Source organism: Medicago sativa, chromosome 1, assembly GCF_051527215.1.
Source record: "Medicago sativa cultivar Bolivia chromosome 1, Bolivia_mono, whole genome shotgun sequence".
Taxonomy (NCBI): domain Eukaryota; kingdom Viridiplantae; phylum Streptophyta; class Magnoliopsida; order Fabales; family Fabaceae; genus Medicago; species Medicago sativa.
Genome location: NC_140749.1, coordinates 28,901,395 through 29,014,196, shown reverse-complemented (window position 1 = coordinate 29,014,196; position 112,802 = coordinate 28,901,395). Strand labels below are relative to the sequence as shown.

At 32.9% G+C, this 112,802-nt stretch overlaps 6 protein-coding genes and 5 long non-coding RNA genes across 62 annotated transcripts; 9 read left to right on the top strand and 2 right to left on the bottom strand.

Moving 5' to 3' along the window:
• Nucleotides 1–12,262: 12,262 nt before the first annotated feature.
• Nucleotides 12,263–13,326, top strand: LOC146954086 (uncharacterized). The gene is made up of 2 exons (XR_015031001.1): nt 12,263–12,505; nt 12,847–13,326. It is a non-coding gene; the product is annotated as an uncharacterized LOC146954086 (long non-coding RNA).
• A 5,475-nt stretch (nt 13,327–18,801) lies between these two features.
• LOC146954085 (uncharacterized) lies at nt 18,802–21,773 on the top strand. The gene is made up of 6 exons (XM_085743530.1): nt 18,802–18,856; nt 19,069–19,259; nt 20,586–20,696; nt 20,901–21,077; nt 21,183–21,254; nt 21,341–21,773. Exons 1-6 carry the CDS (start codon nt 18,802–18,804, stop codon nt 21,536–21,538), a joined length of 804 nt encoding a protein of 267 aa, XP_085599656.1. The 3' UTR covers nt 21,539–21,773.
• Nucleotides 21,774–22,725: 952 nt separating this feature from the next.
• On the top strand, nt 22,726–28,700 carry LOC146954084 (uncharacterized). Its single transcript, XR_015011792.1, has 3 exons — nt 22,726–23,200; nt 23,521–27,178; nt 27,438–28,700. It is a non-coding gene; the product is annotated as an uncharacterized LOC146954084 (long non-coding RNA).
• A 5,453-nt stretch (nt 28,701–34,153) lies between these two features.
• Nucleotides 34,154–40,079, top strand: LOC146954083 (uncharacterized). Of its 2 annotated transcripts, XR_015011783.1 has the most exons (4): nt 34,154–34,616; nt 34,937–37,379; nt 38,116–38,510; nt 38,767–40,079. It is a non-coding gene; the product is annotated as an uncharacterized LOC146954083 (long non-coding RNA). The 2 variants fall into 2 exon arrangements; XR_015011784.1 differs by lacking the exon at nt 34,154–34,616 and having other exon boundaries at nt 37,233–37,379; nt 38,104–38,510.
• Nucleotides 40,080–41,410: 1,331 nt separating this feature from the next.
• On the top strand, nt 41,411–42,299 carry LOC146954082 (uncharacterized). The gene is made up of 2 exons (XM_085751773.1): nt 41,411–41,621; nt 41,845–42,299. The coding sequence occupies exons 1-2, from the start codon at nt 41,561–41,563 to the stop codon at nt 42,126–42,128; spliced, it is 345 nt and encodes a 114-aa protein (XP_085607899.1). The 5' UTR covers nt 41,411–41,560; the 3' UTR covers nt 42,129–42,299.
• A 1,284-nt stretch (nt 42,300–43,583) lies between these two features.
• LOC146954081 (uncharacterized) lies at nt 43,584–47,901 on the top strand. The gene is made up of 3 exons (XR_015011782.1): nt 43,584–43,789; nt 44,854–46,819; nt 47,224–47,901. It is a non-coding gene; the product is annotated as an uncharacterized LOC146954081 (long non-coding RNA).
• A 1,980-nt stretch (nt 47,902–49,881) lies between these two features.
• Nucleotides 49,882–52,955, top strand: LOC146954080 (uncharacterized). Its single transcript, XR_015011779.1, has 2 exons — nt 49,882–50,228; nt 52,422–52,955. It is a non-coding gene; the product is annotated as an uncharacterized LOC146954080 (long non-coding RNA).
• Nucleotides 52,956–53,613: 658 nt separating this feature from the next.
• On the bottom strand, nt 53,614–58,914 carry LOC146954079 (NAD(P)-linked oxidoreductase superfamily protein). The gene is made up of 8 exons (XM_085713837.1): nt 58,637–58,914; nt 57,509–57,604; nt 56,700–56,783; nt 56,261–56,421; nt 55,837–55,954; nt 55,327–55,462; nt 54,375–54,553; nt 53,614–54,113 (listed from the first exon to the last, which is right to left on the bottom strand). The coding sequence occupies exons 1-8, from the start codon at nt 58,862–58,864 to the stop codon at nt 53,874–53,876; spliced, it is 1,242 nt and encodes a 413-aa protein (XP_085569963.1). The 5' UTR covers nt 58,865–58,914; the 3' UTR covers nt 53,614–53,873.
• Nucleotides 58,915–83,400: 24,486 nt separating this feature from the next.
• On the bottom strand, nt 83,401–85,702 carry LOC146954078 (protein LIGHT-DEPENDENT SHORT HYPOCOTYLS 4-like). Of its 2 annotated transcripts, none has more exons than XM_085713802.1 (2): nt 84,740–85,702; nt 83,401–83,677 (listed from the first exon to the last, which is right to left on the bottom strand). In XM_085713802.1, the coding sequence occupies exon 1, from the start codon at nt 85,383–85,385 to the stop codon at nt 84,741–84,743; it is 645 nt and encodes a 214-aa protein (XP_085569928.1). In that variant the 5' UTR covers nt 85,386–85,702; the 3' UTR covers nt 83,401–83,677; nt 84,740. The 2 variants fall into 2 exon arrangements, with proteins under 2 accessions (XP_085569928.1, XP_085569933.1); XM_085713807.1 differs by having other exon boundaries at nt 83,401–83,674; nt 84,740–85,617.
• A 1,417-nt stretch (nt 85,703–87,119) lies between these two features.
• Nucleotides 87,120–92,832, top strand: LOC146954077 (transcriptional activator TAF-1-like). 50 transcript variants are annotated; one of them, XM_085713779.1, is made up of 16 exons: nt 87,120–87,345; nt 87,925–87,986; nt 88,259–88,338; nt 88,453–88,514; nt 88,612–88,689; nt 88,807–88,881; nt 88,974–89,118; nt 89,459–89,694; nt 89,919–90,011; nt 90,312–90,395; nt 90,839–90,877; nt 90,994–91,071; nt 91,243–91,355; nt 91,855–92,099; nt 92,602–92,681; nt 92,773–92,832. In XM_085713779.1, exons 5-10 carry the CDS (start codon nt 88,636–88,638, stop codon nt 90,342–90,344), a joined length of 636 nt encoding a protein of 211 aa, XP_085569905.1. In that variant the 5' UTR covers nt 87,120–87,345; nt 87,925–87,986; nt 88,259–88,338; nt 88,453–88,514; nt 88,612–88,635; the 3' UTR covers nt 90,345–90,395; nt 90,839–90,877; nt 90,994–91,071; nt 91,243–91,355; nt 91,855–92,099; nt 92,602–92,681; nt 92,773–92,832. The 50 variants fall into 50 exon arrangements, with proteins under 50 accessions (XP_085569905.1, XP_085569889.1, XP_085569899.1 ...); XM_085713763.1 differs by having other exon boundaries at nt 90,839–90,900; nt 91,243–91,303; XM_085713773.1 differs by having other exon boundaries at nt 90,839–90,900; nt 91,243–91,312; nt 91,904–92,099.
• Nucleotides 92,833–93,362: 530 nt separating this feature from the next.
• Nucleotides 93,363–96,646, top strand: LOC146954076 (boron transporter 4-like). Its single transcript, XM_085713792.1, has 7 exons — nt 93,363–93,498; nt 93,724–93,857; nt 94,245–94,302; nt 94,491–94,707; nt 94,815–94,910; nt 95,275–95,391; nt 96,033–96,646. The coding sequence occupies exons 4-7, from the start codon at nt 94,705–94,707 to the stop codon at nt 96,180–96,182; spliced, it is 366 nt and encodes a 121-aa protein (XP_085569918.1). The 5' UTR covers nt 93,363–93,498; nt 93,724–93,857; nt 94,245–94,302; nt 94,491–94,704; the 3' UTR covers nt 96,183–96,646.
• Nucleotides 96,647–112,802: the final 16,156 nt, after the last annotated feature.

The following is a 112,802-nucleotide window of genomic DNA, read 5'->3' as shown; positions in this document are numbered from 1 at the left end:
TGATGATTACACTGGATTGAAACTGGAAATAGTAAAAAAAACAGAAAATTAAACTAAGCAATTCGAGCTGCTTAGGGTCTCCCAGGAAAGATAGCTAACAGAATTCTTGCCTATCTCCTAGTGATTATTCAATCATCATATATAGTACTCAGATCCCCCTTTCTCTCTCTGCCATCTGTCCTCCTCATCCATTCTCTGCTGAGTGGAATTATTCCTCACTAATTGAGCAACACTAGTAGTGGAGTTATCATTATCATTTATTATTCCCCACTAATTGAGCAACACTAGTAGTGGAGTTATCATTATCATTTATTATTCCCCACTTGAGCAATGCTAATAGTGGAGTTATTATTATCATCTACACTCTTCTTATTATGCTTCCTCGTATACACCATCTGATGCTTATCAATTCCCCCCCCCCCCCTTCCAAACTCTTCTTGCCCTCAAGAAGAAATCCTGGAAATTCTTTTCTTAGTTTCTCCACTGATTCCCAAGAGTTTTCAAATTCTGGAAGGTCCTTCCGTTTCACCAATACTTCTACTACTCCCATTTCATTCCTGCGTGTATCTATGGCTTCTTCTGGTTCCGGCTCTAGCTGCCAGTCCTCGTTCATGCAAGCTGGTAGGGGTTGAGGTTCAGCATTAGGAGTTACTGCTTTCTTCAACAATGAAGCATGAAACACTGGGGGCACTCTACTCTCCTCAGGCAACTTCAACTTGTAGGCTACTTCACCTATCTTTTGCTCCACTTCATAAGGTCCATAGTATCGTGGACTTAACTTCTGATTGAACCTATTTGCTAGTTTCTTCAGCTTGTAAGGTTGAATTTTCAGATATACCATATCACCAATCTGATACTCAACTTCTCTTCTATGCTTATTAGCTTGAGCCCGCATTACATCTTGTGCCCTTAATAATTGTTCTTGCATTTCCTTCAACATAGCATTCCTCTCAGCTGTCAACTTATTAACCTCTTCCACTGCAGATAAACTAACATCACCCTTGACCAACGTTGGTGGACTTCTTCCATATAGAGCCTCAAATGGGGTAGTTTTGAGTGAAGCGTGATAATTGGTATTATACCAATATTCTGCCCAAGCTAGCCACTTAGGCCACTGCTTTGGTTGCCTTCCAGTTAAGCATCTCAAATAAGTTTCAACACACCTGTTCACCACCTCCGTTTGTCCATCGGACTGAGGGTGATACGCACTACTATACTTCAATTTTGTGCCTGCCTGCTTAAACAGTTCGGACCAAAAAGTGCTGAGAAAGACTTTGTCCCTGTCGGAAACTATGGAAGTAGGAAACCCGTGCAATCTAACTATTTCCCTTATGAACAGAGTAGCAATGTCCTTAGCTGTGTAAGGGTGGCTAACTGGCAGGAAATGAGCATACTTAGTTAGCCTATCTACCACCACCATAATGGTATCTGCGCTTTGCACCTTAGGTAGCCCCCCTATGAAATCCATGGATATGTCAGTCCATATTTGTTTAGGAATAGGTAAAGGTTGTAGTAGCCCCCCAGGTCTCAAGGTCTGATACTTGTTCTGCTGACACACCTCACAAGCTTGCACATAATCCTTAATCTGCTTTCTCATGCCTTCCCAATACACAATTCCAGAAATTTTTTTATATGTTCTAAGGTATCCAGAATGACCTCCTACTGCAGTAGCGTGGAACTCATGGAGTAACCAAGCAATTCTAGGTGAATTCTTAGGAATCACTACCCTTCCTTCATGGTACAATCTTCCTCCCCTTAACTGGTACCCTGGCTGACTGAGAGGGTCACTTATCAATGCTTGCACCATAACTTTCAGTTTCTCGTCATTCTGCACTTCCTCTTCCAACCCTTCCCACGCTTCACACTGTACAGTAGTGATTGTAGCATAAATCATTTTTCTAGATAGAGCATCAGCTGCATTGTTTTCATTCCCGGGTTTGTACTTCACCTCAAAATCAAACCCTATTAACTTAGCAATCCACTTTTGTTGATCTTCACCCATCACTCTCTGTTCTGTGAGAAATTTCAGGCTCTTCTGATCGGTATGCACTTGAAAATGTCTCCCTAACAGATATGGCCTCCATTTTTGAATGGCTATCACAATTGCCATTAATTCTCTTTCATACACGGACTTACCTTGAGCCCTGTCAGATAACGTTTGGCTCATGTATGCTATTGGTCTGCCTTCTTGCATCAACACTGCACCTATTCCCTTTCCTGAAGCATCAGTCTCTATTATAAATTCATTGTCAAAATCTTGCATAGCTAGTACCGGGACAGTAGTCATTGCCTGTTTTAGTTGGTCAAATGCTTGTTGTGCTTCATTATTCCACAAGAAATTATCCTTCTTCAGTAATTGAGTGAGTGGCCAAGCTATCTTACTGTAATTCTTTACGAATTTCCTGTAATACCCTGTTAATCCTAGGAATCCTCTCAAACCCTTCAGTTCCTTAGGATATGGCCATTTGAGCATATCTTCTATCTTCTTTCGGTCAGCTGACACACCCTTGCCAGATATCAGATGTCCCAGATATTCAACTTCCTTTTGAGCAAAAGAGCACTTTTTCTTGTTAGCATATAACTGATGGGTCCTGAGTACTTGCAGAATTGTCCTCAAGTGCAACTGGTGTTCCTTCTCACTTTTACTATAGATGAGGATGTCATCAAAAAATACCAACACAAATTTCCTCAGGTAAGGCCTCAACACTTCATTCATCAATGCTTGGAAAGTAGAGGGAGCATTAGTTAGGCCAAACGGCATAACTAAATACTCGTAATGACCTTCATGTGTCCTGAAAGCAATTTTAGCAATATCTACTTCCTTCATTCTAATTTGATGATAGCCAGACTTCAAGTCAAGCTTAGAAAAAATAATTGCTCCCCCTAATTCATCTAATAGTTCGTCAATGATTGGTATAGGGAATTTGTTGGGAACCGTCACCTTGTTGAGAGCTCTGTAGTCGGTGCAGAATCTCCATCCTCCATCCTTCTTTTTTACTAATAAAACTGGACTTGAATAGGGACTGGTGCTATGTCTTACTATTCCAGCTTGCATCATTTCCTTCACAATCCTCTCAATTTCATTTTTTTGATAATAGGGGTATCTGTATGGCCTGATATTTGGAATAGTAGCTCCAGGGTTGAGCATTATAGGGTGATCATGCTCTCTGATGGGTGGTAAACCTGTGGGCATGTTGAAAACTTCTTCAAATTCTTCTAAGATTTCCTTCCATTGAGCTTGTTCTTCGGTACTCCCTACTTTGTTACTTTCAGTTTCTAATGATTGTATGTAAAATCCAACCCCTTCATCAGCCAGAGCTTTCATCATAGCCTTCCAAGAGGACTGCCTAGTACACATAGTCGGGTCACCTTGAATACTATACTTCCTCCCTTCAAACTCCCACTTCAGACATAAGTTCCCAAAATTGGCTTCAATGTTTCCTAAGCTGGCTAACCAGTCCATTCCCAACACCATCTCTGAACCTCCTAACTCCATCAGGAAAAAATGTTGTGTGAATTCAACTCCTTGAATTTGGAACTGCAAGTTTTCACATACTCCCTGTTTTCTTATCTTATCACCATTTCCTACTTCAATGACATAAGTAGGTGTCTCCCTCAATTTTAACCCCATCTCCTCCACTAACCTTGAGGCTATAAAATTACTAGTAGCCCCAGAGTCAATCAAGGTAAGCACCTGCCTCTCACCAATTGTCACCCAGACCTTAAATGATTTGTTTGAAGTGAAACCTTCCTTGCTTTGTAAGGACAACTGCAAGGTCCTCAATTCCTCAACAACTACTACTTCCCTTCTTTCTTCATTAACTATCTCTTCTAACTCCTCGTCATCACTGCTATCTTCACACAATCTCAAGCTCATGTGTTTGAACTTACAAGTGTGCTCTCTGTTCCACTTTTCCCCACATTTGAAACACAATCCCTTCTTACTTCTCTCCTCTAGCTCTGCAGGGTCCAGTCTCTTCCCTTTGTACTTATCATTGTTCCCTGTTCCTCCTTTCTCACCTTCCCTCCTAACACTGCTGAAATCTCCAGGGTCCTTGAATCTAGAAGTACCCCCCTTATCCTTCCAAACAGCCCCTCTTCGTTTCACCACTTCGTTCTTTTCCTCAATAAGCAAGGCACGATCCATTAAATCAGTTAGATCACGACTCTCATATAACTTCATCTCAGCCTGAATCTCTTCCTTCAATCCATTTAGAAAAATGGATTCCAGCATGACTCTTTCTTCTCTACGCAGGGGTGCTACCAACATTTCAAATTTGTCCCTATATTCCATCACTGTACTTCTCTGTCTAAGGCTCAACAATGGACCCAAAGGATTTTGTAACAATCCAGGTTGAAACCTTCTTATTACTGCCATCTTGAACTCCTCCCAGGTTCGCAATGGTGTTTGTTCTTCCCACCATTGAAACCAATTTAAAGCCTTCTCTTCTAATGCAAGCACTGTTGTATCCACCTTGTCTTGCACATGTATTTCGTTCAGCCGGAAATAACGTTCAACACGTACTAACCACCCATACGCATCTTCTCCCTTGAATATCGGAATTTCCAATCTCCTCCTCGTTACGGTGACACCCAATCGGTTCCCACCATCGCGTCGGGGTCGATGTCTCAACGACGCAGTACTGTTATCACTCCAATCGTCCTCTTCGTCGTTGTGATTTCCTCTCCATCCTTGTTGCCGGTGACGACGAACAGGTTGCTCTTGGATGAGCTGGCGAATCTGTTCCACTGTGATCTGAGGTCTTGCTTGTTGTTCCAATGCTAATTGACGAATCTGCTCCTGCTGTTCCAACGCTAATTGACGAATCTGCTCCACCGTTGCTTCAACGTTGCCCACCTTCTGTTCAATTGCGTCAACTCTGTTCTCCATGATTTTTCTCGTACTTACCATCCACTAGCGAGATCGTAACCAAGGCTCTAGATACCAAATTGATAAGATTCAATTTAATATCAGAATGGGATAATGAGTGAAACAGTGAAAATCTGATGGAAATAGAAGGTATTATTTCTGAATAATCCAGTTAGAGTTCAAATGGGATCTAACTGATGATTACACTGGATTGAAACTGGAAATAGTAAAAAAAACAGAAAATTAAACTAAGCAATTCGAGCTGCTTAGGGTCTCCCAGGAAAGATAGCTAACAGAATTCTTGCCTATCTCCTAGTGATTATTCAATCATCATATATAGTACTCAGATCCCCCTTTCTCTCTCTGCCATCTGTCCTCCTCATCCATTCTCTGCTGAGTGGAATTATTCCTCACTAATTGAGCAACACTAGTAGTGGAGTTATCATTATCATTTATTATTCCCCACTAATTGAGCAACACTAGTAGTGGAGTTATTATTATCATCTACACTCTTCTTATTATGCTTCCTCGTATACACCATCTGATGCTTATCATCTTGCAATCTTGTACAAGATCTTTACTAGTAACATAGCATTGTTAAAACTGAATAGTTTTCAATTACTAACTCCTTATGATTAGGAGTCTGAGTTGTGTGTTTTACTGGCTAACTCCTTGTTTTTAATTTAGTTGCTTTTTTATTGAATTAAAAGTCATTTACTGTTGGGTTCAATTTGCTATTTTAACCATAAGAGTGGTTGATTTTTTAATTCATGAATTAATTTCCCTCTTTCATTCCTATTGTTGAATTTCTCTGATTTGTTAAGAAATTGTGTATTGACTTTCAAGATTGAGTTATGTAATGGCCTCATTGTTGTTGATATCAGTTATCAATGTAATTTCTTAATGTATCGATATCCAAGTGTTGACTTATGAGCCTTGTCATTCAGCCAACCGTCTTTCTGTGGTAATTTTAATCTACTTTGTTAGATATCATTTTGTTGCAAAACAGTATTCCCCAAGCTGGTTTGCTTCCGGCAACTTTGAACTTCCTTTGTATCGTCCATCACCTATATCATGCTAGGTGTTTGCGGATGTGTTTACTCCATTATTGCCTAGAGATATGGCCTAAATAGATCTTATAAGGTTTGAGGAGCCCTTACCGCACTAATCAGTTTTGTGGGGTTGAGTTAGGTTTTAAGTCCAAATTCTATGATTGGATTGGTGGAAAATGAAAGGGAGGGAACGAAAGGTAACCTAGAGACTTCATGGAGCTGCATGCGCAGCTTGGTAAATCGGTGGCGGAACAGGAGACACGGCTATGGCTACGACAGTGAGAAACAGCCGCGTCTGATCTGAGCAATAGAGGTATATGATTTTTTTTTATCTGTGCCATTTTATTCCAAATCCAATACTGCTTTATGGATAATTTGATTTGATAGTACACGGAACATGATAGTAACATAGTTTAATATTTTTCGACTGCTAGTTTTGTTTAACATTTCAGCTAGTTTTCTATAGTAGCGTACAATGCATTTCATGATCTTGGCGCTCTTCCTCAGACATCTCAGATTTGTTCTTCCTCAGAATTTCATGCCACTTGCATATGTTTTCCATATCATTTGTCTCAGCTGATTTTGCCTTAGCAGAGTTCATTGCCGTTGCATTTGCTTGTTCTTCTTCATGACTTTAATCAGTTGTCACTGTTTTTTTACGCTCCGGAGTTCAATGGTGTGTCTTTCAGAGTTGTCTACTTGTTGTCCGTCCCATTTTGCATACTAACCTGATCACTTCTTCCATATTTTCTTCAAAGCATTTATGTGAATCTAAATTTAGAGTTTATCGGAATTATCTGAATCTAAATGTAGACTTTGTGAAGGGACTTGTTTGATGAGACACTGACCTTGCTGTCATAAATGGTGGTGCTATAAATGAGGTTGTAACTTGAGTTGTGTATTTGGTTTTAAAGTGGTTATTTAAGTCTTACCTTTATGACTAACATCACATATATCAAATCTTACGACAATTGGTCAAGAAACTTAAAACAAGTTTGGACTTGGAGCGGCATGCTTCCTTTAAAATCCAACCAAAGGTTATTTTTCAGGGCCAGTCTACTATACATGATTCTGGTGTGTTGTTTTTAGTCGTGTCAGTGGCCACATATGGAGAAATGGGGATCAGAAGTGCATCATGGGTTTGAACCAGTGCATTCACTAAAGCTGTCCCTAGCTCCTAATTGCCGAGCTACACATTCATTCTAGTTTCAGCAATGTCATCAATGTTATTCAGCCACGCAATGGGGAAATCAGCGCAAGAGAAACAGAAAGGTGCAGAACAAATCAGAAGTATGCAGTATGTCTGCGCTGCCATATGTCGGTGGCAGTGCCATAACATCGACAAGATCAGCATGTGAATCTGCATTGCTATCGAAGGCAGAGATGACTCTGATCTTGGCTTAATGATAACATCAGATGCTTTTGGTATGCATTCTCTTTGCAAAGTAACTCATTATTTCTCTCTGTGTTCTTTTATGAGTTTTATCAATTTCATTTTTAGTTGGATCTTTCCATTTTCAGCAACGAATGCAAGAGTGTCATGTTCCATTTCCCATACAATAATTGTCTATAATTTCTCATTCATAACTTGTTACAGTAACATGCTTTGAAAAAGAGTATCTAAGCCTGCCAATGTTGGTCTATTTCTGATGCTATCTATCTCTTGTTGTTTCAAAACATGAAGGTGAAAAGGGTCCATTTTGCGCATATTTGAAGGAACATGTTGAAGAAAGGAGATTTTGTTGTGACAAGTTGAGAAAAATGCAACTATATAAGCTTCTGCGTAACTTGATAGAATACCGACAAAATCCAACTTAGCACATCGTGGACTTACACAAAACATTACGTCCGTGGATTGTGTGTTGTGTGAAGGGGATGTTGAAACAAATTCACTTATGTTTCTATTTTGCGATTTTGCATCTTCTGTTTGGTATAGTGTTTTTCGGTAGTTGGGCTTTATTTGATTCTATCTCCAAACCTGAGCCCGCTCTTTGAATGCTTAACGGGTGCAGCCACATGTAAGAAAATATAAACGGGGTATTGATTGATCTGGCTTACAACATTTTGTCTTATTTGGAAATCTGGGAATGATAGAAATTTTTCAAACGGGGTAAAGGACCCTATGGTCATGGCTATGGAGCTTGAGCAAAACGTCGATGAGTCGTGCTTGTTTTGGTAGGTGTATCATGAGCCATACCAGGGCAATTTGTGTGAAGGAGGTTGTTTTCCTACGGCCTTGAGAATCCTAAAATTTTCTGGTTTGGTTTGTTTGGGAAGAACGACGAAAGCGCTAGTACAGAAGTAATTGCTGCAGTTTTTTTATCCATGACTTTCCAGGTTTTATTTTTGTTGTCAAAAACTACAATGTTCACTTGTCATTCTGGAGCATCCTTTGGCGCAGGTAACGTCAGTTTTTCCATCGAAGAGCACTGCTGCTGTGTTGTCTATTTTTCTGCTCTGATGCTGCTGGAATTTCAATTTGTTTAGAGGTTGTTGGTGTGGTAATTGTAGACGATTCAGTTGGCTGCTTTGGCGTGCAGTTTTAGCAGGGTTTGCTGATGTGTTTGCTGGTTTTTCAGTGACAGTTTTTAGTTTGTGTATGTGGGATTGGGACCTTAGAGTTTGCTCCTCTCAAGATTCCAGGTTTGACTCTCCCTCGTCAATTTTGGTGGGTTAATTTGACTTCTTCAAAAACAAGTTTGTGTCTGTAGTTCAAGAGGTTGATTAAGTGGTACTGGTAGATCCTTGCTTCAAGGCCATTTTGTTTGTTGTATTTATCATTGTTCTGATAGTGTCCTGAAGGTATATATAATGCACAGTGTACCCGTATATTAATTAATTTGTTTGCCATTATATTAATTTGTTAATATAAGGTTCAATTGATTTGTAAGTCCCTGAAATTTGAACTCATTTTAATTATGTCCCTATATACTATAAACTTTTATCGAAGTCCTTTTATTTTTAAATAAAATATGTGTATCTAACTCCTTGATTACGGATTTACGGACACCTTTTGACTCACAAAAGGAATAGAGATGCCTTGACATTTTCATTACTATAGTTTTAGAGTACGTAGAAGATATATAAATGCATTCATTTTTAATATTGATGACAATAGAAATTTATACCCTAAAAAGTAAAGAGATTTTCATTTTTTTAAGGCTTTGTTTGAAAGTTTAGAGTTGACGAGAGGACTTTGGAAGAAAGGAAGGAGCAAGTCAAAGAAATAGAAAACTTTAAGATGGAGGGTTTGTCTACATCATTTAAGAGAACTCAAACTTTTTTTTTTTTGTGATAACTCAAAAATCGTATTAGAAGAGAGTTTTTGAGATTTTATATGAATTCAGGAAAATTTATGTCTCAACTAATATTCTTAAACTTAAAATACATTAATCATTGATATCTCTATATAATACAAAAGAATAGTTCTATGAGCAAAGTACACGTGGCGCCTCATTTTGCTTCTAGCATTTAATGCTCCTCAAACAATTTTTTTTTTCAATGCATAAGACCTTTGATTATACCTTTGATCAAGATATCAAGATAGTTGCCTTAATTATGTATTATGTATTATGTAAATATTTGATTAAGAAATGGTATCAAATATACAATGTTGTTTTATTGTTTTATGTACATGTGCATTTTGCCTTAACAATATGTATTATATACATTTTAATCCAACCGTATTTTATGTTTATGGAGGAATCCAACCGTGTTGTATACGTACGATATTATTATATACGTTCATTCCAGGCTAAAGTTTTTTTTTCTTTTCCACTCTAATTTCGACTCTGATTGACCGATCAATTTTACATATTAGTTACCGATATTTGTTGTAATTACTCGGAGATAACTTAATTATTGTGTACTTTTTTTTTGAAGGAGTTAATTATTGTATACTCTTTCTGAAATTTTTTTAATCTTCGGAAATAAGATTTATCTTAAATAGGATCAACGTTATGTACATCGTATCAAATCAAAGTACCACTTTTATATATCATCGTTTCAAACTAATTTTTTAAGTCTCCGGAAAAAATGTCGTCCATATATATGATAAATTGTTTTCTATAATTTGGTACCATTTTTTTCGTGTAAGGTACGTATGCACTGTTTTTAATCAGAAAAAAATAGCAATTGGCAGTACCATTTTTTTTAGCAATTACTCTGTTTGGACTCCAATATTTTTTATTTTATTTTTTTGGTACAAGCCATATTGTTTTTTTTGTCTCCGTTTTTTATGATATCATGCTATTGCCGTATTCAATGCATATTTAATTTGGTTTACAAATATGGTAGCTTCTTTCTTAACAGAATATATATATGGTAACTATTATTTTGAAAATTATTGTGTACTTTTTTTTTTAAGGAGTTAATTATTGTATACTCTTTCTGAAATTTTTTTAATCTTCGGAAATAAGATTTATCTTAAATGGGATCAACGTTATGTACATCGTATCAAATCAAAGTACCACTTTTATATATCATCGTATCAAACTTATTTTTTAAATCTTCGAAAAAAATGTCGTCCATATATATGATAAATTGTTTTCTATAATTTGGTACCATTTTTTTCGTGTAAGGTGCGTATGCACTGTTTTTAATCAGAAAAAAATAGCAATTGGCAGTACCATTTTTTTTAGCAATTACTCTGTTTGGACTCCAATTTTTTTTTTTTTTTGTACAAGCCATATTGTTTTTTTTTGTCTCCGTTTTTTATGATATCATGCTATTGCCATATTCAATGCATATTTAATTTGGTTTACAAATATGGTAGCTTCTTTCTTAACAAAATATATATATATGGTAACTATTTTTTTGAAAATAAATATATATCCTTGCTTAGTATTGTTCCAAGAACCGTTTCAAAAAAAAAAAGTATTGTTCCAAGAAAGGCGAAGTGTGTGGTATAATTTGTGAAATAATAGAATGGTCCCTTCATCGTGTATGGTTTCCTTGCATGCGTTTTTTTTCCATGCGTTTTTTGTGTAAACAAAAGGTTCCATGCGTTTTTTTTTCCTTTAATGACGTATTATTTCCATGGCCGATCCAATGGTTGTATGACAAGTGTCAATTTCACTTTGTCAGCCAATCGGAATTCATCATGTTTTGTTTTTGTTTTTATTCTTTTGGTTGCTACCCATGATAATTAATTTGTTATTTACTGCCTATAAAAAGGTCATGTCATATTTGATCATTTCATCTGCTTTTTTGTTTCTTTTTCACATATTGTTGTTGGTAATAACAAAAGTAAGTCTTGCAATGGCTCCGAGATCAGTTGATAACATCTCTGAGGTCAGTCCAGTGAAGGAATCATGGACCATTGTCGTTCGAATTGTCCGTGCTTGGTTCGTTCGTGATGTCAATCGTGACGCTCACCCTTTTTCACTTGACATGGTGTTGATGGATGCATCGGTTAGGCTATTCCTAATTTTTGTTTCGCACTTAAAATTTTCTTAGAATTCCATTTATTTTGTTTTTTAATTGTTTTTTTTTTGTGTGATCAGGGCAACAAAATTCATGCAACTGTGCAGAGGACTCTTATCTACAAGTTTGAAAAGGATTTGCAAGAGGGAAAGGTCTACAATATGAGTAACTTTGGTGTCGCTGCGAATATTGGTTCTTATCGGACAACCAAGCTGAAATTCTAAGGAGCATTTAATGTTCTTTTGATATTTTGATATTTAAAAAAAAAAATACACATCTTCACTTTAATGTTCTTTTGTGAATTCTTATTTGGCAAGTATACCACGAGTTTTAATTGGCACGGGATCACGTATAATGACAGAGTTTATGAAATCAGCAAATTATTTCAATACCATTAACGTTTGTTAATAACGAGTTTGTTATGAAATACACAATTTTTTTTATTATCAATGTTATTATGAAATACGTAAAAAAAAATTATTATCAAATGATGATCAAATATTATGACCTTTTTTATTATCAAGTGATGGTCAAATAATATGAATATTTTGTTTTTTTTACAGTATATGACAATTTTGTGAAAAATTCTTAAAGATGAATTATGTATGTTTTTTGTGCTTAATAATTCATACTTAATAGATGTTTTTGTTAAAAAAATTCTATTTTTTTAGAATAGATTGACATTTTCTACACATTTCTGGAGAATCTCATTCAAAAATATGAAGACTAAATTTGAGTTGACTAAAAAATAGATACCAAGAATGGTGATGAAAACTTTTGGAAGACTAAAAAACTAACAAATTTTTTAGCGAAAATAAAATGAAATATATATTTTTTGAAAGAAAAACTAAAACGACGTATTGATATATTGAAAAATTAAGAATACCATTCTTTATTTTTTTTGACAAAGAATACCATTATTTTGTTACTCTGAATATGTCAAAAAAAAATTACATATTCATCATCATCTCTAAAAATAAAAGTATTTCTTAATCATTGATCCACATCACCTCATAAATCACAAATACATATTTGACTTTGCCATTAATTACAATTTATTTCTATTAATTTTCTATTTACCATTTCATATTTCGGTTTCTAAGCAATTGAATCATGGAAGAGTGCCAATTTTACATCACACTTTTTATTTGTTCAAAATGTAATTTACTTTCTATTCTATTATTTTCCTATATATAGTCTCTGTTTATTTCATCATTTTTAGCTGTATATTTCTTCCATATGGTGCTGTTAAACTCCAAAAAGTTGTTATGGAACCAAGATCAGGTAACGTTTATGAGATCAACCCAGTCAAAGAATCATGGAACATAATCATTCGAATCATTTGGGTTTGGTTTGTTCATGATGTGATGTCAACTGTGACACACACCGGTTCTCTATATATTTTTCCCATGGATGCATCATTATGTATGTTATGAATATAATTTTTTCACTTTTTAAATTAATCTAATTTTTTTATCTTTGTTTGTTTGCATTTTTCAGGGTAACAAAATTCATGTCACTGTGTGAAGATTTTGAATTTGATAAGATTGATAAGACATAAGAAGATGTGGGAAAAAAATGGGTTAGAAGTTTTTCTTTCACGTGAGAAGATTGATGAGTCTAAGTATGGTTTGGATATATATTGAATCTACAAAGATCACAATCGAAAGAGAAAAGAGTCAAAGAAAAATAATCCAAATTTTGTTCATGGTCCTTTGATCTACAAATGTAGAAACAATAATTACGAGAGCATGAGATCTATATTGGTGAATAAGAATATATATATATATATATATATATATATATATATATATATATATATTAGTATTTTTTGTTATAAAATTAAAATTAATTTTAAACGTGTTACAAACCTGAATGTATTGTTTTTTTGTCATGTTTACATGGAACGTCTTAAAATGAGATAGAAGAGTGAATCTAATACTATAGTTTTGTTAATATTATTGTTTGAAATATTGCTTATTCTCTGAGATCTATTTTATGTGCTAAATTATTTAGCCTCATTTTGCCAATTCCTATCCTAATTTTTTTTACGTGTGACATAATGGTGCCTTTGAAGTTTGGTTTGGTATTTATCTATCATCTAATTGATTAATGTCATGTCATATTTTGGTATTAATAATTAATTTTTGAATGAGTTTTGTTTGCATGTTATCGATATCCAACGAAACCTCTTGGTACTTCAGAATTGATAAATTTTCTCAATAAAAAAATATTAAATACCACAACATATTTGAAAACAAAATTCTAATTTAAAATTAACATATATACTTGCAGCTAAAAGAACGTGGTGCAAATAGCCAATGAAGGTTGATTCAGTTGGTAAGAAATTAAGTTACTTGCAAGGTTGTGGGTTCAATTTTCTGTTGGCGATGTGAGGACCTGATCTTTGATTGATGCTCTATAAGTATCTGTGTAAATGTTGTTAGAGTCTTAAGGTTTATCCTGATTGTGGTGAAGTTTCCGAAGTCCAGGTAGCCTAAAGTTGTTTTATAAAAAAAAAAAATGAAATGTGATGCAACTAAACTTGCAGCTATTTTTATTCAAAAAAAAAAAAAACTTGCAGCTATTTTTTTGGTTCTACAAGGTATCTATAATGTCAAACAAATCTCCCACATTAAAACTTCAAAATATTTGCAACAATTTTTTTTTATAACCAAAGTAACATTTAAAAGTATACATGTGGCAAGTTTGAAAAGAAAAATTATACCATCATTTCTTAATCTTAAATGAGATTACTTATTATTGTAAAAAAAAAGAAGTTAAAGCATCACTTAAAAGAAAAGGTTTAAAGCAAATTCCTTTTAATTGAGATTCAAAATAACAAGTTATAAATGCATTCAATTTATTTTGAATTCACACAGAATAAATCAACCCTCATATTAACTTTGAATTTTGAATTCAAACACACAAAAAAAAGATAATGATAATAGTAATATTACCCAAAAAAAATTGATAATGGTAAAACTTCATTCAACTAATTCTTATAATATCAGTTTTTTTTTCAAAGAATTCTTATATTATCAGCTGACAACTAAAATCTCTATTATAAACATTTGATTACATTTTTTTTATAGTACATGTGTCTGTCCTTCTCTCTATGCTAATTGTCATTGATTGTTATGATTTGGGCATATGTTATGATAGTATTATTAATTTGCCTGGCGTGATCATTGATTTTATTAAGAAATGATTTTAATTTGTGAACTCTTAAAAAGGTATCAGCGTCATCATTGTTTTTATTAAGAAATAATTTTAATTTTTGAATTCTTAAAAAGGTGTGTAAGGGATACAAAAACGGTACAATAATGTTTTTTTAATGGAAAACAAAATGGTTCCATCAACCCCTCAAAAAAAAAAGGATGCATCAAATAGGAATAAATTATTCTCCAATCACCTTTATAATTGCATACTTATAGCTAAAATTAACTTACACTCACCTCTCAAATAAAATAACGATAAAGAATGATCATTGCAATTTGTGGGAGTGATGTGATATGTGTAATTAAAAATCGATTTTAATTTATAATTAAATCTAATTTTATGTACTCAATCAATGGAGTTCATACTATGTTCCTTGAGCATAGCTCAATTGGTAGGACAGTGCATTATTATATGCAGGGGCCGGGGTTCGAACCCCGGACACCCCATTTATTCACCTTACAAGGTGAATTCTAGCCACTAGGCTACCTAATTCTCCATTGTTTCTTTGCATATACATCCTTATCAAATTGAAATCTTATTTTTCAGTCTTTTTTTTTGTAAATTCTCTAATTCTAATATTTTATGTGAAATGTATGATGTAGGATGTGTTTGCTTCAAGGTATTTTTAAAGTTACTCGAGAAGATCTCCTCAAATTAACATGCATATTTTTAAGGGGTGAAGATCCTCTCCATTTCCTAAATAAAATGGAAATGTCAATTACTATAGTTTTGAAGCAAATATATGATATAAATGCACACATTTCAAGAATTGAAGATATTAATTGCACATTTATACACCAAAACTTTGGTAATGGAACAAATGGAGAGAACATAAAATGGAGAGGATCTTCACCCATTTTTAAGGTGTTCATTCTCCATTGTTTCTTTGCATATACATCCTTATCAAATTGAAATCTTATTTTTCAGTCTTTTTTTGTAAATTCTCTAATTCTAATATTTTATGTGAAATTTAGGATGTGGGATGTGTTCGCTTCAAGGTATTTTTAAAGTTACTCGAGAAGATCTCCTCAAATTGACCACGTGAAAAATGATTGAAGGATTGAAATTAAATATTAAGTTTAAATTTTAGTTATTTCAAATTAAATATTAAAAAAATATGGTTCATCATAATGTTCGGAGTTCAGAGGGATCATGCAATGGGTTGGATCATCATATTTGATTAAGCGAAATTCCACAAGTGAGATTGACACCACATCTTCACCAGAAACTTTAAGACATCATGTATATCGGTCATCTCACTTATGTTTCTCAATATATACTCTTGCATCTAATGTAAAATTTACCTCACATATGATACATTAACCTTTCTCCTTATACAAGAGACTCTTGGTGTTTGTAATATGTTGAGATGGTAAAATAAGGTCAGAGACACAACATGATAAATATATATATATATATATATATATATATATATATATATATATATGAGTTAGTAGATGTTTATTAGATGGGTGTCTTTGTTCCATTTTTCTTTTTTTAGAAAAGAGAAAGTAAATTAGAAAAAAAAAGATTAAAAAGCAACTTCAAAATGAGAGAAATGATAAGGGAAACAACTAAGTAGTGTGTATTTAGTCTGTAAAAGTATAGAAAATATAGTGAGTTGTTGGTAATTTTATGAATTTATTGAAGGAATTTGAGATTAATTGTTGGGTAATTATACTGCCAAAATATTAGACTAAACAAAAGTCACATTAATTTACATTGTCTAATAACCACATATTTTGTGAACTCAGTAGAACACATTTACATTATTGCATTATCAGATCCGACCAAAGACCAAAAGTGAAGGAATTTTGAAATAATAGAGGTTGATAAAAAATTTGCATGAAAGCGAATGATATCCAAAGACTAAAATTTAAGATAAAATATTAAAAAAATGACATCCAGAAATTAACAAAATAAATCATGATATTGTTGGGACTTTCTTGGGTGTCTACATTGAGTTGTATCGTTACATTAGACTAAGATGAACCACACAAATGAGGTTGATATCACGTGTTCATCCAAAGTCTTGAGACATGATGTGTATAGGTTATCTCACTTTTATGTTGTTCAACATTTACTCTTGCATATAATGTAAAATTGTAACCCACAATTGACACTCCCGCTCTCCCATATGTTGAACCGAGATATGATACCATCATTGGGCCTTCTGGAGCAAGCAACACAGGTGTGGATCCACTTCTTGAATAAAAAGAAACTACGCAAGTGAGAATGATACCACATGTTTAAGGCTTAAGTATATAAGTTTTTTTTACTTATTTGTTGCTCAACATCCACTCATTTATCTAATGTTCGACTTTAAGCCTGTAACTGGCATTTTTTTAGGGAGCCTTTAACTGACACTTCATACATAACAATATTCTCTCCCTCAAGTATGATTAAATTTTAGTCGGTTCTTGGCACGAGTGTCCATATTTTTCATTTATATGTTCGGTTTTTATTTTTAATTTTTTATGTTATATGGGGTTGTGATGTTGTTGTTAGTTTAATGTCATAAACCTAACATAACTATTAGCAGTTTTTTTTTTTTGAGAGAATAACTATTAGTAGTGTTGGTGATATAATAATAAATTGACAAAAAAAATAGTATGTTGCTTCTCTCTCTCTCTCTCTCTCTCTCTCTCTCTCTCTCTCTCTCTCTATATATATATATATATATATATATATATATATATATATATATATATATATATATATATAGGGGCCGAGTTCGAAACTCAGACACCCCAGTTATTAAATAAGTTATTAATAATCAATTCCCTGCACAAGATCAATAGAGACCGACGAGAAAAAAAAAACCAAGCAAGCAACACTATATATACACAGAACACAAAAAAAAAAACTCCATAATTAATTTTGTTTCATTTTTGAATTAATCCATTTATTATCGATAAATATGTTCAAAATATATTCTTAACTTTAGTCAACCGTGTAAAATATTTCAACGTTAAAGATTAATATTTCAACATTACATTCGTTAAATTACTGTTGTTTAATGTTACAAAAATCCAAATAAATATATACACGTTAATATTGATATATAATATTTAATTAAAAATACGATAACAATACGTGTTATTGATAAATTGAATATAAAATAAAGAATTTTCCATTTAAATAATATTTATATAATAAAAAAAGTCGAAAATCTAGCCCGTGCTTGGCACGGGTCTACATACTAGTTAATTTATTATTATCTTAATCATTGACATTAATCATTGGATTCTTGGTATGTTTTAGACCAATGGTAGATCAATCCTCTGAATTGTCTTAATAGTGTTCTAATTTTGGTTTTTATTTTGGTTATCAAAAGGAAAAGGTTTCAAATGTTCAATGGGTGGATGATGTCTAATCCTCTTTGTTTATTATTGTTGTGGCATGTTTGGTTAGATACCTTGTATTGATAGCTTAGTTTAAGAGCAGTGATGCAAGTGTGTGGTGTAAGTGTTATGTCATGAAGCTAGATTTTATTGTTTAACAAGAATTAATTTGTTTAATTGTATGTTAAGTGTTATTTTGTATTAATTTGACAATTGAACTAACAATGAGATAATTCTAATGGATTACATAAACATGTCTCACCAGCTGATCTTCACTGAAATTTTAGAGGGTCTCATATTTATAACGAGTATTAGTCATAGTTTTTTTAGGGGAGTCTTATTGATATTTAAGTAGAGCTTAAAATATTTAGACCATACAAAATTTGGTCAATAAATAAATGACATGAACCCTTAAAAAAATGATATTAAAGCATCTCCTTAAAGAAAAAAAAAATGAAAACAAGACAAAAGAAACAATTATTTTTTTGAAGGAAAAACAAAAGAAACAATTGAAAATAGTTTTTTTAAATCCATTTATAAAAGGTAGTCTTAATTCTTAATGGATAAAAGACAAAACAAACAAAAAAAAAATCCTCAACATGTATTATATATATATATATATTGTCATAGAAAAAATCCTCAACATGCATTTCATATTTTTTTCATTTGTTTATTACAAATCTTTCAATGTTTGAAATCCAGACATTGATTTTAGACATTAATCAATGTTGTTTATTATGCATTCTTTAACATGAACTACAAAGTATTTAGACTTTATAACAAATTATAATTTTTGTTGAATATAAAAGCCATACCCAAGTTCAGTTCACACAAATCACAGTTGTTGTAGCCTTTCAAAATTTATTTGTCAGTGTAAGTCGAAGAACAAATGGCACAATCACTGCCAGCTACTATAGTCCTTGGCCTTCTTATATTCACTTCAGGTACTTTTTCTATTATTATTTTTAAAGCCAAATAGGGACATATGTTTTGCATCATGTTTAATGTTGTTTACACCATCGAATCAATAAGTCTTACTATTAAATTAAATAAAAGATGACGAGATTTAACGATCTACTGAAAGAAAATAAACATGTACATGTTGTAATACTATTTTGCTCAAAGAATATTGTAAATATTGTTACTAATTTTACAGTAATGTTGGAGGTGAAATCATGCGAGCTATCTAGGATTGGAGGTGGTTGTCCTGATTTATCAAAATGCATGAAAACTTGTCTTCCATGTTATGTTGGCATAGGTGAAATCCACTACTATTGTCGTCATCCTGGTGGTCCAATATTATACGAAACTTGTGTTTGCGTAATGGTGAAAGGTGCTCCTTGTCAAGTTCGTGGGTGCCCGGGGAACACACCTCCTGCCGCCGTTGTTTCCAACTACAATCAAACTCAATTCATGAAATATTTGAATGTTACAGCTTAAATAATGAGTGTACAACTTCTTATTCATAAAAAAAACTTTGACTCAACAAGCTATGAGTTTTTGTGTTGGGGATTTGTTCTCTTTCTTGTAATTTGTGGTACCTTCTTCATTGTGCACTTATTGTGCCAATGTTTTGTTAATTTTAATAAAAGTTATGACAATATATGCATGATACTTTGCTGTAATATTGATCTATAGGAATTTTCATGTATGCAACATAAGTACATAACATAAAATGTCTTCTTCTTCCTTTCAAAAAAATAAAAAATAACATGTCTTCTTTATAAACCTTTCTACAAACTGCACATAAAGAAGATGGCTATGGTTGGTAATTAGGTTTGGAAGTTGGTCTCAAATCCAAATTCTCTAATTACCCGATTACTCAAAGCTAAATACTTTCCTCGAGGTGATTTTTATGGAGCTGTTATAGGCTACAACCCTAGCTTTGTTTGGCGTAGTACTTGGAGTGTGAAAGATGTGATTCGAAAAGGCTTCAAATGGAGGATAGGTACGGGAGAAAAGCATACCAGTTTGGGACCATCCTTGGCTCTGTAATGCTGATTGTATTTTTCCAAACATTGATCAACATTTGGAGTGGCCACATATTACTGTTACATATTTGTTGGTCACTCATTAGAAGTAATGGAACATGGAGCTCATCAGTGGATTCTTTGATAATAGTACAACCAGAAGAATATTTATACTCCGTTTTTTACTTCAGTAATTCATGATGAACCTACCTAAAACTTTGAGAAGGATGGTGTTTATTCAGTTATAAGTGCTTACAAAGACATTATGACCCATAATTTGGAAGTTGTACAACATCATGTGCCGGGGAATTGGAGTTATGTTTGGAAGTTGTTGCCACCGAAGGTGAAGCACTTTTTGTGGAGAGCTTGTCACAATTGTTTGCCTACGTGAGTGCGGTTACAAACAAAAGGTGTTTAGTGTCCAGATCAGTGTACGGTGTGTGAAGACGCGGTCGAAGATAGTGCTCATCTTTTCTTTATGTAGTAAAAGTGTGCATTGTTGGCACCGCACTGGATTATGGTGTGATTTGATGGCTGTTTTCATCCTGATGCAAGTTTTCCGACTAATGTTTTTGCTATTTTACAACATCTGGATCAGCAACAGAAACAAGTATTTGGTGTGACCCTCTGAGATATTTGAAAACATAGGAACAACAAGGTCTGGAATAATATTATTGAATGCACTCAATCTATTTGTGAGCAGACAAATTCTCTCGTCACTAGTTGGACGAATGCCCAAACGATGCGCAATCATGCTCTTAGACATTCTAACACTCAGGGTGTGCTGCAGTGGCAAAAACCAAGTCTCAGGGAGGTATAAATGTAATGTAGATGCTTCCTTTTCTCATGCATTGAATAGAGTTGGAATTGACATGTGTATTTGGGCGTAATGTGCAAGACTTGATCAATGAACGTGATGAGGTAGTCGTGTATTATATAATTGTATAAATGAGTGGTCTATATATGAGGCATATCTACCGACGAAAATTTGTACTAACAATTTATTATTTTTGAGTAGAGAGCAGTAGGCAATGATTATCCTGCTGATTTTAATGTGCTGATTGACAAGCAAATTCTTTTCAAGGTTGAGGTTGGTGAAGGAAATTTCGTAAAGAAGTATCGGAATTATGCCGTAAAGAAGGCATCTGATGATGTTGGTGTCATTGAGCAGTTTATGTTTAAGTATAATTTGAAGGTAGAACATAACTGATATTACGGTTTTATAATTGTTATAGAATAATGCACATAAAGGAAGAATCGTGTTGCTAATTGCTTCCCTTTATTGATGTATACGTTATAGAAACCCGACGATGGATCTGTTGTTGAGCTTAGTGTGGATGGTGCTGCGCCAAACAATTCAAATGTTCAGATGGTAATTATTACATTAATCTTTCATGAGTCCGTAAAGGTTTAATCCGTAACACAATTGATCAAATTGTTTGTCGTCAATGTCTGCAGGATGTACCAGAGGCTGAGGACTCATGCAGCAATACATGTGTGATTGACACACCAACCACCAAAACAGGTGCTAAGAGGTCCTCTAATAGCATTGACTCTGTGGCTGTTGATGATGATGAAGCTGGCCAGACGTCGGTCACAAAACCTACCAGAGTTGTTCGTGTCAAAATTGAGCACAAGGACGACAAAGATGTTTAGCTTGCTCGAATGCTGGAGCCGTTTGCTTTGTTATCGAATTCCTTCAATCTGCATAAATCAGACATTAAATAATCTGTGTTTTTTCCTTTTGTTTTTTACAGTTTGGTATTTAATTTTCTTCAAGTTGCTGTGTCGGCTATATTTACTTAGTTAAGGAAACTTTTTCCAGTCCACCTAAATAAATTTATTCATTGGCATAAGTATTATTTCAAAAATTTATTATCATTGTCTTTTATTAGCACTTCGACCTCTAAATGTACGAAATTTATTTTTAGATCTACCTCCGGAAGGTGTTAATATTTTTTTTTTCTGAATGTTAGATAGTCATTCACCAAGTTGGTATGCTTGATGAAGAAAACTCAATACTGATTTGGCTTGAGTAACTAGATCCAGCGCAATCACAGGTTAAATTAAAAGTACAGATTGACAAAATCAAGTTAGTATGCTTGCCTTTGCTTAGTGTGTGTTTAAGCGAAGGAACATTTTATAATCTTTTAAACAAGTATGTAAAAAATCATTAAAAAATTTAAAATTTTAAGCATAATTAAACAAATTTTAATTTAATAGGGACTAAAACTACGTGCTGAAATTTTTTATAGGAACCAAAATCTATCAAAAAAATTTATGAGGACTAAAAACGAAATTTGATATATTTATAGGGACTAAAAACTTAATTAATTCTTCGTTTTAATATGTATCAAATTATTCCGGCCCGTGAGACCCGTGCGATGCACGGGTCGGCGTTCTAGTTAACCAAAATGAAACAATCTACATAAGTCACATTTAGTTGTGGAAAAGAAAAAAGATACTCCCTCCGTTTCAAAATACATGTCCAATTTTTGCAATGTGCATTATTCACTTGACTTACTTTGACCATACTTTTTAACTAATGTATAAATACAAATATTAGCATGTAAGATGTTGTTTGGTTTGTCTCGACAAATATTTTCAAAATACTAAATTTTTATAATTTTTTACTTTAGATAATTAAAGATATTAACGGTCAAAATTGTGCATTGGCATATGTGAAGTGGTTGACTTGGACATGTATTTTGAAACGGAGGAAGTAAATAATTTAAAATTAATCTATTACAAACCTCCAACTTAAAACCTGATATAAAAAAATAAAATAAAATAAAATTAAAAAAAACATAAGACATCCTGAATGACATGATAAATTAGGGCAAGAGACGCCGCCAAACAGAGTACACACACTCTTATTGTTGCAAATCTGAGAAGCGTACGTACCATTCCGATCTCACTCTTTTTCTTTCCTCTAACCCATTTCTATTTCAACACCCTATTTTCTTTCTTTCCTTAAGTTCAGCTTCAGCTTCAGCTTCATATCCATTATCTCATTCCTACACATTTCACTCATTCAATTAACCGCTTGCTACAAATGAAGAATACCAAAAACCACTACTCTGTTGTTATTTCCCTTTCTCAACAAATCCAAGGAATTAAGTCACACTTGATCAATTGTTACTCTCACTTATGTCAAATCAATTTTGCATATTCTCTATTCCACAAGATTCTTAAAGATGGGTTTTATCAGCTTGATTTTCAAAGGTCTTTGTCTTAACGGTGATGTTCAGGATGCCCTACACTTTCGTAATGATCTGCATCGTGTTTTCATTTCTACAATGTTAGCTACGGGACCCGGTAATGTATAACACAATCATTAATAGTTTGTTCAAAGTCAAATTTGTAAATCATGTTTGTGTGGTAATGTACAACATGGTTATTGACCGTTTTTGCAAAAATAAATGTGTATGTCGTGTGGTAATGTAAAACACTATTGTCGATAGTATGTGCAAAGATATGTATGGTATATTAAGCAATGTGTTTTGCAAAGAGGGTTAGGGAAAGATAATGGAACTGCCATCTCCATTTGGTATATGCATCTAGCAACACGAATGAAACCATCTAAATAGTTGTTGTTTTCATTTTTTACCAACTTAGTTGTATTTGTATTTCTGTAGGGTTACATAATCTTGAGGAACATCCTCAAATTCCAAATTAATGGTGTTCTTTGTCTTTATGATTGTAACCGGCTATGAGACAGAAGGAATAGAGAAATAGAGAAACTTTGTGGGTTGCTTGAATGGTTTCAATGCTTGAATTATGCCATTTCTTCATATAACCCTTCTGGTTTGGAGGTCTACTTGGATGGTGTTTGCCATTGGTTGTGTAGAATCAGAACAGACCCTAATGGTTTGGAGGTTTACTTGGATGGTGTTTGCCATTGGTTGTGCCGAATCAGAACGTCAACTTTATGTTATGTCATTCAACTTGACCAAGAATGTATTATGATCACACAACATGCCAATCACATGTCTTTTAGCATATCAATTTTTGAGTGAATCGGCATCAAGGAAAGAAGCAGTTGTTTTGTTGGGTGGAATTGTGTTGAAAAACATCAACCCAACTATGTATAGTGTATTGAGCAGTGTGTTTTGTAAAGAGTGAAAGCTAAAAGAAGCTGCTGTGATAATGAAAAAAAGGTATGAATACAATATGAAGTGAACAAGGTCAAAGATATGTTACACCATGACCATAAAGAGAGTAACACTTATTCACGACTACCATATCATGAATCATGATTAATGGAATATGTAAGATTAACATTGTAGATGAAGCTTTGAATCTCTTTGGAAAATGTATTCCAAAAATACGATTCCTAATACAATAACTTACTACACTCTTATCGATTGCTGAAGTCTCTTTTTCTTTTGATAGTTACAAGCAATAAAGATGTACTATGTGGTAGACTCACTATGATTATAGTTTTGATTAAAGTCAGAGTCACTGATGGGTTCAGTTCGATATTGTAATCTTCATCTGTTATATCAACTATGTTGTAGTTTTTTTATAATCCTAATAAAATTTAAATCATAAGCATATTTTGTTTGCGTTATAAATTTGACTCCTAAATACGTAACTCCTGAGATGATTATTTATGTTCTTTTTGCAAAATATGAGAAAAATTAGATTGGGATAAACATCTTAGTTACATATGAAATTTTATTGTTGTTGAATTTCTCTGATTGGTTATGAAATTTAGTGTATTGACAACCAAGGAGTAGAGCTGTAAAATGGCTTCATTCCTGCTGATCTCACAGTTATCTAATGTAATTTCACAGTGTATCTATATTTAAAGGGTTGAAAGATAGTACAATTGTGAAGAAAAATGGAATAATTTTATTTTGTAGCCGATTTCTTGAAGAAAGTTACTGAACAGATAAAGTTGGGCAGGAGAACCATGAATAGATCTTGGTTCAAGGGTGTACAGTTGCATCTCATGTTCAGATTTTCGTTAGATTTGCATTTCTCTTTGGGAAACAACAACCAAAGTCTTTGCAACTCGTACTGGTTGTCGTTCCTTGGTTTAGCAATCAAATTTGCTGGTGACTAATTTTTCAAAACTTGTCTTTTTGACTTTGTTTATGAAAGCCATTTTTCTTGAGTAAATCAGGAAGCAAAGTCATTATATGATAGATCTGCTCACTAGTTTCTTCCCACTACTGCCATTCTATGTGTATGATTCATCATTAATATTATTTTATAGATTATAATCTATGATTCTATCTGCATTCATCAATTCATATGCATGATTGTAAATGGCTTTCAGGGACAACCTACTATACACAACTCAGCCTCCAATTCAAATCTGCAGAATTGTACACCTCTATTTCTCAACATTGTCTTCACTCTTGCAATCTTGTACAAGATCTTTACTAGTAACATAGCATTGTTATAACTCAATAGTTTTCAATTACTTTGACTCCTTAGGATATGATTTGGTGGCTGAGTTGTGTTTTATTGGCTACTCCTTGTTTGTTTTTAATTTTGTTTCTTTTTTATTAAATTAAAGTCATTTACTGTTAGGTTCAATTTGCTATTGTAACCATAAGAGTGGTTGATTTTTTAATTCATGAAATAATTTCCCTCTTTCATTCCTATTGTTGAATTTCTCTGATTTGTTAATAAATTGTGTATTGACTTTTAAGATTGAGTTATGTAATGGCCTCATTGCTGTTGATATCAGTTATCAATGTAATTTCTTAATGTATTGATATCCAAGTGTTGACTTATGAGCCTTGTCATTCAGCCAACAATCTTTCTGTGGTAATTTTAATCTACTTTGTTCGATATCATTTTGTTGCAAAACAGTATTCCCCAAGCTGGCTTGTTTCCGGCAACTTTGAACTTCCTTTTTATCATCCATCACCTTCATCATGCGTAGGTGGTTGCGGATGTGTTTACTCCATTATTGCCTGGAGATATGGCCTAAATAGATCTTATAAGGTTTCAGGAGCCCTTACCGCACTAATCAGTTTTGTGGGGTTGAGTTAGGTTTTAAGTCCAAATTCTATGATTGGATTGGTGTAAAATGAAAGGGAGGGAACGAAAGGTAAGCTAGAGACTGCATGGAGCTACACATGCAGCTGGGTAAATCGGAGGAGGAACGGGGACGCGGCTAGGGCTACGACAACGAGAAACAGCCGCATCTGATCTGAGCAGAAGAGGCATGTGATTTTTTTTTTTATCTATGCCATTTTATTCCAAATCTATACTGCTTTATTGATAATTTAATTTGATAGTACACAGAACATGATAGCAACCTAGTTTAATATTTTCGACTGCTAGTTTTGTTTAACATTTCAGCTAGTTTTCTCTAGTAACGTACAATGTGTTTCACGATCTTGGCGCTCTTCCTCAGACATCTCAGATTTGTTCTTCATCAGAATTTCGTGCCACTTGCATATGTTTTCCATATCATTTGTCTCAGCTGATTTTGCCTTAGCAGAGTTCATTGCCATTGCATTTGCTTGTTCTTCTTTATGACTTTAATCAGTTGTCACTGTTTTTTTACGCTCCAGAGTTCAATGGTGTGTCTATCAGAGTTGTCTGCTTGTTGTCCTTCCCATTTGCATACTAACCTGATCACTCCTTCCATATTTTCTTCAAAGCATTTATGTGAATCTAAATTTAGAGTTTATCGGAATTATCTGAATCTAAATGTAGACTTTGTGAAGGGACTTGTTTGATGAGACACTGACCTTGCTGTCATAAATGGTGGTGCTATAAATGAGGTTGTAACTTGAGTTGTGTATTTGGTTTTAAAGTGGTTATTTAAGTCTTACCTTTATGACTAACATCACATATATCAAATCTTACGACAATTGGTCAAGAAACTTAAAACAAGTTTGGACTTGGAGCGGCATGCTTCTTTTAAAATCCAACCAAAGGTTATTTTTCAGGGCCAGTCTACTATACATGATTCTGGTGTGTTGTTTTTAGTCGTGTCAATGGCCACATATGGAGAAATGGGGATCAGAAGTGCATCATGGGTTTGAACCAGTGCATTCACTAAAGCTGTCCCTAGCTCCTAATTGCCGAGCTACACATTCATTCTAGTTTCAGCAATGTCATCAATGTTATTCAGCCACGCAATGGGGAAATCAGCGCAAGAGAAACAGAAAGGTGCAGAACAAATCAGAAGTATGCAGTATGTCTGCGCTGCCATATGTCGGTGGCAGTGCCATAACATCGACAAGATCAGCATGTGAATCTGCATTGCTATCGAAGGCAGAGATGACTCTGATCTTGGCTTAATGATAACATCAGATGCTTTTGGTATGCATTCTCTTTGCAAAGTAACTCATTATTTCTCTCTGTGTTCTTTTATGAGTTTTATCAATTTCATTTTTAGTTGGATCTTTCCATTTTCAGCAACGAATGCAAGAGTGTCATGTTCCATTTCCCATACAATAATTGTCTATAATTTCTCATTCATAACTTGTTACAGTAACATGCTTTGAAAAAGAGTATCTAAGCCTGCCAATGTTGGTCTATTTCTGATGCTATCTATCTCTTGTTGTTTCAAAACATGAAGGTGAAAAGGGTCCATTTTGCGCATATTTGAAGGAACATGTTGAAGAAAGGAGATTTTGTTGTGATAAGTTGAGAAAAATGCAACTATATAAGCTTCTGCGTAACTTGATAGAATACCGACAAAATCCAACTTAGCACATCGTGGACTTACACAAAACATTACGTCCGTGGATTGTGTGTTGTGTGAAGGGGATGTTGAAACAAATTCACTTATGTTTCTATTTTGCGATTTTGCATCTTCTGTTTGGTATAGTGTTTTTCGGTAGTTGGGCTTTATTTGATTCTATCTCCAAACCTGAGCCCGCTCTTTGAATGCTTAACGGGTGCAGCCACATGTAAGAAAATATAAACGGGGTATTGATTGATCTGGCTTACAACATTTTGTCTTATTTGGAAATCTGGGAATGATAGAAATTTTTCAAACGGGGTAAAGGACCCTATGGTCATGGCTATGGAGCTTGAGCAAAACGTCGATGAGTCGTGCTTGTTTTGGTAGGTGTATCATGAGCCATACCAGGACAATTTGTGTGAAGGAGGTTGTTTTCCTACGGCCTTGAGAATCCTAAAATTTTCTGGTTGGTTTGTTTGGGAAGATCGACGAAAGCGCTAGTACAGAAGTAATTGCTGCAGTTTTTTTATCCATGACTTTCCAGGTTTTTTTTTTTGTTGTCAAAAACTACAATGTTCACTTGTCATTCTGGAGCATCCTTTGGCGCAGGTAACGTCAGTTTTTCCATCGAAAAGCACTGCTGCTGTGTTGTCTATTTTTCTGCTCTGATGCTACTGGAATTTCAATTTGTTTAGAGGTTGTTGGTGTGGTAATTGTAGACGATTCAGTTGGCTGCTTTGGCGTGCAGTTTTAGCAGGGTTTGCTGATGTGTTTGCTGGTTTTTCAGTGACAGTTTTTAGTTTGTGTATGTGGGATTGGGACCTTAGAGTTTGCTCCTCTCAAGATTCCAGGTTTGACTCTCCCTCGTCAATTTTGGTGGGTTAATTTGACTTCTTCAAAAACAAGTTTGTGTCTGTAGTTCAAGAGGTTGATTAAGTGGTACTGGTAGATCCTTGCTTCAAGGCCATTTTGTTTGTTGTATTTATCATTGTTCTGATAGTGTCCTGAAGGTATATATAATGCACAGTGTACCCGTATATTAATTAATTTGTTTGCCATTATATTAATTTGTTAATATAAGGTTCAATTGATTTGTAAGTCCCTGAAATTTGAACTCATTTTAATTATGTCCCTATATACTATAAACTTTTATCGAAGTCCTTTTATTTTTAAATAAAATATGTGTATCTAACTCCTTGATTACGGATTTACGGACACCTTTTGACTCTCAAAAGGAATAGAGATGCCTTGACATTTTCATTACTATAGTTTTAGAGTACGTAGAAGATATATAAATGCATTCATTTTTAATATTGATGACAATAGAAATTTATACTCTAAAAAGTAAAGAGATTTTCATTTTTTTAAGGCTTTGTTTGAAAGTTTAGAGTTGACGAGAGGACTTTGGAAGAAAGGAAGGAGCAAGTCAAAGAAATAGAAAACTTTAAGATGGAGGGTTTGTCTGCATCATTTAAGAGAACTCAAACTTTTTTTTTTTTGTGATAACTCAAAAATCGTATTAGAAGAGAGTTTTTGAGATTTTATATGAATTCAGGAAAATTTATGTCTCAACTAATATTCTTAAACTTAAAATACATTAATCATTGATATTAATTTATTATTATCTTAATCATTGACATTAATCATTGGATTCTTGGTATGTTTTAGACCAATGGTAGATCAATCCTCTGAATTGTCTTAATAGTGTTCTAATTTTGGTTTTGATTTTGGTTATCAAAAGGAAAAGGTTTCAAATGTTCAATGGGTGGACGATGTCTAATCCTCTTTGTTTATTATTGTTGTGGCATGTTTGGCTAGATACCTTGTATTGATAGCTTAGTTTAAGAGCAGTGATGCAAGTGTGTGGTGTAAGTGTTATGTCATGAAGCTAGATTTTATTGTTTAACAAGAATTAATTTGTTTAATTGTATGTTAAGTGTTATTTTGTATTAATTTGACAATTGAACTAACAATGAGATAATTCTAATGGATTACATAAACATGTCTCACCAGCTGATCTTCACTGAAATTTTAGAGGGTCTCATATTTATAACGAGTATTAGTCATAGTTTTTTTAGGGGAGTCTTATTGATATTTAAGTAGAGCTTAAAATATTTAGACCATACAAAATTTGGTCAATAAATAAATGACATGAACCCTTAAGAAAATGATATTAAAGCATCTCCTTAAAGAAAAAAAAAATGAAAACAAGACAAAAGAAACAATTATTTTTTTGAAGGAAAAACAAAAGAAACAATTGAAAATAGTTTTTTTAAATCCATTTATAAAAGGTAGTCTTAATTCTTAATGGATAAAAGACAAAACAAAAAAAAAAAATCCTCAACACGTATTTTATACATATATATATATATATATATATATATATATATATATATATATATATATATATATATATTGTCATAGAAAAAATCCTCAACATGCATTTCATATTTTTTTTCATTTGTTTATTACAAATCTTTCAATGTTTGAAATCCAGACATTGATTTTAGACATTAATCAATTTTGTTTATTATGCATTCTTTAACATGAACTACAAAGTATTTAGACTTTATAACAAATTATAATTTTTGTTGAATATAAAAGCCATACCCAAGTTCAGTTCACACAAATCACAGTTGTTGTAGCCTTTCAAAATTTATTTGTCAGTGTAAGTCGAAGAACAAATGGCACAATCACTGCCAGCTACTATAGTCCTTGGCCTTCTTATATTCACTTCAGGTACTTTTTCTATTATTATTTTTAAAGCCAAATAGGGACATATGTTTTGCATCATGTTTAATGTTGTTTACACCATCGAATCAATAAGTCTTACTATTAAATTAAATAAAAGATGACGAGATTTAACGATCTACTGAAAGAAAATAAACATGTACATGTTGTAATACTATTTTGCTCAAAGAATATTGTAAATATTGTTACTAATTTTACAGTAATGTTGGAGGTGAAATCATGCGAGCTATCTAGGATTGGAGGTGGTTGTCCTGATTTATCAAAATGCATGAAAACTTGTCTTCCATGTTATGTTGGCATAGGTGAAATCCACTACTATTGTCGTCATCCTGGTGGTCCAATATTATACGAAACTTGTGTTTGCGTAATGGTGAAAGGTGCTCCTTGTCAAGTTCGTGGGTGCCCGGGGAACACACCTCCTGCCGCCGTTGTTTCCAACTACAATCAAACTCAATTCATGAAATATTTGAATGTTACAGCTTAAATAATGAGTGTACAACTTCTTATTCATAAAAAAAACTTTGACTCAACAAGCTATGAGTTTTTGTGTTGGGGATTTGTTCTCTTTCTTGTAATTTGTGGTACCTTCTTCATTGTGCACTTATTGTGCCAATGTTTTGTTAATTTTAATAAAAGTTATGACAATATATGCATGATACTTTGCTGTAATATTGATCTATAGGAATTTTCATGTATGCAACATAAGTACATAACATAAAATGTCTTCTTCTTCCTTTCAAAAAAATAAAAAATAACATGTCTTCTTTATAAACCTTTCTACAAACTGCACATAAAGAAGATGGCTATGGTTGGTAATTAGGTTTGGAAGTTGGTCTCAAATCCAAATTCTCTAATTACCTGATTACTCAAAGCTAAATACTTTCCTCGAGGTGATTTTTATGGAGCTGTTATAGGCTATAACCCTAGCTTTGTTTGGCGTAGTACTTGGAGTGTGAAAGATGTGATTCGAAAAGGCTTCAAATGGAGCATAGGTACGGGAGAAAAGCATACCAGTTTGGGACCATCCTTGGCTCTGTAATGCTGATTGTATTTTTCCAAACATTGATCAACATTTGGAGTGGCCACATATTACTGTTACATATTTGTTGGTCACTCATTAGAAGTAATGGAACATGGAGCTCATCAGTGGATTCTTTGATAATAGTACAACCAGTAGAATATTTATACTCCGTTTTTTACTTCGGTAATTCATGATGAACCTACCTAAAACTTTGAGAAGGATGGTGTTTATTCAGTTATAAGTGCTTACAAAGACATTATGACCCATAATTTGGAAGTTGTACAACATCATGTGCCGAGGAATTGGAGTTATGTTTGGAAGTTGTTGCCACCGAAGGTGAAGCACTTTTTGTGGAGAGCTTGTCACAATTGTTTGCCTACGTTAGTGCGGTTACAAACAAAAGGTGTTTAGTGTCCAGATCAGTGTACGGTGTGTGAAGACGCGGTCGAAGATAGTGCTCATCTTTTCTTTATGTAGTAAAAGTGTGCATTGTTGGCACTGCACTGGATTATGGTGTGATTTGATGGCTGTTTTCATCCTGATGCAAGTTTTCCGACTAATGTTTTTGCTATTTTACAACATCTGGATCAGCAACAGAAACAAGTATTTGGTGTGACCCTCTGAGATATTTGAAAACATAGGAACAACAAGGTCTGGAATAATATTATTGAATGCACTCAATCTATTTGTGAGCAGACAAATTCTCTCATCACTAGCTGGACGAATGCCCAAACGATGTGCAATCATGCTCTTAGACATTCTAACACTCAGGGTGTGCTGCAGTGGCAAAAACCAAGTCTCAGGGAGGTATAAATGTAATGTAGATGCTTCCTTTTCTCATGCATTGAATAGAGTTAGAATTGACATGTGTATTTGGGCGTAATGTGCAAGACTTGATCAATGAACGTGATGAGGTAGTCGTGTATTATATAATTGTATAAATGAGTGGTCTATATATGAGGCATATCTACCGACGAAAATTTGTACTAACATTTTATTATTTTTGAGCAGAGAGCAGTAGGCAATGATTATCCTGCTGATTTTAATGTGCTGATTGACAAGCAAATTCTTTTCAAGGTTGAGGTTGGTGAAGGAAATTTCGTAAAGAAGTATCAGAATTATGCGGTAAAGAAGGCATCTGATGATGTTGGTGTCATTGAGCAGTTTATGTTTAAGTATAATTTGAAGGTAGAACATAACTGATATTACGGTTTTATAATTGTTATAGAATAATGCACATAAAGGAAGAATCGTGTTGCTAATTGCTTCCCTTTATTGATGTATACGTGATAGAAACCCGACGATGGATCTGTTGTTGAGCTTAGTGTGGATGGTGCTGCGCCAAACAATTCAAATATTCAGATGGTAATTATTACATTAATCTTTCATGAGTCTGTAAAGGTTTAATCCGTAACACAATTGATCAAATTGTTTGTCGTCAATGTCTGCAGGATGTACCAGAGGCTGAGGACTCATGCAGCAATACATGTGTGATTGACACACCAACCACCAAAACAGGTGCTAAGAGGTCCTCTAATAGCATTGACTCTGTGGCTGTTGATGATGATGAAGCTGGCCTGACGTCGGTCACAAAACCTACCAGAGTTGTTCGTGTCAAAATTGAGCACGAGGACGACAAAGATGTTTAGCTTGCTCGAATGCTGGAGCCGTTTGCTTTGTTATCGAATTCCTTCAATCTGCATAAATCAGACATTAAATAATCTGTGTTTTTTCCTTTTGTTTTTTACAGTTTGGTATTTAATTTTCTTCAAGTTGCTGTGTCGGCTATATTTACTTAGTTAAGGAAACTTTTTCCAGTCCACCTAAATAAATTTATTCATTGGCATAAGTATTATTATTTCAAAAATTTATTATCATTGTCTTTTATTAGCACTTCGACCTCTAAATGTACGAAATTTATTTTTAGATCTACCTCCGGAAGGTGTTAATATTTTTTTTTCTCTGAATGTTAGATAGTCATTCACCAAGTTGGTATGCTTGATGAAGAAAACTCAATACTGATTTGGCTTGAGTAACTAGATCCCGCGCAATCACAGGTTAAATTAAAAGTACAAATTGACAAAATCAAGTTAGTATGCTTGCCTTTGCTTAGTATGTGTTTAAGCGAAGGAACAATTTATAATCTTTTAAACAAGTATGTAAAAAATCATTAAAAAATTTAAAATTTTAAGCATAATTAAACAAATTTTAATTTAATCGGGACTAAAACTACGTGCTGAAATTTTTTATAGGAACCAAAATCTATCAAAAAAATTTATGAGGACTAAAAACGAAATTTGATATATTTATAGGGACTAAAAACTTAATTAATTCTTCCTTTTATTATGTATCAAATTATTCAGGCCCGTGAGACCCGTGCGATGCACGGGTCGGCGTTCTAGTTAACCAAAATGAAACAATCTACATAAGTCACATTTAGTTGTGGAAAAGAAAAAAGATAAATAATTTAAAATTAATCTATTAAAAACCTCCAACTTAAAACCTGATATAAAAAAATAAAATAAAATAAAATAAAAAAAAACATAAGACATCCTGAATGACATGATAAATTAATTCTTCCTTTTTATTATGTATCAAATTATTCAGGCCCGTGAGACCCGTGCGATGCACGGGTCGGCGTTCTAGTTAACCAAAATGAAACAATCTACATAAGTCACATTTAGTTGTGGAAAAGAAAAAAGATAAATAATTTAAAATTAATCTATTACAAACCTCCAACTTAAAACCTGATATAAAAAAATAAAATAAAATAAAATAAAAAAAAAACATAAGACATCCTGAATGACATGATAAATTAGGGCAAGAGACGCGGCCAAACAGAGTACACACACTCTTATTGTTGCAAATCTGAGAAGCGTACGTACCATTCCGATCTCACTCTTTTTCTTTCCTCTAACCCATTTCTATTTCAACACCCTATTTTCTTTCTTTCCTTAAGTTCAGCTTCAGCTTCAGCTTCATATCCATTATCTCATTCCTACACATTTCACTCATTCAATTAACCGCTTGCTACAAATGAAGAATACCAAAAACCACTACTCTGTTGTTATTTCCCTTTCTCAACAAATCCAAGGAATTAAGTCACACTTGATCAATTGTTACTCTCACTTATGTCAAATCAATTTTGCATATTCTCTATTCCACAAGATTCTTAAAGATGGGTTTTATCAGCTTGATTTTCAAAGGTCTTTGTCTTAACGGTGATGTTCAGGATGCCCTACACTTTCGTAATGATCTGCATCGTGTTTTCATTTCTACAATGTTAGCTACGGGACCCGGTAATGTATAACACAATCATTAATAGTTTGTTCAAAGTCAAATTTGTAAATCATGTTTGTGTGGTAATGTACAACACGGTTATTGACCGTTTTTGCAAAAATAAATGTGTATGTCGTGTGGTAATGTAAAACACTATTGTTGATAGTATGTGCAAAGATATGTATGGTATATTAAGCAATGTGTTTTGCAAAGAGGGTTAGGGAAAGATAATGGAACTGCCATCTCCATTTGGTATATGCATCTAGCAACACGAATGAAACCATCTAAATAGTTGTTGTTTTCATTTTTTACCAACTTAGTTGTATTTGTATTTCTGTAGGGTTACATAATCTTGAGGAACAGCCTCAAATTCCAAATTAATGGTGTTCTTTGTCTTTATGATTGTAACCGGCTATGAGACAGAAGGAATAGAGAAATAGAGAAACTTTGTGGGTTGCTTGAATGGTTTCAATGCTTGAATTATGCCATTTCTTCATATAACCCTTCTGGTTTGGAGGTCTACTTGGATGGTGTTTGCCATTGGTTGTGTAGAATCAGAACAGACCCTAATGGTTTGGAGGTTTACTTGGATGGTGTTTGCCATTGGTTGTGCAGAATCAGAACGTCAACTTTATGTTATGTCATTCAACTTGACCAAGAATGTGTTATGATCACACAACATGCCAATCACATGTCTTTTAGCATATCAATTTTTGAGTGAATCGGCATCAAGGAAAGAAGCAGTTGTTTTGTTGGGTGGAATTGTGTTGAAAAACATCAACCCAACTATGTATAGTGTATTGAGCAGTGTGTTTTGTAAAGAGTGAAAGCTAAAAGAAGCTGCTGTGATAATGAAAAAGAGGTATGAATACAATATGAAGTGAACAAGGTCAAAGATATGTTACACCATGACCATAAGGAGAGTAACACTTATTCACGACTACCATATCATGAATCATGATTAATGGATTATGTAAGATTAACATTGTACATGAAGCTTTGAATCTCTTTGAATCTTTTTTCCCAAAAATACGATTCCTAATAGAATAACTTACTACACTCTTATCGATGGCTGAAGTCTCTTTTTCTTTTGATAGTTACAAGCAATATAGATGTACTATGTGGTAGACTGCTATGATTATAATTTTGATTAAAGTCAGAGTCACTGATGGGTTCAATTTGATATTGTAATCTTCATCTGTTATATCAACTATGTTGTAGTTTTTTTATAATCCTAATAAAATTTAAATCATAAGCATATTTTGTTTGCGTTATAAATTTGACTCCTAAATACGCAATTCCTGAGATGATTATTTATGTTCTTTTTGCAAAATATGAGAAAAATTAGGTTGGGACAAACATCTTAGTTACATATGAAATTTTATTGTTGTTGAATTTATCTGATTGGTTTTGAAATTTAGTGTATTGACAACCAAGGAGTAGAGCTGTAAAATGGCTTCATTGCTGCTGATCTCACAGTTATCTAATGTAATTTCACAGTGTATCTATATTTAAGGGTTGAAAGATAGTACAATTGTGAAGAAGAATCAAATAATTTTATTTTGTAGCCGATTTCTTGAAGAAAGTTACTGAACAAATAAAGTTGGGCAGGAAAGTCTTTGCAACTCGTATTGGTTGTCGTTCCTTGGTTTAGAAATCAAATATGTTGGTGACTAATTTTTCGAAACTCGCCTTTTGACTTAGTTTATGAAAGCCATTTTTCTTGTGTAAATCAGGAAGCAAAGTCATTAGATGATAGATCTACTCACTAGTTTCTTCCCACTACTGCCATTCATTGTGTATGATTCATCATTGATATTGTTTTATAGATTAAAATTTATGATTCTATCTGCATTCATCAATTCATATGCATGATTGTAAATGGCTTTCAGGGACAACCTACTATACACAACTCAGCCACCAATTCAAATCTGCAGAATTGTACACCTCTATTTCTCAACATTTTCTTCACTCTTGCAATCTTGTACAAGATCTTTACTAGTAACATAGCATTGTTAAAACTGAATAGTTTTCAATTACTGACTCCTTATGATTAGGAGTCTGAGTTGTGTGTTTTACTGGCTAACTCCTTGTTTTTAATTTGGTTGCTTTTTTATTGAATTAAAAGTCATTTACTGTTGGGTTCAATTTGCTATTGTAACCATAAGAGTGGTTAATTTTTTAATTCATGAAATAATTTCCCTCTTTCATTCCTATTGTTGAATTTCTCTGATTTGTTAAGAAATTGTGTATTGACTTTCAAGATTGAGTTATGTAATGGCCTCATTGCTGTTGATATCAGTTATCAATGTAATTTCTTCATGTATCGATATCCAAGTGTTGACTTATGAGCCTTGTCATTCAGACAACCGTCTTTCTGTGGTAATTTTAATCTACTTTGTTAGATATCATTTTGTTGCAAAACAGTATTCCCCAAGCTGGTTTGCTTCCGGCAACTTTGAACTTCCTTTGTATCGTCCATCACCTATATCATGCTAGGTGTTTGCGGATGTGTTTACTCCATTATTGCCTAGAGATATGGCCTAAATAGATCTTATAAGGTTTGAGGAGCCCTTACCGCTTTAATCAGTTTTGTGGGGTTGAGTTAGGTTTTAAGTCCAAATTCTATGATTGGATTGGTGGAAAATGAAAGGGAGGGAACGAAAGGTAACCTAGAGACTGCATGGAGCTGCATGCGCAGCTTGGTAAATCGGTGGCGGAACAGGAGACACGGCTATGGCTACGACAGTGAGAAACAGCCGCGTCTGATCTGAGCAATAGAGGTATATGATTTTTTTTTATCTGTGCCATTTTATTCCAAATCCAATACTGCTTTATGGATAATTTGATTTGATAGTACACGGAACATGATAGTAACATAGTTTAATATTTTTCGACTGCTAGTTTTGTTTAACATTTCAGCTAGTTTTCTGTAGTAACGTACAATGCATTTCATGATCTTGGCGCTCTTCCTCAGACATCTCAGATTTGTTCTTCCTCAGAATTTCATGCTACTTGCATATGTTTTCCATATCATTTGTCTCAGCTGATTTTGCCTTAGCAGAGTTCATTGCCGTTGCATTTGCTTGTTCTTCTTCATGACTTTGATCAGTTGTCACTGTTTTTTTACGCTGCGGTGTTCAATGGTGTGTCTATCAAAGTTGTCTACTTGTTGTCCTTCCCATTTGCATACCAACCTGATCACTTCTTCAACGTTTTCTTCAAAGTATTATGTGAATCTAAATTTAGAGTTTATCGGAATCATCTGAATCTAAATGTAGACTTTGTGAAGAGACTTGTTTGATGTGACACTGGCCTTGCTGTCATAAACGGTGGTGCTATAAATAAGGTTGTAACTTATGAGTTGTGTATTTGGTTTTAAAGTAGTTATTTAAGTCTTGCCTTCATGACTAGCATCACATATATCAGATCTTACAACAAGTGGTCAAGAAATTTAAAACAAGTTTGGACTTGGAGCGGTATGCTTACTTTAGAATCCAACCAAAGTTTATTTTTCAGGGCCAGTCTACTATACATGATTCTGCTGTGTTGTTTTTAGTCAAAGGCCGTCTCATTAGCCACATATGGAGAAATGGGGATCAGAAGTGCATCATGGGTTTGAACCGGCGCATTCACTAAAGCTGTCCCTAGCTCCTAATTGCCAAGCCCAAGCTACACATTCAACCATTCTAGTTTCCACAATGTCATCAATGTTATTCAGCCATGCAATGGGGAAATCAGCGCAAGAGAAACAGAAAGGTGCAGAACGAATCAGAAGTATGCAGTATGTCTGCCCTGTCATATGTCGATGGCAGTGCCTTAACATCGACAAGAACAACATGTGAATCTGCATTGCTATGGAAGGCAGAGATGACTCTGATCTTGGCTTAATGATAACATCACAGGCGCTTTTGGTATGCATTCTCTTTGCAAAGTATCTCATTATTTCTCTCAGTGTCCTTATGAGTTTTATCAATTTCATTTTTGGTTGGATCTTTCCATTTTCGTCAATGAATGCAAGAGTGTCATGTTCCATTTCCCATACAATAATTGTCTATAATTTCTCATTCATAACTTGTTACAGTAACATGCTTTGAAAAAAAAAAGTATTTAAGCCTGCCAATGTTGGTCTATTTCTGATGCTATCTCTTGTTGTTTCAAAACATGAAGGTGAAAAGGTATATTTTGCGCATATTTGAAGGAACACTTTAAAGAAAGGAGATTTTTGTTGATTATAAGTTGAGAAAATGAACCTATAGAAGCAGACATTAAGAATCTTTGATGAAGCTTCTATTTAGCTTGATAGAACACCGACAAAATCAAACTTAGCACATCGTAGAGTTACACAAAATGTTACGTCAGTGGATTGTGTGTTGTGCGAAGGGAATGTTGAAACAACTTCACATATGTTTCTATTTTACGATTTTGCATCTTCTGTTTGGTAGTGTTTTTTGGTGGTTGGGCTTAATTTTGATTCTACCTCCAAACTTGAGCTCGCTGTTTGAATGCTTAATGAGTGCAGCCACGTGTAAGAAAATAAAGAAGGGGTATTGTTTGATCTGGCTTACAACAATTTGTCTTATTTGTAAATCTAGGAGTGATAGAATTTTTTCAAACAGGATAAAGGACCCTATAGAGGTGGTCGATGATGTACAAGTATGGTCATGGCGATGGAGCTTGAGCAAAATGTCGTTCAGTCGGTACTTGTATTATGAATGAGCCAGCCATACCAGGGGTGATTGGTGTGAAGGAGGGTGTTTTCGTACGGCCTGGAGACTCCTAAAATTTTTTGGTTTAGTTTGTTTGGTAAGAATGACGGTAGCGCTAGTACAGAAGGAACTGCAGCAGTTTTTTGATCCATGACTTTCCAGGTTTTTTCTCCAAACTGCAATTTTTACTTGTCATTTTGGAGGTTCCTTTGGCAAGGGTAACGGCAGTTTTTCCATCAAAGAATGTTGCTTCTGTGTTATCTATTTCTGCTCTGATGGTGCTGGAATTTCAATTTGTTTAGAGGTTGTTGGTGTGGTAATTTCAGACTATTCAGTTGGGTGCTTTGGTGTGCAGTTTTAGCTGGGATTGCTGCCGTGTTTGCTTGTTTTTCGGTGACAATTTTTAGTTTGTGTTTTTGGGCTTGGAACCTTAGAATTTGCGTCTCAGATTCGATTCTCCATGGTGCCAATTTCAGTGGGCTAATTTGATTTCTTTTAAAAAAAAATGTGTCTGTGTGATTCAAGAAGTTGATTAAGTGGTGCTGGTTATTGTTGATTTTGGTGCCAATTTGTTTGTTGTATATATCATTGTTCTGATAGTTTTCTGTGAAGGTATGGATAATTCAGTGTCATTATCTATGTATGTTGTAACAATTCTGGGTTCTTCTTTTGCTTGGAATTTGGATTGTTTTTTTGACAATTCTTTTGATTGGATTGTTGTTAATAAATTTTCTTTGACGACAAAATATAAATTAAAAAAGTCTCATCATGAAATTTTAATTTTCCATTACATTAATTTGTTAATTTAAGGTTGAGATAAAAGTTCCTGAAATTTGAACTCATTTTAATTAAGTCCCTATATACTATAACCTTTTATCGAAGTCCTTTTTATTTTTAAATAAAATATGTGTATCTAACTCATTGATTCCTGACACCTTTGACTCAAGAAATAGAGATAAAACTATAGTTTTAGAGTGGGTAAAAGATATGAATACATTCATTTTTAAAATTGGTGACATTAGAAATTTATACTCTAAAACTAAAGGAGATTTTCATTGTCCTTGTGAGCTTAGCTCAGTTGGTAGGGACAATGCATAATATATGTAAGGTTTGGGGTTCAAACCCCGACCAAAAGGAGATTTTCATTTATTAAGGTTTTGTTTGGAAGTTTAAAGCACATAAGCGGACTTTGGAAGAAGGAATGAGCAAGTTAAAGAAATATAAGACTTTGAGAGGAAGGGTTTTAGAGGTTCATTTTTTTTTTAGCATTCGAAAAACTAAAAAAAGGAATAAGCAAGTTAAAGAAATAGAAGAATTCGATCATGTCCAACAAACAATTTTGTGGTCTACACTTGGGTAATAAGTTGTCAAGGTAAAAGCTTCATGTCATTTGGTTACTTGTATTATGAGCATTTGGAAAATTCTAATAATTGTCATTTTAGCCTTAAGGAGAGTTTTTTTTCCATCATTTGATTGATCTATGTTAAACTTCAATCTTGGATTCTTGGTATGTTTTAGACCAATGGTAGAACAACCCTCTCAATTGTCATGGTAGTGTTTTAATTTTGGTTTTGTTTTTGGTTATCAAAAGGAAAGATTTCAAATGTTCAATGGCATGGATGATGTATAATCCTCTTTGTTTATCATTGTTGTGGCAGGTTTGGTTAGATAACTTGTATTGGTAGGTTAGTCTAAGGGCAGTGATGCAAGTGTGTGGTGTAAGTGTTATGTCATGAGGCTAAATTTTATTGTTTAACAGGAATTGATTTGTTAAACCATACTTTCCTTAATTGATAAAAGACAAAAGAAGCAATTTTTTTTTAGGAAAAACAAAAGAAACAATTGAAAATAGTTTTTTTCATCCATTTATAAAAGGTAGTCTTAATTCTTAATGGATAAAAGACAAAAGAAACAAAAAAAAAATCCTCACCATGTGTATGTGTGTGTGTGTGTGTGTGTGTGTATATATATATATATATATATATATATATTGTAATATATAGAGAAATACATTTCATATATTTTTTTTCATTTGTTTATTACAAATCTTTCAATGTTTGAATACTGACATTGATTTTAGACATTAATCAATGTTGGTTATTATGTAGTGTTTAACATTAACTACAAAGTATTTAGGACTTTATAACAAATTATAATTTTTGTTGAATATAAAAGCCATACCCAAGTTCAGTTCACACAAATCACAGTTGTTGTAACCTTTCAAAATTTATTTGTCAGTGTAAGTCGAAGAACAAATGGCACAATCACTGCCAGCAAGTATAGTCCTTGCCCTTGGCCTTCTTATATTCACTTCAGGTACTTTTTTTGTTATTATTTTTTAAGCCAAGTTTATGATGGACAAGGGATATATGTTTTACATCATGTTTAGGGTTATTTACACCATCGAATCAATAGTCTCACGATTAAATTAAATAAAATATGATGAGATTTAACGATCTGCTAATAGAAAATAAACATGTACATATTGTAATACTACTTTGCTCAAAGAATATTGTAAATATTATTACTAATTTTACAGTAATGTCCGAGGTGGAATCATGCGAGCTAACTAGGATTGGAGGTGGCTGTCCTGATTTATCAAAATGCATGAAAACTTGTCTTCCATGTTACGTTGGCATAGGTGAAATCCACTACTATTGTCGTCATCCTGGTGGTCCAATATTATACGAAACTTGTGTTTGCGTAATGGTGAAAGGTGCTCCTTGTCAAGTTCGTGGGTGTCCGGGGAACACACCTCCTGCCGCCGTTGTTTCCAACTACAATCAAACTCAATTCATGAAGTATTTGAATAATACAGCTTAAATAATGAATGTACAACTTTTTTTATTTATAAAAAGACTCATAGCCTTTGACTCAACAGGCTATGAGTTTTTGTGTTGGGGATTTGTTCTCTTGTTGTAATTAGTGGTATCTTCTTCATTGTGCCAATGTTTTTGTTAATTTTAATAAAAGTTATGACAATGTCTTCATGGATGCAACATAAGTACATACCATAACATGTCTTCTTTTTCTTCCTTTCAATAGATAAATAACATGTCTTCTTAATATATTTTATTCAAAAAAAAAATGTCTTCTTAATAAACATTTCTACAAACTGCACATAAGAGAAGAGAAGTGCCAGCAATATGGTTACTTGATGACAACAAAATTAGATTTTTGGATCATCCTTGATGTATTTATTTGATAATGACACCTTGAGATTACATTGTTGATGTAATGAACTGATTGAATTATCCATACAAAGAAACTTTGAGAAACTAATGTGCATACAATAACAAGAATATTGTTTTTTAAGGGAACAAGAATTTACTGTTTGATTGTATTAAGCGTGATTTTGTATTAATTTGAAATTCGTACTAAAAGTGAGATGAGACAATTATAGTGGAAAACATAAACATGTCTCACTTGCGGTTTGTCACTGAAATTTTAGAAGGTCTCATATTTATAACAAGTATTAATACTACTATTTAATAGAAAGATCAATTTTTTATATTGACGTGTAGTGGTAAAATTGCTACCTTTGGATCAATTGATAATATTTGGAAAAATTTGTACTATATCATATATATAAAACACTCTTGATATACTTTTTTTTTTCCTTAATTATTAAGCAAAATTTCCTAATCTAATTGTATAGGAGTATTATAAAATGTCAATATCGTTATCTTTTTTATTAAAAAGAATTGAAAATCTATTAAATTAATCAAAAACAAAAAAAATAAAAATATCACAAAACTCACAACTTCATAAAAAAAACGCACAAACTCATCAAAACTTCATTTTCTCTGTCATCAATCAACCTAGCATTTCAACAACATAAAATGATCTTCATCTTTTTTCATCATTTCCTTTTAGTTTTTCTTTCTTCATCTTTTGTTTTATGTACAAAAATGGATTTATGAGTTTTTTAGTTTATGAGATTTTTTAAATAAAATATGGATGGCTAGGTTTATATAACGAAGATATGAGTTGATTTATAAGTTTGATGAGTTTTCAATTCTTTTTAATAAAAAAGATAAAATGTTGATATTTTATAACATAAAAGATTAACTTGAAAAAATAAAAGACAAACGACAAGAGTGTTACATGAAATTAAATTAAAAGACAAATTGTGTAATTTTATAAAAAAAAAATGACAAATAAAGGAAAAAAAAACTAGTATACACGTACTAGGATGAAAACTTAGATGGTTTATAGCAATGTGGGTTCAGTTATGAGCCTTATAAGACATCTAGGTTAAACGCCGTCACACACGCTTTTCTTTGTTTCAAATCTCAAAACCCTACCATTCTGACACTGTTCACTCACTCAACAGCTTCCTACAAATGAATAGTACCAAAAACCACTACTCAGTTGTTGTTTTCCTTTCACAACATATGGACGGAAAAAGGTCAGGATTTTCTACTATGAATTTTGTCTATTCTCTGTTCAGCAAGATTCATAAGATGGGTTATCATCATCAGGTAACCTTCAATACACTTTTGAAAGGTCTTTGTCTTAATGGTGATGTTCAAAATGCTTTGCAAATGAGTGAAACTACAAGATGACGCTCTTATCTAATCGGTTAAGTAGATTCATTGATTTCTTTGCACAAACTCCGATGCAAGATTAATACAATCATCTAATGACAAAGATATTCCATCATAAGATGAAAGAGGCTGTTTAAAATTTAAGTTAGGTCACACTTGGAATCCATATTTTCCAGGATAAATCTGATTCCAAACACAATCAATTGTTGTTGATGCCAATTGTAATTGAATAAACGACAAAATGTCATGTCGTCGGAGATCAGCGTCCAATGCTCGTCGCTGCAATGGAATAATACCGGATGTCCTATGTAGTTCAATGTGCTAACATTAGAGGTTTTTTTTCCATGGCGCGTTACAGCAACTATCTTTTTAGGGCAGGGAATGTGTTCTTTATTGTTGTCGGCGACGAAGTCGGTTCCCAACTTTCGTGAGTATTGATCAATGGGTTATGTAAACACAATCATTGATATTATTTTGTGCGAAGATACATTTGTAAATCATTGTAAATCATGTTTGTGTGATAATGCACAACACTATTATTGACTGTATGTTCAAAATTCATTTGTTAATCGTGAAATTTAGTGTGAAATGGTTATCAAGTGAATTAATGATTTTGGGTTGTTAGTCAAGTAGAGAGAAGTTGTTGTTTGGTTGAATGAAATGATCTTGGAAAATATCAACCTAAATGTTTATACTTTACAGTATATTGTGCAGTGTGTTTTTGCATATTGAAATGGTGAAAAAGCTGATGTGATAATGAAAAAAAGTATGGAAACTAATGTTATTGGGTAGGTACTGTCTACGATATAAAGCGGATAAGGCCAAAAATATGTTTATGGCCGTAAGGAGAGTATCACTTATTGTTCATGACTACAATATCATGATTAATGAATTATGTAAGATTAAATTAGTGGAGCAAATCATGAACCTCTTTGAACTTTGAAGAAATATATTCCAAAATATGATTCCTAATACTATAACTTACAACAATCTTATAGACGACTTGTGCAAATGAGGGAAAATCGGTTACGCTTGGAAGCTTGTTGGTAAGATGCATGATGGAGGTAAACTAACTAATGTCATCGCTTACAATTCTTTATTACATACTGTGTTCAAAATTCATCATCTTGACGACAATTGTGTTAGTCCAAACTATTGAATATCAGGGCATTTAACCGGATTTGTACATATAATATGCTTATTGATGGTTTGTCAAAGGTGTATGACTTAAGGACACACAACAAGTTTTTTGAGAACTTTTGATTAAAGGATACAATCAAAATATCGTAAAGTATACGACTATGATCAATGGGAGTCTTTGTAAAGACGGTTTATTTGAAGAAGCATTTGCCTTGCTGTCCAAAATTGAAGATTTGAACGACTTGCTTCCCTGATGTTGTTAACTTATGAAATAATTCTACATGCTCTTTTTGAAACAGGTGAGAACGATTAAGCAGAGAAAACTCTACTTTCAATGTTTACTATAGGTCTATGTAAACATAAAATAATGTAAGATGCTTTCTAGGTACATGCTGTTTTAGATTTCAATGACTTCCATCTAGTGTCTTAGTTACACACATTAAAGATGTATAATGTAGTAGGGTCACTATGATTTTTCAAGTCTTGAAATAATAACCCTCTTTCTTCCCATTGTATTCTTGATCTGCTATATCAACTTTAAAAGAGTTTGTCATGCAGTGGTCATTTTTGGTGTTTCAAATAATAAAACCATGTTGAAATTGACATGATTGTCTGTACTTTGGAATTCATTTCGTCTTATATTAGATTTATTTTATTTTCAGTTTGCTGCAATTTTCTTGTAGTCCTGTTTGAGTTCGAATCAGAAGAATATTTTGTTTGCATTCTCTGAGTCAAAAATGTGTTGAGGTTTCTAATATTTTTCGTCTGGCTCAATTAGGCCTTTTCTTTGGCCATAGATTATGTTAGAGGCAGTTTTTTCTTTCGTGAATCTATATCTTAGTAATTCTCAGTGATCATAAGTTAAAAAGTATGAGAAAACTAGTTTCAGACTTGTTTTCGGCAAATATTTGCTTTTTGAAAGGATATAAAAAGATGAAGCATCTTAGTTCCATATCATATTGGTTTTCTTTTGTTGTTGATTTTCCGTGTTTGGTTATGAAATTTTGTGTATTGACATCCAAAGAGTTGAGCTATGTAACGGCCTCGTTGTTGCTATTGACATTTATCTAATGTAATTTTTTTTCAAAAAAGATAAAAAAATTATCTAATGTAATTTCTTGATGTATTGAAATCCAAGGGTTGACTTACAAGCACATAGATCAGATATCATGCTTCTATGTTGTGTATTTGGTTTTCTAATAGTTATATAAGCACATAGATCAGATCTTACAAGTGGTCAAGATATTGAAAATAAGCATGCCGCTACAAGTTCATGACTTGGAGAGGTATGCTTACTTTCAACGGATTCTAACAATTCCATGCTTCGTCTTTTGGTAACTTTCTAGACGCATGGTTTCTTGACTAGATCAAAATGCAAATAGTAGATAGTCTGGAAGTTGCAGGAGGAAAGTTAGCTCCTAACAACTTATTACACGAAAGGTCAATCATTCTTACCACTGTCGATGTTCTCTGGTCTATAACTCGTCACCTTTGGGAACCAAGACATATACATACTTGAAAGGATTGGTAGAGGTGTTGTTAATGAGATCAAGAACTTCAAGATGTTTAAGCTGGCCAAATGAATCAGGAAATTCCTCATCAACTTTAGGTCTAGAGTTTTCAGCTCCGAAGAAAGCTATACTGAGATCGGTGAACCATGAATAGTTTCAGCTATGTCATTAATATTATTCACCTGTGCAATGGGGCAATCAGCTCAAGAGAAACAGAAAGGTGTGGAACAATCACAAGTATTGCAACACATCTGATCTTGGCTTAAAGATTAACATGGCATGTGCTCTTGGTATGCCTTCTCTCATTGTCCTGGTGAGTTTTATAAATTTCATCTTCATTAATGAATGCAAGTCTGCAATTTCTCATTCATAACTTAAAATTAGAGAGTATCTAAGACTGCCGATGTTGGTATCTTTATGAAATTTTCTCTCGTTTCAATGCATGAAAGTTCAGCAAGAACAATGATTGTGCCTGTTGTTTCTGATTATTGACAACTAAATTAATTTCAATGATGGACTCTATTTGTTCCTAACTTAGTAATAAACTGAAGAGAAACTATATAATTGCATACTTGATCTCTGTTAATAATTGATGTGCAGCTTTAACTATTTAAACCACGTGGTTTCAATTTAACATTTTTCATTGTAAGTAAGCTTTTGCTCTTTGTTAGGAACCAAAACCAGCTCAATCCTATTCAAATCTGCTCTAATGTGCAGTAACAGGGGGCCAATTGGAGTTCTGTACAGATACGCAGAGGTAGAGTCAGTTCCGAAGCAGCAAACAACAACAGATTGCATTGGAGTAGGCCTGATCCGGGAGTATTAAAGCATAATGTTGATGCAAGTTTTCACTGGTCTATAAACATGACAAGTTATGGCTGCTGTATCCGTGGATCTGAGGGAGAATTTACTATGGCACTGTCAGGATGGTTTAAACGGAAGCTATCTGTTCATAATGGTGAGTCCATGGGACTATGTAATGCTATGAATTGGGTGCTTAGTTTGGGATTTAACATTTTCTTTGAATGTGACTCAGATTTTGGTTGATGCTATTCACTCCAGAAATGCAGGCATTTCAGACTTTAGTTCCATTGTTTCTAGTACTAGTATTAGAAGAATTTTAGCTTCAAATTACAACTTTGACTTTAAGTTTATTCGACATCAAGAAAACATGGTTGCTCATTCTTTGTCTAAAGCCGCCACCATATGCTAGTCGTCAAGTTTATGATTTCGCTCCTCTGATGGTCACTCTTTAATAAATGATGAGTTGAGTCTGCTTTGTTTAAAAAAAAAAAAAAAGTGTAAGTGCTTTGTTTGTGCCGGAATGAGAAATTTGAAGATAATTTCATATGTCAGTCTGTTTCATAATTATCAATGGATTTACATAGTGCTTTATTTAGGTAGTTCCTATAATTTTAACATCGGAATGGTTTGAGGCCAGAGTCACTCTCACCTAATGCAATTGGATCCTTGTTCCTTGACACTTGGTTCCTTTGTTTCTTTTTACTAATTCATCCTAATTACCTAAACCCTCTTGTTCAATGTAGAATGTATATTGAACTTGTTGAAGCTGAACCTATGTCAAATCGAGGAACTAATCGAGTTGTTCAGTGTATATGTGTATATGTGTGTGTGTGTGTGTGTGTGTGTGTGTATATATATATATATAGTTCTTTTTGTTGGTTTTTAAAATGCAGGTAATAAGAGGAACACTATTCATTGGACTTATAACTCGATTGTTATCTTATACTAGATGTTGACCCGCGCGTTGTGAAGTTATCTACAACTAAGCTAAAATTTGGTTAAAATCGGTTTTCTTTTTATTAGTGAACATAAGTGTGTGAAAATCAAACATACAATAAACATTACTTGCATCAATTAAAAATGTGGCTAGTTTGTTTTTAACCAAACTATAAAATGTTTCTATAATGGTCACTTGCAGAGACTCCAAACAGGAAATCAATGTGATCAGAATGGGTTATTCAATAATATTACAAACATTAAAATTGATAAAATAATCATGAATTCATTTGAACAAGGTTGTTCCATATTGGTGAGTCATTCCCAAATTTGAAAGAAATTGAAACTAAAATATATTTTTATTCAATGTCAAAGCAACTATTCTCACATATTGTCTTGTCAATCAAATAAATAGTAGTGTTATTTGTATAAATTCATGTGATCATTGACAACAACTCAACATGGGTTATTCAATACCAAGTTTGTTAGTCAGCATAACGTTTTCTTAAGTAATGCAGACAGTTTTATACACCCTAGTACTCATGTATTCATTCAATGTGTATCTATCCATGGAACTGATATAAGAATATCCCGAAAAATTCAAAGGTATAGTGTTTAAAGGATGCTAGGATCTTTGTATCTCTTGAAGATAGCTTCAATTCCTGTCATGACTTCTGCTGGTAAAGGCCGTTCAGTTGTTGTAAAAGCATCGATGTCTTCTTTTAGTTGGTCCACAGACGTTGCACCGATGATTGAACTCGTCATGAATGGACGATATCTCACAAATCCAAGCGCGAGCTGAACAGGAGATAGACCATGTTTCGTGGTCAACTCAAGATACTTAATAATTGCTTCCTGAAATTCATAATCTAATCTTTATGTTAAAAAATTTCAACATTATATTTTTTATTAAAAAAACCGAAAATCTATAAAATTAGTTAAAAACAAAAAACAAAAAACCATCACAAAACTCACAACTTCATAAAAAACGCAAAAAAAAATCATCAAAACTTCATTTTCTTCATTTTCTCTGTCATCAATCAACCTAACATTCCAACAACATAAAAGATCTTCATCTTTTTTCCATCATTTCCTCTTCGTTTTTTTTGTTTCTTTTGTTTTGGGTATCAAGTGTAAATTTGGTTATGATTATTTTTTGGTTTTGGTTGATTTTTTTCTATGCGTTGAAAGAAAATGATTAAGGTTATGTACAAAAATGGACTTATGAGTTTTTTAGTTTGAGATTTTTTTCAATAAAATCTGGATTGCTAGGTTTTTTTGTTTGAGATTTTTTCAATAAAATCTGGATTGCTAGGTTTATATAACGAAAATATGAGTTTATTTATAAGTTTGATGAGTTTTCAATTCTTTTAATAAAAAAGGATAAAGATGTTGATATTTTATAACATAAAGAGTTAACTTCAAAAAAAAAAGATGAATGATGAAAATATTACATGAAATTAAATTAAGAGTCGAATTGTGTAATTTAAAAAAAAAAAAAAACTGAAGGAAAAAAAAACTAGTTTACATGTACTAAGATGAAAACTGAGAGGCTTTAGTAGCAATGTTGGGGTTTAATTTAGTAGCAATGTGGGGGTTTAATGAGCAATTATCTTCTACCCAAGCTATATTTCGTTGTGATCCATAATCAGTTTCTTCAGTTTACGAGCCTTATAAGACATCTAGGTTAAGACGCCGTCACACACAGTACTCACCTTTTCTCGTTGCAACTCTCAAAACCCTACCATTCTGACGCTGTTCACTCACTCAACAGCTCCCTACAAATGAGTAATACCAAAAGCCACTACTCAGTTGTTATTTCCCTTTCACATCATATGGACAGGAAAAGGTCAGAACTTTCTACCATGAGTTTTGCCTATTCTCTGTTCAACAAAATTCGTAAGGTGGGATATCATCAGCCTGATGTGGTAACCTTCAATACACTTTTGAAAGGTCTTTGTCTTAACGGTGATACTAATCGTGTGAGTAAACTCATTGCAAGTTTTTCTCAAAAAAATTTCATCTAAGATCAATATAGTTATATGGACGCTTTGTCGACCAATTGAACGATTTTGTACTGTCGACCAATTGAACGATTTTGTATCAAATTGTAGATCCGATAATGTAACACTATTATTGATTGTATGTTCAAAAATACATTTGTGAATCATTTTGTGAATTATAGTATGAAATGATTATCGAGTGAATTTTTATTGCTTGGTTGAATGAAATGATCTTGATAAATATCAACCCAAATGTTTATAGCATACTGAATATTGTTTTTGTATCTTGATAGTGCGTTTTTGTATCTTGAAACTGTGAAAGAAGCTGCTGTGATAGTGAGAGAAAAAAATATTGAAACTAATGTTGTTGGGTACTGTCTACAATATGATATAAAGCGGATAAGGCCAAAAATATGTTTATGGCCGTAAGGAGAGTAATGTTTATTGTTCACGACTATGTAAGATTAAAATAGTGGAGCAAATCATGAACCTCTTATTGTTCACGACTACAATATCATAATTAATGGATTATATTAGATTAAAATAGTGGATGAAATCGTGAACCTCTTTGAAGAAATGTATTCCAAAAATATGATTTCTTATACGATAACGTACAACAATCATATATATGACTTGTGCAAATGAGGGAAAATCTGTCATCGCTTACAATTCATTATTACATTGTGCAAAATTTATCATCTTGACAAGACAATTGTGTTAGTCAAGAAAATTAAAGACCAAGACATTCAACCTGATTTGTACACATAATATGCTTATTAATGGTTTGTCAAAGGTGTAAGACTTGAAGATGCACAATAAGTTTTTTGAGAACTTTTGACTAAAGATGTCGTAAAGTATACGCCTATGATCAATGGGGGGCTTTGTAAAGAGGGTTTATTTGAAGAAGCATTTACCTTGCTGTCAAAAATTTCATGCTTCTATGTTGTGTATTTGGTTTTATAGTAGTTATATAAATCTTACCTTTATGAATAATATCACGTAGATCAGATCTTACAAGTGGTCAAGATATTGAAAATAAGCATGCCTCCAAGTTCATGACTTGGACAGGTATGCTTACTTTCAACGGATTCTAACAATTTCATGCTTCGCCTTTCTTTCGGTAACTTTCTAGACGCATGGTGTCTTGATTAGATGAAAATGCAAATAGCAGATAGTCTGGAAGTTGTTACAGGAGGACAGTTAGCTCTTAACAACTTATTACGTGAAAGGTCAATCATTCTTACCATTGTTATGTTTTCTCTGTCCTATAACTCATCACCTTTGGGAACCAAGACATATACATACTTGAAAGGATTGGTAGAGGTGTTGTTATTGAGATCAAGAACTTCAAGATGGTTAAGCTAGCCAAATGAATCAGGAAATTCCTCATCAACTTTAGGTCTAGAGTTTTATGCTCCGAAGAAAGTTATACTAAGATTGGTGAACCAAGTATTGCAACACGTCTGCCTGCCATATGTTGGTGGCAGTGATATAGCACCTACACTCGATTGTTGCAGCGGTTTCATACAAGCTACCAAGAGCAACACATGCAGCTGCATTATTATTAAAGGCAGAGATGACTCTGATATAAATTTCATCTTCACTAATGAATGTAACTTATGCAAGTCTGCCATGTTCCATTTTCCATACAATGATCTACAATCTCTCATTCATAACTTGTTATAGCAACACTCTTTGAAATTAGAGAGTATCTAAGACTGCCAATGTTGGTATCATTTTGAAATTATCTCTTGTTGTTTCAATGCATGAAAGTTAAAAAATACTTGAGGTCCTATTTTATTATAAGAATTTATGTTTGAGGTCCTATTTTACTGCCAAGGGTTCATTTGTTTTGTTTAGGATTAGACGATCTGCAACCTTCCATTTGTATTTGAATTTAAGCAGTAGTAGAATGCAAGTACAATGTTTTGTTTCTGATTATTGACAACTAAATTAATTTCAATGATGGACTCTTTATTTGATCCTAACTTAGTAATAAAATGAAGAGAAACTATATAATTGCATACTTCATCTCTGTTAATGATCGATGTGCGGCTTTAACTATTTAAACCACATGATTTCAATTTAACATTTTTCATTGTTAGTAAGCTTTTGCTCTTTGTTAGGAACCAAAACCAGCTCAATCCTATTCAAATCTGCTCTAATGTGCAGTAACAGGGGGCCAATTGGAGTTCTGTACAGATACACAGAGGTAGAGTCAGTTCCGAAGCAGCAAACAGCAACAGATTGCGTTGCAGTAGGCCTGATCCGGGAGTATTGAAGTGTAATGTTGATGCAGGTTTTCATCGGTCTATAAACATGACAAGTTATGGCTGCTGTATCCATGGATGTGATGGAGAATTTATTATGCCACTGTCAGGATGGTTTAATCTGAAGCTATCTATTCATGAAAGTGAGGTCCTTAGCTTGGGATTTAACAATGTTATCTTTGAATGTGACTCAGATTTTGGTTCCATTGTTTCTAGTATTAGAAGAATTTTAGCTTCAAATCACAACATTGATGTTAAGTTTATTCGACGTCAAGCAAACATGTTTGCTCTCATTCTTTGTCTAAAGCAGCCATATGCTAGTCGTCAAGTTTATGCTTTTGCTCCTAAATGATGAGTTGAATTTGCTTTGTTTAAAAAAAAAATTGTAAGTGCTTTGTTTGTGCAGGAATGAGAAATTTGGAGATAATTTCATTGTCATCTCAGTCTGTTTCATAATTATCAATGGATTTACATGGTGCTCTATTTAGGTAGTTCCAATAACTTTAGCTATGGAATGGTTTGAGGCTACAGACTCAACATACATAATGCAATTGGATCCTTGTTCCTTGACATTTGGATCCTTTGTTGAAGCAGAACCTTTGTCAAATTCAGGAACTAATTGAATTGTTCAGTATATCTTAGTTTTCGTATAAAAATATACTGTTCTCTTTGTTGGTTTTTAAAATGCAGGTAATAAGAACACTATTCATTGGACTTATAACTCGGTTGTTATCTTATACTAGATGTTGACCCGCACGCTGTGCAGGGAAGTTGAAAAGTTAGCTACAACTAAACTAAAATTTGGTTAATATCAGTTGTCTTTTGATTAGTGAACATAAGTGTGTGAAAATCAAACATACAATAAACATTTCTTACATAAATTAAAAATGTGGTTAGATTGTTTTAACCAAACTCTAAAATGTTTCTATAATGGTAACTTGCAGAGATTGTTTCGGTCAAAAAAAAAAATGGTAACTTGCAGAGACTCCAAACAGGAAATCAATGTGATCAGAATGGGAGATAATACTTATAAATAATCATGAATTCAAATGAGCAAGGTTGTTCCATATTGGCACACATGAGTCATTCCCAAATTTGAAAGAAATTGGAACTAAAATATATTTTTATTCAATGTCAAAGCAACTATTCTCACATATTGTTTTGTCAATCAAATAAATAGTAGTGTTATTTGTATAAATTCATGTGATCATTGACAAATAACTCAACATGGGTTATTCAATACCCAGTTTGTACGGCCGCATAACGTTTTCGTAAGTACTCATGTATTGATTCAATATGTATCTATCCATGGAACTGATATAAGAATATCCCGAAAAATTCAAAGGTATAGTCTTTAAAGGATGCTAGGATCTTTGTATCTCTTGAAGATAGCTTCAATTCCTGTCATGACTTCTGCTGGTAAAGGCCGTTCAGTTGTTGTAAAAGCATCAATGTCTTCTTTTAGTTGGTCCACAGATGTTGCACCGATAATTGAACTCGCCATGAATGGACGATCTCTCACAAATCCAAGCGCGAGCTGAACAGGAGTTAAACCATGTTTCTTGGCCAACTCAAGATACTTAATAGTTGCTTCCTGAAAACCAAACATGAAAAAATAAAGGAAAATTCTTAATTGGTTATCTTGTTAACCATGGTTTAGAGTATGGTCTGAACCAGTGTTATAATAACCAAACTGAACTGGATGGTTCAGTTATTTGAGCAGTTCAATTGCGGTTTTGTCCGAGTGGTTTAAAGTCATTGAACCTGACCCAGAAGTCATGCTGGTACGATGTCTAATTCGGTTTTGAAAAAGACGGTCAAAACATTAAATACAAGAACTAGAATTATTTCTTACCCGTGAAAGTGATTGGTTATATCTTTCCATGTAGCCAGGGAAGAGATTCAGTCTTCCACTTTTTGCAGCTTTAGAATTTATATCTATATATTTTCCAGAGAGTGTTCCGCCGCCTAGTGGGGAATAGGATAGCAAGCCAATGTTGCAATTCTTTGGATGGCAAACTTCCACGAGATCAACTGCAAAAACATCAAACCAACTAAGAACATGAAGAAGCTTAAAACTTCACACCCGCTAACTTAGGGTCATGGTGCACTTGTGACTATTTTTGCAAATTTCTTAATGGAAAAAGATGAATTTACCCCACTCCAAGTTAGGGTTCAACTGGACTCTGAACATGAATCATACGAAAAACACAATCACGTTAACATTTGACAGAATATTAGATGAAAAGAAATAAACCATACACTAAAAGTTTACGGATCACATTGGACGTTTTTGAAGTTTAAGGACCAAAGTGCATATGAATATGATCCCAAGTTTGAAGGATAAATTGGACTTTTAGCTAAAAATTCCCCAAAAGCAGGAGAATGTATGCCTATAAATTGCTGATTGTGAGAACCCTTGTAAGATAAAGAAACTCAATACACCTATTTCTCTTGCCACCTTCAACCTTGCACCTCTGGCAACTAAAATCCTAAACCATGTTATCTGTAATCATTTGTTTAACAACAAGTCTTCATTGATACAGCATAGTATAACTGTTAACATGAGAGACCAAGTATTCAAAGATCTACAGGAAAGCCTTTTTTATTTTGGACTCTCTAGGTTCAATAATGTAATACTTTTAAAACTTGGGGTGCAATGCGTTTTTCGACGAAAAGTAGCATTTTGATTCAACACGAATCATATACTATAAGGACAACAGGAGCTGCAGCTTTACATCCAGCAATACAGAATTAAGTGATAAATGAATGAGATCTGATCCACGTCAGAAAAGAACTGTACTTACCTTCAAAACGACTTCTTACAAGCAAGCTATAGCTGTTCTGGATACTGACAATCTTTGGAAGTCCCTCAACTTTAGCTGCATGGACGAATTCCATCACCCCATATGAAGTCTCATTTGAAACACCTATGTAACGTACCTGATGCATGCAAAAATACAAAGAAACTGAATCACATACACATGTACAAGAAGGTCGTGAGTTTATGCTAATTGACGTGTGGCATATGATAGCTTATCTTTATTCACAGACTTATGAATCACAAGGACGTGTAACATTTGCAACATACATAATAAAAAATACAACAAAATGTTGTAAAATGATCTTATATTTTGTAATTACTATTAGTACAGATTGAAGGTTACAACTTAAAAGTAAATATCACATGATTTCAGTTTGAGCAAATATATAGCAAATACAAAGTACTCCTCGGCTTCTCTAAGTCAAAACAAAAACAAATTATCAAAACTGCTTTATGAATATAGAAAAGATAAAGCATGTTAGGAATAGGTCACCTTTCCTTCATTGATAAGTTCTTGAAAAGCTTGCAACTGTTCAACAAACGGCACACTAGGCCGCCATTTTGAAGGATCATAGGAATATTCACCAAACAATGCAACGTAGCGATCTGGCCTATAATGAAAGCAGAAAATCATATATTCATATTCATAAATTAATAGTTCAAAAACAAGTTTAGCCTGGTTCATCATCACTATTTCTAACTTTTGATTCCTAATACAATAAAAATCACATTTTTTAACAATGCATGTTTGACTTAAGTTTTAAAACTACATTTACATGTACTCAAGTCAGATACACCACCGATACAACAACAACAGCAACAACCAAACATTATCCTACTAAGTCATATACACCACCAATGAAAGTAACAAATAAAATAATAAGCGACATATCAAAGCTTATATGCTGTAAACTCACCAATGAATTTGCAACAAATCAATATAATCAATCCCAAGACGCTTAAGGCTTTTCTCCACACTTTCTTTGATATTTGCCGCATCAACCCGCAAAATGTCTGCATTGTCGCGTAAGTAACTCGATCTCTCAGAATAACCGCAAACTTTTGTTGCTATGATAATCTATGCACAAAGAGGGTAGACAAATAGTTTCAAACTGATAGCTCAACAAAGCATGCTGTCAGTGAAATCAAAGACAACTGAAATCCAAATCTCAATCTAGCTTCAGGGTTAGCTCGTTCCTCGTTATATGTAGCAAAGTGTGCCAAAGTTCATGTTTTGATACCTTGTCGTTAAATGTACTTCAACTCAACTCGAAAACAATATATTAAAAGTTCCATAGGCCTAAAAAGAACATTAAAAATTACAATAGAATGAGTTGTAAGCTGAACAACTAATACCTTGTCACGAGATTGAGACTTCAGCCAGCTAGCAATATAGAGATCAGTTTTTCCTTGTGTCTCTTTCTTCATTGGAATCGGGTACTGCAAATTGTAAAACAGCAGTCATTTAATCAGAAACATATATTTCACTAGTTAATCCCATATGGCATGTAAAACACACAAGTAGATTGCAAGAATTGTGTGCAGGGATAACTTGGTTTAGCAAAACAAAAGTAGATTGCAAGAATAGAATTAGGTCAAGAGAGAATAAATCACTTAGGAAAAAAAACATAAAAATCGGTCACATAGGTTCAAACTTAAAAACAATCTAGTACTATGTGCTTGTAGTTGCATTTCCAACATTATAGAAGTGGCGAGAATGATACATAGGTAGCTTCACAATTCAAACCAAAGATATGAAAGCGGCAATAATGAGGCAAATAGAGTGTGTTGTGTGCTTCAGAACCACATATCCCGAAGGAGATTTGAACTCCATCCCTTGAGTTGAGGTTATAATACCAAGCTCTTACCACTGAGCAAACACCTCATTCACAAAAAATTTAACAATTAAATCTGAAACAAATTATGATTGGGTTCTTATTTATCCAAAGAGTGAAGCTTGCATATCATCAAATATCACATCTGAAACAGACTAATAAACTCGAGGGACTTAAAAACAAAATAACCATTACATCTAATCACAAAATTATAATTTTTTTTATACATAACAAACCAATCGAAATACTTGAATTTCATCAAGAGTTATTGTACAAGTGTAAAAATGAGATAGAACGAAGGAAATGCAGATTAAGATTTGAAGAACTTACAGCCTCAGCAGTATCAAGAGCATTAATGCCATTCTCAAATGCATAATTGAGTAAGTCATGAGATTCTTTTTCCGTGTTTTGCTCCCCAAACGTCATCTGAAACATTGCATCAATCAATCAACGACATGCTACCGTACGTAAATCATCACAGTGATCAATAGTAATAACAAGAAAAACAACAGTAGTAATATAGTAATAACCTATACATTTATATAAAAGGGATGCACAAAATTTGTGACTTTTTTTCAAATTTTACCCTTAATAACAATTTCAAAGAAAAAATATATGAAGAGAATAGTTGAAAATATGTGCACAGTTCATTGAATTTGACAACAATTTCATTCAAAATGCTAAAAAATAATTTGTTCCTTTTATTTTTACATTAATTTTTTTATTAAATCAAGATTGTTAAAGCCCCACATTGAATGAGATTGACCTAGACATAAGTTTATAAATGGGGACAATCATCACTTTACGAGCATTCTATTTTTTTTAAAAATTTGATATATGGTCCAAGAACCAACTAATCGGTGAACCAATCCTATCATCCACTAGCGAGGCCCAATTGAAGTCAGAGTAAAACTCTATATGAACTCGCCCAACAAAGGAATTGTTAGCACCTGGGGGATTCGAACTTGACACCTAAAGAGGCATACTCCTAGGCCAATCCCTGGGTTACATGCTGGTTTTTTGTTTTAAGGTTGATACTATGTTGTTTTGTTCCACTTCTAGAGGGCCCAAAATTAATTCTGGAGGTGTAAAATTGATTTCAACATGTTTGGTTGCTTTCGTGTAGAATTGATTTTGACTCCAGAATTGATTATACTTGAAACTAGGATTTTAAACTTTTGATTCTAAAATTCATTTTCACACAAATTTTTAGTTAACATTATTTTTGCAAAAATGTATACAAACAGACAACACTTTACTTTCAACTCACTTTCGGCATCAATTTTGCAGAATCAATTCACTCATAATCAATTTTTGTCACCATAGAACAAAACATGCACTAAGTTAGACAAGTTAGACTCAATAGGTGAGACTCTCAACAAAGATAACAAAACAATAACAAACAAAAGAATGATTAATAAGATGAAAATAGATAAATGTGAGAAGAAGTAAACTTACAGTACCAAGAGTGATTTCACTGATATTAAGATCAGAGTCACCAAGTTTCCGGTACTGCAATGGATTGTTGATGGCGGCACAAACAAGAGGCCTCACAGTTCTCGTCCTCCTCAAAATGCATCTTCTTCTACTTGTTGTTGAAAGTGTAGTATTGTTGAGAGACAGTGATTGTGTGAGAGAATGAGAAATGGCAACAACGTCGGAGGAGAAAGAGCAGACACCGGCCATGGCTTCTTAGCAGCTTATCTTTTACTACCACACAATACAAACACGTTGTTCAGTTTGCTGCCTCTGTTTATTGTTTGTTATAGACAGTTTCAACTTCCAACACCACACTCGTGCACATCGTTTTTGCCTCTTTTGTCATAACAAGTTAGTTTTGGTTAAATTGGCAGTCGGACCCCACCAAATGTAAATCACAGTTGGTCTTAATTATAAAAAAATTATTTTTTATGTTTATTAAAAAATAAAATAATTGATTTATTTGGTTTATATTATATATTAGATATATTGTTAGATTATGTGGCTCTAATTCTCCACTTTTACAAATCATTATGTTTGACTTACTTATGAGGTATGTTACTCTTGGATTTAATGTGCCTAATCATAATTTCCTTCCAATACGTGCCTACAATCTTTGACCAAGAGAAAACATGATTTTCTTCCAAGCTCCTACTCTAGATGGATGTGTATATATATATATATATATATATATATATATATATAGGTGTTTCTAATATACACACACTTAAAATATAGTTCGTGTTTGTTAGCATCATACACATTTTCACATGGACCAAAAAATCATTTCTCTTTCTTCAAAAACAACTAAATGTGGTGTCTCTTAAAGTAATTTTACAGAGTTTTTCTCTCTACTTGCCATAAGTAATGATTATTACGAAGAAAGAGAAAAATGTTCTCTCTCATGATGTTTTAATTGTGTGTGGCCAATAATATTTTTTTTTGGTGGTGCCAATAATAAAATATATTAAGCTACCATAAAAGAAAAGAAAAAACTTCAAAAAAAAAATAAAAGAAAAGAAAAAACTCTCATTTCTAAAAAAAAAAATGCTACGGTTAAATTTTTTGTTCAATTTTAATTGGGTTATTAGGGTGGCTTGTTTTCTTTTGACTCATGTCTTTTGATTAATTATGAAAGATGATTCTTAGTACTGAACGTCTAGCTAAAACATGGAAGATGTTCTAAAACTAAGTAAATAGAAACAATAATAAAGAGAAGGAGAAGAAGAGAGAATAGAGAGAAGTATTATTATTCTCTGATCTAGTTGAGAATGTTACAAATGAGCTCTATTTATAGGGAAATAGAATAGCTTATGGACTAAGCCCAATGATCTAGTAGTATAGCCCATTAACCCATTTGCTATTTGGACATCCACTATAATATTTATAACACTCCCCCTTGGATGTCCATCGAGGATATGCCTCATTAAAACCTTACTAAAATAAAACCCAGTGGGAAAAAATTATAGTGAAGGAAAAAGAGTACAATATCCTTTTGAGTGTGAACTGCCTCGTTAAAAACCTTACCAGGAAAACCCAATGGGACAAAACCTTGGTGAAGGAAAAAAGAGTGCAGGACACATTTATTTCTCCCCCTCATGAAGACAAATATACGGAGAAGACCAATTCTTAATACAAGTTTCTTAAAAACTTTACTTGGGAGTGACTTTGTAAAATCATCTGCAAGATTATCACACAAACAAACTTGTTGAATGCATATCACCATTCTTCTGAAGATCACTGGTGAAAAAGAATTTGGGAGAAATATGTTTTGTTTGGTCTCCTTTAATGTATCCTTCTTTCAACTGAGCAATACATGATGTATTATCTTCATAAATGATTGTTGCATCCATTCTTCCAGAAGATAAACCACAATTATTTTGTATATGTTGAATCAATGACCTTAATCAAACACATTCTCTACTTGCCTCGTGAAGTGCTAAAAGTTTTGCATGATTTGATGATGTTGCTGTTATGGTCTGATATACAGATCTCCATTAAATGGTTGTATCTCCACTTGTAAACAAGTAACCCGTTTGTGATCTACCATGATGAGGATTTGACAAATAACTTGCATCTCGAAGCTAACGAAGTACATGTTTGACTCCATTACAATGTCTTCGTGTAGGTGAAGAACTATATCTTGATAATAAATTGACAGAAAATGATATATCAGTACGTGTATAATTAGCAAGATACATCAATGCTTCTATTGCATTGAGATATGGTACTTCAGGACCAAGTAGTTCTTCTCCCGTCTTCTTGAGGTCTGAAAGGATCTTTCTCCACATCTATGGATCTTACAACCATTGGAGTAGACAATGGATGAGATTTGTCCATATCAACCTTTATATAACAAAATTTAAAATTTCTTCAGGAGTTCTAATAATATTTATACCATTATCATAAATTCAATTATAACAAGTTCATTTTCAAATCCTTAAGATGGCCAAATGATGTCATCTTTTCAATAGTTTTGATGGTATGTTTTATGCAAATGAAATCCTTCAGGGAGTTTCATATAATCATCACTATTAAGTGAGTGATACAAATAAATTGTAGTGCATCATTCATATAATTCGATCCTTTCATGTGCTACTAAACTTAATCAAGTATGAAAAAGTTCTTGAATTCACTTCAGGTGAATATGCCTCTTAAAAATAGTTGTCTATTAAAAATAAATGGTAGACATTTACCAATTCACTTCCGGTGAACATATCAAACTCTATATACATGTATTTTATCAATCTAATTCCCCTTTCGCGCGAAAAATCATATATATCCATTTAACTTCACACCTTCAAGTGTGTGGACTACAAGTCCAAAAAAGTCTGCTTTATGAAGCGAGTTTGATTTCACTAGAATTGTCTCTTTTCATTTGTAAATATTTTGATTATCTATAACTTTAATAGATTTTAACATGTGATCCTCGTTTTTACTTATCACATATAGCGCTATATTATATGCAAAAACACGTCAATGTTGACTTCATTTCGGTTCCATCTCATTCCATTGAGATCTTTCATTCATGACATAATTAATTGATATTTCATAAATTTTAGGTACTTGACAAGTTCTTCTGGAACTGGAAAATCGATTATGTCATAACACTCTTTTAGATTTTATATATCCTCGTTTGGGTTATCTTTCCTTTAAGCTCCTTTTCTTATTCGAGGATTTTTATATTTGGAACCGATTGGTCTACCATGCTTCAGGCACGGTTGAGACTCATTTGCAATATTAGAATATCCTACAAGGATATCTATTTCGTTTGGAGCATTAGCAGCTAATATTCAATTTGCTTAACTTTGCAAATGAGTTATATCTTGAGGATCGTGATGAGACAATAATATTTCCTTTCAAATAATTTATTTGAACTTCAGGTTCACATTTTTTAGCTGCTTATCATCTCCCCCTAATATTGGGAAAACTAATCCATCAATCGATAATCAACCTACTGGGTTGTAAACAAGTTGACTTAATAAAACTTATGATAGATGGAGATTCATATCAAAAATGTTTTCCCAATATTCTTTCAAGATTTACCTAGTGTATTATATTGGAGCAATTGCGATATACACAACACATCCAAAAATTTACTAAGATGAGAAATATTAGATTGTTAACCTAAAACCAATGATGAATTAGAGGGAGGACTTACATATAGTAATAAGTTGGCTTGATGCAAATCAATATATCAACATAAAAGATTGTTGATTCCCAAAATAGAGTTTATAATGTATGGTTTCATAAGTATCAATCATACAATTAACTTTAGACGTCTAAAGAATGGATCTTCAAGTCCATTTTTTTTATGAGCATATGCTAGCAATTTTTCAATATCAATTTTAATTGACAAATGATACTTATCAAACGCTTTCTGAAAAGTTCAGAAAATAAACTCATTGTCAAATTTGTTGACAAAATAATCTCACAAACTTCTGGTTTGTAAGTTAACAATAATCATACATTGTTGGTCGAATAATCTCACAAGCTTCAGGTTTGTGAGTTAACAATAACCACACATGTCATTTAGTTGATCCATATTTTCGGTGTATTTATTCACAAATATCACCTTATACACATTTACATGTATTGAAGGACTAAAATCCTCAAATTTTCTACTTCCTTGAAGAAAAAAATTATTTGATTGAAGAATCTACTGGATCTTCAATACAAATCCATTAAAATTTATCTATTTTTGCATCATAATAGATCCGGGATAACCCAACCGGTCTTGCCAACGACAAACTTAATATAATATGTAAACTTCTGGTTTACATAATATGTGCTTTCATTGCACTAATATAAGCGTATTACAAATCATAGACAACATCATTTTTCGATTATGCTTATTTTCACCATAGTATATCTCGTAATAGAGATGTTTAACATATATTTTTCAATATGATATCCATTTAGATGGATATCTTAAAACTCAATAAAATTATATTAAATGTAACCTCAATGTGTAATTTTGTTACTCTATTTAACAATACATTAGCTCTTTAGGAGCTTTGAGTAATCTTTATAGTTATTCAGGAACTATATCATAAATGATCAAGAAAAATCATTTTGAGCAATCCTTCAGGGATTGTTATATATTTTTAAGAATTACCATTTGAAATATGATTTGTAAACTTCTGGTTTACAATAATATGTGTTTCATTTGTTTTTATCCATTTGAGGTTTGAAACATGATTTGTAAATTTTTGGTTTACAATAATGTGTTTCATTTGTTCTTATCCATAATGTTTCCAAATAAAACTATATAATAAATATGATAAAGTCTTGATTTATCTCTTGTATTACTATAGATATAAAAAGAGGTAAACTCAAAATTTATCCAAGAAAAAAAACTTTATAAATCATATGTATTTTTCAGGTGAATAATTACGCAACAAAAATTTGTCCATAAGATATATTTCAAAAGTTTGATATCTTCACAATGTAAATTACATGTGAGATCACGAGAAAATATATATATCTAACATGTAATATTTATGAGATAATAATCTTGAAGAATTTGTGCTTACCTTGTAATCCAAGCCATATAGAAGAAAATCATAACCAAACTTTGATCAATACGGAGACAATCTTGCAAATTTCAATCCATATAATAGAAATATGATCATATCAATAAAATCTTTGATCACGTAGTAATTTCTCAACTGATCTAAGTTCATACTAAAGAAATCGTACGACCTTGACATGTATCATATCAATAGTAATCTTTACTAAATCAATTACCATAACTATGATATTAGTTATATAACACAAATAGTATGAACCATTCACTTCTGGGAATGACGTTCAATGTGACCTTTCACCATTTTGATCAAAAATCACTCATTATTCAATTACAAATGCGAGTAATTTTTCAAAAATATTTTTGAAGATATTCACTCATTTTGCTACTTCAGGAGCATATTCGAGTGGTATAAAAACATGTATTGTCTCACATTTTCCTCCTTTTTTTTTATGATCAAATAGATCTTATAAATTTATGTTCTGTTATGATTTAAATGTGTAGTTCTTCAAGAACTCAACATCAAATTTACATAAACGGTGACCAAAAAAAATCACTTTTTTATGGCCCACAAGGGTGTTTGATACTATGGTATTAGTTCTTCAGGAACTATGCCACGAATTTTCATGAACAATGATTGAGATGATTCATTCCTTAAGTAGTCCTTCAGGGATGCTTCCAATGATATGTTTATTTTAGTTATTCAAGAACTATATCACAAATGTTCATAACCAATGATCTTTGAAAAATCATTCTTTAAGTAATCCTTCAAGGATGTGCTAATAATAAACAATTGTACTTCTTTGGGATTAAATCATAAATGATATTAATAAACAATTATAATTCTTTGAGAAATCTTTCATATATGGTTTAATGTTAAAAAAAAATTATTTCTTCAAAAATATGTCCACAAGGATCAAGAACCAAGCAATAGTAATAATAATAATTACAATAATAAAATCTTAATTATGAAAATGAAGACCTAATTAATGATGTGATCTCATATTTAAAGACAAGTCTTATTACAAATTCAAATGTTTTAGAAGCATATCAAGAGAATTATTACAATCAAAATCACGACAAAACATATCAATTATTTACTTCTTGTCACGTTGATTAAAAAAAACCACATATATTTCTATTTTAAAATTTGCTTATATGCTTTTAAAATTTGCTTTTCATTACAAGCACACAAATTAATATTTCAAAAACAGGAATATTATCTCTTAACAAATTAACAAGGCAATTAATCACATTAAGACAAATTAATTTATCTTGTAATGTCAATTAATTACATTAAAACGAATTAATATGACATTTTTCTTTCGAATAATGATTGTTATGCAAATAAAAGCAAAACAAAGAAAACTTGTCACATATTTCTATTTTCAAATTGCAAGGCATGTAATCAAGAAACCAATTTCTCTCCTAAAGAACCAATAAGTAAAAGAGGGAAATTAAATCTGGGTGGAGTTTATCATCACAATTTGAAACATGATAGTAATAAACTGTAATGTATATATTTGCTCTGGGCAAATACATAAAATCAATTTTTCTTGTTACTTATTGTAAAAACAAATTGAGTTCAAGTTCTACACAATCATATCAATTCTTTTGGCAATCTTTTAGAGATGCTTCACTATTGAATTGAATTCTTCCAGAATTCACTCAGAATAATATTGAGTTCTTCAGGAACTTTATAATATATCTCAATATGCGATAAATTCTTATGCCTTCTAAAAAAAATCAATCCTTGTGCAATCCTTCAAGGATGCATGGACGTTGAATTCTGCAGGAATTCATGGTGGAAAAAAAATAGTTTCTTTTAAGTTCTTTAAGAACTATATACTAAATCAAATCTTGATAAAAAAAATAATATAAATCTAATCCATTCATTTGTGCAATCCGTCAAGGATGCACCGTAAAAATTGTGTTTCTAAGCAATCCTTCAGGGATGCAATACCTTTGAATTCACCAGGAATTCATTGAAAAAAATTGAGTTTTTAAGTAATCCTTCAGGGATACAGCACCTTTGAATTCATCAGGAATTCATTGGAAAACAATTTGAGTTTTTAAGCAATCCTTCAGGGATGCGTTCCTTTTTGAATATAGTTCTTCGGGAGCTATATTATAGATGTGATCAATCTTTTATGCAATCCTTCAGGGATGCTTGAATTTTTAATTAAAAATAAACAAACAGTATATAATTTGCATAATAACGATAAAGTGTATCTATAAGGCATTGATTCCAAATTGATGGAATTACAACAATAGTCTATAATCATCGATACAAAATTACAATCTACTATAATAGATTAAGAAGAGTTATGTACCTTCTTAGTTGATTAGAGCGTGCTGATAACGTGTTATAAAACTAAGTAAATAGAAACAATAATAGAGAGAAGGAGAAGAAGAGAGAATAGAGAGAAGTATTATTATTCTCTGATCTAGTTGAGAATGTTACAAATGAGCTCTATTTATAGGGAAATAGAATAGCTTATGGACTAAGCCCAATGATCTAGTAGTATAGCCCATTAACCCATTTGCTATTTGGACATCCACTATAATATTTATAACAGAAGAAATATATTATAGACAAAACATAGTACATGTAACATGGTAAATGCATATGTCCATTACAAATAGTACTATAGTAGTACTCAGCCACAGGTGCTTACAAAATGTCGTGATAGTAGTATTTAGGTTGTCAAGTTGAATTTAAGAAAAAATAAGGGAAAAAACTAATTGATGAGTAACAAATTATTGAAAATAATATATTGCATAGGTGACGCATATGTCCAGAAAATATCACCAAATAGTGAATTGGTGATAATATTATGCTTTTGTAAAATTATGCTTATGCACATAATTGAAATCGAAACCGTGCTTCCAAAGTTATGTAACAAAAAATCAGTAGTTTAAACGTTAAGGTCCAAACAATGAGATACAAATTATGCTTAAATAAAATTGAGCAAAAATTTAACCGTGGCATTTTTTTTTTTTTTTAGAAATGAGACAGTTTTTTATTTTCTCTTATGGTAGCTTAATATATTTTATTATTGGTTAGACACAATTAAAACATCATGAGAGAGAATATCTTTCTCTTTCTTCATAATAATCATTACTTATGATAAGGAGAGAGAAAAACTGTGTAAAATTACTTTAAGAGACACCACCTTTAGTTGTTTTTGAAGAAAGAGAAATGATTTTTTGGTCCATGTGAAAATGTGTATGATACTAACAAACACCAACTATATTTTAAGTGTGTGTATATTAGAAGCCCCCATATATATATATATATATATATATATATATATATATATATATATATATATATATATATATATATATATATATATATATATATATATATATATATATATGAGTAAATAGGCAATTTCCCCCCCCGAAATTGCAAGGTTTGTCAAATACCCCCTGTAGTTAACGAAACATCAATTACCCCCCTGAAATTGCATAACATTAATCAATTTACCCCCTCCGTCAATTTTTCTGTTAACTGTTTACGGTTATGATCAATTACCCCCCTGAAATTTTACACTTATGTGCAAAATGCCCCCTGAACTTGAAAAATTAAAAAAAATTGAAAAAATTCTAGAAAAATATTAAAAAAAAATTAAAAAATTCTGAAAAAATGAAAAATCAATAAAAAAATTGAAAAAAATATTAAAAAATTCTGGAAAATTGAAAAATTAATAAAAATGAAAAAAATCTGGAAGAATTAATAAAAATAAAAAAATCTGAAAAAATTTTAAAAATCTGGAAAAATTAATAAAAATAAAATAATCTAATAAAATGAAAAATAATGAAAAAATTCTGAAAAAAATAAAAAAGATTAAAAAATTCTGGAAAAAAATAAAATTTCTAAATTTTAATGAAATTCTCGAAAATAAAAATTCTGGAAAATAAATTTTATTGAAATTTTAAATTTTCGAAAATAAAAATGAAATTCTGAAAAAAAGAAATTTTATTGAAATTTTTTTGAAATTTTCATTAGTATTTCTCAAAAAATTTCCGAGAATTTTTGTGTATTTATAAACCGAGAATAAGGGAAAAAATATGTGTATTTATAAACCGAGCTTAGGTTTTTTATGTATTTTTCGAAATTTTCATTAGTATTTTTTCCGGGAATTTCTGTGTATTTATAAACCGAGAACTTTTTGTGTATTTATAAACCGAGAATAAGGGAAAAAATACACTGAAAAAACCTAAGCTCGACATATATACTAATCAAAATTTCGGAATTTCGAAAAATACATTTTTTCCAGAATTTCGAAATTTCGACATATATACTAATCAGAATATTTTTTATTTTCCAGAATTTTTTCATTATTTTTCCTTTTATTAGACTATTTTATTTTTTTAATCATTTTTTATTTTTATTAATTTTTTCAGAATTTTTTTTAATTTTTCTAGAATTTTTAAATTTTTTCTGATTTTTTTCATTTTTATTAATTTTTCAATTTTCCAGAATTTTTTAATCTTTTTTTTCAATTTTTTTTATTGATTTTTCATTTTTCCAGAATTTTTTAATTTTTTTTAATATTTTTCAATTTTTTTTAATTTTTCAAGTTCAGGGGGCATTTTGCACATAAGTGTAAAATTTCAGGGGGGTAATTGATCATAACCGTAAACAGTTAACAGAAAAATTGACGGAGGGGGTAAATTGATTAACGTTATGCAATTTCAGGGGGGTAATTGATGTTTCGTTAACTACAGGGGGATATTTGACAAACCTTACAATTTCGGGGGGGAAATTGCCTATTTACTCATATATATATATATATATATATATATATATATATATATATATATATATATATATATGGAAGCAACGTGAAAGGCTTGATATAGTGAGTTATCACAAAACAATTTGAACACTCTTTGTATACACTTGAGTGTATTTTTGGTGAGAATTCTTGTTCCATTTTAGAGAGTATTTTAGGAGATATTGAGAGAAATATTGTCCTTTGTCCTCATCACTATAAGAGGACTTGTTGCACTCTTTTCTTTTACATAGTGGAACTTTGCTCGTGATCGCCCATGATTTTTTACTTCTCATATTGAGGAGTTTTCCACGTAAATCTTGTGTGTTATTTTTCTTGTCATTTTACTTACTTCTCTTTAATTCCCAATTGCATCGATCATGTGTTTCTGCATTGCGCTGATATCCCTAACATATATCGTTAATCCACTACAAAAAAAAAAAGATATATCGTTAATCAATGAATCTTAAAATGATTATTTTGCCTATAATTGAGACGAAATGAATAGTTGATATAGACAAAAGGTATTTTTTTTATTTTTTTAACGAAGACAAGGTAATTGGAAATTATAGGAATACAAGAATTATAATAGGACTATAAGCTCCATAAACAAATGGTTAGATGTTCGATCACTTATTCTTTTATATAGAGAGAATTAACCTTGTGTGTCACGTTTACTATGGAATTAGTCATTATTAAACAATGGTGAAAACATCATATGTATAATGTAATAACCCAAAAAAATAATATTAATTTCTCTTTATTTTTAAATATTTTTTTTTTATAGAATAATGAAATTCTTCATATTTAAATTTTGTTGAACTTTTTATGAAATTTCTAAAAGTTGAGAGAAGAATTTCAAAAATGAAAAATTGGGGTGAAGTTTGCACATTTAATTTTGAAAAATGAGGTGACATTTGCAAATGTAATTTTGAAAATTTAAAGGGATTAATTTGTAATTTTTTAAAGGCAAAATTACACAAATAGTCCCTTAATCTAATTTTAGGTAATGTTTTAGTCCTTTATCTTTTTTCTTTCCGTTTTCGTCCTCTATCTTTTTTAAAATGTTACATCGTTGCCCTTTCGTTAACCATATAGTAAAAAAACTATTTATATTAACATATTATTTTACCATTTTGTTTTTTTTGCTAATTACCCTTGAAACCTTTTGTCATTTTCAGAAAAAGTAACATAGCCAAACAATTACCCAAAAACGCGAATTAGAAGAAGGAAACGAGAAGATGAAAACCTAGAACAATTTACAACATCTTGTGATTCGAAAACACAGAAAACATGTTGCGATTCGAAAACCCAGCCCGAAGGTGCGATTTGAACAGAGAATTTGTGAGCCGAAGCTTCGATTTGGAAAGCCAATAAAACATTTGCGATTTAGAAAACCCAAGTTGAAGGTATGTATCTGCAATTTAATAAAATTATTTGTGTTTTTCTGAATCATGCATGTGTTTCTAACGTTGTTTTGATTTATGAATTTCAAAAACCCTCTCCATGCATGGTTCCATCCATTAATGTGTTTTCAAAAAACTCAGATTAACCCCTAAGTGGAATATGTTGTTGTAGGGGATTAGCACAAACACATGTGTTTCTAATGTTGTTTTCCTTATCTATGTATGCATGTTGTACGGTTCGATCCCTTTTTGTTGTAGTCCCCACCTATTTGTTTAATAGTTTTCCATTTATTGTGTTTTTGTTGTTGTTCAAATGTCTACAATATTTATTGATATTGATCGTTGTGGCTATTTTCTTGACCAATCAAGGAATGTGTATGAAGGTGAAGTGTCAAATTGAATTTGTGACACTGACTATTGGTGTTTCTTTGATATCGAAGAATATGTTGACAAAATGGGGTACAAGGATGTAAATAGCACGTGGTATAAGGTTGGTGATGTAATTATACTGGAGCTAAAGAAATGATTGATTGGGCCAAGGGTGATGGAAAAGGAATTCTGCTCTTTACTCAAACAGTTTTGCTCATTCCCAAAGTAAATGTCCAAAATACCCCTACGCATGTTAACTCACGCTAGTGTAAATGGCAACGTGAGTTAACTCACGCTGCGTGACTTAACTCACGCCAAAAAAAACACACTGAAACCCAGCGTGAGTTAACTCACGCTGGTTTCTTCCACCCACATTTCAATTTTTTTAGCATAACTAGTGCATTGGCTCTAGTGGAAAAAAAAAACAAATCTTTTGTTTTTTTTTTTAAAATCTGTCTTCTTTTCTTTCTTTTTCTGAAACAGTCTAACCAAAATATATGATATGAAAATTCAATACGACTCCATATTTGATTCTGCTACAGCCAGGTCTGATGTGAAAATTCTTTCAAGCAGCTTCAAATGGTAGAAAAGGATACCAATTTATCCTAAGAGTTGTCTCTAGTATACAAATAACATGCCAATGTCACAACTAGTATATTAGATCCCATCAATACCAGAAGCCAACAATAACGTTGGAAACCAAAAACTTACTCCATGGAAAATCTAGAAGCTAATCCATCTAAATTGGACTCAAACAACAAACTGAAACCAAGGAACTATTAGGTTTCTATATGAGGAACAAGACAATAAACTAATAAAGAGAAAGAACACTCAGAGATGCAACATTAAACATATACAGTGGTACGACTTGAAGGACAGAATACAGAGGAACATAGAGATAGCGGTATGACTCGACTTGTGGAGGAAAATGGACCAGGGTGAATATTTGATCAACAACAGGGTCCTTAATTTTGAGAAGTGGAAGGAAATCAATATAGAATCGAAAACTACATCTATTTTGTGATGGATCTTGCAAGAACAGGACCATGTTTATGGTGGTAAGAGCTATAGAAAAGCATGGGAAAAAGACAGCTAGAGAACAAAAGAAGAAGAGGGTGTTTACGTTTGGTAACCGTGTGTCATAAATGAGAGAGATGGTATTGCTGACTTATGCAGTTTTCTCCGCATAGGATTCGTGGAATTCTTAGAAACTACACCCTCTGGTCACTAATATAAGCAAAAATCTACATATTAGGTTCATTCATTTAATGATGTATGTGGTCTATAATAAAGACTATGTGCATCATTAAATGAATGAATCTAAAATGTAGATTTTTGCTTATAATAGTGACCGGAGGGTGTACTTTAGTAGAAATAAGCATTTCTCTTTTTCTAATTCATGTGAGTTAACTCACGTTGAGTTTTACACTAGCGCAAGTTAATTCACACAACACAAGTTAACTCACGTAAGGGTATTTTGGACATTTACTTTGGGAATGAGCAAATCCGTTTGGGTAAAGAGCAGAATTCATGGAAAAGTGCATTTGTTTCTAGTGAAGCCCAACCTTAAACACAAACTAAAGCCAAAAATGAAACAAACAATGAAGCCCAAGCTGAAATGCACAATGAAGACTCTGATGATAATGCCTTGGATGTGTTATTTGGAGACTCGGATGATGAGTTGCTCATGAATGATGGTTTTGGTGATGCACAAATACAAGTTGATGTTCTTAGAGAAATAACACCAATTATTGAGAATAACGAAGAAAAAAAGAAAAGGTTAGGTGGTAAAAAGAGAAAGGGGGTAGAAAAAGAAGAAAGTTCAAGTAAAAAAAAAAAAAGGCCACGACCGGTAAAATAAGAGGGAAACCTAAGAAGACCATAGTTGAGAAAGATCTAAACGTGGAACGAAATGTAGAAGCAAATGTGTCAAGTGAAGATGATGATTTCAATTTGGAATCAACGAAAAGGCATGAGCTTATGCTACGATTGTTTGAGGATGAGTATGTGTTAAAAGAGTTAGTTAGTGATGAATTAGGTGAGTATATTAATGAGGAAAGTACTAAGGAGAAGTTTACAGGGTTTTGTCATGCCAAAAAAGATGTATAACTACAAAGTGGGTCTTGGCTACACTTTTCTCAGACAGGGAGGAATTTAAGGATGCCATTCCAACTTATGTTGTTCATAATGAGACCAATCTGAAGATGATCAAGAATGATAACGAGATCGCGAGGGTTGTATGCAAGGAGGTGTGTTAGTGGATGGCTTATTATGCTCAACTTCTTAATGAAGATACATGGCAATTGATAAAATTGGTTGACATACATTCTTGTCCCCAGGATTATAAAATCTCATTAATGAGATCAAGTTGGTTGGGGAAAAAATTATTCTCAACAATGAGGGAGAATGCTAATATTACACTGACATCTATTACAAACAAAGCACATCAAAAGTGGAATGTTGGTGTGAGTAAGATGAAAGCTTATAGGGCTCGTAGGGCTGCAATTGATTTGATTGATGGCTCATGTAGAGAACAAATGCTCAAACTACAATGGTAGAAGATAGAGGGGGGAACAATGAAGTTAACAACGAGGAAATTTATGTGGATAGACCATTGCTTCCAATTTTCCAATGCTTATACTTGTGTCTTAAAGGTTGTAAAGAGAGTTTCAAACTGTGCATACCCATTATTGGCCTTGACGGTTGTTTTCTTAAAGGTTATTATGGAGGTCAAAAACTTGATATCATAGGCCGAGACCCAAATGATCAAATGCTCACAATTGATGTGGCTATTTTAGGTAACATTTTCCACTTCAGAACTAAGTTACAAACTTGTCTCTAACTTTTAAAAAAAGGCAAAATTACATAAATAGTCCCTTAACTTAATTTTAGGTAACATTTTCGTCCTTTATCTTCTTTTTATTCGTTTTTGTCCTTTATATTTTTAAAATGTTGCATTGTTACCCTTTAAGTGGAATATGTTAACTATTCTATTAAAAAAATAATTGGACGTTATGTTCTTCTTCTCTAATGTTAGATGCAAGTAGCTGCAACATAAACCCTAAAAAATCATATGCAAGAAGTTCATGGCATCCTCATGCACACATGGTTCACAAACACAATCATTTTCTGGTTCCTTCGTTTTTGGTGGAACACGCCTACCACATGAATGTTTCTGCAAGATGCAACCTGTTATTCGAACAGTTGCGAAAAATAGGTCCTAATAGAGGAAGGAAAATTTGGGGTTGTAGGAACTTTGTGGTGAGTAGATTCATACATACATACCTTTTTCTCTCTTGCTCATCCTTTTCAGATCTGTTATCAGTAGTTAATTCCTAATGGTTTTTTTTTTCATAACTTTTAGGCTACTAACATTAAATCTGGATGTGACTATTTTGACTGGATATCAGATTATCACTCTCAAGCACACTTAGGAATTGGAATCAAGGACACTTAGGAATGTTATCTTGAAGATGCAAATGGACCACAACTCAACAAAAAATTGGATAAAGATTTTTATTATTATCTGACTTTTATTTGGTGTAACTTGTGTTATTATGATATTTAAGTTGATCAATTGAGGTTGTTCGATAGTTAAGAAATTATGTATTGAATGTACTTGATAGTTTATCAATTGATCAATTTAGGTTGTTCAATTGTTAAGAAATTATGTATTGAATGTACTTGATGAATGTATTCAACAATTGTGTAACTTGATGTATTTCAATTGAATGAGTTAAGTGTTAACAATTTGTGTCTTGATCTGCCTTAAAAAAAATTAGTGTCTTGATCCCAATTCATTTTGCAAGAGTTAGTTTCAATATCTAACAATTTATGTCCTATAATTGGTTCATGTAGTTTCAATTAACAGGTTCATACATAACAATATCAATTGGTATCAATAGTATATACCATAATAGCATAGTATTAGGTTCAATCTTTCAAATTCTTCGATAATAACATAATGCAACTTTTTTCATTGCTACAGAATCAGTCATAACTAATTAACTGCATAAATACATACTCCCACAAATTCTAACTTAAAGGTTGCTGATGACAGTAGTCATTACGTTATTTTTAGAGTCTTTTTATGATATTTTGGAGTTCACAAGCAAGCTTAAGCAGCAAGAAAAGCATGAAAAACTGAAGAAACTGAAGAAAAGGAAACGTGTCACGATTAATGAAAAACGTGTCACGATTTGGAGATTTCAAGAAACATGCATTCGACATTGGTAAAAACGTGTCACGATGGCAAAAACGTGACACAATTATGGAAACCCTAATTTGGGTGGTTTGTTACACAAGACAGAAATGTGTCACGATTTACATAAATTGTGCCACGATTTTAGGAGCAGTTGTTGCCTATTTAAGCTTAAGACTATTCTGAAAACAAGGGTTACGAATTGGAGAGAGCAAAGTGCGATTTTGAGACTACAAGACGGCTAGGAGGGCGAATTCTTCAACCTTCTATCAGTTCATGTATGTTTTGATTCCATTATTGATTATGCTATTTGTAAACTCGATTATGAGTAGCTAAATCTCTTAGAGATTAAGTCTGAGATGATTCTTTGTAACCCTAATTGAACCATGTTGCTGTGAAACTCTATTTATTGTTAATGACAATCTAGGTTTTATTCAATTCAATTGTTCTTAATACTTTTTATATCCTGATCAAATATAAACATGATTTAGTGAGAACGAATGACTACTGACCATAGCTTTCGACTTAAACCTAATTGAATTGTTCTAATAAACATGGTTAGTCTAGGAATGGATAATCCTTTATTAGTGATATTAGGTTAACGTTCTTAAAACCTTCAAAGATTATTAGACCACCTAAGGAATTACGAGTTGTAGTTTGAGAAGACGGTCCTAACTCAAGGGATTGATTAGGGCTATTTTGTTAACTATCGTGGAACTAGAAAATCATTCATAAGAATAGGTGCAGTATACCAATTAGGGGAACTTAGATGATTCGAAAGACCTGATTTCATCTCTCTTCATATTTTCTAACCGAATCTTTATTTTATGTTATTTAATTTTATGCAATCAAATCAAATCTACAAACAAAATAATTTATACATCCTAAATATTTACTTTATTGCTAAATTGAGATTAACACAGTCCTCGTGGATACGAACTTATTTTATTACTTCGGTACATTTTTAGTACACTTGCTAAAAGCCTATCAAGTTTTTGGGGCCGTTGCCGGGGACTGTTAAATCATTTCAACTTGGAAATTTTGTTTTTATTTAGGATTTCTGTCATTTATGTTTTTGTTTATATATAAAAAAAAATTGAAAAAAAATTATGGTTTATGCTCTTCATTTTCTTCTCATTGTACTATGCTACTAAAAAGTTTATCATAGTTTTGCAGCTATGATAGGCAGGTTACGCCTCTATGATACAGAAGAGATTTGGTCGTTGCAATATGAAAAAAATATGCTATCCTTGAAGATAAATTATTTGGACAATAAAATCTCGAGATTAAATGAGAGATGTGGTCATTGTGAGGCAAATCAACCAGGTAGTGATTGTGAAGGGAAGAAAAAGGTGATCAACATCGATTACAATACTCAACTTCAAAATATTTTAGATGATTTCTTGGTGTCAAATCAAGTTGCATTTGATAAGTTTGATGTTCAGTGTGGTGATCTTGTTGAGAAAGCACAGGAGTCTCAGAGGAAGTTGGTTCAGATGGATACTGAGTGTCACGAGGTTATGTTGGAAGAAAATCCCAAAGTAAGGAGTGTTGATATTTTCCCAAAGTCTGAACCAACGGGGGTTAAGGAAATCACTTGTGTGAAGATAGATGCATGTCCTTCTCTAAGGTGGGAGAGTTAAAATTCTAAAGGTTTAACAGTGGGTGCATGGGAGTATCTGATTCTTTGTGCCAAATTCATGGAATTCCTATCAAACAAGAGGAAGAAGAATGATGATATATTCTTTCTATCATTTTTGCCATCCTAACAGTGGTTGAAGCGTAAAGCTCAATGACGTAAAAGAAAGCGCTTGGTGGGAGGCAACCCATCCTTTTTATTATGTCTTTATTTTTACTATTTTATTTCTATTGTTGAGTCAAACAATTTGTCTTTAATTTTCATTTTAGTTTAACTCAGTTGTATCCCCTTGTGATTTAATTGTTCTTGCACTTGTTTATTATTGATGAATTTGCTTATTTACTTTACTTTTTCCAGTTTAGTAACAAATATTTGTTCAAGTGGTATTCCAAAAGTTCAAAAGGAGGAGTGACTTGTGATTTCAAAGGTGAAGTGTACGGCAGTTAAAGATATGTAGTCACAACTCCCAGATATCATAACTGTAAGGTTCATGGCCAAATTTTATTTTTCCAATTTACTTATATAGAGTGTTCCATGCTTTTACATTTCTAGAACTTGCATTGTTTCTCTATTGTCGATTGATCTTTGTCATTAGCACACTGAGGCAAAAGTGCTTGGTACTGTGAGCCTTTTTGAAGCTACCCTGATATTAATTGTTGTTTATCCTTTTCTTATCCAAATTGAGCCGGTAAGTTTAGAACTTTTTGTTCGGTGACAAACTAAATTACAAGCTTAGAGACTTTTAGGACTTGTCCCATATTGTTTTTCTGAGTTAGGCATTGTAGAATGTTGCTACATAATAAGTTTGGGGTTGCTATTGGAATTTGCAACCAACTAAGTTTGGGGGGGGGGGGGGGGGGGGGGGTACTAGAGAATAAAGAAAGAACATATCATGAATAACATACCAAAAAGGTGTATTAAAAAAAAGAGAAAATAGAATGAAAAAGGGACAAAACATTGAAAATCCGAGTAACTTCAAACTGGAGTGTCCCAATTGTTATAAAAGTAATCTCTAGTACCCTTACAAGAATTGTTGATTCCAAAGGTGAATGATGGATTGAATTTGTGCTTTAACTTCCGTAGGAGTGCCTAACTCAAAATTTTGTGTAGCCTACTTATCCAAATATTATCCCACCTTCACCTAAGCCCCGTTATAACCCTTTAAGACCTCAAAGTGTGCATTGACATTGATTTTGATTGACGTTTAGAAACTTTTCAAGTGTATGGTAATATGTAGATTGCATGTCGACTGTGTGTGAACCCTTTTCATATTGTTGCGTGGAGTTGTGAATTGGTGGATGTGTACAAGTCAAACTAGCTCAACTTTAGCTAGTAAGGTGTTGAACTTTTGGGTACTATCGCTTGATCAGGTAATTGTTATTTTACTGTCGATTGTCAATTTTGCAAGTAAATTCCTTGAGGATAAGGAATGGTTCAAGTTTGGGGTTGTGATGATAGTAGTCATTGCGTTATTTTTAGAGTCTTTTTATGATATATTGGAGTTCACAAGCAAGCTTAAGCAGCAAGAAAAGCATGAAAAACTGAAGAAACTGAAGAAAAGGAATCATGTCACAATTCTTGAAAAACGTGTCACGATTAATGAAAAACGTGTCACGATTTGGAGATCTCAAGAAACATGCATTCGACATTGGTAAAAACGTGTCATGATGGCAAAAACGTGTCACGATTTTGGAAATCCTAATTTGGGTGGTTTGTCACACAAGACAGAAACGTGTGACGATTTACTTAAATCGTGCCACGATTTTAGGAGAAGTTGTTGCCTATTTAAGTTTAAGACTATTCTGAAAACAAGGGTTACGAATTGATGAGAGCAAAGTTCGATTTTGAGACTACAAGACGGCTAGGAGGGCGAATTCTTCAACCTTCTATCAGTTCATGTATGTTTTGATTCCATTATTGATTATGCTATTGGTAAACTCGATTATGAGTAGCTAAATCTCTTAGAGATTAGGTCTGAGACGATTCTTTGTAACCCTAATTGAACCATGTTGCTGTGAAACTCTATTTATTGTGAATGACAATCTAGGTTTTATTCAATTCAATTGTTCTTAATGCTTTTTATATCCTGATCAAATATAAACATGATTTAGTGAGAACGAATGACTACTGACCATAGCTTTCGACTTAAACCTAATTGAATTGTTCTAATAAACATGGTTAGTCTAGGAATGGATAATCCTTTATTAGTGATATTAGGTTAACGTTCTTAAAACCTTCAAAGATTATTAGACCACCTAAGGAATTACGGGCTGTAGTTTGAGAAGAGGGTCCTACTTTATTGCTAAATTTAGATTAACACAGTCCTCGTGGATACGAATTTATTTTATTACTTCGATACATTTTTAGTACACTTGCTAAAAGTCTACTAGTTGCTTACAAAAAGACACAAGGTTCAAAAGTAATAAAATCCAACATAAATGCAGTACAAAAGCTGCATACAAAAAGACATAAGGTTCCAAAGTAAGACATCACATAAGTTGCCCAAAAAATATATTATATAAATTGTCATCTAATGTCATGGCCTTCCTATTTTCATCTTTGTATAGCAATGTGAGTTGTTGTTGAATCTCTTGAGCTTGCAGTAGGTTGATAACTTACATCGGGTGTATTTTTACCAAATTATATGTTGCAGAGACACTATTGGTAGCAAGTTAAGTACTTGCAACAACATTTACTTTTCGAGGTCTTCCTCTAGGCTTTCTCTAAGATGATGTAGCAACAGTTTGGGTCTGTGTTGCATTATGACCAACAGGAATAGCATGTGCAAGTTATGCAGTTTGACTTTGAGTGGATGCATTTTGGCTATGATTAGGTGCACTTTGAGTATGATTTGTTTCAACTGGAAACGATGGGCCTCTATAAGAAGCTTTCTTATAACCAGGTTGTTTGCATTTTGAACATCTACCAGTCATTCCTTTTCTACTAACAAGTGAAGAATCTTTGGTTTTCTCATCACCATCTTTGTTCCTTTTCCTTTTCGGTCTTCCATGAAGTCTCCTTAAAGGGAGTGGTAATATATATGGATATGGAGTTGAAACCCGCAAGTTCTTTCCATTTGTTGGATAAATGATAGGATGGTAACAAGCCTCATATGTCTCTACCTTATATAAATTAGGAATAAAATCTTCTGCATCTTGCTATTGCGTGACAACATGGTATTCCAGTAAGCATTTATTTGCTACAAAAAAAAATCTTTTTTTTTTAGACTTAATTGAGGTTATACACTCCATATATACACAAGCATATATACACTAGTTAGAATATGAAGAAATCAATAATACAAAAACTAAAGCTAAACATGCCCACCATCAACATATATCTCACAATGCCAACTGAAGATACTAGATAGCAGATACTAATCACAAATAAGCATTCGATGGTATCACAAAATCTAACAATGAAAATAATATGAACATTGTCCAAGGAGCATAACATGCAAACCAGAACCCGCAATAACCAAACTCGTACTCAAACTGCATGTGGATCTGCAGTTTGGATGGGTTACCACTATGGACCCAAACTATCTGATGTTCACCCTACAAGTTTGTTTATTAAAAAAAGTGGGTCATTTTAAGACACTTGTTAAAATTTTATTCTACCTTGAACTTCTTACCAATTTCCAATTTTTTATTTATTATGTTATTGTATAATACTATAAAATGTCACTAAACATATAAATAAGTAACATTTTTAAATGATACTAATAATACACTAAAATATTATTAAAAAATTAGGTAGCATAGATTTTATTCTTTTTACAAAAATAAAAATAAACAATTTCATTGATAATCAAATTCGTATAGGTATTTCGCTGGTAGTTTATTTTTGGTGGCGGGTTCCATTATATCATATGTTTTTTTGAACAAGTCAAAATGATATATATTAACACAACGAAAGTGACCCCCTCAGCACAAGGTGTGCTAAGGGAAGCCAACAAGAGTTAGTTCAAGTGCAGCAAGCTAAAAACAAAGGCTAGTTGGCTCAAGTAACAATGTAATTACAATGGAATGCCCATACATATAGTGGTGTCGCCACCACTCGTGGTAAGTGTAGTCAAAGTGTATCGATTTAGCCTTTAGCCTTGAGCCTAGAGAGGCATGTGTTTGAGCAAAAAATTAGTTGTAACAACCCGCTCAATGTTTTGTTATGTAGTTGTAAACAAGTGATAAACGTCGCTGACTGAGAAACCTTTGATTGGGTCAAGTAACAAGTTCCAACGATCATTAACACCATCCTTCAAAACAACGTTATGAAACATAAAGCAACAGTTCCTGAGAAGATCCTCCACCCACGCAAATAACCTTCTTTTCCACTACCACGCCTCTCCTCCCTCATCCCACCCTAAGTGTTGCATCTCTGCCACTGTGCACGATGTGTTTTCAGCCAAAACATACAAACCACTGAACCTATCACACAAAGGGACGTCACCTAACCACTTGTCCGTCCAGAAAAAAGTTCTACTGCCATCTCCAACCTCCCTAAAATATTATCGTCAAACCAGCTCCCCACCCCCATGCCTAAACCATCACATATACCCGCCATATTGTGCCACCAAGAAGAACCTAACTTACCACCCTCCTTAAGCCACCCCTTTCTTCCTTGTAACGAGCCTTCAACACATTATACCACAACCCGTCTTTGTCAACCAACATCCTCCAACACTATTTTTCTGATAACGACAATTTGAAATCCCTCAGTAGCCTGACACCTAACCCCCCCCCCCCAATCCTCCTTACTCCGACAAACAGAGTCCAAGTTCACCCAAGATATTTTCCTAAGATCCTCACCCCCCCAGCCCCCAAAAAAAATAAACTTTTAAAAATATATTCGATAGAAGAGATTATACATGTTCACCCTAGTTAACATGCTCTTCTGAAAATTAACTTTTAAGCCAGAAACTTCTTCGAATAATAATAACATAGCTCTCATCGACCAAATATTAGCCCAACTTTTATCCCCAATAATTAAAGTGTAGTTCACAAATTGCAAGTGAGAGATGTGCACTGGGGAGATTACCCCAACCGAGTAACAATGGAGAAGACTCGCATCAACCAACGACCGCATTAAAACATTGAGACCCTCCGCCGCTAAAAGAAATAGAAAAGGTGATAGAGGGTCGCCTTGTCTTAAGCCTCTCTCCAAATGAAATTCATCGGTTGGGCATCCGTTGACTAATACTGAAGTTGTTGCTGAACCAACACATTCTAAAATCCACTAACGCCATATGACTGAAAATTCATATTTTTCATAAGATCGTCCAAATAATGCCATTCCATATAATCAAAAGCTTTTTTCGAAATCTACTTTAAAAAGCAACATCTCCTTATTGAGTTTCCTGGCATCATCTACTGTTTCATTAGCAATGTGGATACCATCTAGAATTTGTCTTCCCTTGATGAAAGCTGACTGAACATGCGACACCACACTCCTAATAACAAGGCACAGTCTGTTAGCAAGGACTTTCGCCAACACTTTATACATACAACCAATAAGAGAAATAGGACGAAAATCATTGAGGCGATGAGGGTTGTCGACCTTTGGAATTAGAGCTATAAAAGTTGTGTTGATTCCTTTGGAGATATTCCCGTTACGATGAAATTCAGTAAGGCATCGCATAAAATCATCCTTAAGCTCGTGCCGAAAACTTTAATGAAACCGAAACTAATGCCATCTGGACTCGGGATTTTAAAGCTATCGCAGTCCTAAACAACATTTTTAACCTCATCCAAGGAAAAGAGGCGAGCTAGCTGCCCAACATCGGTAACACTTAGCTTTGAAAAATTCAAGCCCTCTATCCCATGCCTCTCAACGCGAGAAGACTTGAAGTGATTTGCAAAGTGAGTGAAAACGGTCGAACGAATAAGTTGAAAACTTTCAACTTGAACACCATTGACATTGATCACGGATATTGCATTTGCTCTTCGCCTACCCGACATGATGCCGTGGAAAAATTTGGAATTAGCGTCACCTTCCTTTAACCAGTTTAGACGAGATTTTTGCCAACACATACTGGAATGAACCCGTGCCAAGGAATGTAAGTTAACAGACAAATCGTGAAGTTCCTCCAATTCTTCCTCATTCAAAACCGAAGCCTCCCCTTTTAGGTCCAAAGATGATATGCGGTTCTGAACATCCTTAATTCTTCCTTCCATGTTGCGAGAGTGAGATTGGTGCCACTCCTTGAGGTTTCTTTTAGGTCCATGTTGCAAGTGTAGTATCTATTCTTATCAGTTTAGTTTAATATTATATGTTTGTTTTTCAATTGTTTTTAGTATTTTAAATATATTCAAAACTATAGACATAATCCTCCAAAACTCTTTTAAAAAAAATCTTTTATGATGTGTATAATATGAACCTTTTAAAGTTGATCCATTGATTCCCTAAAAAAAAATGTCCAATGATGGATCTTTAAAAAACCTAGAAGTTATAATTTGACTGAAATTTTAAAGCTCAATCCCATTTTTTCAGCTCTACATCCACAAACCAATTGTCACTCTTGTTACAAAATCATTTTATATAACTCCAAGCTAGTTTAATTAAGACCTTGAACATATATATAAGATTCAAGGAAAACCAATGGCAAAGAATAGATGAATAAATTGTCTATCACCAAGTGCAGTTTGAGTCTTGACTGATTATAACTCCCGGTGAAGCAGGAGAAGTTATGATCAGAGAGTTGCACAAACTCCAAAGAAATATATTTACCTAATTGTATATATAAATGCTACCAATTACATGACAGTTTCAAGCATTGTCCTTTGCAATTCTCATCACTATCTATCTACAGTTGATATATTTATGATGAATGAAAATGAATGAATGAAGACTAACTATATCAGCTACATGAAATCCCTGAACTCAACTTTAGACAGATCAAATAAAGCTACCAGAACGGCCCCCCATGGGATCTGAAAACTCATACACATGAAATGATGATACAGAAAAAAAATAGAATATGTATTAAATGTGTGCATAATGCTAGCTAGCTTGTAACCAGTGGATAATTAAGTGGCATATGTATATATTGTATGGATTTGGCTTGGGTGCAGTGTAATTGCACGCGGTCCGTCATATCTGAATCGTTTTGATAATATCAGACGGTCTAAATTTCAATGCAACATTCTACTTTTTTTTAAATCTAAAATGTTGAACTTGAAATCTAAATTGTCGGATCAGTATCAGACGGTTGAGATGTATTTGACTACGTGTATCATGAGATATGTGATTGCACACCATCCAACTCAATTCTTACTATTGTATAGTTGCAAAAAGTGAAAAAAAGAAGACAAAGAAATTGCAATTTACCGTTTATAAAAAAGACATGAAACATGATCTGCAAATTCATTACTCAGTCATAAATGACTTCACCTTCAAGTACACACAAATTTATTACAAAATGGACCGTGAATAATTGGTCACACAAACTCAAACCCTTTAGTTACTGCTGCTACTACTAACAGCTACTTCAAATTATTTGCTCTCTATCACACTGCTGCTATTTCCCAGCTTTCACTGCAGTTTCCATTGCATATATCACACTGCAGTAATCCCATGTACTGATCTCAAGACTTCTGCATCATAACAAATTATAAACAAAGAATGGTTACACACGTACGGATATGTATGCATATATTTTAGGGTATGCAATTATTGTGTGCAGTGTTACATATGCAACAAGCTAATTAATAGAAAAACCTTGATGAATTATCTATATAAAGAAAATTACACAGGAGTGAAAGACAAGCGGTCAACAAACTGCGTCACTACAACCACAAGATGTAGTTGCGATTGGAGCTAGACATGAATTGCATTTGACTACAATATTTTTTTTAAGGAGCATTTGACTACAATTGATCTCCAAAATATTAAAAACCGCGACGCAGTTGCAGTTGCAGTTGTTAATGTTGTGACTTTTATTTGTACATATTGAGATTTCCTACATTGGGGAAGCTCGCATTCATATAGTTGTCATGAATATCCGAAGTCATTGGATTGACATTGAACGGTTCAAAATTCAAGTCGGATATTTTAGTTTCTAAAACATTCAAATTTTGTATTAAAATTTCGAGAATTTGATCTCGATCCAATGACTCTCAATATGCTAACAGCATGAATGCAGGTTTTTTCCAAGGGCAGAATTTCCTATTTACACCCTTGTATCTATGCACGCATTTGTTTATAAGCAACTTTCCTATTAAAGCTAACTCTTTTTATAAGTAAAAAAGTTTATTAAAGAGAGTATAAGAGATACTCGGAAAATTTGCCTTGTTCAAAAAAAAAAAATAATACTCGAAAAACAAATTAAAGCTAACTAGCTAGTAATGTCAAACTTTTTTAATAAGAATAGGAAAAATATTAGTTACGTTGTTATTAGTAAATTATGTTAGCACTATATATTAAACCCTTAGCTTGCTTCTCAAACTCTTTGGCCCTCCCAGCTCAAATTATTTCCTTTTTTTTTTTTTGCCACCAACAGCTCAACCTATTTCATTGACCAGTATATATTTGGATCCCTATTATCACATCCTACTATAATATATAGAGATTGCGTTATAAACAAATTACACAATATTAATATTCATGTGTTCTAAACTTAAGAATTGAGCACATACTAAGTTATATTGTAAACTTACACTAGTGAAGATCAGTTGTAGTTGCATTATTTGATGGTGGTGGTGGTGGCGGCTGAGGCGGACGCTTGCGCTTCTTTTTCTCATAGCTAATACCTCTAGCTTTAGCTTGAGAATCCCTAACTTCGCGAAGGTAAAGTCGAACAGCACGAGCACCAAAAGGATTAGCTTCTGGCTTCCCACCATTCTCTTCAAAAGCAGCTCTAAGTCTCCCAATGAGTGCATCAAGACTACCCCACGCTTGGCGAAGAGGACAAGGACATGGTGCAGGTGGATTTGGATGTCCATAAAAGGGACAAATCTGAGTGTGAACCTTTGTTTTTCCAAATTGGTCGAGGTAACGCAAGAACTCAAGGACATGAGCTCCACTACAACGTGAGAGTGAAAGTGGTGGTCTATGGTTTCTTAGGTATTGTCCAAATGTGTTCCAATCTCTTCTCTTTTGATTCTCGTATCTACTTGGTGTTGTTGTTGATGTTGTTGATGGTGGTGATGTTGTTGTTGTGGACGAGGATGATGCTGATGTTGTAGATGACGATGGTATGGTCATCGTCATCGATGATGATGGGTTTGTTATGTTGATCATAGGGTTTGTGTTCATCATGTCTTTGTTTTTGGTTGATGATTCAAATTCTTGAAGAGAATTCATGGTTACTTGTTTTTTTATTTTTTTATCTTTCTTTTCTGATCTAGCTTGATTTGGATCTTTAGTGCTATTTGTGAAAATAAATGATAGGGTTTGGTTTTTGAAGCTTGGTAGGAGTAGAAACAAGAAAAAATTAGGAAAAAAAAGAAAAATAAAATTGAACTACGTATATGCTTCAAGAGGTTTTGAGAGAGAGAGAGAGAGAGAGAGAGAGAGAGAGAGAGAGAGAGGGATGAAGGTTGATTTTGAAGATTGAAGGAACATGAAGATAATGTTATAGGTGAAAGAGAGATGAAGATAGGGTAAAAGAACAGTGGAAGACTATAAACTGTTTTCTTATGCGGTTTCTATGTATTCTCCTTTGGTTTTTGTTAACTCCTAGGATGAATATTTTGTGTTCCACTTTTTTTAGAACACAAAATTGAATTTTGAAATGAGGTGAAAAACAAAATTAGTGAGGATAATGGTATTAAGGGAAATACAAAGGATACTTAATCCTTCTTTCATAAAAAAGATACTTAATCCTATTACAAAATGTAAAAAATGCATAGTTATAGTTATACAAGACAACTAATACAAACAATAGTATTGATACATCAATATATGTGATACTATTCAATTTAACGTAAATAATCAGTTTTAAATCATTCAGCTTACCACCTTGGAATATAATTTTATTTCTTCTCACTAAAATGCATCAAATTGTGGCAAGTTGGATGATGGTGCATCAAATTGTTTCTTCTCACTAGAATTTCGAGTTTTTATTTTGAAAATTGACTTTTAGTCTTAAAGAGATGGTTTAAATCCTTTAAGAATAGTTGCAAAAATATTTTTCACTTTATTTAAAAAAAAATTATAAGCAATTAATTTTAATCACATGAAATAGTTATAAAATTAGTATCATCGTTATTAATAATTTTTTCCGTATCATTTTTACTTTTAAAAAAACTTACTATTAACAAAAATCAATTCATTCAAAATTATTTTTGTCATTATAGAATTTCTTTTATGTGAAAAATAAATCGTTTGTAATATAAGGTGTTTTTTTGTTAACCCTATTATTTATTTATTTTTAGTGAAAAGATGTTTAGGAATATGGCAGAAATAATTTCCGGAAAAAGGGAAGCAACTGAGTTTGAATGACTTTATCTCAGTGATTGAGCAAATAGAGAAAAGAGAGGGGTGTAATTGTGAAAGGAAAGAAACATTGTTTTGGCCTTTAGGGTTTTTGTGGAAATGAAAATAGGTTGATAGTGACACTGAAAGATGACTGATGCAGACAGTATAAAGCGTTTTGGTAAAAATATTATATCAAAGAATAACATGATTTTCCTGCTTCTCTCTTTTCTCTTGATTGACAACACCTTTCTTTAAATTACTTCTTTCTCCTTTCTTGTCTGATCTCACCAACTTTACCTTCTTAGAACAAAGAAATAAAACTCATCTCCAATATCATCACACATGCACAGTAATAGTAAGAAGTAGGTCTTTGTTTTGTAAGTAAATCTAACCATTATGGTTACTTTTTCATAAGTGATAATCCCCATAGATATGTTTATAAATCATTTCGTTTCAATCATTGTAAAAGATTATGGCCTCCCGGATCTTATCTACTAAACTAGATAGGAAAATAATAGTCTGTGTTTTTTACGATTTTGCCCTTATTAAGGGCATTTTGGTAAATTGGTAATTGAAGCTCCCCTTGGCTATATATATGTGAAAAGAAAAAAAAGAAAAAAAAAGAAAAGGGTGACAGAAACGGGAACACGGGAGAAAGAAGGGGGGACGAGAGAGAACAAAAAACGATCCTCCCTTCTCCGGCGAAAAACGGCGGCGCCACCAATCTTCACTCAAACATCAACAAAATCAACATGCAATCATCTCACAATCAATAATCATCAAAGGAAATTCTTCATTCAATCAAGGAATCTGCCTCTTCTTCAGTTTTCCTTCATTATCAAAGGTTTGTTTTCCAGAAATTTTATCTGTTTCGGTTGTAATTTTGCTTGCATGTGTTCATAAAATTGTTTTATTGATTATAGGGTTTGATTTCTTGATTTTAGGGTTTGTTTTAGTGATTCAGGTTTGTTGTCTGTTGGGATTAGTTTTGTGCCCTAATTTTGTATTTCACTGTTGAATTTGAATTCAATGAAATTGTTGTTGAATTTCATTAGGGTTATGTTTGATTTGAATTTAATTTGATTTGAAATTAATTTTGTGCCCTAATTTTGTGTTTCACTTTGGTTTGTGTTTTTGATGGGGATTAATAGTAGAGGAAAAGATGGTGAAGGAATTTCTGGAATTAAAATAAAGTAGCCAAAACAATGTTATTAAAGTTTTTGATTAGGGTTGCATGTTGCAGGTTGTTTCTATGATTTTGTGTTCATTGGTTTTTTTTGTGATTTTATGGGTTCGATTATTTTGTTTTTTATTGATTTTCTGATTCTGGATTATGCTAATTAATGTTGTTGGATTATTTTGGGTTTGATTATTTTGTGATTTTTTGATTCTGATTCTGGGTTTGATTATTTTGTTTTTTTAGATGGACAATGAATTTGAGGATGGACAAGCAACTTCTGATATGATGGCAAGCAGTCAACAAAGGTTAATTTAACAGTTGATTATTCTGGGTTTTATTATTCTTTGAATGTACTGTTTTGATTTTCTGGGTTTTGCTTATGTTATTTTTTCGATTGTGTCTGGATTTTCATGTAATTATCCTTCTCAATTCTCAAAGGATGAATTTTGTGAATGATTGGTTCTGATAGATAGAATGTATAGTGTATGATCATTGCATGGTTTTTGTGGTATCTTTTTAACCTAAAAGGGATTATTTTTTCAGTTCTCTGGATTTGATTTAGTTATTTTATGCTTAGGCATGAACGGGAAGAAGAAAAACGAAGAAAGAGCGTAAGGAGCCCTAAATTTTTTGTAGCTTCTGTGAAATCTTTTCAAGGTTATGAGTCCTAATTATTCTTTTTAAATATTCAGCCCAGTTTCCATTTATGCATTTTTCTTAATTATTAGTCCTAATTTTAGTTTTTTTTCACGATTTGCACTGATTCGACAGTCATCAATGAATTTATGAAAAAGTGAGATGCGGAAGAGGCTACTTTCCGCAGAAATGCAAATGTGAGTTTCCTCATTGTTTTATGTCAATTTGGATCATTGTTTTATTATCTTAAGTAAATTCATTATTAATATAAATGCCTCTGGATCTTATTAAAAGGAAAATGCTTCTTTGAGTGCCTTAATGGACAAGGGAAAACAACCCTTAGTAACAGGATCTGCTAATGTTTTTTCAGAGGTAACAATTCCAATGTTGTGATGTTTTTAAAAATATTTAAACTGTAGTTTGTTAATAGGTTGTTAACAGATTTTCTTAAATATAGTGTATCTGATTGTCTTGAATATCATTATTCAGGATGTTATCTGCTTATCAGAACCTGTTGATAAGGCAAAAGGCTTAACTGTTGCAGAGAGTTTTGGGATTTCACAGGTTAGTAATTAGCCTAAATGTTATTTTATTGTGTCTTATTGTTGCTTAAGTCCATTAAATTGACTCCAAGTGTTTTCATTGTTTTGAAATAGGATTTGATGTCTAGATTTGGTACTGCTGCTGCACAGACTACTGAGTCTGTGTCTGATCATGGTAATACAAAGAAGACTGGTGCTGCTTATGATCAGGCTAATCAAACAAGAAGGAAAAGAAGCCGTGAGGGAACACCAACCACTGGTATGACTCTGTTCTTCACCAAGTGTCACATCTTGATGAACAATAGAGTTGTCATGGGATCACAATTGTACTTGTGTTATCATCATGATGTCAACCACTTTATTGAGTAGGGTCTTGATAAGTTGAATGATATTATATCATTGTTGCTCAGTAAGGGGTATATTGCTCAGGTTTTTAACTTTGCAATCAGATTCAGACACGTTGTAGATTCTAAAGAGTGGTCTCTTACCCATATTTCCGACTTCATACCGTATCGATTTTGGAGTCTTATGCTAGAAATTATAATTAAATGTCATATTCCCAAAATATGATAGATATGTTTTCTCTACTATTTAAGCAGATGGAGAAGGGAAAACTCATACACAAGGTAGTCAAGTTTCCAAAGAAATCGCAGTTTCTGATAAGATGATGGCAGTTACCCCTGCTGGTGTCGCAGGTCAATTAGTTGGACCTGCAGTTTCTTCAGCGATGACCACCGCGCTGGAGCTGAGAAATTCTTCCAGTGTTCATACTAAAACAAATCCCACAAGTGCCGCTCAACCTTCTGTTGTATTGCCTCTAGAAGCTTGGCTACAGGTACGGTAACATATAATTCATCATAACAGTTTAAATACTCTATAGTATTTAAATTCAAGTTATAATCTATAAACCCTAAACTTTAAGTGTTAATAGAAAGCCTGTGCAGCCGCTCGCATAATTGGCCTAACTCTGATAAAATGTTACATTTTTTTGTTTGCATTGTTAATATACTAGAGATTATTAATGTTTTAGACTCTTTCTATGTAATTCATATGTCTCAGCTTTCAAAATCTTCCACCATGCCGAACTTGAAGAAGCTACTAACCAGTTTGACACTTTTCTGGGGTCCGGAGGGTTCGGCAGAGTCTACTATGGTAAGAAGCTGCAAAGGTATCTGCAAATTTTAATGACAAAATGATGACTGTACACTTAAATTGTAGTTCAATAACTTGGTTTTTTTTACATAGTAATTTCCATTCGTTACGATCTCTAAACAGCTGATAGAAACTATAGATAAAAGAAAAGTATATAAAAGTTATATACAAATAGTATTGATAATGGAAATGGTAATTATATGAAGGGGTACAATAAGGCTTATATAGTCAATGAGAATAACTAATGAGTGTGACTAACTTTTACATTTTCTGACCGCATTTCATTGTATTTATGTTTAGGAAAACTTAAAGACGGTAGAGAGGTTGCAATAAAACGCTATGATTGAAGGGATGATGTTTGCATATGATTAGTCCTTTGAGTTTGTGAGTAATGAATTTTTGTCGATATTGTAAATGGTTTAAAGGATATAAACTTAGTGTGGGCCATAATTTGATTAATGGAAATTAATAATCATGTAGAAATAGGGAGTATACTACAATCAAGGAGGTTGTTTAATATTGGGAGTTTGTTTAATATTTCGAGGTTGTTTAATATTTGGAGCTTTTATTTACTTCGGAAGAATGTCAATTAAATTGAAGAGTTTTATGGGAATGTTTTGTTGGTGAAGCCTTACCTTGGTATCTGAAGCCTATTGTTCTGCAACATTATTTCATAACATTATTAGTAGTTTCATAACATTATTAGTAGGATGCCTAATTGATATCTTCCTATAACATTATTCAGTGCACATTAAGTCATTTACTGATATGCTTTCAAATTTTGGATGTTGTACATTTAAGTCAGTCTGATATGATTAAATATGCAGATACAAAAAGGCGTCCCGCACAAAATCGAGAAGCTGCACGTAAGAGCCATCTGTGAAAAAAGGTTTTTATGTTGTTTACAAATTGATGAATATGTCAGATGAGTAATTATTAGTGTCGATGTACTGATCAAGTCATTTCTGACATTGCCTTACAGGCTTATGTGCAGCAGCTAGAATCGAGTCGTTTGAAGTTAGTGCAGTTGGAGCAAGAGCTCGAATGTGTTAGACAGCAGGTGCGGGGAAGATGAGTTATTATTTTGCTAAACACGACACTGTGATTTTGACACAATTTGGAGCTTTAGTGAAATGATAGTCTCACATTGATTTTACTAAACTCCATGTCAATTCAAACATGCATTTAAATTGGAATTATATGATATTCTAATTAGAGTACCTTTGTGCAGGATTATGGAAGAGGAGAGCAACTCCAATTTGGCGAATCAAAGCGCTACCCCTAAGAGCAAAGTTTGTCCTGTATGCCGGAAACTTATTCATAGAGTAAAAAGATTATTCAACAGTTAGGTTCATATTGCTGTATAATATAGAAGTTTTATAGGTCTCTAAAACTGCACGGTAATTGCGATTTTAGCCGTATTGGATATATTTTGCTGCAATAAATTGTCCGCAATATCACTAGGCTGTAATCGCAATTCAGAACTATGGTTACTGAATATGCTTACAAATATGCAGATTGATGTATGAGGATTACATATAGTCAATAGTTAGATTATGATTATGACATTGAGTTCATTTTATTTATGGCAGCAAGCAATATATGTCGATATTTTGTCGCCTCTAAGCTTGAAAGATTAGTCTTAGAAAATTGTCTTCTACTTTTGACAATACAATTAGCACTTTGTTTTAGAATTTGTTGATCCTGCTTATTTTCTCATTTTGATACTTGATATCTTGGTAATCATCCTGTTTCTGCATTTTTGGCTGCATATTTTGCAATTCTAATTTGACAAATTATGTTGTTTCCAACAAAGCCTAACCTTCCTCTAACAATATTACAGGTTCATAATTATGTGGATGTACATGTTTGACACAATAGTTCATTTACAGTTAAGTTAAAAAGTCATTTGAGCGGGGAATCATGCCTCTGAGAGATTAAAGTGTGGTCTATCACCATTCAAAGAGAGAAGACGAAGAAAGAAGAAAGAAGGACCGGGGAGAAGAGAGGGAAGAACAATGAAGAGAGAAGAGGATTGGTTTGTTTGAGAAGAAGAGAAAGAAAAAGGATTGGGATTTTTAATTCAAGGTGATTTCTTTATTTTTACAGAATTTTTTTTTGGTTAGGGTTTAATTTCTTTGTTTTCTTTTGATCAATCTGATATCATGCATGTTTAAAGTTTTGTTTTTCCAGAATTTTTTTTGGTTTCAATGGTGATTAGAGTTGGATTTCTCAAGAAAGTTGTTTTATTGATTTTAAGGGTTTGATTTTTTGGTTTTGTTTTGTTGAAGTTGTTGGCTTTATTGTTTGTTGATTTTGTGTTCACTTCTTTTCTTCCTTTTCCTCCCCAACCGAACCCTAAACCCCAATTTTATATTTTGTGTCAATTTGTGCCTTTTAATTTATTTGTTGCATGTCTGTAACATTGAAGCTTCTGGGTTTGTTGTTTGGTGTACTTTTTTGGAATTGGTTTTGAATTTGTGTTATTTTTGTAGTATTTATGTTTTATTCATTTTGTCTTATTTGGCAATAGATTTATTTTTTACCTCAGTGTTGTCTAATATAGTTATTTATGTGTAAACTGTTTCAGTGGCTTTCAAGTTGTCAAAGAGAAAACCTGATGGCAACCTGCATATGCTCCATAGTATACTGTTTGGGAAGAAAACAAAGGTGATGTTGCTGACATATTGTTTGTTTTTGCTGACTTCCATTTCTGGCCAGGTTTTTGCTAACACCTCTGCTATTCCTGAATGGTTGTCAGGTTAACAATCAATTGAGGAATATAGGCCAGTTTTATGGTTATGCGTGGGCTAAAAATGAGGTACTTTTCTGTTATAATGTTGTATTATATTCATAACAATAGATATGAATCTTTGTGAGTCGTTGTGTTTATGTTATCTTTCATTAAAAACATGATGATCTGATCCGTATGGCTGATATTAACCTGCAATTAAATCTACATCTTCACAACTATTGGCAGAAAAAACAGAGAACAAGGGTAAAGGAGAGGATCGACAAATTTGTGAAAGAAAAATTGATTGTCTTCTGCGCTGTTCTTAATATTCCAATAAACAAGAGTAGTGTGAAGAAGGTACACATTCATATATCATTTTTGAATCCAAAGGAATTCAAGTACCACTTCTAAAATGGTATATAAATTTTCTAACAAAACATGTTTTCAAGAGGAACTGTCTGCAAAGCTGTTGGTGGTGTTGGTCATGCTTCTCAACAAAGCAAGAAGTCATACAAGAAAGTTTACAAAAATAGGTGATGATTATAATAGCTTGGAACAGGTAACTATCTCTAATTATTCAAAAAGGTCCCATTTTTTGACATTAAGCTCTTAAGTATGACAAACAACAATATTCAGGTCTTGAATAATTTGGAAACATTCAAATTTTTCATTAGGTGAAAATGATTGCATGGCTGATGGGAGTTCTTGGCATATTTGCAATTATTGATTGGTAGTTTGCAAATAGATGACATTGTAATGCGTCTGCTCTTTGTTGGGATTTTGAGTTGCACATCTCTCATTTCAATGTTTTCTTCTCCATTGTTTATAATTGTATATATTGCAAGCTGTTACTTTTTATAGTAGCGTGTGTATATCTTTTGTGAATTTTAATGAGTATTAGTTTATCCTTAAAATGGAATGGAAAAGAAAATTATGATGATAGTTTATGTCTAACAAAGGTTTGCCTATGCTATGCAGTTGAGCCTCCAAACACTGAGCAAGCTTTAAAATGGTCGTATAAAGCTTCCGAAGGTGGTAATATCCGGGCTCAGTACCAACTTGCTCTCTGTCTTCATCGAGCTGGTGGGAATAGAAGCAATATAAGAGAAACGGTTGGTACTCTATTCATTTTCTCTACGACAATTTTTAACTACAAATAATCAGGGAAGGATTAAAAGCTGGGAAACCTGCATGGTTTAATGTTTGAGAGTTGACGTATAATATTGCATATATTTGGTTCTTTTATTATCATAATATTATCTGTCGATGCTTGCAATTTTGTATAATGGATATATTTTTGTTATCTTATATTTCTATTTGAGTGATTTATATTGCATATGTAACTATGTGAGTGATTTGTATTTCTATTTGGCATTTGTTAAAGGAAATAAGGGTTGATAGTTCTTTTACTCTTAACTGTTATGGTATCACTCTTCAAATTATGTATTCATTTTTCCTTGGTTTTTTTAATATTGAAATTATTCATGGATTGTTTGTAGGTGATTTATGCTCAATTTTTTGTCCCAAAAGCTATGGAGCAAGACTACTTTTGAAATGGTTAGTGTATACTTTTCTTGGCCTGATAATGAAACTCATGTTTTCTCAGATCTTTGAAACATTTTTATGATTTACGGTTACCTTTCGACTGATTGCTATTATTTAAAAATGCATTTTCCCATGTTCATTTGTATTCAACATAAAATTAAATTGTGATATAACCATAAATTTATTTGTGAAATATGCAGGTGTATGCTGAGAAATATGTTGTAGATCAGGAAGCATTCATTAAAGATTATGCTGAAGCACATGCCAAACTCAGCAACCTTGAGCAAAGTGTTGAGTTACTGTTTTGTACATTTTCATATGGGTGTGCTTATTATGTGACTACTGGCACAACAAAAGGAATTCAATCTCAAGAAACCTTCGGTGTATCACTATGACATATTGTTACTAGGATTCATGGTATATATTTATATTTTATATATAATATCTTGTATGGAGATGTTTAATTGTCACTCACATTAATGATACCAGCAGAACTAATGCTTTTCTTTGAATCAAACATTTAGACTTTGCTTTGTGGACTAATTGGTTTGCCTCCTTCAAATGGAGTTCTGCCTCAATCCCCTATGCACACTAAGAGTCTGGCTGTTCTCAAGAAACAGGTGTGTAAATGAGTATTGATAATTGTAATTTTGTATTGAGTAGCAAGATTGAATTTGATATTAGGGGTTTGTTTGGATTGACTTATTTGAGCTTATATATTGGTATAAGCATTTGCGAGACAGTTTGAGAGAGATTATGAAAACAAATTATGACATACAAATAAGCTGTTTTCTGCTTACTTTCATAAGCTCTCAAGGATAGCCTGTGATCACATGTTACATGGTATTTGAAAATAATTTGACTTTTATCTTTTTTTTTTATAGATAAAATTTATATGATAAGTGATTATGCTATAAACTCTTGATTAAGTTGTTTATATACACAAAGCCTGAATATGGTGATTCATTTTCCTTTGAACGGTAGTTGATCCGGAGAAAGATGGTTAAATGTGCCAAGGAAAGCATAGGGAAGAAAGCTAGCAACTCTAGAATATATGAAACGATGCAAGCAGTGTTTATAGAAATGGATAATGATCCTAATGTAAGCCTACACATTCTGATCCTCTCATCCTTTTGCTAATAAATATATTCGGCAATTGTTATATATGTTTTTTATTATTAATTCATATTATATTTTGATCTTTGCCCCGTCCTATAAAATTCTGGTTCTGAACCTGCTGACACGGACGTCAAACACGACACGAATAATAACTAAATTACTAATTGTTCCTGAGCATGGTTCTGAACCTGCCCTTGGATTTGATTTTGTGAAATTGAGTGAGAGGACATAAAAAATTAGGTTGTTTTGCATGATTAGAAATTCCCCCAAATGAATGCATTGATTTTTTATTGTTATTATTTGATTTTCTATGTTTCTATATGTTTTCTATTGGACTGAAATGACAAGAATTGCTCAAAGTATAATCTGTGGGAAAGTATAACATCGTTGTTAAGAATTGGTATCAGTAGGTGTGATGGTATCTATGGATTAAATTCTTTTTATGTACAAGTGTAAATGTAATTGGTACTTTTTCTATAAACCTTTCTCATGGCATCCTGTATCTTTGAGTATTTAACTTTAATAAGTGTGACTTCTGTAATTACTTTTGTTTAAACATTACGAGACTTATAGGCTAATATGAATCATTTGTACGGGATTCTCCTATGCTACATCCTGCACAGCAGTACTTGAAATTGAGATCTCTTGGTGCTCCTGCGGCTCTTCTTTCATTACCAATGCAGGGAGTTTTTCGAGGATTTAAAGACACTAAAACTCCTTTATATGCCACTGGTATGTATGCCTTGACAAACTTCAATTGTTATTTGCTATAGTTCTGATGGATCTGCTACAAAAGAGCCAAAGCTGGTTGATTCAACCAACAAAGATGATGTTGCCGCAGTTGATTCAGCTGTGACTCCAACTAGCAAATCTTTGGGAAAGCGATCTGCTGATAGCGTCAAATCAGCAGATGATATTGTTTTGATTGATTGTGACAAAAGAGCCTAAGCTGGTGCGTGTTAAGGTTGAAGCCGATGAGTGAAGTCTCTTGAAAGATTATCGAGTTTTGGTTGTGTTGCTGATGTCCAAGTCCATTGTCCTTTCATTTTGTTTTGTTTTTTCTTTTAATTGCTGCATTGAAGTTTTCAGTTATGTTTTGCTGCTGCCAGACTTATGGTGTTTTTATGTATGACATTATCAGTTTATAGTATTTTGTTTCCGTTAATGATTGTTTTCGAATTATAAGTTGTGCACAGAAATTTCTCAATCAATTGAATTATGGTTTTGTGTTTTGAAAGACCTGTTATACTTTTCATTTATTTCTATTGCGCATAATGTATATGAAGGCTCATTTATATGTACTTCCAACTGTGCAAATACAGTAGAAGACTTACAGATTATCAGCACAATCTAAATTCTTAGACAGGTAAGATCCTGATGTAGTAAACCTCAAATATGTTTTGTCCATTCAATGTTCCTTGATGCTTCACTAATAGTGACGTATTATTCTAGCAAATAAAATCAATCCCTTGGCAATTGTAGCATAATAATTTGTCATGGCCATGAAACTTATGATTGTAAATACATTGCAATTATGGGATTTGATATTGAGTGATATGATTCCTATTTATATGCAACCCTCTGCTCTGTAACATATGCGGAAAATAAGGGTTTGATACTAATTGATTCAAGTTAATTCTATTTTATTATTTTGCATTATGTAGTATATATTTTGTGGATGATAGGTTTATTCTTAAAACTTTTGATTAGTGAATCCCTTAAAAAAAAAAAAAAAGTACTCACTTGTAGGAGTACTCTAAATATTGTGTTATGGTTTATAATTATCTGTCATTTCGCAATCTATCCGTCCGATATAATATTTTGTCAAAAAAGTAGCTAACCCCCGTGCGAAGCACGGGTTTGTAACTAGTATGTAAAAGAAAATTGAATAAAAAAATATTGATGTTTCTAGTTTAAACTTTGTGTGAAATACACCAATTCTTTTTAGAGGAATTTTTTTAGAGTAATGATATTTTGACATCCATTTGATGACAACTTTGTTGACAATCTTGTTTTTCTCACTTCTTATTGGTCAAAAACAATGGAGAGAGAAAAATGAAGAGAAAGGATAACAACATTATGTGAGTATGAGAGAGAAAGTTGTTCAAAAGTTGTTAAAAAGTGGTTGTCAAAATATCATTTCTCAAATTTTTATATCATTTTAGAGAAATGTTATTTGTACAAGCATTTTATGATAATTTTTGAACAACTTTCTTTCTTATATTCATATTATGTTTTCACTCTTTTTTTTTTTTTGCTATTGTTTTCAACCAATAAAAAGATAAAAAAAGAAGATCATCATCAAAGTTGTTACCAAATGGTCGTGCAAATATCACTACTTATCATTTTAATAGATATTAAATTAGTGATATATGACGGTACAACAATAAACGTGTGGGAGTTAGCTTGAGATGTGGATACTCGAGCTAACGCATGAGTGATCTCATTCATTTATCTCTGAATAAACGAGAGTTTGGAAAAAATAAAGCTTAATTGTATGTTTGGTCCCTTAATTTTATTTTAGGTTTTAAGTTGGTCTCTTATATTTTTAAAATTTTAAGTTGATCTTTTATGTTTTAAAAGTTTCAAGTTAGTCCAAAACGTTACTCACATTGCAATTGGTTAGTCTCTACCATCACATAATATTGAGTTTAAAAATAAAAATAAAAAATGTTTTAAAACTAATTTTGTAAATAAGTTAAACTCCAACATCGATATTCTCAACCCAAATCTCTAAACGGTTGATGACAAGTCATTTTACGTTATTCTTAACATGTTTTTCCAATCATTCACTAGGTTTTAGCAGCCAAAAGGAGAAGTATTAGAACGATTGCCTATAATTTTTGAACTTTTGTAATGTTTTTTATATTTGAGTCTGTAATTCTAGTTTTCCTAAAACATAGCAATTTTAGGGGTTTTTGAAGTAATTCACGAAGAAATCGTGCAAACCGACAAATCAAGAACAACCAAAGATATGTGAAGACTTTCGAAAGATCAAGAATGAAGATTCAATCATTACAAAAACTTATGGTTACTTTCTCAAAAAAAAAAAAAAACTTATGGTTACTTTTTTTGTTTACAAGTGCTAATCCCTATAGATATGTTTATAAATCATTTCGTTTCAATCATTGCAAAAGCTTATGGTCTCCTTTTTTTTTTTTTTTTGTTTACAAGCTTATGGTCTCTTTGATCTTATATGGAAAAGAAAATTGAATAAAAAAAGGGTTAAATAATTTTTTTATAAATATATATTAATTTTTGTTTTAATCTTTTTTAAAAAAATTCTTTAACTTTTAGTTACTAAAATTTTTCCATCACTATTGTTGATTTTTAATGAAATTGTACTTAAATGTGTAGAATATTAAAAGAATCTCTTAAAAAAAATTAGAACTTTTTGACAAAACTTGAATTAAATATGAATTTTTAAGCGCCAAAAGCATAAACATTCATGTTTAATTTATTTTTAATAAAACATTCTAAATTTTTTTGGGACAGTCTTATAATATTCATAATATTTATGCAAAATTTCATTAAAAAAATATGAAATTTACACATGAGTTGACTTAAAAGGAGGGATCAAAAGTGGTGATTGAAAACTTTTGGTGGATTAAAAAACGAAGAATTTTTTTAGGGAAACTAAAACAAAAAATTTATACATTTATAGAGACTAAAAACATATTTAAACCAAAAATATATATTGATGTATCTAGTTAAAACAGAGTCAAATACATCAATTTTTTTTAGAGGAATAAACTTATACCATTTCATTAGATATTAAATTGGTGATACATGACGTATATCAATAAACGTGTGGGAGTTAGTTTGAGATGCGGATAATCGTGCTAACGAATGAACGACCTCATTCGTTTGTCTTCGAATGAACAGAAGTTTGGAAGAGATAAATTACAAGAATGAATGCAAGCATCCATAATGAGCCCAAGCTCTTTGATATCACTGCCATCTCTCACAAAATAATAAGTGACTATCTTTGAATCGACTTCGAAGTCAACATTTGCCAATTTTAAATCATTGGTACACATTATACCATGATAATGGACCAGCGTTTCCCCTATTTTTACAGAGCATTGGGGGGACAAAATACATGATTTGGCCAACACGTAACAACCTGTGTCATCCGGGATACACATTCCAATACCTATTTTATTGTGGGAAGACAAAAACGATGCATCTATGTTACACTAAAGTCTCCCAATGATCAGTTTCTTGCACCTTGGCACCCATGGTGTCGTTGGACTTGGTTGGACAAACATGTACTATTTCTATTCACGCGTCCAACCTCATTCATGTCTTGCTTTCGGAACACAATCTTCCATTCCTCAAGGAGGTGCTTCGCTCGCTCCGCTATGTGGCTGTAATTTTCCACTACGTGTTGCCATAGTCATGTGTTTCTTTTTCCAAATGCTCCAAAATATAGTGACCATAGACTCTGCTTGGTTAGTCATCACCTATTGCAAGAGAGTGAAAATAATAGTTTCCACGTTGTTATATTGTTGTACTGCTAGCTCAATATCACCCCAAAAACCATTAACGAGTAGGGCAAGTAACTCCCCTACAACTTAGTTTTGCACGAGTAGGGAAACAATCTCTACAAATCTACCATATAAGGTTTTTCACCTTTGGATGTACCTTAAGCTTCCAAACATTACTCCAATACCCAGGTCTTCTAATGTGAAAGTTATCAACAATATTCTCAACACATAATCCGTAAGCACTTCTGATTGAATATAGACCATTCTTTTCCAATTTCCAGACCAACTTATCTTTGATAACTTGATGAAATAAAGGAGTCTATAAGATAAGTAGTACTACTTTAGGATCAAATAAATACTGCAGTATGTCTCATTCGACGTCTTATTCTCATGGTAGATAATATTGCTTACCGTAAAATGTTGAAGTTGCGCACTCATCGAGCTTGCAGTAGATATGTTTGTCCCTTTTGGCAACCATGGTTCCCCAATAATGGGGATGTTAATGCCTGATCCAATCCTCCACCGATACCACCTCAAATAAAAAAAATTGCACTAAAAATACTTCACCAAACATAACTTAGATTATGTTGAAGCTTAGAGCCAAGGTAGGTGCTTATAGGAAAGTACCTTACTTTAAAGACACAAAATAAAATGCTAATAGATTCGTTTAGGAATTTCCACTCTTGTGTACCAATCATTGCTACATTAAAAGTTGTAAGATCTTTGAAACTCATATCACCATGATTCTTATAATGAACAAACAATTTGTCACAAGACATTGATAAGTGCCAGAAATCAGTTAAATAACATATATATTTTAGGCACTTTAGTTACTTGTTTTACAAGTTATCTCCTGAAAAGCTCCAAAATAATGGACAAATATTCCTTTGTGCTTTTTATATCTAAAACCAACCATTTGTGTAGGAATTTACTTGCTAAGGGACTTAAAGAGAAAGAAAGAAGAAAAGAAATTCAACTAAGCTCACCATGGCGAGCCCACAGCGAGCACAAGGTGATGATAGGAAGAAAACACCCAAATTTTGAATTCCACGGTGTGGCCAAGCGAGCCCATGGCGAGAAGGATCACCACATCGAGCCTACAATGAAGACAACGCGAAGATAGGCAGAGAGCATGGATTTCCACCAAAACAGGGTGTGGCTAAGCGAGCCCGACCGTCGCCATGACGAACAAAGGCGGTTTCTTGGCCACTTTGCTGATGTGGGAGAAACCCACTGGTGAAGAAAGCTTGGCTCGCCACAACAAGTCTGTCATCGCTCAACTAGCAGGCAATTTTCAAAAAGGGTATAAAAGGCTTCAAGTCATTTCTAGCTGAGTTTATCACACACTTTTGGAGAGAGATAGAGTGAAATACATGGAAGAAGCAAGGCAAGAGAATTTTAAAGGTGGATTCGACAAGATTCATTGAGAAATCATCATCTTGATGTTTATTCTAATCCTTTCTTCTCATTTTTGCAAGGCTACCATGACAATGAGTAGCTAAATCTCATTTGTTCGGATTAGATATAATTGACAAATTCAGTATGTATACCTTTTGATTTTAGCAATATATGATTCCAGTTGTTCTTTGATATTGATGTTATCCTTGTTTTTTATGCTTAAATCATGATTTGAATTGTTATTGGGAAATACTTTTTGAATCTAGACATAGGATAATCATCTATTGAACCCTAAATGCTAAAAATGGATTTGGGTTTGATAATCATCTTAAGTATCAAATCTTAATGTTATTGTATTGTTTAATAGGCTGAGAAATCGTCGATTAAACAATACGATTGAACCCACGACATTATTTAGACATAAATGATGTTCGTTGAGTGATACGTGATAATATCGATTAATAACTAGTGTCCATATGATTGATCAAGAGAATATATGTGAAGTTTGGTCAATAAAGTCTAATCCCATCAGTTTTATCTCTCTGTTCAAATCCAGTTTATTTATCGCATTAAAGTTTGATTAGGTTTAAGAAACAAAAAATTTACAAACCAATTAAAACGATATTAATTGTTGAACGGCTTACAAATTTCGCACTAGTCCCTATGGAAATGATACAAAATTACACTCACTTTTAATACTACATGAGACATCCAATGCAAGCCCTTATTAGTGGCTGCATCATCTTTTTAATCTCATCACTACGAGTGTTCAGAAGTTGGAGTTTACTCATTACACACGATGAATAGACTATATCATTACCTTTCACCTTGCTTTAGATATGCACTTACTACTTTATGAATCGATTTTCTGCCAAACTATATCTTTGATGAATCTAAATGTTGTTTTTTTACTCTTCCCTACCATGAACATGAGGGCTAGATATTTTCTCTTTCCCGTCACTGCTTGGACACCGAGAATATTTGTCATAAATTTTTGAACTGGTTGTTGCGCATTTCTAATACAAAATATTTCAAATTTGGGGAGACTAATATGTCATAACAATTTATTTCATGACAAGTTCAAATTATAACTAAAATACAATAAGAACATTCCAACAAACACTTGCCATGAAATACAAATGAAAGACAATAGCAGCATTCCAACAAACGCCGACACCATGGAGGTCTTTTCGTGCTTATACAACTCGAGCTAAGGGTGACAAAACTTCTATGCAAATAATAAAAATATACTCTTTATCGTAAACCTCTCATCGGAATGATAGGGCCAATGATGTCTTTGTTGGAAATCACTAAGTATGCAACTGATGGCATATTATCTTACTAATTTATTTTCTCAATTTTATTGAGTCAGTTTAGTAGACAATTTAGTCATTGTAGAGAAGTTTTAGATATGCCTATAAATATAGCTCCATCCACAAAAAAATATTCATTAAAAAATTGGCAGTTCAAGAGGAAGGCTAGCATCTAGAGCATCAAGGAGGAGTCTCACACCTCAACTTTTGGGGGTTTTCTTCATCCAACATATCAAGATCAATTGACGATCAAAGGAGAATCAAAGTTCGAGTGCTATAGATTGAATGGGATCCAAGGGTTTGTGTGGCTCATGCAATGATTGAGGAGGCTCTAAGATTGATCGACTCATTGCATTTGTTGATCGAGAGTGGTTATCGTTGAGGGTTGGAGGTTGAGTCTTGTGAGACAAAATCATTACATCAAGAATTATTAAAGGATAGGGTTCTTGGTTCAAGTCTCCATGAATAATATTGGTGTAAACATTTTCATAAACAATTGATATTCAATATTCAACAAAACTTCATTGACTTTGGTTTGTGAGAGTGGATTAGCCCACTGGTGTGGGTGAACCGTTATAAATTTCTGTGTTATTTCTCTCTATCTCTTAACTCTTTAAATTTGTATTTTGAATTTATTCAATTGTGGGCTTGCAAATTATTTTGTTAAACATGTAATTTTTTAATGATTTAAAATAGGAAAAAGCTAATATGCACGACACCAACTGTCGTGTGATTTACACGAACACGTTTTCTTTCTATTAAATTGTATTTTGACACCCGTTCTTTTGCATGCTACCCACCAGCCACCACCAAACTTGCTTCAAGCTTATTTTCAAACTTGCTTCAAACTTGTTTTATCTATAATTCCGTTCGACTATGACCATTGCCGATTCCTCTAATTTTTTACATCCCATCCTCATGGCTATAGTGGTTGAATTGCTGATACACAGACCTGCTAGTGGCAGAGAACCAGGAGAGATAGGCAGACGGGTTCGTGGGGAGAGAGAAACAACACTGTAAAACGACGACGGCGAGAGGCAACAATGGAGAGGACAACCAGAGGAAACAATGAAGATGGTGACACGGCGATGAGAGGCAACGACAACGACATCAAGGATGGGAGACAATGGCGCAATACGAGACTATGAGAATATGGAGTAGTGGTTGTAGTGTGTCTCTATCGGTATCTTTGAAGACAACAACCATGGCGGCAATGATAACTACATTAACATAGATAAGCTCTACTGAAGAGATCATGCCAGCGGTTTTTAATTGTTTGTTTTAAATAACAAATAACAAATTTGAGTAAAAAAAGGAAATAATGGATAAAAATGGGAAGTGCGCGTGACTGATAAGTGTGTCGTGCAATTCGTGGGGTGCTGTATGTCGTGTCATATAGCAGTTCTCTTTAAAATAAGCAGAATTGAGTGTTGAATCTTAACAAAGATTCAATAGCATCAAAAGGGGATCTTAGAATCCATCTTACATATAACCCAATTAAATCAATTTTATTTTATTGTCATTTACTTATTTATAATTCAATTTTGCATAGAATAAGTTTTAACAAGATAAGTGCTTATCCAAATAAGTGATTATCAAATCTTAGCTTATCACACAATAACTTCAAATTAAGTAATTTTATCAATCATTTAACTTAGCCTATTCATTTAAGGGTTAAATTTGGTCCCTATAAATATGTCAACTTAGTTTTGCACGAGTAGGGAAACAATCTCTACAAATCTTCCATATAAGGTTTTTCACCTTTGGATGTACCTTAAGCTTCCAAACATTACTCCAATACCCAGGTCTTCTAATGTGAAAGTTATCAACAATATTCTCAACACATAATCCGTAAGCACTTCTGATTGAATATATAGACCATTCTTTTCCAATTTCCAGACCAACTTATCTTTGATAACTTGATGAAATAAAGGAGTTTATAAGATAAGTAGTACTACTTTAGGATCAAATAAATACTGCAGTATGTCTCATTCGACGTCTTATTCTCATGGTAGATAATATTGCTTACCGTAAAATGTTGAAGTTGCGCACTCATCGGGCTTGCAGTAGATATGTTTGTCCCTTTTGGCAACCATGGTTCCCCAATAATGGGCATGTTAATGCCTGATCCAATCCTCCACCGATACCACCTCAAATAAAAATAATTGCACTAAAAATACTTCACCAAACATAACTTAGATTATGTTGAAGCTTAGAGCCAAGGTAGGTGCTTGTAGGAAAGTACCTTACTTTAAAGACACAAAATAAAATGCTAATAGATTCGTTTAGGAATTTCCACTCTTGTGTACCAATCATTGCTACATTAAAAGTTGTAAGATCTTTGAAACTCATATCACCATGATTCTTATAATGAACAAACAATTTGTCACAAGACATTGATAAGTGCCAGAAATCAGTTAAATAACATATATATTTTAGGCACTTTAGTTACTTGTTTTACAAGTTATCTCCTGAAAAGCTCCAAAATAATGGACAAATATTCCTTTGTGCTTTTTATATCTAAAACCAACCATTTGTGTAGGAATTTACTTGCCAAGGGACTTAAAGAGAAAGAAAGAAGAAAATAAATTCAACTAAGCTCACCATGGCGAGCCCACAGCGAGCACAAGGTGATGATAGGCAGAAAACACCCAAATTTTGAATTCCAGGGTGTGGCCAAGCGAGCCCATGGCGAGAAGGATCGCCACAACGAGCCTACAATGAAGACAACGCGAAGATAGGCAGAGAGCATGGATTTCCACCAAAACAGGGTGTGGCTAAGCGAGCCCGACCGTCGCCATGACGAACAAAGGCGGTTTCTTGGCCACTTTGCTGATGTGGGAGAAACCCACTGGTGAAGAAAGCTTTGCTCGCCACAACAAGTCTGTCGTCACTCAACTAGCAGGCAATTTTCAAAAAGGGTATAAAAGGCTTCAAGTCATTTCCAGCTGAGTTTATCACACACTTTTGGAGAGAGATAGAGCGAAATACATGGAAGAAGCAAGGCAAGAGAATTTTAAAGGTGGATTCAACAAGATTCATTGAGAAATCATCATCTTGATGTTTATTCTAATCCTTTCTTCTCATTTTTGCAAGGCTACCATGACAATGAGTAGCTAAATCTCATTTGTTCGGATTAGATATAATTGACAAATTCAGTATGTATTCCTTTTGATCTTAGCAATATATGATTCCAGTTGTTCTTTGATATTGATGTTATCCTTGTTTTTTATGCTTAAATCATGATTTGAATTGTTATTGGGAAATACTTTTTGAATCTAGACATAGGATAATCATCTATTGAACCCTAAATGCTAAAAATGGATTTGGGTTTGATAATCATCTTAAGTATCAAATCTTAATGTTATTGTATTGTTTAATAGGCTGAGAATTCGTCGATTAAACAATACGATTGAACCCACGACATTATTTAGACATAAATGATGTTCGTTGATTGATACGTGATAATATCGATTAATAACTAGAGTCCATATGATTGATCAAGAGAATATATGTGAAGTTTGGTCAATAAAATCTAATCCCATCAGTTTTATCTCTCTGTTCAAATCCAGTTTATTTATCGCATTAAAGTTTGATTAGGTTTAAGAAACAAAAAATTTACAAACCCATCAATTAAAACGATATTAATTGTTGAACGGCTTACGAATATCGCACTAGTGCCTATGAAAATGATACAAAATTACACTCACTTTTAATACTACATCAGACATCCAATGCAAGCCCTTATTAGTGGCTGCATCATCTTTTTAATCTCATCACTACGAGTGTTCAGAAGTTGGAGTTTACTCATTACACACGATGAATAGACTATATCATTACCTTTCACCTTGCTTTAGATGCACTTACTACTTTATGAATCGATTTTCTGCCAAACTATATCTTTGATGAATCTAAATGTTGTTTTTTTACTCTTTCCTACCATGAACATGAGGGCTAGATATTTTCTCTTTCCCGTCACTGCTTGGACACCGAGAATATTTGTCATAAATTTTTGAACCGGTTGTTGCGCATTTCTAATACAAAATATTTCAAATTTGGGGAGACTAATAGCTTGTCTAGAAGCATCTTCATATGTCATAACAATTTATTTCATGACAAGTTCAAATTATAACTAAAATACAATAAGAACATTCCAACAAACACTTTCCATGAAATACAAATGAAAGACAATAGGGATAGGGTGACAAAACGCCGACACCATGGAGGTCTTTTCGTGCTTATATACAACTCGAGCTAAGGGTGACAAAACTTCTATGCAAATAATAAAAATATACTCTTTATCTTAAACCTCTCATCGGAATGATAGGGCCAATGATGTCTTTGTTGGAAATCATTAAGTATGCAACTGATGGCATATTATCTTACTTTATTTTCTCAATTTTATTGAGTCAGTTTAGTAGACAATTTAGTCATTGTAGAGAAGTTTTAGATATGCCTATAAATATAGCTCCATCCACAAAAAAAATACTCATTAAAAAACTGGCAGTTCAAGAGGAAGGCTAGCATCTAGAGCATCAAGGAGGAGTCTCACACCTCAACTTTTGGGGGTTTTCTTCATCCAACATATCAAGATCAATTGACGATCAAAGGAGAATCAAAGTTCGAGTGCTATAGATTGAATGGGATCCAAGGGTTTGTGTGGCTCATGCAATGATTGAGGAGGCTCTAAGATTGATCGACTCATTGCATTTGTTGATCGGGAGTGGTTATCGTTGAGGGTTGGAGGTTGAGTCTTGTGAGACAAAATCATTACATCAATAATTATTAAAGGATTGGGTTCTTGGTTCAAGTCTCCATGAATAATATTGGTGTAAACATTTTCATAAACAATTGATATTCAATATTCAACAAAACTTCATTGACTTTGGTTTGTGAGAGTGGATTAGCCCACTGGCGAGGACGGTGTGGGTGAACCGTTATAAATTTCTGTGTTATTTCTCTCTATCTCTTAACTCTTTAAATTTGTATTTTGAATTTATTCAACTGTGGGCTTGCAAATTATTTTGTTAAACATGTAATTTTTTAATGATTTAAAATAAGCAGAATTGAGTGTTGAATCTTAACAAAGATTCAATAGCATCAAAAGGGGATCTTAGAATCCATCTTACATATAACCCAATTAAATCAATTTTATTTTATTGTCATTTACTTATTTATAATTCAATTTTGCATAGAATAAGTTTTAACAAGATAAGTGCTTATCTAAATAAGTGATTATCAAATCTTAGCTTATCACACAATAACTTCAAATTAAGTAATTTTATCAATCATTTAACTTAGCCTATTCATTTAAGGGTTAAATATGTTTTTGGTCCCTATAAATATGTCAACTTTTAGTTTTGGTCCCTCTAAAATTTTCCTTCAACTTTTAGTCCCTATAAAATTTTCAATCTTCACTTTTGGTCCCTCTTTTAAAGTAAACTCATATGTAAAACTCATATTATTTAATAAAATTTTCCATAAAAATTCAAAATATTATAAGAATCACTCCAAAAAAAATTCAGAATTTTTTAACAAAACATCAATTTAATATGAATTTTTATATTTTTTAAGGTTAAAAATTCATATTTAATTTGTGTTTTGTTAAAAAATTCTAATTTTTTTTAGAATATTTTACACATTTCTGCACAATTTCATTAAAAAAATACAAAAACTAAACTAAAAATAGGGACCAAAAGTAGTGATTGAAAATTTTATAAGGACTAAAAGTTGAAGGAAAATTTTAGAGGGACTAAAACGAAAAGTTGACATATTTATAGGGACCAAAAACATATTTAACCCTTCATTTAATTTTCATTAATCCGGTGATTTTGTGTTTTGGGTTGATCTTCATTAATGCTCAACTTCTTATTTATGCATTCGAATAAGCATAATTCAAAATATCCACTTTTCCGCTACACAAATTTTTGAAAAGTCAAAATAAGTTTTCTGTATGAGTAAATTACACTCCCCTCCCCTCAAAGATGTTTGAATTGCACTCCTCTCCCCTCTTATGTTGAAATATACACTCCTCTCCCTTGAAAAGTAAAATTTATACTCCCCTCCCCTATAAGATGCTTGAATTACAACCCCCTCCCTTAATAATTAAATATGGACTACACTTTAATCCATTTTAACATAAATAAATACTTATATAATATATATTAATTTTGAATCACCATTTATAAAATATAAATTCGCTTCTTTATAATCTAAATGTCAATGACAATTCAATTTAAATATTTTGTTATTAATTTTATAATTCAGATTATAAAATTCACTTTTAAATAACCATACTTAATCGGCTTTAGTAATTTTTCACATATTTTAATTTTATTTCGGGTTGTTTCATATTTTATAATAGGGTTTTAAACTATATATTAATAAAATTGTGAATAAAAAATAGAGAAAGATATGTATTCAAAATTTGATTATATTAAAATGAACCTACAATGCTATTTTTCTTTGAAGTATGTTGGATTATTTTTTTGTTAGATTATTAGAAATAAAAAAAAAATATTATTGAGGGACTAAAGCGTAGATTTTCACATAAGAGATGAGGGAAATGTAATTCAAGCTTCTCTCAAGGGAGGGGAGTGGAATATTTTCTAATATGTTTTGAATAAGAGGGGATGAAAGTGTATATTTTAACATAAGAGGGGAAGAGAGTGTAATTTAAACATCTTTAAAAGGAGGGGAGTGTAATTTACTCTTTGTGTATTCACCCCCTCCCCCTATAGATACTTTGAGCCATCTTCTAACAATCCACAAAATAAATTGGGTAGCCAAGACTACCTCATGGTAGCAAGTCCATGTGCTTGACAGTGTATATGTGGTTCCTTGTTGCGAGTTTCTTGAGTTTCTTTCCACAAATAAATTTTTGTCTCTTTTTTTTTTTTTTTGGGATAAACATGGTTGAGACATGCATCAAGTTGATGAATTGACATTCTAGATCGGCTAGCACCCTAAACACCAATCATCATCTGCAAAACAACCTAAATTTTATTATATGGACTAATGCCCCAAAAATATGATCATTTGTCCACTGACAGGATCCTTCACCGCACAATGAAACCCGTTTTTTTTTATTGTGTTCTTTCCCTTCTTTGAATTTACACCATCACATATTCTTGCAAGAGTAGATAGACTTGTTTAGGAACTATCTTAAACTAAATATTATACAAACCTAAAACATGTTTTAGGTATAATGAATTTGGTGTCAAACTTACAAACATTCCTTGCCAAATTCATCATTCAAAAATTCAGGAAATGCATAATTACAAAATTTTATTTGAAAATTCTTAATAAAAATGATGTTTGAACAAAGTTTTTTGAATATTTGAAATTTCCCTCCAACTATAAGCAAATTTGGCCCACATTTTAAGCAAAACACACATATTTTCAGCATATTTATCAAACATTTGAGTTATGATTTAACCTAAATAAGAGGAGGAGTTTTAGAGCAGTTGCCTATGTAATTCTAGTTCTTCCTAAACCAAACAATTATTGTAACCAAAAAAAAAAAACCAAACAATTATTCTTAGGTGTTTTTGATGTATTTTATTAAAAAAAATGTAATTCTGCAAAGCCAAACACCTCGTGAATAATTGGGAAGACTTGGAATAAAGATTCAAGAGGCCTTTGATTACGTACAAGTTGAGGAAATTATGTCTCAAGTCCCAAGACAAGTTTGAAGGAAGAAACCACTAAAAAAGACAAAGAAAAGACAAAAAAAATGTGTTAGAAATAGGTGCCACACGCCCCTTGTTTGCTGCCACGCGCCTCTAGTTCGCAAAACAATGTTGAAAATTACTAGCAAGTGTACTAGTGTGTCGACAAGTAGTAATATTTATAACAGATGCGTCTCCATATGAAATATCTAGTTTCAACTCGACTACTGTGATTATGCATAGAGTATTTGAAATAAAATGGGGGGTTTGCACATGGAAAATTGGTTGTCTCATTTTCTTAAGAGATAAAGAGAAAGCGAGTAGGTCATGTCAAATTTTCTTCTGTGAATTGTTTAGGTAACTACACACTATGAATAATAATACTCTTTAAAAAACTTCTCTCTAACCTAAACGCTCCAAATCTAACCCACCGCCTTTAGACTTTACAGCTTATGTTCTTCTCCTCCAAAATCCAAACCAATCTTGTCACGATGTAGACTCTTTGTTGTTGGTGGTGATGCGTGCGTGGTTTTGACGGCAAAGCCACCCCAAACCCCTTTTGGGGCTGTTAGGATTCTGGTGCCACCGTCCCTGCGATTTGGTGGCTGCTACAGTTTCCTGTATATACGATTCGAGCTTTTCTCGTTCGTAGTCTACTTGTTACTCGTCGATCAGAGACTATTGTGAAGCTTGATCAGGGTTTTGTGATGGCTGTCTAGGTCGTTCAACACCAGCAACACCTCCTTGGTGTTGTTCCCGTGTTTATGGTTTCTCTAAAACCCATGAGGGTATGTTTGTTTTCTTGAACGGACTCACTGATTTGTAGGTCGGTTCTTTGGGAATTGTTTGTTCTTCTATGGTTATGCTGCAAAACCTCGTTGTCGTCGTGTTGGTTCTATTTTCTCTCATATCTGGTTTGCATTGCGCGTGGTTCGAAGGCTCGAAAGGGTTGTTAATGCCTGTGTGCTTTGTAATAGGGCTTGGTTTGTGAATCTATTTGTGTTGACGGTTGGTTTATACACCAAACATCAAAAGATAGTTTGATTTTACTCAGGCCTATCTTGTCTTTTGGGGATGTCTTAAATCCGTGTAAATCCCCGTTGATTGAATTCTAACTTATTGGTTGTTGATACTAAGGTCCAGGTTACGGTGTGTGTTGACTGAGTTTAGGGTAACGACGTTGCGTTCAAATGGATTGTTTTGGCTCGAAAGGGCATTGAAGGCTTGCTGTTTTTTTACAGGGAGCAGATGGATCTTGGATCGCCTCTGTGTTGGCAGACGATTCATACGCTAGGAGAAACCCTCGTCAGTCTATTTGATGTTGGATTGTTTAGCTCGAAAGAGACGTTATGCTTGTTGTCATTGCAAGAAGTTGTTGGTTCTTGGATTCGTACCATGTTGACGGTTGGTCCAAACCCCACACTTTAGACATCCACTAGTGTTGTTTTCATTTTTTTTGTATCACCTGATTGGGTAGACTTACACTTTGTGTGGATTACTAGGTTAGGCTTATGTCCCCCCAGATTTTTTTTGTATTTCTTTTTCCTTTTTTTTAATAATATATATGAGCACCTGGCAAGGACTGAGATCTGTAAGCCATCCCAACTTCGTTGAACTGACTTCCATTCCTTTTTTATGTCATTGTGCCCTTGCTTATCAAAAAAAAAACTACAAACTATGAATACATTGTTATTGAGTACTTGATTTTAATATCTTTGAACAAAATAGCTAGGTCAATGTCTTGATCACTAACAATCTTCAACGGTTACTACCCCCGATGTCTCGATGAAGCCTATAGCCCTCGTAGATTTAAGAATGCCAAAGTAAGTAACGTCTATCGTTAGATTGTGTCTGAAATCTAATCAATCGTAGAACGATTACCATAAGTGCAGCCAACAAAGTCAGTGTTAGTACTCATTGTGACCTAGACCAATTTATGTACATCCGTAGACGCATAAAAGACATTAAGAATAATATTAACCGGACAATTTAAAGTTACATAATCGAACAATTACAGGAAACTTCCTCATTCATGAACTAAAACAGAGAGGACTAGATACTCATAGTTTCTAAACATATACAAATAGATATAAATAAGAAACTATGAGAAAAGGATCGTTGATTGATGACTCCTTGACTCTCAATGGTTCCGGTTGCTCCGGTCCTTCCGAAATTGGGTTTCTTCCTTCATCTGCTCGTTGAAAGGTGTTTTTCCACTGACATAGGTTCTTGTTATTTATATCATCTGGTGTAGATATAATCAATGTAATTAAATGGTTAGGTATTCAGTTGCTTTGGTAACAAAATGCATTACTACTCTCTTTCCATTTCTTAATTGCCTTGGGATTCACTTTCATTTCTAAAATACTCCCTTCGGTCCTATTTACAAGAAACAATTTACATTTTAGATACATTAAATAATTTATGTATTTGGTTTAGGTTCTTTACTAGATACATACATTATTCAATGTATCTAAAAAGTCAATTTTCTCTTGTATATAGGACCGGAGAGAGTAGAAGGG

Coding starts and splice junctions, on each gene's coding strand:
- LOC146954085 (XM_085743530.1), top strand. CDS start 18,802: ATGGCACAATCACTGCCAGCTACTATAGTCCTTGGCCTTCTTATATTC. Junction 18,857..19,068: donor CCTTCTTATATTCACTTCAG/GTACTTTTTCTA, acceptor CTAATTTTACAG/TAATGTTGGAGGTGAAATCA. Junction 20,697..20,900: donor AAAAACCAAGTCTCAGGGAG/GTATAAATGTAA, acceptor ATTTTTGAGTAG/AGAGCAGTAGGCAATGATTA.
- LOC146954082 (XM_085751773.1), top strand. CDS start 41,561: ATGGCACAATCACTGCCAGCAAGTATAGTCCTTGCCCTTGGCCTTCTT. Junction 41,622..41,844: donor CCTTCTTATATTCACTTCAG/GTACTTTTTTTG, acceptor CTAATTTTACAG/TAATGTCCGAGGTGGAATCA.
- LOC146954079 (XM_085713837.1), bottom strand. CDS start 58,864: ATGGCCGGTGTCTGCTCTTTCTCCTCCGACGTTGTTGCCATTTCTCAT. Junction 57,605..58,636: donor GTGAAATCACTCTTGGTACT/GTAAGTTTACTT, acceptor GCAATGTTTCAG/ATGACGTTTGGGGAGCAAAA. Junction 54,554..55,326: donor TGTAAGAAGTCGTTTTGAAG/GTAAGTACAGTT, acceptor ATGTTTTTGCAG/TTGATCTCGTGGAAGTTTGC.
- LOC146954078 (XM_085713802.1), bottom strand. CDS start 85,385: ATGAATTCTCTTCAAGAATTTGAATCATCAACCAAAAACAAAGACATG.
- LOC146954077 (XM_085713447.1), top strand. CDS start 88,636: ATGGACAAGGGAAAACAACCCTTAGTAACAGGATCTGCTAATGTTTTT. Junction 89,119..89,455: donor TGAGGGAACACCAACCACTG/GTATGACTCTGT, acceptor CTACTATTTAAG/CAGATGGAGAAGGGAAAACT. Junction 90,878..90,993: donor ACAAAATCGAGAAGCTGCAC/GTAAGAGCCATC, acceptor ATTGCCTTACAG/GCTTATGTGCAGCAGCTAGA.
- LOC146954076 (XM_085713792.1), top strand. Junction 94,911..95,274: donor TGGCTGTTCTCAAGAAACAG/GTGTGTAAATGA, acceptor TTTGAACGGTAG/TTGATCCGGAGAAAGATGGT. Junction 95,392..96,032: donor AAATGGATAATGATCCTAAT/GTAAGCCTACAC, acceptor CATCCTGCACAG/CAGTACTTGAAATTGAGATC.